The sequence below is a fragment of the Anser cygnoides genome, chromosome 3 (genome assembly GCF_040182565.1).
Source record: "Anser cygnoides isolate HZ-2024a breed goose chromosome 3, Taihu_goose_T2T_genome, whole genome shotgun sequence".
NCBI lineage: Eukaryota > Metazoa > Chordata > Aves > Anseriformes > Anatidae > Anser > Anser cygnoides.
Window position 1 is genome coordinate 101,771,831 of NC_089875.1, and position 144,179 is coordinate 101,916,009.

Genomic DNA, 144,179 nt, shown 5'->3' on the forward strand with positions numbered 1-144,179 from the left:
AATTGAACTGAACTGTTCCTTATCAAAACAAGTATCCAAAGTATTCACCCAATGCACGTGCATGTGTGTTTATACATGTAGAAAAAAAGTGAAACAGAAGAGTTAATTAGGAAAGACAGGTCTGAGCTGTTTTTGTGGAACGTTCAATAAACCGGAATGTTTGGTCTGATATGAAAACCGAGAGTGGGATTACGTATTTATATATTGCTGAAGAACTAGAGATTTCAACTACAGTGGAAATTTACACCCAGGCCTAACAAAAATATCTTCTGGTCAGAAAATGAAAGGGAAAATAGAAAGGAGGAAAATGTCAGATCAAAAGTTTGCAGTTATACTTATTGCCTGTTAGTTTTTAAAATGACAAGTTAAAATTTAATTACAAGTAAATTAACAGATTTTTGCAAATGGGTATTGTAAAGAGTAAGGTTTGAACATATTGTAATTATGTTTTTTGTCATGCACTTGAAATTATTGCAAATGAACATAAATGGACAAAATCATGTAAGCTGTTGGAGATGTGTTAGGAATAAATGAATAAGGTTTACAAAACATATTTTTAAATTGCTGAAATCAAAGACACCATTTTAAATACTCAATTAAAGGGGATGCCTTAATTAAAATAGAAATGGAAGAAAAGATCTCTTGATAACAGTAACTTGCAGTTTCTGTCTTAACAGCAGGCTGATTAAAAGCCTGCAAGAAAAAAAAAATGTATTTTTCAGTTTTCACCCTGATATTTTATCTTTGGATGGTATCAGGATGAAATGAGTACTTTGTTTTCTATGCTAATCTTAATGGCTTAAAGATAAAATTTATTTTTTTTATCCTGTCCCATTACTAAAAGACAAATACCTTTCATCTTTACATCATTTATTGACAGACAAGTTGCTTAAATACTTTGAATACCGAACACTGTGGATGCATGGAACAGTCAGATATTATTATTTCACCATTCCAAACACTGTATAAAACTTTGCAAATATATTTTTTTGTGTGTGTGTGTGTGTGGGAAGTTCAATAGATTCTCTTTGCAAAACTAAAATACTTCATAGTCAGCTAATGTAAATCTTGCTAAATACTAAAACAGGTATCAAACCTTTTGAAATTTTATTCCCTGGAAAGGATGGATTTGAAGAAACTAGCCTTTTGTATGAATTGCAACCACATAAAACAAAGGAGAAAGAAAAGGGGTCTTAATCCTAAAGCTGATGAAGAGATTGTATGTGCTACGATCTTCCTGTGAGTTGAACTCTTGCTGGATAGACGCGACATAGTCTTGTTACCATCAATATATGTTCTTCAGCATGCTTTTATTGGGGAAAAAATGAAATTTGCATTGGACTGTAAAAAGTCTCAAGAGAAAAAACTTGCATGCAGGCACTGAAAAAACTCAGAACAGTGGAGAAGCCATATCATCCTAATGTGCCTAGAGCTCTGGAAGAGCCTTCCAGTAGTGATAGAGGGAGCTTAGGAACTAATTCAAAGTTAGGTTTGAAAATATGGGTAGGGTGAAATATTGCTTAGTGGAACTATGGAAACTCTGTTAAAAGAGGAGTGACTGACTTCTCTATCTTTCTCCAGTTGTAAGCAGTAAAACCTCACAAATGGATATAGATGGTAAGGCTTTCATAGTCTCAGATTTACTTCAAAAAAGTTGTTTAGTCTTCTGAAGTATTATGAGAAATATCTTTGAGTACTCTGGAAACCAAGCAAACCCAAACTCACGCTGAGGGTGAGAAAATAACAATGAGTTTTCATTCTTTTGTCCTTCAAGCTGTGACATTTATGCAAGCGTCTCACTCTCTGAAAGGGTAAACCTTAGGTCACAGATAGCAGGAAGATGAATTCAAATGCTCCTAGCAGACAAATCATTTCATATTTTATAAAAGGCCACAGTGGGTAAAAACTTTCTTGAAAAGCTGCCAGCAATATTTGTACATGCATTAGTGAAAATACAGCAGCTAGGCATTTCAGAAGGAAGATTCTTTGTAGCACACCTGTAATACTGTCCCACCAGACTAGTAAGTAACCCAACAGCAATAATATCCAGAGAAAAACTCCTAAAGGTACTGAGACACAAGACCAAGAGTGACATGAAATCAGGCTGCCATACATAGAACACAGACCTAAAATGAACATGGAAGGTACCTGTGTTATATATAGAGAAATTACTGTTGTATGTTTAACTGCGCTTGAGCAATAAGAATCGTTGCTTTATAAGCTGAAGAGAACTGATTAAATAAGCAAGATGTTCAATTCGGCCTGCTCAACACCACAGCAGAAGTATGTTGCCTGTAATCTCTGTACCTTTTATTAAGTATCTCCTTGGGAATACCCCATGGCTCCACAACAAATTGTTCCTCTTCTAGTACAATATACTTACTGATTTGGGCCTACAGACATCTATCCTTCCAACCCCTCACAAAAGACCAGTTGCCATGCACCTCATAACTGGTCTACAAACACTTCTAATACTCTGCAGTAGAGGCACCATCTCCTCCACTATCTTTTCTTTCTTCTGGATCTGGGTCAGGCTTTCTGTAGCAAAGGAACTCATACATGAGCCTTCTTTCATGGAAAACCTTTATTACCAAATACAAGTGTCTCTGGGTCCCTCTGTATACCCCTTTTTCAAATTTAATATATATATATTTTTAGACCTCCTGAAGAAAACCTGCTATATAGCTACCTGCCCTTTACAGATCTCTTAGTTTACAAAATAGTGCACGCTGCCTTTTACCATTAAGCCCGTAACTAAAAACACTTTTGGAATTAAGTCTTAGTCCACTGATGTAGGTTGATCTGGCTTGTGTCAAAGCCTTATAGAATCAGGCAGCGTAGTTTTGTACTGTAGTTTTGTAGTGCTTCAAGAATGCTTGTTTTTGAAAATTAATGTCATTTCTTGCATTAGATTAACCCACTGATTTTTCTTTCCTGTATTATATTTAGAGGAAGAAAGAATTTTTCCAAGTATGAGATAACAATTTCCATTTAATATTTCCCTTTCACCTTGGATTTAGGATTAATCAGTACTATACTTCAGAGTCTACAGACTGTCATGAACAGTTAGATTAGACAACCCTCATTTTTCCCTAAACTAAGGCAATCCCAGAAACTGAATTTACGTTAACAATAACAAGATTTTACCGTGCAAGTCCATAAATTCTGTCAGTTTCATGGGAGCAGACACTTGAGATGAGTTAAGCAGTTTTAACAACCCTATACAATGGCAAGTATACTGGCTGAAAAAGCAGCCAGCATTCCGGAAACAACTAATGAAGTACTATAGCACAATTCTGCTAGTGGATGCTTCAGCTTGTACTGCATAACTAAAGTGCAGCAACAGGATATAATAAATGCAAGAGTGATTCTTTGTATGTGGAATATCTAGTTTCTGGGTCTATGATATTATTAATTCTATTCAATGAGTCCTGATATCGGATGACTCAGTGTTTCTTTGCTTAGTGAGCAATATATGCAGTCTATGAAAATAGACAAACACAGAATTAGTTTTTTGGTTTACCTGAGATTGATAGATGCTATGACAATCCTTCAGAAAACGTATACTAACACTTTCACTGCAGTTATGCTTATATAACACTTTTCAGCTGCTTGGAAAATACCTTCTTACAAAAATACCGTAAAGCATATGGATGTTCAGTGGTGGTGTCAGTATAAAGACAGATCACACACATTTACCTTGTCTGTCAGGCAAAGTATAGGAAAGACTTTCATTGTAATGTAGTAAACACACTTGATTTTGGTTTTGTTTTTGTCTCGTTTTTGGTTTTGTTTGTCAAAAATGTGTGACCCAGTCTGAAAGAAGTCCAGAAATTTTTGTCAATGGTTGGAACTGAATGATATTCTAATGATAAGTCTACTGCTATACTAGGCTTATCCTTGCCCTCAGGTGGGATGCCTTAAAGCTAAACAGCACCTGATAGATTGGTAGATCATAATAGCAGATCAGCTGCACTGATTTGTACTGGGGACCAGACCTAAAGTAGTTACTAAGAAAAACAGCAATGACTAAAGTGACTTTTAAAACCAAGTAAAGGAAATTTCTTCTGCCATACCTGAAAAAATAACCATGTGTTTAGTAAAGAACTCCAACTCAAATAGTTTGATGCAAATTTGACAGTATTTTTATTAAGAGACCATAAATCGTAATTTAAAAGAAGCTAGCATTTTTCAGCATGTCTAGTTTTAAATTATTTCTAAGTTTTCCCTCATTTAAAAAATAAATGTATATAGCATGACAGAATTGAAATTAGATGCAAAGTGGAGTACTTTCCATACAGCAACTTGACCCAAAAGTAAAATTTAATCATAAATTGACCATCACCTAATGTTTATTTAAGAAATAAGTTTAAGGGAAAGCTAAGGCCATTACATGCATTTGAATTTTGTGCTGAATTAGTCTTGATTAAGAATTGCCTTTTGATAAATTCTGAGAAGTTAAAATATATTTTTTAGTCTAAATATATTTAGCTTCAACATTTTCTTCTATACAAGTTTAGTCATTACTTATGGCAACATAATTGGCTGGAAAGATGCCAGTTTTTTCTCCTGCTCTTCCTTCCCACCAATCAAACTGTGAACTTGTTTTGGTTGTGACCTTGATTTTCTCTCCAGCTTTGAAAGTCAGGTCACCTGGCTGTTGTCCTTCAAATGAATAAAGTGCTGTCACTTCTACGGAATTGCTCGAAGAGCTACCTGAAGTGAAAGAAATTAAATAAAAGAGAAATTACTAAATTGCACATACAGTAAGTCCTTGAATAAAATATTCTTAAACAACAGTAGAAAACAGTAACAAAGATATCAAACTAATTTATCTGAGTGTACCAACTGCAGATGAAAAAGCCCTTGGTTTCCACTACATTCTTAGTACAGGACATTTGGAATCTAGCCTATCAACATAACCAAGTTCATAAAGTAGCACTCTGCCCAAAATAAAGATCAGCAGTTTTCTCTGTATGATTCATATTGTTCCACGAAGACAGTAGGAACAAAAGTGGTGTGCTGAAGAAAGTGCCAGTACACTGAAAGACTGCTCAACAGAACGACTTTTGGGTTTTGGTTTTGGACTGTGTTTCCTGTGAGTTTCTCAACACGTGAAACTTATAGCAGCAATTTTGCTTTATTTTTTTTTAATCAGTACTTGTGATATAAAATAGTAAAATACAAAATATTCACAGCACATCCCTTCTCTTTCCACTGGGCTTACAGTGTCTAGGATTTCAGTGTATCTTGCATGTTGTTTGATGTTGATTTAGTACACAGTTAAATCTCTTACATGAACACATCCAAAAGTGAAAAAAACACCTATGAGGTGCAATGGAAGACTAGTTAAGAGGAAATAATGAAGACCTTTATGTAGCTAATTCAGATAACTCAGGATGTATTGGTTATATGGACATGGTGGCTGCACATATGTTCAAAGATTGAAGGTTTCCAGCGTTGACTTCATCTCCAAGTCATGTTTGCTGCCAGAATTCTGTTGCAAAACCAGAAACCCAAGATCCTCTTGGTTTACACATTTCAAGTTCAGAGCAAGAAAGGATGGTGAGAGAAGCACCACTACAACTTTGTCAGTCTGTCCTCAACAAGCGATATCCACAGAATTTTTCTTTTAGTTGCTTTTATCAATTCAAACAAAAGAAGAAAAACCTTTTTGTGCCCTCCCCAGCCCAAATACAAACTTCTCTCAAAAAATAACAAACAGAGAGGACAATGACAATGACTAGCGCATGCATAAAAAGCATAGCTATTTTTTGCAATGTGTCAATATATATGTTCTTTCCATAGACTAGCTTCTTTCCTGTCACAACAACAATTTGTAACAATCATCAAAGACTAATACAATTTTTTTTTGGCCAAGGGCTAGGAGAATGTCGACTGAAACAAAGTCAAATGCCGTCTTTCTTCATCACGCCATCTCTCTCTCTCTCTGTCTATATTCATAATTTGAAGTCACACATCACTATTTCTTTTGGTGTGAAAACAAAACCAGACGAGAATGCCTGTGTTTATTACGTCTCTAACTCCACCAGTTACTTCTACCAAAAAAGACAGCTTTTTCTAAATATCCTTTTTACTTTCACAGTCGAAACTCTTACAGACAAAGTATTCAGGAATTCATAATCTTCCACCAAGGATTCAAGCATGACGGAGTCAGGATGATATGATGTGTTCACATGGAAAGTATGGTTTGAAACTAGATATTATGATGGAGGAAATCATAGGGAAAAACATAAGATGCTTTGACTTTTTACTCCTTACTTGAAGAACACTGAGAAGATACTGGGGATCAGTACTCTTTAGGTGCTAGGGCATGAGAACAATCATGACTCATTTGCATATACAAAGAAAGATGGGCTGTGGTTTATCCCTATGCCGCATTCAGGCAGCAGATATGGCTATAACTGATGAGTTACTACGAAGGCTACAAATTCTTATATTACATACTAACTATAAGCATTTCTTATTAATGTTCAAATGAACAATCACTCAAGGAGAATTAGAGTCACTATATATTTATTACTGCATAATGTAAATACACTTGGAAAAAATAAGATAACGGATAGCAGAAAAAAAAAAAAGACTGAAAGCGGTAATAAGGGAAGTTGACAGCAAGAGCCTCTTTTAATTACATTTAACAGAAGAACTGTCACCATCACTTTAATATGTTGGACTCGTAGCAATGACGGAAGTAGTAGTTACCTCCAGGACTAAACTTGAATTAAGACTATCATTCCTCTTATACAAACTATTGAGTATACTGAAATTGGCTCAGCAAAAGTATGAAGAAAAATGAAAGGAACCTAGACACATTGCACGAAAATGTGGAACAAAAGAAGCACATGTGAAATGTGCTTTGAAGTGTAGGAGAGTATTTGATGCACCACAATAATATCTCCAACTATTGCTTGTTCTATCATATGAACAGGATTGTTTTACACATTTTGCTTCCCACCTGTTGCTCCTTTGCACGTGTATCTTTCCAAACATACTGAAACCTCAAAGTGCTACAACTGATTATGAACAACAACTTCCAAATACTTGCCCCAACTGATACATGCTATCATTTAAAAGCATTTTCCAGCTGTATTACCATCAGGTGTTTTACAACATTTCCAACTTAATTTTCCATAGCAGCTATTTCCCTACTATAATTTTATTTCTCACCAAGATTCTAATCTTTGTGCATTAATTCTGTATTCTGGTGGTATAAACCACATAAAATACATATTTATTGCCTTCAGATTGCAGCATTCCATACCTCATACTTATACGGAGCATTCTAACAAAGAGGTATCTGGTGGCATCATGAAAACTGCCACATGTATTATAAGGAGGAGCTGTTTCATGTTCTTGTTTCCTCATTTCAGTTTTACATAAACTCAGGTGGATACATCTTATACTGTATTATGATAGATGTGATATTCTGCAGAATAGAAAGTGAAACTTTTTCAAATTCCACTGTAATAAATTTTTAGAATGCATTGTTAAAATTTAAATAGTTTTAAATGAAAATGTAATAGATACACATGAAGATTGCTGAATGCATATATTGGAAACACATTTGCAGCTCACACAAGATGGTGCTACAGTGCTACATACAGCATATGATACTGAAATCATTGAGATTTATGAGTAAGCATACTGGAATAAAAACAAATTACATTGTGGAAAGTCCTTAATAATGGTATCTGAATACACGGAGCACAGTTCTACAAATACAGTGGTCAAAACAGAAATATAAAAATTCTGGTTGAAGATCTACTACTGCAGGAGCCAGCATTCATATGCATTGTCCTAACATACACAAACATGGTACGTACAATATCATTTTCATTCATCTTTACATTCTATAATGATACAAACTTTTTGCTAAGGACTTCTGACCACTGCTACGGATTAAGGACTTGATGAGGTATAAACTAGAGTGAACCTACTGTCTCATGTGTGCTCTGCAATACCAGCCCCATAGCAAATGAGAGAGAAATCTACCCTAAATTACAGTACACTTACTGCAGAGTGAAAGTATTCTCACGAAAGTTGTTACAGGAAAGGTATACTTGCTACATTTATACTAGTTAGTTAAAGAAGCCCTATGACTCAGCTGTCATCTCAGACAAATCAACTGATCAAGGGTATTGATGACTGAGGTGGTGATCATATTACTGATTGTCCATCTATTATGCACTTTCCGCTAAATCTCTGCTTTGAAAAATGGGCTGTGGGCCTGGTTTCTTTTGAAGTTGAAAGGTTGTAAAATTGTTTCCATTGCCATGCAACATACCGTATGAAAATGCAATAGTCTAGGTAGATTTATTTTTCATTGAAACTGAAGAGCCTGTCTACTTTACTCAAAGTTTTTGTACAACCTTTAAAATGTATGTCTTAAGTTTCTGTCATTTACAAATCAATCTGAATGAGTAATATGTTCAATATACTAAATTCTATTTTCTCTGTATTTTGTAAAGAAATAGGGAGAAGTGACTGGAACTGCCACACAACATGGTAGAGTTAGATGAATCTCCAGCATTAGACATGACAGAAGTTGTATACTACTGACATAAAAGCTCCACCAAAAAGTATCAGCTTACAGAAAAGCTCCAACAGAATTCTCATCGGTTAAATGGACACCTAGAAAACTGAGCAACCACATGAACCCTGTTTGTGCAGCAGAAATAAGAGAAAATCAACAAACAGACAAAATGATGGAAAACTATTAAGAGATTGAGACAGATGCAAACATCTATGCTTTGAAAAACAAATATATCAAGTATCACAAAGGTTTTATTATCACTAATATATAGTGTTAACAGGGACTGAAAACCTCAGTTACTGCTCATGAGTTTAGGATGAGAGCTGTATCTAACAGTGAACAGACAGAAATTTTAGTTGTTTATCTGTCACAGGACACGGGGCTTTTGTTTGGAAAGGATTAGTATTGAGTTTAAATTTCAGGAAAAAACGTAAAATAGGCTGAAGAACTAGGTTAATTACTTGGTCCTGTAACTGGTGACAGGCACAGTGAAGAGTTTATAGGTTTTAATGGCCACCTTTAGCAAATGGTTTGGACAACACCACCAGCAAAGATACAGTTGTAAGTATGAATAGTATATGTGTGCATAGATTAAATACACTAAACTGTCTGAAGGATGTTTGCCGCAAACTACCATGTTAAAAAAGAAGACTATCATCAGTTCCCAACAGGACACATTAAAGAGGAAGACAAGCATTAGCTCAATGCAACAGTAACACATAATCCTCAAGAAGACTTTTGAAACAAAGAAGTCACTTTAGGAAGAAGTGTAAAAGCACCATGAAACTTCGCAGTGGTGGGGAGAGAGTCTGGACTGGAAACAGCAGTAGTCAAATCCCAACTTGATACCACTACAAGTCACCCTGCTGGAATCGCCTCTGCCCAGGCCAGGCCGAGCAACCTCCCCACCTGGCACTGTGACCATTCTGCACCTATCTACAGGAGTGACAACACAGGGTGTAAGTAGTGAAGACATCTCCTCATGCACATGTGGCTTTGTGGTGGGGCTTCCTTGCCAGCTTATGGATCATTGGGTTGTGAGAGCACACAGAGCTGGAGTACCCACATCTCCAACAAGAGGTGCATGCAAGTAGAACAACATGCACTGCCAGAATAGATGGTGTGTGTTTGCAGCTTATACTGCCTGCAAGGCTGGATGTGCATGAATGGAAAACTGCACATTTGATATGCATGCGTGCCTGTAAGCGCCATTACAATTATACGTAACACAAAGCGCATGCGTGCCTTCAAGTGCAATTAAAAATGCGAAGGGTTAGTTATAAAGAGCATTTAGAAAGTGAAGGTGTTTATTAACATTTTGCAGCTATCTAATATTTTGGTTTACTTGCTGTAACACTGATATTGATCACCTATTACCAGCAAATTATCTGTCACCAGTGAATTAACAAACCACTTTGATCCTGGTTTTGGTTTCAGCTATATGAACGGAGCAGTCTTTCTCTGTAACTATTCTTGCACAAGTGTCCACTCTCACGGTGAAGATTAGTGTTCAAATTGCTCACGGCCATTGCTGAGTTTTAATTAATAATTTTTATTAAAGAGCTTGATTAACTGTTGATCTGGTAAGGAGGACAAGTATGCACTGTGGTGATAATGCTAGGCTGAGAACAGGAAACCAAAATGCAATGCTAAACTCACTAGCAGTCCCCCTAGAAGCTAGGACAGTTACTCTTTCTGCAGAAGTAAATTGGTTTACCCTAGGTCTGAGAGGGAGACTGAGCTACTGCTAAGGTTAAGATTAGGATCAGAATTCAGTAAGGTAGAGAAAGATTAATTGGTGGGCAAGCAATATCAAGAACGAGATGAGGCATTATATTTCTGGATTTGATGCGCTCACAATGAATAGAGCTAGATCTGGATTGTTGCAAAACAAGTGAAGGATAGAGTAAGATCAGCAAATTAATTATGGTTAATTCTGAATTAAATATGAGTTACTGCATTACAGTCAAAGCTTTAAAGTTGGAATTTAATTTGATTACAGGACCCAATTAGCATCAGTTCCTATTTCCACATGTACCAATGAATGTGCACAGTTAACTAGATTATAGTTTATAAACCCCACCCCCCCAAAAAAAATGAACAGCTACATCTTAAAGTAAATGTAGAGTTTGGTCATATGAAATTAAAACAATACATTTTGAACTTGTCTAGTTGGAAGTGTGCTGCTGGGTTGTCCTGCAAGGAGAAACAATGTGAAGGTGGTGGTGGGGGAGTTGGGTTTGTTTGTTCTAGCTTTTGAAACTTCAGGAAGAAAAACTTGATGTAATTAAAGTAAGCACAATAAGGTACTGGAGACTCTTTAGTTCTTACTAGGTTAATATTGTTTTTGTGGAATTATCAGTACACAGTACTTTGTTCCATTCTGATAGTTGTTTATTGGTGCTCGCCAGAGCTCAAGAAGCGTTTGGACAATGCTCTCAGGCTTGGTTTTTGGGTGGTCCTGTGCGGAGCTAGGAGTTGGACTTGAAGATCCTTGTGGGTCAGTTCCAACTTGGGATATTCTGTGATTCGTTGTTAATAGGGGTTTAAATAGGTTTATTTCTTACAGTGACAACTGCTGCTGCTGCTCCTTCATATTTTGATAAGGCATACCAAGCTATATTTTGCACAGAATTTAGGTAGGAAACTGCAAGGACTGAAAAGATGTATTTTCTACTGGATCCAGCACATTACTTTAGAATGGGGAACACAGGGTGTATGCAAAGAAATACCCCGTAGTAAATTCTGAGGATGTCAGGGTCACTGCTAATGACAGGAACAGCTTTTGAATTAGGGTTAGAACTCAGGACAAAGAATCAAAGACCTAAAATTTTTACTTAAGGAATTCAGCAGCTCTGGGCTATGATTAGGTTTGAATGTAGGCAGAGAAATGGCTTAAGCTTGAAGTAGTAGGCAAACCACTAAGTTCGATCTGTAAAATTCACAAAAACGGGATGAAAGCTGGATCTGACAGGGAGATCTTTCAGTTCTGTTTGAACTACAAGACATTTAACTTAAAGAAGAACTTAAACAGGCAAAGTGGCAGGGCAATATATTAACTTTGAAGTAAGAACTGAATCTAGGTGAGAGTAAAGGAATATTGAATTTGCAAAGGTCAGAGAAAAATATTGCAACAACTGAATCATAACAGGACAAAAGCCTGGCCCAAACTGGAGATGCAAAGAAAAGACTGTGTCTTTGAAACAGTATCCAGAGAACAATCTATAGGACTCGCATTGCTTAGAAGGTAAGAAGTTCTTAAAAAAAAATAATTCAACTTGAAAATCACACATGCTCTGTAGTGATCAGCAACAGGCAGTTTCATATTCCATTTCATCATTTTTAGCTTGAATTAATAATTAGTTAATGAAGGAGTGCCAGAATAAGGCAAAAAGAGATGGATCTGGGACAAAGGTCGTTATGAGGTGTTTGCAGAAAATGTTTTTTAGCAAATGAAAAGGGACAAAGGGCAGGGAAATCCTAACAGAAAAATGGAGGAGTGCTGAAGAGGTGTTCTCAGTGACACACAAGAACTATAGATGTAAAGGCAGTTATAGACTTAGCCATGCAGTAGAATTTAGGGAGCATGAATGTTACAAGGAAAGCATATGATCACCATCTATCAGGTTAAGAGAGGACAGAATACAATGTCTAATACATGATTACAAAGAAGTCACCAGAGACTTGGAAGGAAGAGTTATATTTCACCAGTGAATGGAGCAGTACCAAGGCCAAATGTCAGAGTATGGCCCCATTTATGGTATTGCACTGTCTTGAAACCAAGGTAGCCTCATTCAGATTGCCTACTGGGGACAGCCTCTGGCACATGGTAACTTCCAAAACTAGTAAGGAATCATTTGACACACACTGCCTTTCCCAGATCAAAATCATGCCAGGGACCTGCTGAACATTCAGTAGAAAAAGTGATAGATTTTCAGTACTCAAGTAGATTTCCTTACAACATTTAATTTAAAAGCACAGCTGGAGCCTACGGTTTCAGCTGGGTGCAACAGAAACTGCTTGAAAGAGGGTCAAATGCAATACTAAGGAACTGCAAACAGAAACATAAAATAACAATATGGTTAACTATAGGCTTTATTAGATGAAAGACAACCTGTATATAGATGAGATCGGGAGCATGGAACTAGACAAAGCACATTCTCTGAGACAGGTTAGTGTGTTAGTAGACATTAAACCACCTTTCTGGCCACTCTTTTTGCCCCGATTAGCCCTTTGGAGAGGCTATTTCAGAGTCCTGCTCCCCCAGTGGCTAAGACAACTTTCTTAATGTCCAGCTTCACGTAATTCACTACTAGTTTACATCTGTGGGTTTTTTTTTTGTTTGTTTTTTGTCAACAGTAGCCTTTGGCTGAAACCTTTCCTTCTTGGCATTTACTGTCCTTATGCTTTTACAGTCAGAAACATTTTTCAAATCTTCAGGCTATTGCATTACAAATAACTTAGTTACCCCATATCAGTGACTTCTTGCTCCAGTCATTGTACTTATTCTTCTCTGCACCTGTTCAATTTTCCCTAATTCTTCTTTGAAATGTAGAAAAGAATATTACCGTTCCACATAAGGTGGATTCCAAATGTAAACATCATCACCTTACCTCCACAGAGAGATGCCCATAGGTAACTGACTGTTGTACCAGTAAGAGCAGAGCTCTTTACACAGAAGAGTGACTGAACTTAATGAACACAGAGTACATTCTGTGGAGACCATGGATTTATTTTTGAATGTGAAAGTAAAAAAATATAGTGAGATGAATCAGCACAGAAGACTGTCAGAACAGATCTTCTGATGAGGAGATTAAGTCATGAATGAAGAAATCAGAAGACAAAAGGAAAAAAATGAAGGGGATGGACAGCACTGGAGGAACTGGAAGCCACAGAAAGCTGAGATAGAAGAATGAATGAAGTATTAGTGACATAGCAGTGAACCAAGGCTGCAGAATAAGTGATAAACAACACAAAGCTAATGGATCAAGACCTCTAAGATCATCTAGTCCAACCTTTAACCCCATACTGACAAGTCCACCACTAGACTATGTTATCAAGTTCTACATCGACATGTTTCTTGAAGACCTCCTGGGATGGTGACTCAACCACTTCCCTGGGCAGCCTGTTCCAATGCCGCACAACTCTTTCAGGAAAGAAATTTCTCCTAATATCCAGCCTAATGTATACAGAAGAACGATAATGAAATTACACATCTAAAAATGAAGACTAAGAGAAATCAAAAGAAAGTGGATGTGACAGTTTGAAGAAACTTTGATGTTGAGAGCTATAGATTTTGAATGTGAATTGATGTATTCCACGCCCTAGAACCAGAGCCATATAACATAACGCAATTTTGAACACAGAAATGTTCCTCATTAGTTTGACATCATTAATCCATGAAAGCCATCAGTTCCGTAAACTGTTTTAATATTAGTAGATTTTGAAAAAAAGAGGAGTCTCTGTACACAATAATGAAATCTATTCCAAGGTTACAGAACAGACAAAAAGGAAGCCAGCAAACAGAAGATTAACTAGAGAAGGGAAAGATATATTTGCAATTAGGGCCTTCATCTCTTTCCTGACCTTAAGAAGAAATACCAGCACATGTATTAAATAGGGCAGCTATTTCAAAGAGTAAGGAAACAGGCCTAAAAGTGACCTGTTGATATTACATTAGAAAGCAGTTAAAGGCAGCGTTAACCAGGTTGAAGTCAAAGTACTAAATTGTGTGCTGGATCACCAATATGGACAGAGTAGTTGGACTGCCCGCTGTCTGATATAATGCTCTTTTTTCCAAAGAGTTATGAAGCTGAAAATGTCTGTAGTAAGGCACCTTTTTCAAGAACACGAGGAAAATCTGAGGCTTTGGTTATATATGATCAGGCATACGCAGAAATATCTACCTTTTACTAGATCTAAACTTACCCTCTCTGTTTCCGTTATATTTGAGTCCTGAACTATTATGTAAAACAGCACCTATAAAAATATTCTATGAACATAAAGTTATGCCCTGCAGAGATTTGAGTTCTTAGGTGAATTGTGTCAGAGGTAGTCCAAGAAACAGCGTAAAGGAATTGAGAGAATGCACCTGTAACAAAGAGGTAAGGCTTAGCTAGATTTTGAGGGAACCATTATTTATTCCTACATACCAGTTTCCTGCAAGCTGTTCAGTCCTCTAATTTTATGTGTCACATAACCCACCTCACTACTGAATTTTTAAAAATTCAAGATATGTGGAATAGCAGTGGTTTTCTTCATAAAAAATTTTAATTAGTCATATTCTAACATGTTAAAAGAAAGAACCAAAGATGTGCTTTGATATTCTAAAGGGCAATCTTAGACAAGTTCAATTGTCTCAAAGAACGCATGTATGCCTCTAGATACGTCTCCCTAGAAACAAAACAATGGAAACTATTTCATTTATGTTATGACAACAATAAAAAATGCATAGAATACTTCTGAAAACACATAAGATACTCCGGAATGTAAAGAAACAAAGTTACAGAAGTATGTAATTGTATGTTTATTACTAACTATGAGCACACACAAAACAAAGGAAAGTCCTTTGTTACAACTGATTTTTCTAGCCAAGAATTTAAGAAACAATCAAAATTATGAGAACTGGAACAGAAAACAGTATTATTTTATGGAAGGAGAAAATGCATGGTTTGCTTTTGATGTGACTACCATTTTGAGTATTCCCTCAAAAAAAAAATCTTGCATATACTGTATGACTCCTTTATTAAAAAAAAAAAAGCTCACTTGGTTGCTAGAATGTAAACAAAAAATATTTTAACAGTGAGGTTATAGAATATTGAAAAAGCACTCCCTCAAAAATATCTATTTATGATCACATGCAATAATAAAAACCTGACTGATAGAGCATATTACTTCACATGACTTCTGGCAAAGCGGCATCTTGGAGATTAAGACCTTCTGAGGTTTAATTGACTGTATGCATATACTTCATGTTTTATGGATATAGAAGTTTAATGCAGATAATGGCCCATCCTTTGATGTTATTTGAAGTCCAAGGCTTTGCTATTCATAACAGCTATTGTTTAGGTAATATCAACTTTGGCCCAAACCCACATAGGTGATGTTGAGTTCATGTTCACAGATAGGCTGCCCAAAAGCTAAGTCAGCTTCCTGCATTATCTAGGTTACAACATCACAATGAGAAGAAACAAAATACCTTATAACATTAAGACTCACTACTGGGTATTTATTGGGCAATGTCCATTTTCTGGCTTTACCACCATGTGTAGTGAAAGATAGGCTGAATGCAGCAGCATCCTTGGAACATGACAATTCCCCTGTTTTTGAAGACAAGACGGAAGTGAAGTGAGGAATACATGAAAAGAGGTAAAAGGAAGTGCAATACAAGTTGTTGAGCAGAGTAAAAAAAGGATCTTTAGGGCTGTAAACTGGAAGATGTCATTGCTTTCTTCTCACAAGACAAAATGAAACATCAGGTGGTGGTGGTGCAAACAGGAGTAAAGCAAAAGCATATTGTTCTATGTTACACAATAGAACTTTCTGAAGAAATTAACTTTTCAGGCCCTCTATGGCAACAAAGTATTCCAGGTGTTAATGCCTACTTACAAAAAAGTCTGTGTGAAACTCTCATTCACACAGAAAAACAGTAGCTCACCTGTATCCTAAATACTACAAGTCATGAAAGAAATTCTTTCAGTTCTTGAAGCACCAGAACACCCATCGATTCCTTTTTCAACCTACTGCAACTCTTTTTCCATGTTCTTTTACCACCTCTCTCAGCCTTTAACATGAGAAGAAAGGGTTTTAAGCTGGGCCTCCAGAGCAGAGCAGACATATAGATACTTAAAAATTTCAGATTAGTTGTTTCTGTACAAATTATGAACCAGCATTTGTTCGGGAAATGGATCTGAGCTAAATGTTCCAAGTCAGAAATCTTACAAGTGAACTCTCACATATCTTATAGATATTAAACTGCTAATTTTCTTAAAAGCATTTTTATTTATTTGTTAAATGTAGAGTCACCTCAAAAACCCTCAGCATGCACAAAACAAGAATCAGATCTCACTGAACAGATGGTTGAGAAGGTCTAAGTATGTACAGAAGTTTTGACATTTTATATCTACAGGTACTAAGCTGCTATAATCAGATATAAGCATAGGTCTTTCTGTGCAGATACTTGAAGTATGTCATATGCCACCATTGATCCAATTAATCTCTAATAATGCTCATCTGATCAAAGGTCAGGAGACATGATATTCAGCAAATCACTCTCAGAACAAATATTCCCTTGCCTTAGCTGTTGTTTTTGCTTGGAGGAGGCCATAGCTTGAGGTAACAAAAATACTTGTCTTTCTCTAACTTTTTGATAAAATATTCTTGCACCCCAGAAGACCAACTGTACCCTGGGTTGCATCAACAGGGGCATGACCAACAGGTTGAGGGAGGTGATTGTCTCCCTCTACTCTGCCCTTGTGAGGCCCTCACTTTGGGTATCCTATCCAGGTCTGGCCCCCAGCACAAGAAAGATGTGGAGCTGTTAGAGTGGGTCCAGAGGAGGGCCACAAGGAGGATCAGAGGGCTGGAGCACCTCTCCTGTGAGGGAAGGCTGAGAGAGCTGGGGATGTTCAGCCTGGAGAAGAGAAGGCTCTGGGGAGACCTCATTGTAGACTTTCAGTACCTAAAGGGGACTTATAAAAAGAGATGGAGGATGACTTTTTTTACATGGGCAGACAGTATCAGGACGAGGCAGAATGGTTTTAAACTAAAAGAGGGGAGATTTAGGGTAAACACTGGGAGGAAATTCTTCATTCAGAGGGTGGTGAGGCACTGGAACAGGTTGCCCAGAGAAGGTGGGGATTTTTTGTTTTAGAGAGCAGGTGTATATTTGAGTGTATATTTAAGGCAATTTCATAAAGTTCATTCAGGGTAGTTTGGATAATATCAAGAAAGTTCTGTATCATTCCAGGATTTGCACTCTCTGGTTAAGTCTTGGTACTAAATGTACACCCCAGTCCTGGAGAAGCAGGTAAAACAAAGTGTTAAGCCCTCTTCTGCTTTCATGGGACTTGTCTGAGCAAAGCCTATTTTCTGAATTACTTGCAGAATTAGACATTGCATAGTAGTTAAAGTAGGTACTTCATCCAGGTTTTCAGTGCTCTGTCTGGTTACAAAGCCTTCAAGCTGATTTTGGGAATAACCCATGTTCTCCATTAACAAAGAAAACAGTGACTGAAAAAATTCATCGAGGTTTAATATCAGATGTTAAAGAGAGCACAAAGCAATGCTAGGCACAAATATAGCCTGCAAGGTGTGCTATCCACAGTGGTGCTCCAGAGACTGAATAGATAGAAATTCAGCAACAGATGCAAAAAAAAAAAGATTTTTACATGTCTTTGTGTATATATACATATATAAATGTATTTATACATTTCACACAAAAAAATAGATTGATGCTCAAATATTTTTGAATTCTTCCACATATTCTGGAAGAAGACCATTTTAAAGAAGCTTTCATGCCAACAGCTTGCATCACACCTCACAGACAAAACCAATGGTTTTATTGGTAGTTGAAGCAGACCTGACTATATTTAAAGTTTAAGTTACTGTGCAAATTAAGCTCATTGAATAGGAACACATTTCACTGTTTCTGAGTTTTGAGTTCCATGAGGAACATGCTGGCTCATCATCTTCATCTGCTGACGGAACGCTTTCTATCTTTGTTGCAGCACACTCAGCTTTTGCATTAAAGAGTGCCTTTTTTGTCAAGCATCTGTGGATGTATTTGATATTTAGGATATAAAAAAACACCTCCTGCTTGTAAGAGTCAATTCCATAACAGTACTTTTGCTGATTACTTTTAAGATTTTATTTTTCTGCCTTTTCAAAAAACGTTTAAATTTTCATTCAAACTGAAATGGTCAAATAAACTATATCAATGTCAAGGGTTTTATTATGCTCAAGATAACATTAATGCAAATAATGGTTTGGATGAGATCATACTGGAAAATATGAGATGCAATGCTAAGCATAGCATTCATATTCTGAAAAATACAGTAAAGAGAACTGAACAATGTTTTATTCAGGTCAGTTTGACTGTTTAGGAATGATTTGGAAATCTTTTATTATGTTGACAAGATGTTCTGCATTTCCACTACACATGCCGAGTTAACATCTTGACCCGAACACAAAATGTCTCTTTATTTTGCTTCTTAAATCTCTACTGTCAGATTCAAAAGTTCTGCTGCTGTGTTACTGAAACATGCACTGGTTTACCTGATATCAAGTTTAGCTTTTACCTTACTCTGGAAAACAATGTACAGCCTGAAAACAAACAAAACCAACAGCAAGCCCAATTTCATTCTAGGCAATTTCTACACAGATTCTATACTAACATTTTGTGAATATTGACTGATTTATTTTTTTTTTCCAGCCTGGCATAGACAAAAATTTCTCTGGACTGTTTAGAAAAAAATTAATGAGAAAAAGAGATCTTATATGGAAACATACAGAATAATATTATTGTACAGGGCCTTGTTTGAAGTCCTGTTGACAATTCCCATCACCAATGTTCAAAACTGGATGAGGAACAGGGTGATGAGGGATAGAAAGGTTGTTTCCAAGGGAGGAAAAAAAAAAAAAAGCTTTACAGAATAAAACTCAGATGAAAGAAGTTACTATTAGCAAAGGAATAAAACAGAAAAGATATTTTAGCTAAAGAGCAGGAAAGCATGGGACGAAACAGATTTAATCGTTCCAAAAATAAATTTAGATGAAAAGCACAGGAAGATTTCAAGCCATTAGAAAAGAAAGATTCAAAAACTGCTTTCCACAGAAAAAGCCAGTGAGTATCTCCTAACTATTTTAATGTGAAGTCTACTACTTTCATAACAATGATATGCAGACATCTACAAAGTTCAGAAACCCCTCGTTCAGTTTAGTTGGGTCAACGGGTTTAGGGGCTGCTGAAATCTATGCTAGGACTTATTCTTGACCCAGTAAGTATATTCTCATTGCTATTACATTATTCTACCACCATTCAGGTAAGAAGTTTCTTTTCTCTTTTTGTAAAAGTGAGAAGTATTTTTTATACCATTCATAGAACAGTTATTTGCCATACTAAGTTAGTCTATATTGGTGTTTGATTTAATTCTGCAAGGCCTCCTGTTTCCTTTTCAGGAACTGAGTATTTTTCCCAAAGCACAAATGACCTTCTTGGTTCAATCACCAACACCTAGCTGACTGATCAACATGATGCAATACTGAAATATCACAGCAAAGGTAGATGCAAGATCCCAGGTCCCTTGCATGGTCCCTCTAGAATAGCGAACATCACTTTTTGGGGAAATACTAATTTTGCCCTTTTCATTTTGCTGCTTATAGAAAAGTACAAAGTGTTTTTTTGGTCACAGCAAATCCTAATTAATTCCCAAAGAAAGGACAGTATTTATTACCAGAGCCTTCCCTTAACACTAATGTGAAGCTGTTGTTCAGTATCCTTCCAGGAAATGGTATGCAGCATTTCCTCCTGTGTCCTACTGGCCTCCCATCAGATGGGAACTGTGTGGTAGACAGGATGTTCTCAAAAATGCAGGCTTCAGACGTAGAAAAGTTTCTAGTTCTTGCTATCAATATAGATCAAAGCTTCATCCTATCCACCCAACCACAACTATAAAACGATTTACATCTCTTAGATCAGTATCAGCCTTTATCACAAGTCAGTCAAACAGTGCAATATCCTACAGTCTGGATAGAAATCCTGTGTACCAATCGCTTCCTAGAGGTACTTAAGTCCTGCTTGAATTCCATTAGTATTAATGGAGCAGAAACTCCCATACTCCCAATGGCTTTTTTTTTTAATAGATAGGAAAGCAATTTGAATCTGTCTTTGTCCTACTATTACAGCAGAACAAAAATACTATTTAATGCTTTGAAATAAAATTTTAAGCATATATTTCATAAACACGCTAAAATATCAAGCTGTGGGCTTTAAAAGGGCCTCACACAAAGACTTTAGCTCATACTATTTAACATTTGTATGTTCACATGAACAACTTCAAATTTTAACTATTGTGAATCAGAATTATCTTTATGCTGCTTAAAAAAAAAGCATAGACTACACTATCATTTTCCTACAAATTGGCTCTAACTTCCTAATTTTTATTCCAAGCCATTAAGAAAATTCCAAGAAAAAAACCTGCACCTCATTTAGGTCATATTTAGCATTACAGTTCTCCACCAACAAATGCACACATCAGGAAGACCCCAATATCATCCTAACACGTCTGACCTCAATTTCTCATGCTTTGTTGTATTTTGAGTTAGCTGATTATACGCAGCAAGTTATTTCAGTATGACCAGAAGAATTCCTGCATGCTATGTTTTCCTCTCAGTTTGCCACAACATAAGCCATAAGCAGCTTGATTATCTGATTTATAACATTCACAAGAGTAATAGTATGATCCTAGAAAAGTGATTCAGAGATAAAAATAGTCTCAAAAACAATTTCCTGGGATTTCCTGGGTTTGGTTAGTATTAAGAAAGAGCTCATAATAGCAAGAAAGTTAATACCGTGGGGACCACCAGATGGATGTTTTATTATTCCAGTAACTAAATACAAACATGTCAGAAGCCTTGCCATAAAAAAAAAAGAAACAAAACCAAACCCACAAAAATAGACCAAGCTCGGCTAAACCTCAAAGGAAAAAAAAAGTTACTTTATGTACTTTACAGTGGGTTAAAGCATTCATGACATTGTCTATCTACTAACTTAGTAAACATGAAAAAACTTAGACTTCATATATCACACTCCATAAAATTTTCCTGAAACAAATATGTGTTAGTCTAACCTCCCTATTCATTTTAGGGTGAGCAATCTATTAGAGCTCCTCTTCATATAAAATAGAAGGAAGAGATTATACAGCCTGATGAGGGTTCTTGCTTCCAATGTGAAATAGTTCTACTTGATTCAACAGCAAATTTCTGCCTTTTTTGGAAAAGGAATAATTCATGTACTGAAAAATGAAAAGCTTTTTTCTTCCCCACTTCCAAGTGCACAGCACACATCCACAGTGCCTGAAGGAATATGGACATCATCCGATTTCATCCAAGTGTATTAGTTTATTTTACCCACTTTTCAGTTATTTTTTTAAATCATTATCTTTCATTCAAGTCTACTCCACTTCAACATGAAGACACAATGTGAAAACAACTTCATTAACCAGTTAACTTCCTTACCTAACAGGAAGCTAGAACCGTAACATCAGAGATCATGGAAAAATATGGGAAGTTTGATTGAAAGAATGACGTCCTTTATCAGCACTCCATCAGGTGGAATATATTATTCTGTTTATCTCAAAGCTCTCATAGTCCCATTATTGAATAGATTTAAAGTGTACAAGCTAATGCGTATGAAAATGACTCAGGGCCAATGTTTCTAAAATATAAGCCAGTCTCAGTGACAGAAATAAGTCATGTTCCTATGGACTATTTCATTTTCAGATCACAAAAAAAAAAAAACAAACCACAAAGGTGCCTCATCAAGAGAGGATTTAGGCCCACTTGCATTTCTTTTGTAGTGCAGTTGTCAGATGTTATTTACTTAATCAGTGGATTTCTAAATGTGGAACTGCATAACTGATATAAATAGCTATGCGCCAGATTTCCGGTTAAATTTGAGTTATTCCAAGCTAATACTAGTTTTGTTAAATCTAAGAGAAGCTGATCAGAAAAAAAACAAACAGTGAATGCTTCAATACACACTTAGCAAAGCAAGCCTATTGTGAAGTTGCAAACACATTCACAGTGACGCCCTCTTTCAGAAGCTCTAACTAAAAGCTCCATTGTTTCACTACACTATGTTTAACCAGGCTCAGCAGTACACATAATTTGAGGTACTAGTGCAGAGAAATCTAGAATGGTGTCACAGTGCCACTATATATTTCATCTTTTCCCTGAATTTGATCAGTATCATCCTACAGGGTAAAAGTACACAAAACACCAGGATCGTAAGTCAGATGGAAACTGAACTGCAGAACACACAAGCATGGTAAATGAAACAGAAGGTGGTCACAAGTAAAAATGATGATATAGTACTCAGAGAGCTGCAAAGCAGTTTAAGCTTTACATCTCTTGGACTCTTAGTTCATGTAATTTTGTTGGCTTAATTAAGTCTGTAACTGGTCACAGACAACCCTATAACATACAAACAAAACAAGGAAATATACAAACCCTAAAATTTCTTTGACAAAATATGCTTAAGGAGGCATAAAGTCTTTCTTAGAATTCTCACAGCAAACAAATTTTCATAAATTTCTTCAACCAGATGTCATTCAGAGATTATTGAAAGACACATTGAGATCATCTCTAAAATTACAGGGAATTGCATCAGACCTGATTCTTGGAGAACTGCAACCATGAAAAGCAGCAGTGATTTAGTCAACACAAACCGAGTTTGCCATAACTTCATGGCACCACCTAGTCAGAAAGGCTTGATATTGTCTCAACTGTTTTAACATGGATTAGCAATACATAAGAAGGTTTAAATAATAAATTATGAGGAGTAGAGCTTGGTCTAAATTCAACAGGATTTAGGCTTCCAAAAACCATAGTGATATCTGTGAGCTCACATCTCTGAATTTGCTATTTGTAGCACTATTTAAAATTTGAGAGGAAAAAAGAAAATTACTTAGGACAAAGAGCTCATCAGTCCGTTTAGCAATCAAAACAAAGATCAAGGAAGATCAAGAGGTGATTTGATTACAGAACAAGTGTCTCAAAGGGAACAAGAGGGAACAAAAAGTCTCTGAAAAGCTGCAGACAAATTAATATGTGAAGGTATGAATTTTTTATGATGTTAAAAAAATCACTCAAACTATCACTGAAGATTTTTTTTTAGCTTCTAAAATACTGTGATAAATTTCTTGCTGCCTGTGATAAAATTCTTTCTGCCTCTACTTCTTCATCAGAAGGCTTAATATAACACTTCTTTCAGTATACAGGAATACAAACATATGCCTGATGGTGCACTAACAATCTGGTAATATTTTCAAAATGAAGAGTTTCTGCTGAAGAAAGCTAGTTACAATTCATACTCTGATTTCCTTAAATTTTTACTGTAATCAAGTTTGTGAGTGATGATTTTATACACAATAGGCTTAAGGTGTCAGTATCTGCAGATAGATAATTCATTCAGTTCAAAAAATCCAAAGAAGAGGGCACACATTTTCCTGAAAATTAAATTTTATAATATTTGATTCAAGTACTTATGAAATCTAAGAAAGCCAATGTGTCCAAGAGAAATCTGAAAACAAGCAAAAAACTACCACCACAAAAACCGAACTTCAATCACTTAGAAAATACAAGCACAAGTTCAAGATTTTTTTTTTAAAGCAAGTCCTATGACTGCTTAAAAGCTGTAAACCACATCATTACTCTCTCCTAATTATAAAAAAATAATTATATTGTTACAAGGAGAAGCACTTGAGTTTAGGAATAGCATTTTGTCTTATAATATTCTAGCCATAGACCCACTCTCTTGTTCATAAATGCTCCTGAAAGGGAACACATTACCTATCAGGTGCAAAACTTCAAACTTCACTGAATCACAATATGAGCCATGAGGGTTTTTTTTTGTTCCAGAACTGCAAAAAGTCTTTTCAAAATATTATTCTTTAAATAAAATTGTGATATTTCTAAGTATCTGGAAAAAATTTAAAGCATTTCTGCACCTCATTTTCCAGCTAAGTGCATTAAGTTAAAGGGTTATTCGGTTACATGAAAACACTACTTGCATCTGAGTCAAGCATTGCGTTATCAGTTTAGAAAAACATGTTTTTCATGTAACATTCTTCTTGCATTTGAAATAGGTTATATTACATTACCTATCTAGATAACTCAGGTGTACATAAAATATAATTAAAAATATTTAATCTGCAAGTCTAGCTCTTCTTTCATTTAATGAGATGGATGAATGATGCTTCAACCTTTCTGCAACTTTTGTAACTGCTGGAAAACTAAAACCTCTGGCCATAATGTCAACCTTAGCCCTCCTCCACCCACACCCCAAAACTGAAAAAAACCATCTCCTTTATTATTTGCAACCCAGACAAGTTTGTTGCTCAGTATCAAAACTTATCCCTGCACTGGCCATTATACCTACCTACACCCAGGAAATGTAGTTAACAGATCACACGTTTCCAGATGATGGGCCTCACAGCTTGAGAATTACATTGCAAATACTACAAGTTGGATTCACTGTTAGAGCTGAAACTGCTTTAAGCTTAAGTGAGTCAGAATAGAATACTGAACAAGTAGTATCTTCTTGGTACAATGCAGAGATATCTCAAAAAACTCGAGTATAACCGCAATGGAAATCTATGTTTATGTCAGCATAATCAGATATGATCTGTGGAAGTAATTCTTAATTAAAACAGGAGTTAAAATGCCTTGCATAAGGGTTTGGACACAAGCTTGTTATATCTTCTTACTTCTTCACTTCAATTAGATGGCAACGTAAAACAGTTTTGCTACTTTGGGTGTATTTTTCAAGCTCACTGAATAAAGCAAAAAAACCACACTTTTGCTGCTCAGAAAAAGAAAATAAGACTCATCTTTTGTTGGAATGTAAAGCCTAGAAATAAGATGCATATTTATGAAATATTTTCAAGAAAGCATATATGACCAAATCTCATTTTAACACATGGATAATAAAGGAATGTGCAGATGTTGGAAGACGTCTTCCAAAGTACTTTTAGGATTTCTCAGATTCACATTGTATTAATAAAACATGTGTAAGTTTAGTACTTACCCGCAGAGGCATAATTAGTTGGAAGTTCAGGATAAAGCCTGTTTGAGCTCTTTTCAGCTGAAAGAAAATTAAGTAGCAAGTTATATGATGTACCAACTTATGTTATTACATTTCATATGCTGTTTTTCTAATGCGTTCAATAGTTCCAAAATGACTGCAGTTATCTAAGAAGCAGTACAGGAGAAAGAAATAAGGATCTTGCCTTCTATCCTTGTCCATAGAAATAAATCAAGCTAACAACAGAAGCTGCATACTGCCTTACGTTCCATGTGAGTATTTTGGTAGATGAATTATTATTCAAAAATTGTCTCCCCCACTCAACTGTAAGAACTCTATTCAAAGAAACGACAACCTAACAGACAAACTAAGTTTGTGGAAACCAGAAGTTTCTAGAAGTAGGACTAGTAGTTTCTAGTAGAACTATGACTTTTTACTAAGAAATGTCATTGTACTAAGGGGCTTCCATATATCTAATAAACATGTATGCTTTACTTGAATAATTACTTCTGTAACTAAACCAACACTACTTTTATAAAAAAACCTGTCAGAGAAAAGATTTGTTAATATAAAACAAACAAAAAGGCTTTATCATTTGTTGCTCATGGCACTGTCTCAACATGCTCTCGGTGTTAGCTCAAGGGAGAATATATAAAAAATGTTCTCATACAGACAGCTACTACTACAGTAATTGTATAACTTTCGTTAGCCTTAATGATCTACGTTTATAAAGAGATTAATTAATCATTATCAAAATGCTTTCTAACCTGGTGGTGTTGGCCCAACAGCAGGTTTATGCGGTTCTGGTCTTGATGTTGGTCTAGCAGGTGGGTCATTTACCTAAGACAAACATTTTTAAAATAACTTGCATCAGACCTGGAAGTAGATTTTAACTTCATACTCTAGAGGTACGTCAAGCTGCACTGAAAATGTATGAACTCAAGAAGTACACTACAGAACTAGTGACATACACATGACTATAGAGTAATTCACTATGGGTTTAACAAAGACAAAACTAAATGATTGTCCATCAGTAACATCAATCAAAAAATCATCCTCTGTAATACTGAGAATTATATTACTTTAAGTGTGATTAAATAGAAGCCAGAAAAAGTAGAAAACTTAGAAGAGTACCAAATCAAACCTGGTATGCTCATTATTTACAGATTAACTGAATTAGAAATAGGTTGAAGAAACTTTTCTAATCATCACCTCAGATTTGATCATACATTGCTCTGAAAACAACGATATATAGCTTTTCTAGATGATGCAAAGCCAAACCAGCAACATACTTCTCTAGAAGAGCCCAGCAGGGGAATACTGAAGAGTGTACTTGAATGGATGTTACACACAGAAAGCTGTCCCTGTCCATGGCAGGGGGGGCTGGAACTACATGATCTTTAAGACCCCTTCCAACCCAAACCATTCTATGATTCTATGATGATTTTATGAAGTGTCTGCTATGCATTACATTTGTAAGCATCCAATAGAGATCTTAAGAATGCCACAAGAACACCAATATTACCATTACTACTGACTATAAACAGTTCAGGAAGAGAAAAAAGCCCGTGAGAAAGACACCCAAACCCTTCCTTGTACCGTTACAGTTTTTCCTGGATTATTTTTTTGCTCTTCATTCTCATACTCTTCAGTGAAGGATGCTAGAATCTCATAAAGATCTTCTGCTTGAGCAGGAGAAGGAACATCACCCAACAGGATAGCACTAGCACGTATATCCTGCCCATAAAACCTGATGCAAAAAAAAAAACAACAGATGCCAGGTCTTTTATCAGTACTATATTTTAGTGTCTAGATAAGCCCACCTTATGCGTTTCCCCTCCCCTCCTACTCTTAGATTTCTCCTATTGATCTTCTATTTAGAAGTGACATAACTAGCTTAGCAATAAATTCTGAACGATAAATAGCTACTGCAAACTTGATTGCCTACCACCTTATTTCAAAATGTTCTTCACTGGTAATATTTCATTACTGGTCACGTAGCATGTATCAACGAGACCATTTGAAAGCCAATCATGCAGCAAACTGAAGAAATACATGACACTTCTAAAAATGTTTTAACAGATTCCTTAATGATGCAGTAAAATTGTTTAATAATGCATTAGCACTGCAATTTTATTATCTGACATGCTGTCATTAAAATTAGTAGTAGTCTTTGCTGGTATTAGCAAAACCAAAGTCCTCATAAACACGGACTTACAATACAGCAGACACCTCAGTTACTGTATTTTAGTTCTTGGAATTATTTGGTTGATATTTTACGATCTGCAGCACAGTAAAACCATTTTGAATATTTCCACCCATTTGGAGGTGCCTTAAGTAGTTCAAATGTAATAGGCTGTACAAAGGAAACCTGCAGCATTTCTCAAACTGTTTTCTCAAATTCAGTGATGGTCTAAAACAGGGTTTATTTTTTTGTTTCAAATGACTTGAAATATTTCTCAATATACAGTAAATATCTCTATAACTACCTTTTTGAACCTAAGGTCTCTTTAAACGTTCACCATCTTTTTAATACCTGTTGGGTAAACTGAAGACACCCTCACCTCTTAAGAAACCCTAAAATAAACATGGAATGGAAAAAAGAGTTTGTTGTGAGAACAAACTGAATGCGTCCCAGTTCACTGTGTCACTGTTCCTTCACTGAATCCTCTAACTTCAAAGAAAACTTACTTGCGATTGGTTTCTTTCCTTTCAATTAAACAGGTTCCTTCCAGAGATACACCTGCAAATAGTCCTCGAGATTTGCAGTATGTATAGACAGCAGCAGAGCTTCTCAGTGCAACATCCCCTTCTAAGTTTCTAGAAGGAAAAAAAAAAATTGCTTGATAGTCTTCAGTATGGCTTCACAACATGAGCAGTAATAGCCTTTTTATCTTAATCCCACCAAAAGCCTGCAAGGGTTTCACTTTTCTCTGTTCTCACATTCTCTGCTGAATATGCTCAACTGGGTCAGAGTTAAAATCCACTTTCAGTTTTCATTTCAGACAGAACCCAGCACAAAGTAATTAATTTGGGCGATAAGGTTTCCTCCAAAGCACAGAATAATGTTGCCTCATGAGAATACTCTATAGTAGACCTCCTCTTGCATTCAGAAGACTGAAAAATTACTAACCTTAACACAAGAATTTCAGAAAACTATTCAAATTTACCAAGCCAGGACAATAACATATATACAAAGTTCATACTCACTGCTTGTTTGAAATTGTCTTCCAGTAACACAGATTCCACATTTTCAATAGACAAAATTTGCTACTTCCTAATTTTTTTTTCTTGGCCTTAAAGAAGTCTTTTTTGCAGCAATAATCTCTCTGATTTTTGTCTTGTCTGTCACGCGGAGAGGGGACCGCATTGTTCCTTTCCTCTTTCTTGTGGCCATTTATACATTTAAAGATATTATCGCCCCTCAGTCTCTTCTTTAATCAGTTCTTTAGTCATTCTTCATAGATGGTGTTTAAAAAGCTGTGATTACATTTGTTGCAACATGTAACACTACTGAATATATCCCAATCTTCTTGATCTTATGGTGCCCAAACCAGCACAAAATATATCAAGTAAGGCTTTATCAGACCTCAACAGAAAGATAAGATTACAAAGTGTAATCCACAAACTCAAAAAGGCTATTTTACAGCTGTTCCTCCAGGTCACTGATGAAGATTATCAAGCAGGAGAGGTCCCAGAATAGCCTCTTGAGGACTTCCACAAGAACCTGGCCTCTGGATATCACATTAATCATTTGCCACTGCTCTTCAAGCCTGACGATCCAGTTTTTCACCTATTTGGTAATCAGTTCTGCCTGTACACCTGAAACACAATGTCCCAACATAGACACAGAGATGCTGCAGGACAGCATACTGAACGCCTCGCAACACCAATGTCATGCACTGCCTTCCCCTGATCCATGTATCTGTCTCATCAGTGGAACAGGTAGCATCTTACCCTTCTATTTTGTCAGAAAAAGATGACAAAACACCAGCAAAACCTTCACTGTAAAAACAGGCATAAAAAAATACATGCTCCAAGAGAAGAAACTGAGGCAACTGGGCTTGACTAGACTGGAGAAGTCTTAGGTGGGGGGGGAACCTATCATCAGCTTTCAGGTATCTATGAGGAGGCAATGACAAATATGATGTCAAGTTCTTCAAGTGGTGCATGGTGGAAAGACAAGACAATAGGCACATTAAAAAAAAGAAATATTTTGACGGTCTGTAAGGCAAAACTTTTCACCATGAGAACAGCTGAGCGGTGGAGTATGTTTCCCAGAGAGGCTAAGCAAAGGTTTTCAAGACCCAGTTGGAATAAAGGCATGAGCAACCTGATCTGAAGTCATAACAAACCTTGCTTTGAGCAGGAAGTTGTACTAGAGATCTCCTAAGGTCCCTTCCAAATTAAATTATTCTGTGATTATATCATCTCATCCTTCAAAGTAAGCTGGCTTAATCACTTAAGCTTTAAAAGTAATTACTTGGTGTAGTCCTATTTTTTTTTAAAACTTACTGCCAGGCAGATCTGCAGTAGCAAAGCCCATAGGTCAATGAAAATAACAGTTCACTCAGGCACTGTAGTACTTGTGCTCTTTATTGAGCCTAGAATCATAGAGAATGGTTCAGGTTGGTAGGGACCTTAAAGGTCATCTAATTCCAATCCCCCTGCCATGGGCAGGGACACCTCCCACTAGACCAGGTTGCTCAAAGCCCCATCCAGCCTGGCCTTGGAACACATCCAGGGATGGGGCATCCACAGGTGCTCTGGGCAACCTGTATCAGTGCCTCACCACCCTTTGAGTGAAGAATTTCCTCCTACCATCTAATCTAAATCTCCCCTTTTAGTTTAAAAACCTTTACTCCTTGTCCTATCACTGCACTCCCTGACAAAGAGTCCCTCCCCAGCTTTCCTGTAGGCCCCCTCTAGGTACTGGAAGGCCGCTATAAGGTTTCCCTGGAGTCTTCTCCAGGCTAAACCCCAGCTCCCTCAGCCTGTCTTCGTAGGAGAGGTGCTCCAGCTCTCTGATCCTCCTCATTGCCCTCCTCTGGACTCCTGCTAATAGGCCTATATCTTTCTGGTGCTGGGGTCCCCAGAGCTAAACACCGTACTCCAGGTGGGGTCTCACGAGAACAGAGTACAGGGGGAGAATCACCCCCCTTGATCTGCTGGCCATGCTGCTTTTGATGCAGTCTGGGTTGGCTTTCTGGGCTGCAAGCACACATTGCTGGCTCATGTCGAGCTTTTCACCAACCAACACCCCTAAGTCCTTTACCTCAGAGCTGCTCTCAAACCATCCTCTGCCCAGCCTATATTTGTGCTTGGGATTGCCTCGACACAGGTGCAGGACCTTGCACTTGGCCTTGTTGAACCTCATGAGGTAGGCACAAGCCAGCCTCTCGAGCCAGGATGGCATCCCTTCCCTCTGGCATGTCGACCGCGCCACACAGCTCAGTGTTATCAGCAAACTTGCTGAGGGTGCGCTCGATCCCACTGTCCATTTTGCTGACAAAGATGTTAAACAGGGCTGGTCCCAATACTGACTCCTGAGGAACACCACTCATTACTTATTTCCACTTGGACACTGAGCTGTTGACTGCAACTCTTGAGTGCAATCATCCGGCCAACTCCTCATTCATCAAGATGTCCATCCTTCAAATCTGTGTCTCACCAAATTAAGAGAGAAGGATATCACGTAGGAATACCAAATGCTTTGCACAAGTCCACGTAGATGATGTCAGTTGCTCCTCCTCTATCCACCAACGTTGTGATGCCATCATAGAAGGCCACCAGATTTGTCAGGCAAGATCTGCCCTTAGTGAAGCCATGTTGGCTGTCATCAATCACCTCCTCATTTTCCATGTGCCTTAGCACGGTTTCCAGGAGGATCTGCTCTGTGATCTTGCCAGGCACAGAGGTGAGACTGACTGGCCTTTAGTTTCCTGGGTCTTTCTTTTTTCCCCCCATTAAAAAATGGGGGTTATGTTTCCCCTCTTCCAGTCAGTGGGAATTTCATCATATTTGAGAAGTTGTGGCAGTTGGGTGACCAGGTCTCCTGTTTCCTTTTTGAGAGGACCCACAATTTTCCCTACTCTTCCTTTTATCTCTGATGTACCTATAGAAGCCCTTCTTGTAGCCCTTGATGTCCCTTGGCCAAATTTAATTCTAAAAGGGCGTTGTCTTTCCTAACCTGATCCTTGGCTGGTCAGATGATCTCTTAATGTTCTTCCCAGGCTATCTGTCCTTGCTTACCCCCTCTGTAGGCCTCTTTTTTTCTGGTTGAGTTTGGCCAGCATCTCCTTGTTCATCCATGCAGGCCTCCTGGTGTTTCCACCTGACTTTCTCTTTGTTGGGATGCATTTCTCCTGCACTTGGAGGAGGTGATCCTTGAACATTAACCAGGTTTCTTGTGCCCTTTTCCCTCCATGGCTTTGTCCCATGGAACTCTACCAGGCAGGTTCCTGAAGAGGCCAAAGCAAGCTTGCTGTGCTCCCTCCTTGCTGCCCTCAGGATCCTAAACTGCACCATTTCATGGTCACTGCAGAGGAAGGCTGCCCTTGAGCTTTACATTCCCCACCAGTCCCTCCTTGTTGGTGAGAATGAGGTCCACCATAACACCTCTCCTTATTGGCTCCTCTATCACTTGGAGAAGGGTGTTATCATCAATGCATTCCAGGAACCTCCTGGACTGCCTATGCCCTGCCGTGCTGTCCCTCCAACAGATATCAGAGTAGTTGAAGTATCCCATGAGGACCAGGGCTTGTGAACATGAAGATGCTTCTATCTGTCTATAGAGGGCCTCATCTTCTTGGTCTTCCTGGCCAAGTGGCTTGTAGCAGAATCCCACTATCGTGTCACCTGTCCCTGACCTCCCTGTAATCTTGACCCATATGCTCTCTATCAATTCCTCATCCACCCCCAGGCAGAGCTCCGTGCACTCAGCTGGTCATTGATATAGAGGGCAACAACCCCTCCTCATCTCCCCTGACTGTCCTTCCTAAAGAACTTGTATCCTTCTATTCCAACACCACAGTCATCGGAGCCATCCCACCACATCTCTGTAATGCCAATGAGGTCATAGCCCTGCAGGTGTGTGTACATCTCTAACTCCTCTCGTTTATGACCCATGTTACATGCATTATAATAGTGACATTTGAATTGGGACCCTGATGAAGCTGCCTTAACGGCTGGAGTTCCTTTGTGCTGATCTTCAGGCACTCTCCAGCTAACCCATGACCCTTCTCCAGGCTTTGGGCATCTATCAGTGATACTGACATCAAACTGGGAGGAGCAGGATGGATTGAGATTCCCCTTCTCCAGCAACTCTCCGGCTTGGCAAGCCTATGACCGGTAGGTGAGAGACTAATGCTCTTCTCTTTCTCTGACAGATGGACCTCATCAGCCCCCAGCAAACCAGGTTTCTCAAGCAAGTCCCATGGTCTAAGTAGCCAAACCCCCTTATGAGGCACCATTCCTGTAACCATCTGTTATTTGCCAGATTCAGTTGGCCTTTTCAATCTCTTTCACTTTGACCAGGATGACTGAGGAGCCTACCCAAGCAGTGTCTTGCAAAAATGAGAGTAAATTTCAGAACATGTTCCTTCTGTGAATAAATACCTTTATCAAGAAAGGGAAAAAAAAAAAAACACAAAAAAAACAAGCAACTAAGAAGTCATAACACTACAATTATGCTACCGAAACAATATGGCCCAGTCAACATACAGGTTGCCCAGGTTGTTTTGTAAAGATATCAGAGAAAGCCATGCAAATATTTATATAGCCTTTAAAAAAATATTTTCCATATTTAAAGCTAACCCATATTATGAAGGGATTTTACTCACCTCCCCAGAGGTCCAATTGCCACAGTAAGATTTCCTCCAAGTGTAAGGTTCCCTCCCTTGGCAAAAGCTTCTACTGCTCTCTCATGATTCAATATTATTACTAAGTCTGAAACCTGCAAAAACATCAAACAGAAGTACCATGCTTTTTAAGAAGTTTGAACTTCATGGGAGAAGAATCTTCTGTTTTGTGGGAAAGCACGTGGTAGCATTGCAGATATTTCCTTCCCCGAATTAAAAAGTAGCTCTAAATTTATCAAATTTTTAATTCAAGTTAGAATCTCCCATCCTATCAGATAATTACTTCCATTCTTGCAAATACTTCTTTTGAAACAGTTTTCATAACCAAGTTGGTCATTTTTCTGCAAAAATAGATGCTAAAATTTACATTTTAGTTTTTGGAAACTAAAAATCCTTTTTTTTTTTTTACTTAATCGTATTTTATTGACACAACATCAGGAGTTTTATAACCATAACTATATACACATATATATAAATTACTATTTTTTTTTTTTTTTTAAGTCTTGAATTTATGAGATGTAGACAGCCTCTTCAAGAACTATTGAAACATGTAACTGGAGAGATAAGGTATTTTTGAAAGATAAAGCTCAGTGAATACACTACATGCACTAAAAAAACAAGATAGATACAGGTGAATTCAACGTTAAACCCAGGACTGTAGCAGTACCAGCCTGTTTCAGAGTTCAACAAAGTAGATTACATTTTTGTAGCTTACTTTTTTCAACAGATGTCCTGTGTACCCAAGGACTACTGTGCCTGATCTTCCATCAGATGGGTGCGACTGAAAGTCACGTTCAGAACAAACTTTCAACTTACCCCAAATTCCAAACAGTGACAGCAGGGAATACAAGAGGAAATACCAGATTATTTGCAAAACAATTCTGGTCCACGAGTATTATGCAGTGTAAGAGGCCTTCGTTATTAGCCCCCTGGTAACCTCCACCCCATCCCAAACAAAAGATGTCTGACATGAGTAGTTTCTGAATCATCCAGGGATGGAGGTCCTTCAGGATGCTGCTACCTCCTCCTTTTACCCATAAAGATGATGAATCCACAGCTAAAGCTAAATGAATCTACAGTGATAAAACCTTCAAGGAAAGCATGAATTTTAAAATTGGTGTTTAATCTGAGGTACCAAATTTTTTCATTTGGAAAAACCTTATGCAAATATTATGACTTATGAAAACTGTGATTTCCTTCTTAATGTTTAAAACCATCCATAAGCACAAACGCAACTATGTTAATTATAATCTCTCCTACAGGAATAAAATTCAACCAGTTTCTACAATGTAGAAGTTCTTAAATTGCTAAAACAGTGCTGAAATTGGAGTCTGGGCTCCTAAGCCACTCAGGTATTTCTGAATAGCATCTCTTCTCTAGAAGAAGAAAATAAATTCATGTTATAACAATGCTAGTAAGGAAACTGTATTTTGTAAGCTGGGTGACTAAAATTTCAAATGAGATTGCTCAGAAAAAATGTCCTCTTGGAAATAGCTCGTGTATTTAAATTATTTTAGTAAATATCAGTAGTAAATGGTTACATTACATAAAAGACCAGATGGAGATGATTAAAGCAAAACTTTCATTGATTTATCAAAGCATCTAAAGAGTCTGTTTCATTGTCATAAAATGAGAATGTACAAAAAACCCTGGGGCTCATCAAATTCAATGTTTTGTAATGTATTCAGATCCTGCAGTCATGAAAACCAAAGAAAAACCCTTACAAAAATTAGTAATTTCGTATTCACAGTGTTCTTCAAAAAGTACAGAGTAATAATACCCGAGATCATGCAGTGAACAATGAGGATCTAACAAAATATCGAACAGTTCTTCATTATGTGAGTACCAGGTGACCGGTTGTCAGAAGAGGGGTAGCTGGGGATGCATGAGACATACTGGGGGCTCGTGTGTACCATCCCGATCAGCTTTACATGGATTCTTCTGAAGAAGAGAATGCCCATAGCAAGAGATCTTGCTGGCAGCATACTGTCATATTTGATTTCATTTGGGAATCAGTGAACAGAGGCTAAATAGAAAATAGAAGGATGGGACTGGAGGGCAGGGTGAGAAAGAGGAGGACAGATGGCAACAACATTTAAGAAGCTGTGAGGAAGAATAGGTACAAAGAAGAGGCAGAGGGCAGCCAGGGCTCAGATCAACAGGATTCCTCTGAACACACTGAAAGTCTCTCATTTAAGTGCTTCTGCTGGCTGGAAACTGACTTGTTTTCTGTAGGATTTCTTCAGAGGAGGCACCGTTAGTTTTGGTGCTCCCAAACTGAAGGGTATCACCCACGAATCACAAGCTTGAGTAGGGAACACATGAAGTACAGTGACATTAGCTAGGCTCTGTTTTACACCACCTTCAGTTCCTTTCAGCATTTATTGCTAGATGGAGTCCTTGTGCTCTTCAACAAAGCACTTGATACACTTAAATATAGTATACTTTTAATTAATTCCATTTGTCTTATAATGGAACACTGACTTGAATTTTCCCCATTAGGGAAAAATTCAGTCTTCTATAAGTGAGAAATCAAGGAAATCAGGAAATAGCTACCACCTCATTTATTTATTTTTTAAAATTTCTCCATGCAATTAGATTGATAGGATCAACCTCCCATATTTTGTTTGGCTTGTATAAATCAATCTTAAAATTGTGTCCGCCACCCTCCTTCACAGAAAACTAGATTTCACTATCTCACCAACATTTAGATCTTTACCAATGCATTTAAATGCTTGAAAAACAACAACAAAAAAAACCACACTAATAAGTGCTTCAAATGCAAAATAATACCTCAATTCCAATTTCAAATCCACCACCAAGGCCAGCAATTCCTATTGCAGAAGGAGCAGACCAGGCTGTCAAGCAAAACAAGAAAAAAGTACAGAAATTTACTACATATTAGAAGAAATACTTACATGGTTATTGCAGTTCAAAAATGCTAACAAGTTCTCCACTTGAAACTATATTCATACATACTAGAATGCAATCACACTGGTTTATTCCACTGGTAGGAATGAAAGAAATAGAAATCCTCATTTAAACAAATATCTATGTTACAAATTTATCATACAGTCGTCCATTACTGGACATAATTCATTTTTAAAATTAATTTTATACTATGCTTTTACATTTCATACTTTGATACAAAGATACTGAGAGCATTTATGTCTGGCCAAAAATAGGTACAGAATTCTGAAAACAGCTTTCCAGCCAGATGTTGTCAGCTACTAGCTTGTTTTACGTTACAGAACGAAATAATGAAGAAAAACAATATTTATATATATATATAAAAGTTAGAAAAAGTTTTTCCTTTTGTACTTCATGGGAGAATTAAAATAACAACTTACAGCCATTAGGAAGACGAGCTAATACAATTCCACTTCCACCTCGAGCAGTCACCAAAAATCCAGCTTTGATAACAGACAAAACTGCAAGGCCTTTGGCTTTAGCTATTACATGGGCTGAAAAAGGAAAATCATTTATTAAGTGAAGTTCAAAGAAAGGGAAAAAGGAAACTTTACTTTTAACAGTTGTGATCATATAACAGTCAAATAGTAAAAGCAAGAACTCAAAGAAAACTGCAAGAAAACTGAACTAACAATGATGACACCTCCTCTCCTCAGTCAACCACACAGGTAGCACTGCGTTGATCTCTGCACTGCCACAACTGCCTCAGCTATCCCGGTTAGCTCACGCAGAATTAGCTCGCTTATTGCCATGAACACTGTCTGTGAGTACCCTTGGCAAGATAACGAGGCAGTGGATAGTTGACAACTAACGTCTCTACAGATTTTTGGAGGAGTGAGGTCTGAATTTAAATCGGTGATACACAGCAGCCTAATCAGCTTATATCATTAGACAGCGTTTGTGTCAAATAAAATGTCATCATCCTGCAAGCCTTATTACGGGCCTCCTGGAACATAGTAGTTATAAATTCAAAGCCACAATTAGCAACACCTGGTGAAGGAAGACACTAGAAGAAACAGAATAACCATGGCAGAAATAAAGAGGACAGCAACAAATAAAGGTGCTTAATCTGTATCAAAGGAGAAACGTACCCTGTTCTTTCCTTCAACTTCTTTTCATCTAGGTAATTCTGATAAACACAGATATTCAAAAACTACTGCTAATGTTCAAGGTTCTCCTTACGAACAGACATTCACAGGGTGAACGCAGGACACTCCACCCCACAAAGAAGCCTTCCTCTGTGGATACCCTATGGCTATAAACATGCAAAACATTTTTCTCAATAAGCAGTATCTGTCTAGAACCCAGCAAACTGAACCCCTTTACTTCCAAAATATTTTCACAGAAGTTTTAATGGCCCAGTTCTTCATTCTTTTCCAAGTTAAGGTCACTGAAAACAGAGGGCATTGGTAAAAAGAGATTGAAATCAACACAGGTGAGAATTAGAGGTTTTAGTTGAATCAAAATGTGTTTCTTTACTCACGAGGTATGATTTTATCAGGTCCATTTCTGGAAGTTATTTCTGTAAATTCTCGCAATATTTTAGCTGCTTTTTTAGCTTCTGACTTCAAGTTGGAAGGTATAGGATTATTCACTGTAAAACATGAAAGAAGTATATCTACGATCAGTTTGGGATAACAAAAATAAATCAGTATAACTATGGGAAAAGTGACTACTGAGCAGAATAATTAATATTATGCAACATTATAAATATCATTTTATGTATGAATAGCAACATTTCACCCATAAAACTGCAAAAAAGAGGCCTTAAAGCAGATATATATATATACACACACACACATATATATACATACACACACACACACACAAAGTCAGTCCTGATTCTTACATCTACTAAAAACCCTCAAAACTTTCACTTAAAATCTTGTTTTCCTGTCTGGACATAACACCCACCAATTGCAAGTTTATCAGCAACAAATTGTCCCAATAGTACACATACACATTGTCAGACCAAAGGTCCACATGGCATCATGCTCTGTCTCTGAAAATAATTAGTCACAGTATTGCAGTAAGAGCCCCACTGTTTTTCAATTTGAAAAAGCATAGAAGAGACTGCGTGCATAGAGAAGTAACTTGCAGTCAGAAGTGGCCTAGTTTTTGTAATTAGTGTTCCCTGAACATTCATTTACCTCCTCACTCTGGGCAACCTTCCCATCCAAAGCCACGAAGGTAAAGGCTAAATATATTTTGAGAGGAAGTCAATGAAGCTCGAGGAGCAAGTCAGCTCAGACTAAGTGATGTACCTAGCGGCAAGTTAGCAGAGTTTCTCTCCTGACTCTTCTGACCAGAATTGGAGTTACACATCTACTTTTCAAAGTGAAGTATATTCCTCTAGTATGTTCTGCAGTCAAGAAAGGACACTCCCAGAGCAAGATAGATTTTGACAGCTGAGACTCCAAACTACCCCGTGAAAGATTGTAGCAATGCTTGGCTTTGGTAAAAATGCAACATTGGAGAGTTTGAAGTGACAGAAGTCATCACAAGGTAATGCAAAAATATTGATCTCTGAGAAAATAAGGAAAGATGTATGGAATGCAAGAGTACATTGGGCTGTGATAACCAATGGAAGACATGCTAACTCTGCCTCCCGATCCCTTCTGTTTGTGTTCAGAAATTCAGATGATGTCCAAGTCTCCAAGTGTGGAGATAGGAGAAGGTAAAACTCTAAGAGCTCACGACTTTCAGAAAAACTGTTGGCACAAGCAGTTTTCCCAGGCTGTTACTGCCCTAAAATTGAAAGCTGGCTTGCAGGAGTTCAGAAGGCGTCTCTTCCTTGGTTCACCTGGCTGGAAACTGGCTGCATGGACCACAGCAAGAGAGGACAGCGCAGCGCAAGAGAAACATTAAAGGCTAATTGCTTTTGGTAGATGAACAAACTAGCTAAGAGGAAACGTTTCCATTACTTCTGTTGTTCGTACTTAACATCATATTTTCAAGGTCAGAGGGAAAACGTTACCAGCATGTTGTAAGAAAGAAATAATATTTTTGATTTTGTATGTAGAAAGCATACAAAATGTCAATCACGACAAATGTATTGCAACACCAGTCTTCCCAAGAAGGCATGAATAACACTTTCAGCTTGCTATAACTTATAATTCATAAGTAACATTGCAACACAGTGCATGCCATTGCCTAATCAGGTGAATGCTTCTGTATGTAGGCTTTCACTTACTGTGTTTTGCAAGTCGAGAGGTCTTGATTTTGGGAAGGGTCACTTATGCAATCTTCCCCAGATACACACTTCATGGTATGGTTCAGTAAGATTAAAGAAAAATGAATTAAATGGAAGACATGCTTTATTTTAGCTCTGGTAAAAGGGACAGTTGTATGTCTGGCCATGCCGAACTCTTAGCAAAGTCATCAAGATTTTATGAAAATAACAGGTGTGCGCACCGATAATTGGAGGTGAAAAACATTACGGAGCAAAACCAAGCATTAGCTTCTAGATTATAGAGAAATAAAATATACCTCTGTGCTTCCTTTACTGTTCTTTATCTTTACATGCATTTCCTCCTCCCTCCACCTAGCTTCTCCTTGGCCAACCTCAGATGTTGGAGGAACATCTCCAATCTGCTTCTCCTTAGTTCCAAACAGGGAAAAAAAAGGCTGTTTCAAGCATATTAGCAGAGAAACCTCTCTTGTAAATCTCCTCCCCATGTCTGCCTACTGACCAAAAAAAAAAAAGTTTTCATATCTAAAAGTCCACAAACAAGAGACAAGTTAAAAAAAACACCACCTTTTCCACATGCATTTTCAGATTCGGAATTGCTTCAGAAAGGCCTTATGGTTACCAGAAAAAGCGTGTGCATGTTTACATGCACACAAGCGTTACAGTTTAAGCGAAGACAATTTAAAGCTGAACTTCATGAGCCAGCAAAAGTAATACTGCTACCACCTCACTGTCTCTTCAACTCCAAATAAAGAATCAGTTTCAAAATTTTATTGTGATCACATCTTTGGGTCAGGAGGGAGGACATCAAAGCAACTATTTCCAACGTTTACTTTGAATGTTTTACAAGATACCTAGGCTGACTCCATGACTCCTGGTGTTTTATCTATTTGCACTACTCCGGTGTGATTCTAAACATTTTACTTCCAGATGCAAGCTTTGGACTGAAAAATAGCATTACTTGAGCAAACCAAAAATTGTGAATTTCTACTCCTGTTTCTCTAAAGGGGTATTTTGTTGCCACATGTTGCGGGGTTCCTCTATTGCCAGGGAATAGAGGAGATGGAGAGAGATTCCTCAGCCAGCCATACACTGGCTTAATTCCCATCCTCAAAACCCACCAGAACCATCACTGTTCCTTTACTTACTTCCATAACATTATGCAGATACTAAGGAACTGGCAGGATGCCTACAGGGGGTCTCAAGGAAATGGCGAAAAAATATTTGCTTTTTAAACAACAAATCAGAACCAACCAATCCACAAACTCACACCCTATCCTTAATTATGGATAATATCATGCTTGGTGAAGCCTGGCTGGACTCCCATTTTTATAAGATTGCTTGCACCAGGCTGCAATGCCATAGTCAAAGAAATCTGATCTTTTATCGCTGAAGGAAGAGGGAGAACTGGCTCTCCCTCTCAGGCAATGCCACACTCAAGATTGTGTTGACAGAATTCAAGATTAAATAAGGAAACTCACAATAACTAACCTACAAACACAGCTTTTCTTGGCTAGGTATATAGCGTGGATGATGCTTTACTCTTACTGTCAAATTACAAATGTATCAGTTTCACGAAAATTTGTCCAAAGCCAAAGAAAATTAAGCATTTGCCATTAAAAAAAGTGGAAAAAAAGTCACAAATATGTCAAGGACAATCCAAAGCTAGTTATTTACTAGTTTAGAAAAAGTACATGGAAGTTTGCACTACAAAAGATTTGTGCTTGCCCTAAAATACAATAGAAATGATATGACTCAAGACTATATGGAAGGTTAGGAGCAAAAATCTTGATTTTTCCTTATTTTAACTGCTGTCAATATTTAATTTAATAAACAGTCAAAACCATAACGTGGATTTCTGTGACATGAAAAACAGTTTAAATTTCAGTTCACATATTAAGCTGTCCTCCTCAAGGTTACGTTATGATTTGAACAGAAAGAGTCTTTTCTTAAAACCTACATAAACATCACCGTAATTTGCTGAACTACGGAAGTTATAGAAATATCTGCTCTTTAATACAAATACTGTATGAAATATTTAGGAGCAAGCAGAAGCTCTACGTTCAGTTTATCCCTCCAGTAACGTAAGGAATAATCCTGTACCACTGTCTTCACTATTAGCTTTTAAGTATGCATATGTAATTGTCTGTTTTGTATTCAACCAGTGCTCAGGAAAGAGGTAACGAGAAGCAATGAGGCAATAATGTCTATCAGGAGGATACACTGAGTGACGGATTTGGAATGCCGTGACCAGCAAATGCTCAACTGGGAGCAAGCTTCATTTACACTGCTGCTTGTTGTTGAAGGGAGAAGATATTGAGCATATGTGAGTCAGCAACACAAAGCCCCATGGGGGAATATCACACCAAAATTGATTAACTGCTTAATTTGTAAGCTGATGAGGCAAGTGCGTCAGCCTCTAATTTACATTCTGACTAACAGTAATAATGTGTTGGCTGAACATTTGGTGAAATTATCTGAGCAAGGTGTAATAAAGAATAAATAAAGCCTTTTTACTTAAAAGCTAGAACTAATTCTGATATAATCAAAATTCTGCTGAATATGAACAGATGAAATAAAGCTCGGTGGCATTATAAGAACCCGAACATCAAGAATTAGTTTCAAAGGAGACTGACGATAAGTATAGACAAAACCTAGCATGCAGATTTCATACCCAAGTTGTCCATGTACGTATGAGCTTTGAAGTATTTTGAAAGAAGTAATTTTTTCTTTTTGGTCACAAGAACAATTAAAAGTAATGGCACAAGTCTCATGCAGTAATTTTGTCTTTACTCTCACTTCACTGAAAAGTTCAGAAACAGCACAAGAATAAATTAAAATACAGCTGATTTGCAAAATGCCCATGGTTAGAGCAGTAGCATCAGCCCCAAACAGCAAGTATGAACAAAGAATGATTAAGAGCATTCATAAACATGACAAGTCAAGAAAGGTTTAAGGCAGACATTGTAGGGGAATGAGAAACCTGAAAAGCAAGACAGAGCAGTGTTGGAGAAGAGCCTAAACAAGAGATTTCAACTCAGCATTACAATTAGGGAGATGAATGTCGTTTTGGTTTCACGAACATGTAACATTGTGGTACCGTGGTCGCCAGCTCCAGCCTTGGGATTCATCTGGTAACACAACAATGTGCAAGACATGCACTGTAAGCATTTTGTCTAACCCAAGAAAAAGTGAGGTGGATTTAGAGCAGTGGCCAAGAAGCACGTAGTATTTGGCAGACTATTAAATGGATCTCTGTCAGTCTCCCTCCACTTACTGCTTTCAGTACTGAAAGCCAATGGCACACAGCAAAGAAGCCCAGATCAAGAATCAAGAAAAGATTTGCAGAGTCCAAGGAGATGATGATAGAAGCTGAAAAACAACCTGGAGAAAAAGCATGAAATAAAATAAAGGCAACAACTACCACCTTCAGTTGGGACCCACCAGGCTCCAGCTGTCAGAGCCTGAGCTCCAGACTCCTGGTTTTGGAGCCAACAGCAAGAGGCAGAGGTTGTTTCCTTGTGAGAATCCAAGGCACATGAAAGAGGAACGCTTCAGGACTTGCATCATCCTTCCGAGAGGCACTACTGGTGCGGCAGAAGGAATCTGAGAAAGTGACCGAGGGAATGAGAAAGTAGCAGCCACTGACAGCAAGGTTCACGCTAACTGTGTATGCTGTATAATTCTGTCAGAGGCATTTGGAGAACAGTAAAGGAGACAGAAGACATCATGTAAGGTGATGGAAACAAAGCTGAAAAGTAGAAAACAGGCCCTCTGCACAGTGAGGACTCTTTACTAATCTCACGCACTTGTTCCACGCTCCTTACAACTTGGATTCCTGAAGTCTTACCCATTTTCATGCAGCTCTGTTCCTCAGGAATCTTGGTGTGAGCATTCAGTGCTGTGTCAGAGACAGTAAGAGTAGGGCAGGGTACCAGTACATCGGCAGGAACCACACGGCCTTGCAGAGCTGTGCTAAGACTGGAAGGCCAATGTGTGCCTTCGCAACCCTAGGGGGTTTTGTACTACGTGTTTAATGAAACTACTCTTTCCCCCTTGATATGAAACAAGACATTAGCCAATGACCTTTCTGAAAGCAAGGCAAGATTTATTCGAAATGCAGTAATTGTATACAAGAACACATCCAACAATAAGTTTAGCTTCTGCACAGGCGAGCTGAATAAATAAAATGGTATGAAATGTGATAAAAGTATTTATATGCTAGCTATGTTAGTATCATCATGTATAGTGCCCAAAAGAATACAAGGTTTTTTGTCAGCACCAGCAGGTATCTCTGACCATCTGCCTTTCCAGGCTTGGCTATCAGTTACATTTGCACTCCTAGAGCACAGGAACTCTTTTTCTTCCCCACCCCCCCCCATGAAATCTCCTCTTTGCTAATGTTAAAAAAGCATGCACACAGAAAAAAATCATACCCACAGTTTCACCATGTGGGTATTTTTATTTCTTTTCTTCAAGAGGAAAGGACTTCAGTAATCCAAACATGAAGTGTACCACTTAGTGGGTTATCAGTCCTCCATTCAACTTTGAACTAACTATTTCCTTGAGAAGAGTCAAGAAATGTGAAAACAAGCAAAAAAACCAAACCAAACCAAACAAAACAAAAAAAAGATCAAACCAATATACCTATAACACACAGCCACCCACATTATCAAAAACATTTGATGAGTTTGGTTACCAGCAGTTTTGGTACCAAAGTCAGTTTGGAGCATCCCTAATACCCTCTCATTTCCTAGGAGGATAAACTTTGTGATGTGAGACGGATTATATATGGTTATTATGATAGTGACATAGCTGGACAAGATGCTTTAAAGAAAAATGTGTTTACTTTGTATATGCAAGATGCTTCAATGAGGCGATGCCTCCTTGTTTCTAAGGAACTGTGATACATGAATAGTCACTAACAGCCTGAGGCACAGGTGAATCAGGTGATTTGTTCTGAAAAGCACTTAAGACATCTCTTCAACCCCATGGGAGGTAGAGCAGAAGAACGCCCGTAGCTAGAAATCTTCAGAAATCCCCATAACATTTAGCAATGGCAAGAACGCAAAAATCCTAAGTTCAGAGTTTTACAACTGAGTTGTAGGCTTGGCACTAGGAGAAAGGATATATGAAAGTGGTATGGGGAAGAAATCAAAATACCTACCGGCAAACTAAACACATTATTCTCTCGCAAGGAACACAGCTCTCGCTACATTTGAATAAGCTATTAACAGTAAATATAATCAATACAAAAGCTTTGTGAGCTGCCAGGTAGTATTCAGAGTGGTACTCAAAGTGGATAACCAGAACAAAGATGACTGGTTACATCAGACTTCAAGTTTTTACTTCTGAGATGCACAATGATCACAAAAAAAGTACCATTTTTAAAAGAAAACAAAGATTGAATTGTTTCAAATATTGGATTAAGGCAAGCAGATAAAAAAATAAGAGGGAAAACGAAGGCAAAAAAATCACAAGTCAGTATGACAAATGTGTCTTCACAACTAGGTCTATTACAACAAGGATGATCTTTCATCTCAGGAGAAGACTAAAACTACTAGAGAGTGTGTGTTTTATAACATGGTTTTAGCAGGCTAAATGCTTAGACATGAAATATGAGACAATGCCACCCAAACAGGTAAGTCACTGAAATATGAAGAAAATGCACAGCACCTACATAGTACAGTTTATGCAGACTGTCTTCTATAACTCACCCAGGTCCAAAGTAGTATATCCCGATATTATTGTTTATGATTGATGTTAGGCTAATAAATTATCTGCCAATACCTGTTCCAACTCAAGTTGGTACACAAGACACCCTTTGTAAAGTCACTGAACACATAATATTTGCTCAAATTTAGCACCAACAAACAAACATCAATTCTAGCCACTATGGCTGAAGACACTGTATGAGCATTGCAACACCAAGTCAAGCCTTTAACGGGAGAATTTCCACAAGGATCAGGTGTTGAGAAAGACCAGAAGAAGAACTGTATTCCACCTAAAGTGTTAAAATAACATGAATTTAGTTGTCAGCAATACATAAGTAAAATAATTCTGTCACCCTCAATTGAGGCTAAAGCAGACCAGGACATGATAAGCAGCAGCTTTCAGATGACAAAGAAATGATTGGCATTCTGTTTGTACAAAGACAGTCAGAAAACAGCGCTGGGATGCTCTACAACAAGCTCCAAAGACAGCTACCTTGGAGGCTATCTGAGGCTGAAAAGAGAACTCTTCCAAGAATTTGTAGTACAAGAATTGCAGGCTTATGTGCAAAACACACCACCACACCTAACCACCATGCCACCCAAGCCTTAGGAAACTGTCTAGCTGAAGCCCTGCTGGCAAGTCTTCACATACACTGATTGTAATTTGTTTGATGTGTAAACAGTCAGTACCAAAGGGGTTGTGGTGCTGCCCACCAAGCAAAATAAGTTGCATGACCAATGCTAAACCAGAGCTACGAATTCAGTTCTGCCTGTCTCTCATGTTAAATACAAGACTCAGTATGTAAATACAAGACTCGGCCATGTTAAATTTTGATTGGAATTTCCCCCTTACCCTCATACCTGAATCCCAGCTTTGGCTTGCTAACTCTATTTTAATCACTAAGAATAAGCTTCCAGGCAATCCAAGGAGATAAACAAGTATGCAACAAAGATTTAACTAAAACAAAGCTGGGCTTTTAAGAATAAAACCCTAAAACTCATCCTGTTCTTCTAACTGGGGAAAGACACACAGAGAACAAAAACGTGGCAGACTCCAACTCCCATGTGCCCAATAATCCCACATGCTACAGTAGTAACCTATGGGAAACAAATATATTTGGGCACCTTAACAAAATACAGACTCCTGCTACTTCTTGCAGAAGGTGCTTCTATCAGTAAAACTATGGGCATCATTCTGTCCCTCATTTCCTCTTTCCATACATATCCCTAGGCACTCCTATCAATAACAAGTTATTAATTCCCACAATGAATATGAATAGTTTCTACCATAATCACACAAGAAACAAGGAATAAAGAATGGCTTTAAAAAAAACTAACACAAAACAACATGACAAGTGCTTGTCATGTATTACTGAAGAATTCAAAGAGCCCTAGCTTAGCTAAGCTCCTGCATTGTCTTGCTTATAGTAGCGTTTTTATCCAGCTGAGTGACAAAGCTTACGCTTCATAGCACCCTGGCATGACAGGCTCTTTAAAAACAATGTAAAGGATGTGTTAAAAAGCTAAGTATAGAAAGCTCACGTCAGAGATAGTAACTCCTAGTGGTGAAGAACACTGATACAAGCCAAAGAACAGGGAACTTCATTCCAGTTCACTTCAAAGGTCTGAAGTTAGCATTGACTGGACCAGGTGGAGACCATGACTGTCCTGCTGCTGAGGGCTGGGAATGCAGAGCCTCACTTCAGAGCTAGGCACACCTACGTGTTACACACTCAGTGTGTATTCATACACTGGGTTTTACATGAAATCCAGAATTGTTTTTGGAATAGCTCAGTTGGAAGGGACCTACAGAGATCATCAAGTCTCAAGTGCTCGCTTCTATATACTGTCCCACATTTCCCCAACCCACGAACACACAGAAAGGTAGGAGGGAGGCATCTCTTTTCCAATTTTGACACCTCCGGACACCTCACGCAATGGAAAGCATGAATAAAGACTTCAGACAACTGAAACGGAAGAATTACATGGCTGGCTCTCCTCAACGAGGACACACCCGAGGCCATACCACAACCCCTGTGGCCCCAAGGCCCCTTACAGGAATCACAGAATCATTGAGTCTGTAAAAGACCTCCAAGACCATCTGGTCCAACCATCCCCCCTACTACCAATGTCACCCATTAAACCATGTCCCTAAGCACCAGGTCCAACATTTCCTTGAACACCCCCAGGGACGGTGACTCAACCACTTCCCTGGGCAACCCGTCCCAATGCCTGACTGCTCTTTCTGAGAAGAAATGTCTCCTCATTTCCAACCTGAACCTCCCCTGGCACAACTTGAGGCCATTCCCTCTAGTCCTATTGCTGGTCATCTATGAGAAAAGGCTGACTCCCAGCTCCCCACACCTTCCTTTCAGGTAGTTGTAGAGAGCACTAAGGTCTCCCCTGAGCTTCCTCTTCCCCAGACCAAACAACCCCAGTTCCCTCAGCTGCTCCTCATAGGACTTGAGGCGTTTCAGCCATGCTTTTGTGCTCCACCACCAGCCCAGCTGGAACAACACCACACCAGGCGCTTCCCAAACCCCTCTCCGAGGGGGCTGCAGGGAGAAGCCACCACCGCCAGGGCTGTCAGACCAACCACACTGGCAGCAGCCCCCTGACACCGGGACGCCCCGGGATACTCACTCCTGCCCGCCCGGGACACCTCAGCCTCAGCGCCGCCGCTCTCCTCAGCGCCGCTGCTAGGGCGGCCCCACGGAGCCGCTCACCTGCCCCAGGTGAGGCGGGCGGGGCCGGGGAGGCCGCCCACCGCCAGCCTGCCGCCCCCGCGCGGGCGGGCCGTGCCCTCCCCAGCGCGCCTCGCTGCGTGTTTTTTGTTTTCACAGTTTGGCATTTTTTTTTTAGGTTTTTCCCTCTGTTTTCTCTCAAATCAGGCAAAAACCGTAGCCGGCTCTTGTCGTAAAGCGAGGCGGCGCGACAGCTAGCGAGGGCCCCCCCCCCCCCGCCCGCCTCCTTCCTCCTCCCGAGCGGAGAAGATGGCGGCGGGGGAGGTGAAGTCCGTGCTGTTCGTGTGCCTGGGTGAGCGGGGCGGGCGGCTGCGGATGGGATCGGGGACCCGGGGCTGGGATCGGGGACAGGGATCGGGGACAGGGATCAGAGACAGGGGTCAGGGGCAGGGGTGACCGAAGTCGGCGGTAGGGTCGACGTGAAGCCGCGGAGACACGATGGGGCCTGAGGTAAAAGGAGCTTGGTGGGGGTGGACTTCGGTCTGTGCAGTTCTGTGCATCGTGAAAAGGAGTGAAAATAATAAAGTTTTCTTTTCTTTTTTGTTGTTCTGAAGAGCTGCCTAAATGGAGAGGCAGGCAGCAGGTTAAAAGAAAATAAAAGCGTATGGCACGTTTTTAGGGTCTGAATCGCATTTCATGAGAAGTCATGGAAAACAACCGTGAAGGGATCAGAAGGGGTTTGGACGCTTTCCTGAAGCTCAAGACAGTTGATTCCTAATGAGCATAGCAATCTTCTGCTTCTTCACAACCACAAATTGCCAACCTGTGTGGATTACACGGCCGTGCACCTTTCTGTGTACATATTTTCCCAAAACATCTGCTTCCCCTCAAAGATAACAGGCTAGATGGCTCTCAGCTCTGATCTAGCAGGGCTTTTGATATTGTCTGCCACCTAGCTTTTATAATCTTACTTATATGCTCAAACTTGATCCCTGTGAATCTTTGGCATTTTGCCAGTTTCATTACAAAGCTATTGGCTAATACTTTTTTTTATTATTATTTTTCATTTTTTACTAAGTGCTTTTCTGTTGTAATAAGAGAAATTGAGATTAGTCAAATAGCAAAACGAGTTTAGTTTAGTGAAATACGTTCCCATATTTACCTTACTGTAACAGCTAGCTGTAGTAGTAACTTCAGGAAAAACATCCTTTAGATAAGGAATTATCAGTTGGTGTATGTTTGGGAGCCAGTGGCCTACACAAATATCTCTGTATAAAAACATCTTATTAACATGCAATCTCCAAAAGTATGTTCTATAGGCAGTGGCAATCTTTATAAAACAATTCCTATGTATCTCCAGGTTTGTAAGTCCGTGATGGTGATTTGCACTGTAATAAGTTGAGACAATCCAGTTGGGACTCTGAGCAGCCATCATTAACAAAAGATAATTTAGGTGTAGAGTGATCTATGATACTGAATTTGAGGAAAGGATGAACAAATCAAAAAGGGCTGATGTTTACAAATTGAAATTTTGAAAATAAATGTTGCAAATATCTTTGAAATTTCCTCTTTTGTGCTACACGGTTATAAAAAATACAACCTAGTGCTATGTGGCATGTGACATACAAGTTAATAGACATGAAAAGCTCTTCTTTTTTGCGGTCAAATAGGTATTTCAGTTAAGATTAGAAGGCAACTTGTGACTTCTTTACTCCAAAAAGTTTGCTTAACATTTTGTAATTAGTCTTGAAAAGCAATGATTATGTCTTAATAGTTGTGTCCCCCCCCCCCCCCAACTTTTGATTAGAATAACCTATGGTTATTGCTGAAAAGTCTATTAAGTAGGTGTCTTGAACTGCCTTTACCTGTAGTATTCTTTGCTAATTAATGAAGCGTATTAATTCAGATGTTCTCCCACATTCAGCAAGAGCAAATCCCCAAAAGTACAAGCCTTCATGAAAAATTATATTTTCTTTCTACATTATTTTGAAAGAAACCTGTTATTAAAATATCCATTTACTCTATTCTTTTGTTTGTAATGAGATAAGCAGATATTACACAACAAAATATAATCTAGTTAATGTGCATAATTACATTAATGATAAGAGTTCTTCATCACTAAGAAATAGATGGAGAATCCAGCAGCATATTTAATTACAGAATATGAAAAGGTACCTGGAAATATATATATTTTTTTCATTTAAGGCAAAGAATTAAAATTGGAGGTGGACCAGAAAGCAATTTTCTCTTTTTACACTTACGTAGCTCATCTAATTAATGATTGAGCTCTAGAAATGAACTTAATATGATGCCATGTTATATAAGTTATCCTCTTTGTGACTTGTCCACTATAACATAACAAGCTGTATGGGCATCTTAGACCAGAAGCTGGTCTCCATGCATGGAGGAGTAGTTACTAGACAAATGGTTTAGCAAAGTGATTTTGGGAGTGTCCAAAGGTTGACAAAAAAAAGAAGCTGGTGTTTGTTGCATATCACTGAGTATGAATGCTGCCATCAGAAATTGCATAACATCTTTTCTGAAGTGACAATGAATTTATTGGGTATGAGGAAATGACACTTCCCACAAAAAGATTTGAGTTTCCTGATTCAGTTGTCACAACCCAATATATACTTTTAAATATAGCCAATGAGAAAGCAGTAGCTTTGGTAAGCCATCAAAGTGGTCCTAAACAGCTGCTTTCATGAGGGTTCTTGGTGAGCTGACAAAAAGAACTAATGCAAGTTTTGGATAAAGAAGAAAATGTTAGATAGAAGTAAGGACAATACCTTACTTCTGCGGTAAGATAGCTGTTTGAATACAGTGTCTTGTTTGATCTGTTTCAGAGTGTTACAGGAGAACTGGAGAGTTGAAAGCGTGGTCTTAAAGGCATCTTAGAATAGGAAAATAAGATTATGGTGTATGCTTAAAAATGTTAGGAGTCAGATTGTTGCGAGTAGGCGCTTATGTTTTGAGAACTTATTCGTTCTGGGGAGCTTTTAGCTTGTTGTGAAAAGCATAGCAACCCAGTAGTGGCTGCAGATAGGCTTGACTGCAGAGAAGATAGAGTGACACGACTGGGAACCATGATCAAGTTCAGACAGGGATTTGAGTACATAATGGCACAGAGTAGGGAAGTTTTAAACACTTGCTGCTGAGGGACGCCTGATGGTAAGTTACTGGATGATGCAAATTACATTAGGAAGTAGTATGATAGTGGCTTAGATGAACTGAGTACACATGGAGTTGAAAGTGGGTTTTTAAATGTGGGAGGATGAAAGCTAGTAAAAGTTCTTCCTTTGTTATTCCATCTGCTGTTTGTAACAGAAGAGAAGAGCATCTGTTCACATTTGGGGAAGACAAAGAATGTGAAAGAGTTAGAGAGCTGAATAAGGAACAATGAAGATACAAAACAGATTGAGAGAGTAGATTGTAAGATCGGCAGTTTGTAGAGATGAGCAATGGGCCTGAGCTTGAAATGCAGTCAAGTTGTCATTCATGATGGGAGAAGTGACACTTCTATGTCTGTGCAAGAATAGATGAAAGATTAAATCATGGACTGGAATAAGAACTCAAAATTGAACGTTGGTTTGGGTAATAGGCAGTAGAAGTCTTCTTGTCCCTGGGAAATGAGTGAGAAAGCATGAATTTGCAAAAGTAGTCGACAAATGGTTCCAGTACTGATTCTGTAAATGAAGTTTGTCTTTCACCCATGAATCATTATGTTTGATGTTTATAGGATTTATTTAAATGGTAAGGCTCTTTCTGGGTACCTTGGGTACTAACTACCTGATGAGATTGAAATTTAAAAAATGAAAGGAGAAGATAGAGATTCAGAGAACTTCAGTACCATTATCTTATACATAAAAAAGCATGATTAGATCAGTTAGAAGGAGACTGATCAGTGAAGGAAAAAGGAATACCAGAGGAGGAGGAGAATGATAAAATTGACGCTAAGGAAGCAGTAGATAACATTTAAGGAAAATATGTTTTGAATCCAAGGAGGAAGGTAATCCTCCTTTGAATCTTTGTGAATCTTTTCCCTTTGTTCCACAATTATGACAGTCAAACTATAGCTTAGGAAATATGGTGCATGTGCAAAGAACCTCAGTAAAGACTGAAGAGACAGCAGTGGGATGCAAAACTGAATATAAATGGGATAGAAATTATCCTGTGGGAAAGGGGCGATGACTGGAAAATAAGAATTGCGGTTTGCATCTGTCACAATAAGGCTTAACGTCAAAGATGGGATGAGCTATAATGTCACAAGGAGTAGCACAGATAAAAATAATTTGTTAGGATGAAAATAATATTGCAGAATATAGGGAGAAGAGAGCTGTTAAGTCAGTTTGAGATTCTGTCCATAGTCCCCATGAAGACACTTGAATGGTGACAGTGATTCTGCAGTAGTGTTAATAAATACCTCTGGTAATACCTGGAATGTGTTGTCATGAAGACATAAATTTTTAAATTACAAATTAAGTTACAAGTATTTAATAAATTATGTAACTGCAGTTCCTAGGCATTGCTAGAAGTATGGTAATTATATATTTAATCAATGTTTGTGTTGCCATTTGTGATTATATCTGATGTGGTATGATCAAAGATATTCAGACATTTATTTTAAGTAGTGAGCATATTATAGAAGAGTGAAAATGATTTGGAACAAGTCAGAAGGTGATTCAAATCAGCTAAAGGAGAAGGTTAAACATAAAAATCTGTGAAGGTTTTATTTCAAAAGTCTCATTTTGAAACTCTGGAAATTACTGAAATATTAAGCATAGTAATGAAATTTACTGATCATGCACAGTTACACGTTATAATTTGTACAAAGGAAAAATAACATACAAGAAGAACTGAATATCCTCAACAGGTGGTGTAATGGGAGCAGAATGTAATAGTTTGGAAAGAAGACTTAAAGGTAATCTGTTGGAAGCAATGGAGAAAAAGAGGGAATGGGCAAATTAGAAGTGGGGACTATGACCACAAATTTGATACTCGTGAAGGAAGCAGATGTGATCATAGAAGTTGTCTTAGGTTGTTTTCAAAAGAACTAAGTAAATATTTTGGGACTTTTTTTTTTTTTTTGTCTTTTGTAAGCCTAATCGTCTAAAAAAAAAAGAATCTTGGAATATCATTGGTTTTATTTGCCAGTATTTGGAAATTCAAAATTATTGAATTTATTTATTTAAAGTTGGCTTAATAGGAGCAATTAGATAAGGGTAAATTAATTTCAAAAGAAGGCCAGGAGCTCGGTTTGTTTAGATTAGCACAACTGTGCTTGACAAGAGCTCTGTATCTGCTGAAGGGAAGAAAGGTTTTTAAGCTACAGAGTGATGTTAACCAAGATCAAATGAGCATTGACTTCCAAGTATAAATATTAAGTGGGGATTGGAAAGGTTCTGGCTACTGCAGGAAATGAGTTTCTGGAGCAGCCTTTTAAGATAGATGATGCTTTTAAAAGAGAGACTAATGTGTTTATAAGAGATGTGGTACCGTATATGCCCGCTGTATCAGAGGATTGGACTCATTGACTACAAAGGTTCTTTTCTGTCTTAAGCTGGATGTTGCCATGTTCCATTCCTCTTAAAGTTATAGTTTAATGCTTAACTCATTCAATTAAATAAAGTGAAATTTTTTTTACTTACCACATTCTTTATCATTTTTATAATAATCTCTTTTCTCACTTTATAAATGCAAACAAATTTTAACTGTTTTATTTTTCTTTCAAGACCAGTGTAGTTTCCTTGCTTGGAATAAGCTAGTTCAAGTAAAGGAAATAGTTTGTTTTCCCCTGGAAAAAGATTTGCCATTAAAATTCATTTAATTCATTCATTCGTTTTGGTGTACTCTAAAACTTTGTAGTTTTACTTCCCACCTACTTTTTTTAATAGTTGGCATGATTGACAGCAAGTTCTTTAATGCCCAGGTCATAGCAGCTTCTTCCTCTTTAGTAGTGAAATATCCATCTTGATATTTTGTTGAGTGCTTGATCTGTAAGTCTCTTGGTGTCAGCAGTTTAGTTCTCTTTGTGGGCATTTCATTTTTTTACTCTTTGAAATTTGGAAAGAATTTAATCAGTAGCAGAACAGTGATGTTTGTGATTGATTTTTTTTTTAAGGTATAGAATTGAGTGCTACCATTTGTGATATTTCATAGTTACCTGCTCAAAAGTCAGCTATGAATGGAGTCATATGGATTATCATATTCTTTGATGGAAAGTGGAAGTTTGTATGATTTATTATGGATGTGGATAATATATCAACTCTAAATATGCATCTAGTTTCTCGTATGAAAGGATCAAAAGATAGGAAGTTCAAGTAACAGTTGAATATTTTTATATATTTATTTGTTGAGATGTTTTTCTTTCTTCGAAGAGTATTTTTGCATTCAGGCTTGAGAGGTCTACATTAAATGGTAAACCCAGTTACATACAGCTTCAGCAGTGGAGCAGAAATACTTAGGACCTATTTTTTTTTTTTTTATTGAGCGCTACTTCATTGTTGAAATAGGTTTTTTCTGAAAATAAGGTCAGATCAACTCGCTGGTGTAATTGGTGGCCATTGGAAGGCAAGACTGAGTTTGTATTTCTGTAATAAATACAGGTACCTTAACTGTTCATTGGTTGATTGACAGTACTTCAGCTTTGCCATAAGTTACCGTTCATTACTAATCCTCCATATTTTGGACAAAAATAAAAAACAAAAACAAAACAACACTGGAATATTTCTTTTCCTGAAGTGTGTTCAGAGCTTGTTTGATTGATTTGTCTTTTGGGGGTGGGGAGTGGGAGTGGAATTAGTATTTGGAAGCTGCTCTTGTTGAGGATTCACTTTGACCTGAAGTGACTTCACTTCAGTGGTCAGGAGGATTTCTGCTACACGTTCAGTTCACTAATTTGGTTCCATCCTGGTGGTGGTTGTATTTTGGAATTGTCCAAAAGGTTTCTGTTAACAGGTGGGTAGTAATGTAAATATTTGAGGCAAATATTTATAGATTCTCCAGTAATGCATTAGTTGAAATTTGCCAGTATGGAAGAGTGTGATTTGCTATCATTTAAATTTTGTAATTTTGCCTGCCTTTTGTCTTCTGTGATCACAGAACCTCTGTGAAGGGGGAGAAAAGAGAAATGTGCTTACACAATACTCGTCCTATTCATTTTAACAAGTTGTATGTTTTCATATAATAATATGTGTTTCAAGAGACTGATGGATATTATGTTTCCACTCTTGCAGAATCTGAGTTACAATAACATAAGCAATCCACATTCTACCCAAGTAAATAAAAATCTTTCATCTGATCTGTGCTGACAAATCCACACAATTATTGATTTTTCTGTTTTGTTTTTAATCATCTAAAATTCTACTTTGATCTCCTGTTTCTATAGGAAACATTTGTCGCTCTCCAATAGCTGAAGCAGTTTTTAGAAAACTTGTAACTGATGAAAAAGTTGAAAATAAGGTAAGCTGTTTATTCCTGTTCTTGCCTTTGAAATAACTGTCTTGTAGCCAGTTAGTACAAGTATAAGCAGTGTGAAAGGAAACATAAAAATGTAAATTTGTTTTTCTGTAGTGGAGGATAGACAGTGCAGCAACATCTACCTATGAAATAGGAAACCCTCCTGACTATCGAGGACAGACTTGCATGAAGAAACATGGCATTACCATGAATCATATTGCCAGGCAGGTACTGTACTTTAATTTTCTTTAAATATGTATATGTATTTGTTTTGTTCTTACAGTGGATGACAGACAGTGCTGCCGTTTCAGACTGGAACGTGGGGCGATCCCCAGATGCAAGGGCTTTAAGCTGTCTAAGAAATCATGGCATTGAGACAGCACATAAAGCACGGCAGGTAGAAGAGAGTATATTTTCTTTCTTGTTCATACCCATGCTTTCTTTAGTGCTAACCATTCCATCACAGAAGTCATTTGACCAGTGCATGGTTAAGCATCGAACAGTAAATACAATGTGCAGTTTCTTAAAGGGCTCCCAAGTGGCCTAACTCTTGCAGTTGAGGTTAGTGAATTTCTTGTTAAGTTTCATTGGAGCTATAACTATGAAACGTTGGAGCAGTTTTTCCATTAAAGAAAAATCCTACATTCAGGTGTTTAGTATGATGGGCATTTTTACGAAACGTTTTTTGAATATTATTAATAAGTGGACTGAGTCTAGTAATCTGTGATGCTTCTTTCAGCAAGGAATTGAATTTTAGCAGGTCCAAAAAGAAGCAGAATACCTGTTCACCCATCATAAAAAGATTCTGCTCTTGCGTGAATATCTTTTTACTAAGGCACTCAAACCCAGGATAAATAGTACAGTTGGTGGTGACTTTAGAGGAAAACATACTCTTGAAACGTTCTTAAGTCAAAGACAAGTTTTTTCCATAGTGAAATCCTCTGTTTTACCAAAGCTCATCTCAGTTTTCATTAACAAAAAGTTTAGTTCTGTGTGGCACTCCAGAGAGATGGAAAATAAATGTGCCTGCATCTATTTAAATCATTCAGACACTCAAATAAATGCACATAACTTACTTGAGTTAACTGTTCTCTGGATACAAGATATTCCTTTAGGGCTTCACCTTTACTTAGCTTGAGTTTGTGTGACTACTTCATCTACTGACAAAACGATCAAGTAGTCTTGTTATTGTCTTTCATTTCTGATCCCTTCTGAATTTTACCAGACCTTCCTGAGGTCATATTTACTTTCTTCACTTTCAAGGACTGCATGGTTAGTTCTTTAACTTTTTAAAATAAATTCCCTCAATTAGTCAATTGCTCTCTGCTGACCTTTGCTGATGCTAATCTTTGTTATGTAATAATGCAAACAGGACTGAGCATAATACCATTCCAGATTTTTAATGTTTTGCTATTAGAATAATTAGTAGGAAAGGCCTGATGTTGTGATCTTTTCCTGGTTCTGGATTTGTTGTTTATTAGTGCTTACAAACAGCATTGTTTATCATTATGCAAGCTAAATGGTACTCAAACTAATCACTCAGTGTTTCAGTCACAGTAGTGCAACATGTTTGTATTCTTAAAAGATGAGACTTGGAAACTTGAGAACTGTTCTTAGGTATTACTAGAGCGGTCTGTGGGCAGTTAAGGCACAGCAAAGCATCCAAAAACATCTGATCCTCTTGCCTTGAAAGAACTCGGAGGAGAGGGAATGAAAACACCTTAATGAAGATATTTGTTTATATGTCTGGCAAATGAAAAGATTTCTGAAGTAGAAGAGCCTGAAATGTTAAATATGCAAGGAAGGAAAATTAAAAAGAATGAGACAATAAATAGAAAGACTAACAGGATGAAAATTTGTGTAAAAACATCCCAGCACAACCAGCTCCTTTTATTAAAAAGTAAAAATACAAAAATTGAGTCCCTGAACTGCAAGTTAACTGTTTGTTTTGCACTGATGTTAACTATGTAACTCCAGTATTTTTTTCAAACTTCTGTCAAATAGTCTCTGCTGATACTCCAAAATGGGTAGAGCTGACATGGTTTTGTAGTACCTCCGGAAAGAGAGGGACTCAACAGCGTAAAGTATGGCTTTGCAGAATGGTCAGGTTAGTACAAGCAGAAGTGTATCTGTTTTGCTTGTAGAGACAAACTCAAGGGTAGAAATTTGTGTATGATTTTGTTGCTTCAGAACAGATTGAGAAAGATTTAACCTAGGAGCTGCAGAAATAGAAAGGAGGGATTTTTCTTCTCTCATATCCAAATACTGTCATAAGATGACTACCTCGTACAGTTATCTTCTTCATTCCTGTGGAAAACTTATCCAGTGAAAAGCACTTTCCTTCATGTAATTTTGTGCATAATTATCATAATTATGGATTGTATCTCTTCTTTTAATCCAGTAGCTACCAAAAGAGCGATTTATATAAGATAGAATGTTAAACTGGTTACATCCTACATAGGTGATGTTCATTATAGTGATTGTTCAAGCGAACTTTAAATGAAAAATGAAGTATAAATATATATATGTATATATAAAATGTTAACATTTTAGTTGATGGTACGTTGCTGTCTGTTTATGCACCCATTGAAATTCTCTAAGCTCGTAGTCTTCGTGCACAAAAGAGATATGAATTAATCAGTTTCACTTCCATTCATGCTGAGGTCAAAATTGATTTCAGTATGACTCATATCGAGCATTTGCCTTAATTGTGAAACTGAGATTAGAGGAAGGTTGTATTAAACATTGTTTCACAGTTGGATAAATTTGAAGACTACTGCATCTCTCTCTCTCTCTCTTTTTTTTTCTTTTTTTTTTCTTTTTAAGGCAGAGAAAAGGAGATTACCCTTCTGAAAATAAAGGCAAATGCTTAACAGACAAATTGGAATGATTATGTGTTTCTCTGTTGATGATCTTTAATAATGGTTACATGTATTTTTTTTGAACGTAAAATTACTTCTTCTGTGTAGTTGACTGCTTCAGCTTGCCACTACTTCTCAAAAATTCATGTTCATTTTTACTGCCTCTTTAGGTCCTTCCCCAGAAATACCAGTTTTCTGTAGTTTTGAGGAATATCTTTAGTTCATCAGTGTTTACTGAATTATGCTTTTTGTATCTGATATCTCTGGAAGAGCACAAGCTAACCAGTAGTAATCCTGTTATTAGGGCTGCATTTGGATCTGTGTTAGTGCTGATTCATAGAGTAGTAACTGTCATGTTGTCAAAGTATACAAAGATGGGGAAGTGTGGCAGGTGTGTTTTACCTTTGATCTTTTTTTTTTGTAATTTTTGCCTGTGTCTGCACTACAAATAAATCTATGCCAACTTATTTTCACAGGGGCAGTGTTTAGCTGTGTAGAGCAACCAGAAGAAGCTTGTAGAGATTCTGTTAGAGTTGCCAGGAAAACAGAGCTATTTCTACTGTGAAAATATTTTCTTAGGTCAAAGGCACAGCATGAATACAGCAAATATTTTTACTGTGGTAATAAACAAGTCTGCATTAGTTTTCACCATTAACCCTTTCTTTTCAAACGCTCCTCCCTTTTGCCCCCCTTCAGTTTTCTTGGTGTGAAATGTTTCATTTATGGCCTAGTCTAGTGATAATTTCTGCAAGTCTTTTCTTATGCCCTATTATGCAGCAGTATTTATTTGCTGTTAACACATAAGTAGGTGCTTTCTCTGCTGTTTTTTTCAAATATGTAAATATTTTTTACAAGTTAATATCGTATAGGATAATATGTCAGTTCTCTTGCTTACTCATTTCTCTAGCCCATTCTTCCCAGAGACACCTGCCAGAAAAACCTGTACTGAAGAAACCTTCAAAGTTTTTTGTTACAGTACTACACCTAGGACTATACGTGAAATGCAGTCTTTAATGTGAACTCATTATAGATTTCATTCCATTTATTCTTCCTGATTATGGAAGTATTAATAAAATAGCTACCTTACTTTCGTGTAGGAAAACTTGTAGAAATGGATAAATAATCATGGCAAAGTATATTTAAAATGTCTTAAATTTTTGTACAAGTTGATGAAGGATGTGCAGTTTTCCTCCTTATGTGTCTTTTTTAATAAATCAGAACTACAAAACTTGAAAATACTTTTTCCCTTTTCTTATAATCATAGTTTGTATGCTAAAACATATGTTTTTAATTCTAGATTACTAAAGATGATTTCCAGACCTTCGATTATATACTTTGCATGGATGAAAGCAATTTAAGGTAATGTATGAATAAATGGAACAAATTAATTTGGATTGCTTGTAGCGCTAGCTCACAAGTCACTTTGAAGACGTCATGTTTTACAAGTCTTGTTTTTGGGGGTTTGTGTGTGTGAATGATATTGTAATAGAAGGATTCTTCATTTCTTGTATGTTTAATGAGCTAAAATTGAGTGTTTAATTAGTGTGATACATGCCAGTCAAGATTAAGGAAAAGGAAGTTTAGTATGCTTTGTGTTACACAAGTGTAGCTGATGCCTGTGCAGTTAAGAACGAGGACGCACTGTCTTTTGATCCAAGTGATCTGTTTTTCTGATTACATAGGATCTAAAAGACACCGAAAACCTGCAAGGGATTAAATATGTGTTCCTCCCTTCCCCCCGCTCTTTTTATTTTAATGGAAGTAGTGAGCTCAGTAATAATTTAAGTCATTAGCTGGGGGAAATCTTGTTGTTTGCTGCTGTTTCCCATGGTTTTAATTAAGTGCATCTTTGAGATGATTTGAGCTTAAGAAAGATTAGGTGAAGTAGATGCCTAGATAATTTGGATGTCATTAGCAAAATTTCTACTTAATTACGTACGTATTTATGATTAGGATTAAGGGGGAGAGTTTTAGTAATCTACAAGTGTAAGTGTTTGTAAAGACTATAACCTGTAACCTAATAAAACAAAGAAAGAAAACCCTATTAGTAACACGTAAACACTTTAAGAACCAGAACCTCTTATCTGAAGGAAGTATTGAATTTTACAGAATGTTTTGAGTGACCTCTGTTATGCCCTTTATTCATGGATGCCGTGCACTAAAACTTGGCTTGATTGCAGTGTGTCAGGCAAAGAGGTGACTAGGCTTACTATAGTTTTATTCAAATTCTTAAATCGTTAATACCAAAGTAAGTTTTCATTTATATATGAGCTGTAAAGCAGACAAAACATAACAACTATAACAGACTTAGGGATTTTGCTACTGCCGCACTTCTAAGTTTCATCTTAAACGTGAACCCAATTCAGCCATTGTCCTGGGAATACATATTTGTAGCTGGTTCCAGGTGCTGGTGGAGTGAGCGCCTGTCATATCGGAAAAGGGAGATCCAGGACATCCCTTTTTCTGTAGTACCAGAGCCATTTGGCCCCCTCCTGTTCATTAGGTGCTATGCCAAAAGACTTGAAGAAAATTATTGTAATTGGGTATATGTATAGGATGGCAGTCTTCAGACATCCTTCTTGTCCTCTGAAAATGTTGTCAACATTCACAGGGCTGCCTTTTATTTTTTTTAAATCTGTAAATTCAAGCAATAACTTCTTTCTTGATAGAGTCCTGGCTTTTATTTATGGAAAAGCAGTATTGTAGTCTCACTGCTATTTTGTCTTTCTAAACGTTAAGAAATTAATTTTTTCATTAATTAGAATTAATACATCAGAAGTTAGTTTCTTGAAACTGATTATGCTTATGACTATGTACATTTTTTTTCCTGTGCACTATAAAAAGTACTGTCAGTTGTAGTGTACTTTGCATTCTATTAAAGGGAATGTTATACCTGATGCTTGCATCTTGTCCATAATATAAAATTTAGAAATACAGTCTGTGCTTTCAAAAGCCCTGCTCAGTACTTAACTATTTGAAAGAATATTCTGCAGAGAATTAATTCTTATGACCAATTGCAAACTACTTTAAACTTTTTCAACACTGGGTAAGTAAAATGACGATTTTGTATGCAGATATATAGATAAGTTAAAAGAACGTAATGTTTCAGCTGTTTGTCAGAATCATAGTACTTAGCATCTTTTAATCTGAAGGTGATGAGAGGTGCGTTTTAACTGCCTTTGGGATGATGGATGGCCATTTGTAAGTGTATGGGGAAAATACTGTTTCAAAAAAAATATGCTCTGTCAATGGGAGGCAATGTAAAAGATGTGATGATTGCTAAAATGTTATGTCAAAGGGAAGACATCTCATGAATTTACTGTTCTCTGCTAACTCGGTGTAGAAGGACTTCACAGGAGTTAGAGGCAGCATCAAGAGATCTTGCAACATACCAATTAAGAATATTTTTTTAATCCATGAAGGAAGCTTCCTCATAATTTTGAAAAAATATGTGGAAATATTTTGGAAAAAAATATGTGGAATATTTGTGGAAATATTTTTGAAAAAATATGTGGAAACCAGGACAATATGTAGATAATCTTCATTATTGTTACATAATGTGAGCTAAGGGTGGACATTGAAAATACTAAATGAATTATTTGAGGAAGAAGGTGATAAATATACTGCTAAAACGTTCTGTTAAGCCCTGAGTGCCTGTTTTCTTATACTCTGAATTAAATTTATATATGCCCCTGATACTCAATTTAAAAAAAAAAAAAAAAAAGGAGCAGCATAGAAAGTCTACAGAATTGACTGAGTCCAGAAAGATATTATTTTCCTGTGTTCTCTAGAAACATGAACATCTAATACTGATACCAACAAATTCTGAAGAGAAATTGATAGGATTTACTTTTTTTTTTTTTTTTTTTTCCAGAGATCTGAAAAGGAAAAGCAACCAGGTTAAAGACTGCAAGGCCAAAATTGAACTACTTGGGACATATGATCCACAGAAACAACTTATTATTGAAGATCCATACTATGTAAGAAATTCTCTGGTTAGCTTAATTAAAAACCCTGTATGTATAGTACATAACCTTGCCAGACCCCATAGTTTTCTTATAACGTTTAATCTGATAATATGCAAAGCCAGTTTTTTTTTTTTAAAGAATTAACAAACCAATATAAACTACTGGAATACAAAAGGAAACCATCTTTATTCTTATAGAAATTATTTAAGTTCATAATGCACCTGTATTTTGAATATTAAGTGAAGCCTTCCATGGTCAGTCTCCTTGCAAAGAGAATATAATTAGGAAAAACAGAGACAAAGACATGGGGGGGGTGGTCAGAGATGTTGAATAATATTAGCCAAGAGCAATTAATTAGATTAGGATCCTTCAGTTTAGGACAGAGAAGTGGAGGAAGATGTAGTGGGGTTCTGTAAGACATTGGTATCATGGAAGAAGGTACCAATAAGGAATTGCTATTCATTACACAAGAAGTAGAGAACATCAGCTGGGTTTGTAGGAGACACGTTCAGAACAAAAAGGGGTATTTGTTTCCACAAGGTGCTTTGTTTAACTGTGACACTCAACATGACAGGATACTGTGAATGTAAAGGAAAAAAAAAAAAAAGGCTTATAAGGGCTTCAAAACTGAATGGAAAAAAAAACGCATGAAGGAAAGTTGGAAAGTTCATCCAGAGCTCCTGAGTAAAAAGAGTGTTCAGCTCTGGAAATTCCTGAGACACTGGTAGTTCAAATTAGGGAGGAAACGTGCTACAACTATTACCATGTATTTGTACTGTTCTTATTGTTCCCTAATGCCAGTTATTTGTCATTACTGACAACAAAAAACCGGCTTGCAAACTTTTTTTGGTTTGAGATGGTATTAGTATACTAACATACTTTTTCCTCTGTTTTTTTTTTTTTTCTAGGGGAATGAAAAGGACTTTGAAACTGTTTACGAGCAGTGCGTTAGATGCTGTAAAGCATTTTTGGAGAAGCCTCATTAATGCTTCATCATTTTATTTCTAGAATAAAATAATTAGCTTCTCCTGAAATATGTAAGGTTTACTTGATTGATGTATTTAAATTGTAAAATTATGCCTCCTCAGTAGGTTGAAAACTTTTTCAGTTTAATTTTTTATTGTAGTTTTTCTGTCATCTAATTAGAAAAACATAGGAAGTTTTAAAGTTGGATTAGATGATCAACCATTTCCTCACACATTAATGTAATAACAAAGTACTTGTTCAGAATAAATTTATCTGTAAACCCTTCCAGTGCTTTCTCAGAAGCACTGTAAAAAATAATGTCTTGCTTCTTTCTGTGCTATACAAACTAAAATTAGGTCTTCTTATTGTGACATTAGTTAATTTAAACGAACTTACAACAGGAGACTGTGAAATGATAGTTGATGTATGTTAACTTAGGCATGTCATCCTAGTATCCCTAGACAACTTTTGGAATGAAGCTGTTTCATATGGAGCTTGGTGGTCAAAGAGAACTGCCTGCCACAAGACAGGCATGGTTTTGACTGTTTATAGACTCTTAGCATTATTTCAAAGCTCAAGCAAGTAAAATCCATTATCAGGATCCTGTAAAAATGGCTTGTTATATAGTTTTAAATGCTCAGTTATCAAAGAAGCAATCATTTTGTGCTAATAGATCTTCGTACTAATTAAGATGAAATCAGTTCAGAAATAGTCACTGATGTTAATAGGACTTCTCTGGTTCATCTTCCTATCGTCTTGGGGCCAATTCCTAGTACACTGATATAAGTACATACAACGTTAACATTTACTTTCAGGACAAAACATGTCAGCTTAAAAGCCTAAACATCAAGTGTACATTTTGTATCTCGTAGTAGTAAACTACTCAAATCCCTGCTATATTCCCAGATCCTATATGAGTGGCAGACCGTATTTTCAGATTTACCCAGGAGAATGGATGGCCTGTCAAAAGTGTTCCCAAAGAGTATAGTTCAACCTGAAGACAGACCACTTGTATGTAATATAATATGTAGTATGAAGATATATGAAAGCCAGTAAATAGAAAGTTCTGCTCTTAGACAAAAATGGAATACATTGTAAAAATCCATGCCTGTTTGAATATCACATTCAGTCTCTGCCATAGGCAGAAACATAACTGAGAAATGTACTGAGATTGGTAATGTGACTCATATGATAGTTTTCCTGTTCAGAATAATCCTAATATTGGTATGAATTAGCATTACCACATACTCTATAAAACTGTATCTGTAAAATTTACTTTGTTATTTATTTAGTTGCGTTGTGGTTATTCTCACATCTGCCTTCCAAAGTAATAGAATAGCCTCTGGACTTGTCACCTCCTTTCCTTCTGGGAGAGGGATTTGCATAGAGGACCGTGTTACTCTTGGGGAAGGAGGAATCCTGGTGTCACTGTGCACATACTGCAGCCTTCAAAATGGGAATTTTTGAATTGCATTTCCTGGGACTCTTGCTGTAAAACAGCTGGGAAGTATTTGTGTTAATGAGGTTTCTGTTTTGTGCTAAGCTTTCAGTTGGACACAAAACATAAGAACCTGCTTACAAAAAGGCAAGTGGTAGATGGAATACAGAAACCAGCATCTGGTGTATTATTGGGTTACCAATGGTTGTGATTTTTGGTGAACAATTTAGGAATTTGCAAGTTAAGAACTGTTTCACTACAGGGACAAAAAATAATATACGTAAAATGTTTTTCCATTTCTTTTATGAATGCTTTAATAAAAAAATGAGGGAAAATGATGAGCAGTTAGGGACAAACCACCTCAAATGTGGTTTTATGCACTAGCCTCAGAAGTGGAAGTATTTAGGCATAATCTAATGTTATTCTTGCCAGAAAGATCATTTAAAATATTCCAGTGAAAGTAAACTAACTCAGATGATTGAGAACATGATGGTTTGTGCTTTCCCATTCATGGCTGACTAGAAGTAGAACCTGTACGTTTCCTACATATTGAAGTTAAGATTTAACTCTGTATCTTTGGGCTGCTGGGATAACAGAAAGGAGATAAAAGGGTACAGTTGTTTACCTTTGCTAGGCTTAGGAAAATTCGTCTAAAGTGATACAAAGTCAAAACTATTTGTGTTAAATTCACTTCTGATTGTAAAGTATCAGACTTGACCCAAGTTATGTTTTCAGCAAGTAATCTATCAGCTAAATAATTCACCAGCTCCACTGGGAGGGCAAAAGCTGATTTATTTATTTATTTTATCTGTGGTGGGTTTCTTTTGGAGGAAGTGGAGGAGAGCAACATGATATTGCACAGAAATTTGTAGAATATGAGAATATAGAACAGGAATTGCCTTCAAGAAAGACAGTTGCATAGTACCATTATTTTGCTTCCAAGAGCAACAGTGAACGTGTGGTACATATTTTTGTATTAATCCTACAAATGACTAAGCCCCTGGATTGTTTCAGTTAAGGCAGTAAGCCTACACCTAGACTAAATAAGTAAAATTTGCTATACTGAAGTTTGTATCTTCTGTCAAAACCTGCCGACTTCAGCTAAATCACAAAAAAAAAAAACCCTTCCATGGAAATAACTTGTTTATATTCATTTATTAAGCCATTAAATAAATTACTGTTTTCCTTTTACAATACATTTTTTTCTAGAAAATTCCAACTGAACCAGATTTCTGGTGTCTTACTACGCACTGAAATAATCACACTTATTTAAACTCCCTTATTAAGTAGTATGATCTGATCTGATGTCAGTCAGTGGGGCTACAGGAAGGCACAGAGTTCCACTGACACGTTTACTGCAGGTGAGCTGCTAAGTGAAGCCTGTAGCAGTACGTTCTTAACTGCATGTTTTCAGTATACACGTATTCCAGTGAGAAATGAAACTTTGGCATTTAGTGATGACTGAAATCAAATTAGAACTACATACTTCTCCCTTGGTAAATACAGCTATGTTCTAGGATGGGGTCTTGTACTTCTCTGCCAATGTTTTATCTTTTTTTTGTTCTAAAGAGCTAGATGCTGAAGGCTCTTAAGTGTGAATTTCAAGAAGTCTGCTAACTTCTTGGGGAGGGAACAGGGTATTGAGTGTTGTGCTTACATTTTGAAGATTTAATTGAGGATAAAATTGAAGCTAAATGCCAGTATTAAGATAAAACTTTCTGAGGTGTGTTTACAAATTGTGCTTAATGGTTTTCTTCCTGTTTGAGCCATTTTATTATGACAACTGGACTTAATATCAGATTGAGGGAAGAAAGAGAAATGTTAACAAGTCTTCTTGAGTGAGTGTTCACTGACTCCTCAAAAGTTGATACTAAAATACTGGGCACATTTGTTATAATAATTTCTTTGCAGTATTGTGAATAGATTGCAGGTTTATTGATTTATTTATTTTGAAACAACCATTTGTCATTAAAAAAAAAAAAAAAGATTCAAATTTAGAATTCTGTCTGGAATTGGGGCAACCTTGTGGGCCGGGCATTTCATGAGACTGGAACACACAGATATGGCCGTCCTACCAAGTCCGTAGAGTATGTCCAAATTACAGGACTTCTCCAAGGTGGGTGTACCTTTCTTACGCTAGCATACTCTCATTGGAAAGTCGCTTGTGTGGATAAATGACCGTAGCTACCTGAAAATGCCATCTGTTTTTCAAATTCTGGGTTCAGTGAACAGAAAGCAAACTGAGGACATCTTAATACCAAACACTTTATTACTTATGCCTGTTATTTACAGTATTTACATATTGCACGTTAGCTGGAATGTTTTATACATTTATTATATAAAGTAAATTAATGGCAGCTTGTGTTTTGTGTACAAAATCCATGCTCCACTGTCCCAAAAAATATGTCTACTTTGAATTACATTTCTGTTTGTCATGCAATTTGTACTCCTAGGGTACAATGTGACCCCAATGCAAGTCTGTTTTAACCAAACTTTTAAAAAATTGCATAAGCATGAAGGATATCAAGTGACCACAACTACTGTGGAGCAGATCTTTAGTAGTTCTAGATATACAAACAAACATTCCTTAAAATTGTAGAATTAAGCAATAGAACATCAATTTTCTTGGTGAAATATTTGTGTTTACGTAATTTTTGGCAGCATTACACATCAGTTGTAGTGTGTTTTTTAAGTATTGAGCATTATGTACTACTGGCAGTTACGCTACTGTAAAGAGAATGTCAATCTGCCAACTGTTGACAACCTACAAAATGCATGTTAAAAGAATTATGGGAAGTAGTCTGTCAATCTGCAAAAATAAATCTCTTGTTCACAATGGAATATGTTATAAAGGTAGTAAGTTCTATTTCCCTGTTGGTTTCCAAGGCACTTCTCTTGGTTCTTGGTTTTTCTTTTCATGGTAATAATATCTGGTGGATTAAAAGAAAGAAGAAAATTGCCTTTCATCATTTTTATACTCACATACAAGTGTTTAAGAATATATTTAGCATACTGAAAATAGTAAGTAAATAAAAATGTCAAATTTAGTAATGACTTCATAAAGATCTAATAGTGCATGTAGCTATACTAAATTACTGTTTTGTTCCTCAAGGATGAAGCTTTGGAAGTCATTCTTGTTTTTGTGTTGGTTCATTTTAGGTAGACTGGAGAGATTTGGATACTACAGTTCTGCTTACTCAAAATGTGCTTGTAGGTAAGTTTAGCCTGTACCTGTGAGTATAACAGTGAGGTCAAAAAGTGAATAAACATCAAGTATAGTATTAACAGATCATAAGTTTCTGTCTTAGTGTCTTGATATCAGGAGGCTGTTGGTACAATGTCCAGTAATATAAATCAGTTAAGGTTTGAAAGACCTGTCGCTGTCTTTGGGACCTGCAAACAGTGAGGCCACACAAACTGAGTAGAAGCCGAAACGGATCAATTTGCTGCCAGTTCTAATAGCTCTTCCCTGAACAGGTTCTTGGAATTAAAGTACAGCCACTTCTGTAACACTGGTATCCAAATCACTGATACAAAATGACAGGTTTCTACACTGCTTATGTACACATATTGTCTAGTCTAGAAAGGTTCATTCACAAATCGAGCAGTGAAATTTACTGCAACACTTCTCCCCCACACTTTTAAGCCAGCTGAGAAAATGTAATACAACCATCTCTTTGTGTACATATCTAGAAATCCCCCCTCTCTCCAGTAACTTTTGAGTATGTTGACATTCTCCACAGCTGCATTTTCTAGACAGGTGACCATCAAGTGCTGCAAGTGGTGTCTACACAGCTTTGTGTGTTTCTGAGACAACCTGTTAATGCCTTTATTGAATGAAAAAATGCAGAATAAATGTTCCTCATGGTTGTCAGAATCCATGTGGAAGATGGAAAAAAGCAGCGGATTAAAGTGCTTCTTATGTCATTTTTAATAGTTAAAAACTTTCATACCATGTGTCTGAACATATGTATCTCTCTGCCATGATCCTGTGAATTCTCTGATATTTTGAGTTTCTCTACATTTTCTACTGCTTAAGTATAATTTGTAATAGAATCATTTGAATGCAAAGTCAGACTTGACATAACCCATTGGAAATCAAGCTATCGATGCATACAGAAGTACTTGTTAGTATTATTTAAACATATATTTAATTTTGCAATGTTTTAAAAACTATTAGGAAATGTAATAATGTTACAGACAAGCTTAATATAATTTACTTTTTTTCTGGCTTTGGAGATAGCACAAACACTTTTTTATGTCCTTGCCTTAGAGGGGAAACTGATACAATTTTTCTGTCTTACATTTTTATCTAGTTTACTTTCTGTATGTGTACCCATACTGTGCTTTATTGAAGCCGAAAAGTGATGTTTAAAAACAAATTAACATGCTTTTAGTCTGATTACAGTGTGGTACAACTGACAAGTTAAACAGAAAATTTAGTAAATAGTTTGTTCATTACTAATAGTAAGGGGAGTATTCAGCTTACTGAGGTTGGAAAAAATGGCAGTGGTTGAACTTGCATAGTATGCTTACTTGTTGTCTCATCTATACCTGCTGTTGTATGGCTACCTGATCAAAGGCCGTTGGTCCTAGATTCTCAGTGCTCAGGTAGTTTGCAGTTTTCTAAATCCCTGACATTTGCAGTACCCATGAAAAGACCCTAGGTTTTGAGCATGAATTGATCTATTGTTGTACTTTTTTTTTTTTTTTAATTTTGTATAGTCTGTGTTACGCATTAGTCTAGGAAAATTGACTGAAATTTAGCTGAAGGATGGTAGGTAGCATTCTTAGTGGAGATCCTGAATGCTACTTGACAGCAATATATCTATTGGGAACATAGACAGTCATACAACTCCTTTTTCTTTAATTAAATTATATCTTTTCCTTTGTTAATGCAAGGAAAAACAACACCCCCACTCCGCCCGCCCCCCTTAAAAAAAATAATAATAATAAAAAAAAAAAGAAATGAAACACCCAAGCAGTAATGTTAGCTGAAACCATCTGAATGATACAGTTGTTCCAGTTTTAAAAAGCACAAATGAAAGATACTATAAAGACATATTACAGCTTTCCAAATTTGGTTCTAGTCATTATCTGCGCATGATGATAATAAATTATAAGAAAAAGCTATCCAAGAGAGGAAGTTAGTGTTTTAAATATCAATGTAAACTTTAAAAACACTGTGCTAGTAGGATTCTGTAGCAGAATTTCCATATGCTAACATCAGAAATTCCTTTTCATTTCCCAGCAGTGAATGCCCAGGTGGACATCTGCTCCAATGTGAGCATCAGATCTCAGAGATCTATACAGCGAAGATAAAGCTGATAATGTTACATCTGGTACTAGCCACAGAAGTTCCCCTAGTAGCTAAAACTCTGAACTGCCTATTACAAAGCTGAATTACACCACACTAGTAACCACGTACACTTGCTGTTTAATTCAGAACAGTGGTTCTGATAAAGTCTTAACTGAGTTACCTTGGGAACTATTTCGTGTCACCAAGCCGACATGACTGAGTATGTCGTGGGAAGTTGTATACGATGGATCAACGTATGCTTTCTAGAAAAAAAGGGTCTGCTTTCACTTGGTAACACGCAGAACCCACATCTTAATCCCATGTTCGCTTCTTTTAAGAAATTAAAATGTCTGACATTTCTTGAGTGCACTTGGTCTTAGTCTGAATAAGAAATTAAGAGAAAGCAATTAAAGGCTTTCAATTAGAAAACATTTGAAGTAAAACTTAAGTAGGAGTCCAAACAATATATTGGTTTAAAGATTGTTTGAAATAGTTAATATAGAATGTGGATTATGGGAATGGGATGTTTTGTGTGATATTTCAGTTTTCTCCTTTTATATTTAAAATTTCCAAATTTATATTGTCCTTTCAGTTTTCTTAACGTACATTACTAGTATGGTTAACACATCTTAAAAAGTTTACACAGATTTTTCAAATGACACTTCAGTTATCAGTATGCTTTAGCTTATTAGGAATTTTATAGAGAATCTTTGACCTTCATATGTATATGTATTTATTCTTGCCCTATCATGGCCTTATTAAACAAGAAACATTGATTCTATTGTTTTATTTTAAATATTGCTAGTTACGTGTTTGTTGTTGTTGTGTTTTCCTCTGGGGAAGAAGTAACGTAGATTTTTCACGTACTTCTTGTATTAAAGCTCCCTTCCTCACCTTAGTCTGAGACTCCTACTACTTGCACTAGGCATCTATTTATTAGTTTAAAATTGTATCACTAGTTTTATCTTCATTTGAAATAACTGCAGAAACTCAAAAAAAAAAAGTATACTTACACACAAGTATTTATGTATAGTTAGATCCTTATTGTACCAGGAGGTTTTAAGAATATGTTGTGAGATCACTACTGGTCTGTAGCAAACGCCTACTGATGGAAAAGGGAGGTCCCAACAGTAGCACCTGTGGCTTTCAAACAAAAATAGTAAAATCTGACTGAAGCCAACGTGATTGTGACAAATGGTGCCAGGGAGGCTAGATTTCCAGTTGGATCACTGTTTGTAACAGCAACTATACAAGATGTTCAGTGGGAACTTTAGGGGAATACTCAGGAATCTTGTTCCTGACATTCATTAACCTTCGTTTTGGACAACACGATGGTTGTTGGGTGTACCTGCATGGGGAGGGACAAAGAAAGCAAGAAGTATAGGAGCTGTTAGGGAAGTTGGAGAAAAATGAGTCTGAAGGAGAGAACAAATAGTATGGAGGACAGACTGGGATAGTTGTGTTGAGCAGAGGAAGGAGAAGTGTTGCAGAATAAAACTAGTTAGAGGTGGCACTAGTGGCAAGCTGGAAAGATGGTCTGGATTGCCTGTTGGAAAAAGGGACTACTGAGTGCTGTGTTAATATAGACATGCTATTCTGGATTGACTGATGCAGTCTGAACGTGTAAAATTGCCCCTGCATTGCTCAGGTGTTTGGGGGAAGCAAATTTGAAATTACACCCTAAAAAGGAGACAGAAAAGGGAGCCTAGTTATATGTATGTACAATAAATGAGAGAAAGTGAATGCCTCACAAGACACATTGTAATTAACACACCTACCCCCCCCCCCCACCTGGCTTAAGTATGCACTGTGATAATAGATGCCCAATTCCTGCTTTCATATCTTATTTTCTTATTTGATCTTAGCACTGAGTTTAAAAACTGTGTTTTAAACTGTGATAGTCCAAAACTCATTGTCAGAACAAATCAAAAACGAATCTGCCCTTTTTTGGTTTTACTTCTTTTCCTCCCACATTAATCTCTAAACATAGGCAGATGTCCATGGATCTTAAAAATGTGCCCAAACTACCAATTTGCCAAAGTATCAAACAGCAATTATTCTTCTTATAACCCATCCCAATCATAAGCCTTCAACAAAGTTGAGCAAAATAGAAAGTCTAATTCTGTTGGAACAAAAAAGGTAGGCATCGACAATTAAGAATGTATTCTTCTACTAACTTACGATATCAGATCACTGATTGATCCAATAACTTATGTTATCAGATCACTGATTGATCCAATATACCTTGGTTAGCAACAACAAATGCTAAAGTATAAAAATGAGTGGGACTCCATATCTGAACGCAGGATAAAAACTACCAAGAACAATGAAATCTTCTTATCTTTTTGAAAGAAAAAGATTAACTATTTTTTGCTGAACCCTATCTGTAGATATATTTTGAAGAAAACATCGTAAATCTCTAGCCTAATTTCTACTCCTTATTCTTGGCATATAAACTTGAGTTAGTAGTGTATTTAGCTTCAGCATAAATTAACCATAGGTTCAAGAGTTTTGTTAAATAAAAGCAATACATATTCATGGTTCCATTATTTTTAAATACTTAACATACTTCATAGGCAATAACACTATTCAAATAAGTAAGAAAAAAGCACAAATGTGGTGTTTTTCTTTCCTCTATGAATAATCCCTGGGTGATATCTTACTTAAGATTTTATCTTGACAGCATTTCTATGTAAATCTCAGCAGAAGTTGGGAGGGAGTAAAACAACAACATGAAATGTGTCATAATTTTAAAAGATGTTTAAATGTGTCATTACAATTAATATAAACAGTCAAATTCTGCTTGTGAATTCAGGCTTTGGGGGAATCACAAGGAAGTATTCACTTTTGTAGTATCACAATAAAATTTTGTTCTCTACTATTCAGGAATTACTCTGAGCTTTAGAATAGATATTAACTTGTAGCTTTATAGCAGAAACCACAAATGTTTAGCTATTGCCAGGCTATTAAATAAAGCAACCTCTTCTTATACTAGAGAGCCATCTTAAGCAAGAAATGGTTTTGAAATTTAGTTTTGCCATGTGCAATTGGTACTATGCTCAAAACTTTAAAACCCCTTGAAAAGACCTTGGACAATGATAAGTATCTGCTCCGTGGAGAAAAAGTGGACTGATAAGTGAAAAATACAAAACCAAACCAAAAACCTACATTTTTCTACCACTGTCCATGAGATGAAAACAAATGAAGCCTGCGTTGTACTTCTCTGTGTGAGTGGATGTCTTACCCACACAAAATTGTGGAAATCCACTGGATCCACTGGAAAAGGTTTGGGTAGGAAAGATGCTTAATTTTATGGGGACTTCAGTGGGGGTCTCAGGGCATATGTGGTGTAGGAGGAAAGGCTATTCTTTTAGTAAACGTTGCTTAAGAGTGCTGATACTGTTAATGGTTTGGACCTTTGGCTTGTGGAGACCTTCAGACATGCCAGTTAGTTGAGTAAAGGAGTTCTTTGGCAAAATAAGATGGATTTTTTTTTTTTAATAGACTACCAGCTTGAGATGAGAACTACTTTAGTCACTGTTCCTTCATATTTACAAGTTTGTGCTTTTGTGATAAGGTGCAATGATAGATAAAATTTTCAAAGGAAAGAGAGAAAAGATCTCCCTACTCTGATGTATTAGTATTGGTAATACACTACTCACCTACCTTTCACAGGTGAATATCATTATCAAATTCATTCCTTGCTTTCTTTGAATTGAAAGGTTAAATCCTGGAATTCCTCTTAGTTAGATCAGAGGATTTACTTATTTACTAGCTTTTATTTGTCTTACTGCAGTTGTTTCCATGATTCCATCCCTGAACACAAGATGTATGAATAAAAGATTCCTCTCAATGGCTGCGTATTTAAGTTGATGACAACAAGTAATGTAACAGTCAGTGGACCTTAGAAACTTTTTGACTTGAAGCTGGGCTAGTCTAGGTCTATTTTAGGAAGTCCTGCAGAAAATACTTAAAAGTACGTTGAGGAGTTTAGCATAAAGTCAGAATGCTGAATGGTATCTAATGATTTAATATATGATCTCTGCCCTGGCCATTAGAAAAGTCTTTTCTAACGTCTGGAATCCTCGCATTGCAAATTTAAACAAATTAAATCTTATTTATCCACACTGGATAAAAAGAATGGCTTGTGGCCACCTTTTATGAAGTCAAGTAGCTCAGTTGTGTTTTCCCATACTCATCTGTCCTTTAGACTAAATAATCCTAATTCCTTTTAGTTCGTGTAAATTGTGTTTTCTTTAGTCATCCATTTTGCTCTTCTTCAGAGCAACCAAGAAACACCCATATGTCTTCAAGTGTGGGGTCCTCAATTAAATGCTGTATTCTACCAGCAACAGTGATTATTTCACGTTTTATAAACAATGTTTCTATTTATAAATTCCAGTTTGTCTTTTTTTCAAGTGTGACATAGTGGATCACAAACTAAACATGAGTCTACCATAATTCCTGCAGTTTCTACAGAACTATCTATCTAGCATTTCACAACTTGCCATATATTTCTGCATATATATTACTCCTACATGGCTTCGTAATTCTGCTTTCCCCTTATGTTTTATCCTGTTTTTAGACTATTCAGCTACATTTCCAAGATTATTTTAAATTTCAGTGATGTACTCCTTCATGGTTGCCTCTCCTACACCACTGTCATCCATAAATATACTGACTTCTACCATGCAAATTAAAGTATTGACCAATACCATACCCATAATGTAGCTGCGTGACTATGCTCAATACAACTTTTCAGTTTGACACTGAAGCACTGATAACTTCAATATTTTCCAACCATTTTTGCATGTATCTTGATTGCATCTCACTAGCTTGCTTGTGAGAATGCCATGCAAAACAGTTTCCGTGCTTTACAAACTCAACTAAGATGCTTAAGCCTTAATGCTTTTTTTTTTTTTTCTCCACAAGATGTGTATCTTGTCACAGAGTTAAAATACCTTTGATAGCACTTGTTATTGAAATGTCTGTATGGGTTATTACTTATCCCTTTGTCAGAGGTCACATTTCTGTCTCGGGTAAAGGCTGAGGACAGAATTTAAATTAGTTCTTTTGTATTCTTGTGTGTCAGTTTTCTAGAAATTCAGTTCGTTTGGAAGAACTTTTTTTTTTTGGTACATGTTGAGATTCTCAAAGTACTAAGAATTAGAGGTACATCTAAGCAAAAAGGGAGGGAATAACCCATACATAGAAGTGTACGTAGACATAGTGTACACAATGAAAATCCCTAGAAATCTGGACAGCTTAAAGTTAGTTTGTCAATGCTACTAATACATTTTAAGTACCATAAAAGCACCTGCAACCTATCTGCATGTATAAAGCTGTCATGTGTATAGCTACATGTATATTAACTTTTACTGAAATGTACACCAGAGATCTACAGCTGCACACATAAAAGGGCTGCCACTACCAATATAAACAATTGTATACTGAGTCAACTCTTGAAAAAATAAGCTACAGCTGTTGTCTTTTGTTCTATAACAACAAATTCACTAGCTGGTAACTGTATAATTCTATGAATAATTCACAGCTGATGCACATGGACTTTTATATAATGACTTCCAGTAGGGGGTAGCCTTTATTTATTGCCACTATTTGCCAGATTAAGCCAGTTACTGCAAATACTCTGAAAGAGGAATATCTTAGCCAAAAAAACTATTTTTATTATGAGTTTTCATGTATGAAACAAAATCCACAGCTTTGCTATGCAGTATAATGTCATTATTACTATCAAAAAGCTTACCTTATCCTTCCATGCACATTGGGCTTACTGCCAACCGAGTAAGAAGCCTGGCACATCTTTTGTAGTCTGTCAGGAAAAAAAAAAAAAGCATAAATATAGACATTAATAAAGTAAAAAACTTTTGCTTTTAAAAATCAAAATTGATAAAGATGTGCAAATTATTGTCATGATTAAGTTAAATGAACATCTTAGTTTGCAACAATATAGAAGTCAGTTCCTTAGACTTAGAAAAGCAGTGTGTAAAAACTCCGTAATGAGAGCTATGTCTAAAGGCACACATAATTGTATGCATGGTATTTCTGCATGCTTAATATCTATAAATAAATAGCATGAATGTGCTTGTAAGCATTCCAAGTGTATGTATGTATAAACATGTACCCATCTGTGTATGTGCTTACATGTGGGGGTCTAAATATGTGAGTGTTGTATTTCCATGCTAGAGGATGAATAAGTAGTGCTCATCCATCTTTGAAATCCAGCCATCAGTGAGCAAGTATGTCAACTTATTGGGGAGTTGCAATATTTTACATTAACTTTTCTTCCTGGAAAAATTGTAAAACTAGACAAATAAGGTCTCTGATAGAAACATGTTGTATACATTGTGTTATATCAGTGTAGAATAACATCACCTGCATTTGTTGGTGTTTTCTATATATTCATAGGAATGTTGCCCATTAGCAACCACATAATATAAATTCATTCATAACTGTATCAAGTTCCATCTTGAAACTGGTAATTTTTTTTTTCCACAGTAGGTCTATTGTCGGTAGTTCTTGTTTTAGGTACCTTATTTATTTATCTATTTATTTTGATGCATTAATAATAAGGAGCTGTGTAATGATGAACAGAACCAATGCAAATCTGCAAAATCAATCAAATTGGTTTTTTTGCCCCCCCCCCCCCCCCCAACATGGCCAATGTAAAGCAAATTATGTGAAAGTTGGTCACATACAGGCAGGAGACTAAAGTAGCTGTTAGGTGACTGTGCTACTAAGAAGATATGCCAACAAAATACTTTTGTACTTGTTCCTCCCACCTTGTGGCAGCATCACAGATGCTTTTAATTTCTTTATTGTCTTGCCTTTGAATTACAACATAGAATAAACAGTAACTTTAAACGGAAGTCAGGATATCAAAAAGTATCATCAAAAGTATTATCAAAAAGTAACATCATACTGTGCATGTAGAATTAAAGGAGGTTTTTTACTTCATGTTTGTAGAAGAAAGTTACTTTAAGATGCTAGTCAGTCCAGTCCAGTGGCTGATGTTTATTTTTTTAGGCATTATTTCCATTAATGGGTAACTACGTCTTAGGTTTCCTAGAGGTGCGATGTTAACAATTGTTAACTCACAGCATAGGTATGCTATAATTGCCATTTGTACAAATTATCCTCCATTATCCAGACATTATGCTGGTGGGTATGTCAGCTGTCAGAAGGACAAGGCTAATTCAGACTTAGAGGCCAACTTATCTTCACAGGTTGAAGTACTTGTTAGTGCTGAGTCAAATGATGTTTGTGATGTGATCCTTATGAAAAAGGTAATATGCCCATGTGCTTATTTAAAACACACTTCTTATTAACAAATCCATCACCATCCATGTAAACTGAACGTGATCTGGTTAGCCATTATCTCTAAATCTTTATCTTTCCAAGGTAGTCCTAATATGAAGAATTATGAATATGAAGAGTCTGCAGGTCTTACCAAATATGCCTTTAAAATATATTTGGCTGAAATATTTATTAATACTTGAAACTTGGAATCAGGAACTCCTGTTTCTATTCCCAGCTCTGCTACTGACCCAACTGGTTGACCTTAGAAAAGTAAAATAAAGTGTGCTTCCATTCTGAAAAGCTGCACCAAAATAGCATCTTCTTACTCAACAGGTCCACCTTGGTATGAATCTAGAATCACATCTCCTGAGTGATAAATGTCGATTTCAGATTTTAAAAAAAACAACAACAAAAAAAAAAACAATCTGTGCTGCCAGTACTGATGAGATAACGTAATATGGATTTGCAATCCAACCCAGGGTCCAACCCCTGCTCAAGCAGGGCCACCCAGAGCAGGCTGCCCAGGACCATGTCCTAGAGTCTTATGGAGATCTCCAAGGAGGGAGACTCCACAGCCACTCTGGACAACCTGTGCCAGCTATTATATGTTCTCCATACGTAATGAACAGGAAATAGCCCCTACTGAATTTCTGATCCTATTTTGAATTTACAGCACTGTAAGTTAAGTATGATAGGTTTGGGAAAGAAGTCACATGTTCCTATGAAGAACAAACACCTTTGATTTCGAACAAAAAAGGCACATGCATAAATAACTAAGTAACCAGTGTTTACAGTCATTCTATGCAGTCTGTTTGCAGTGAAAATGTTGTGTTGCCATTTCCCTCACTGTTATGCTAATGCAGTTTCAGCAAACATGCTGCAGAGCACTACAGACTCTGCACTGCAAGAAATATACTCTAACATTGTATCACAACTGGTATCCCACAGAGCTACTCTACTTCAGAGTTTTCTGTTGTTTTATGAAAGTTAGCCTTTGGTTTTGGCACTTACATGCTGGGATGGTGCAGTCCCTTGTATTGTGATAAAGCCGATGAAAGTGTTTACTACATTTTGGGCTAAAGTAGAGTGGACCTGAAATAGAAGGAAAAAATAACTTAGAATCAGGGCAGCTTACAGGAAAAAGTACAGCTTATGGTATGTACGCGACATAATGGATACCAACACAAAGTTAAGACATACCTGTTAAGTGCTTTAAAAACTTGTCTTTCATCCTCAGATCTCTGGGAACTATTTCTGTTGGACAGAAAAAAGCATAGTCACTCTGCTGTAGGAACTGTGCTTGCCAGGCACAGCATGAGAAAAAGGAATAAATTCTGACCAGCAGACATCACTGCTACCTCCTGACAGTTGCACAGTGGTCAGAACTCATTTGCATACAATAGGCCAAATTGCAAGCTCTTGTTTTACATATGAAGCCACTGTAAAATGCACCATGAAACACAGTGTGCGGATGAAACAAGAAGTGTCTCTTAGGTGTGCAGTTATTAATGACGTAGTCTGATAACTAAGAATCAGATTTTAGCTCTCTATAAATTACATTGTCACGTTTACCTAGGTTTAATTTCTTTACAACGTTTTAGTTTACAGTTGCTTGGAAATGACTCCTCCCACTACTGGTAAAGATCCAAAGATACATTCAAGTTTGGTTTTGTGCCTTGTCTTCTAATTCTCTTACGCAACCATATCCATTCTTTTGTCAGAGGTATGTTTGTACAAGCACTGTCCTGCTGTAATCGTGAAACTGGATTGATCTACTTACAGGAATCTTTTTTTTTCTTCTCCCTCTGGCAGTAAATAAAATTCACAGGAAATGATCCCAAGCAAATTGCTCTCTTCTGGCTCCCTATATTTGTGGTTTACCACCTCGCGTTTTGTGTTCAGCAGATGGCAAAATGAAACTGGTTTACTGAAATCCATTTTAGCCCTAACCCTTCCCTGTGTCTTCCTGATTTACAGCTATCTTTGATTGCTTTCTGTTACGAACTCTATGCTGATAGCCTAGCGCTGATTGTGTATGATACACTACATGGTGCTTTATTTATTTGACCATAAATGCCTGAGCAGCCTTTTTCATTCCCCTGGCACCTCTTATCAGATATAAAGCAGAGAACATTTCCATCCAGATCTGATTCACTTGTGAGGTTAGACACTTCTCGAAAGTCATTCTTCATTTACTTCTAACTTTAGTCAGTTTAAGTAAAATTGACCTTATGGTATTTGACCTAATTATGTCACGAAGAGCATTAAAAACACACATGCTTCACTCAGAAATTTCCCAGGGGACAGGCTCACTGGGAAAGTGATGCCAAAACTGAGACAAAGAACTTTAAGCAATAGTTCCTTTTCAGAGTTGCTGGGAATAACTCCATTATAAGAATAAAATGTAAAATTCTGCTTAGGAGTCAATGACACCAGTACCAACTATTCTGCTCTGAAGTGGTTTTATATTTACATAGATAACTGATGAATACAAGCCAGATGTTTTGCACCAATGTGCTGATGTCGGATGGCCAAGAACCATGCCAATGTTTCTAGCTGAAATTTAGAGTTGTGCGGATTAGAGTTCACTGCTTCATCTGGCCTCTTTAACTTTTCAACATTTACAAAACAAAATGTTCTCACTGTGCTGAGCTTAAATGGAACAAAATTGTCTTCCTCTGTATATTCGTTAATCATCTGGATGGGGAAGTAACATTTTCATGACAATCAACAACAAATGCAAATCATGAGGATATTTGAACATGAATAACTGAAGTAAAGGTACAAAGGAGCTTTATGAGATCAATAAAGGCAAAACAAATAGCACGCTAGTAGAATGAAAGCCAGATTGGAAGAAGGTGAGTATGCATCTGCTGGAAAGTATTCAGAAAGTCCCCTTCAGTGGGAGGGGTAAGAGGAGTGGCAGCAGTGCTGCAGGGGTTTGGGAGTGACAGGAATCACTAAATGAGACATGGCAGCAGGAGAAGGCAAGTCAACTTCGAGCAGGATGCACAGAGGCACATCGTGAAAGTGAGCTGTAGCTATCCATCACTGCGTGGCTTGGTATGACTGCTCTGAACATCCAGCCCCGAGCATCTTACAAACACATGGGGGCTTTCACTGGAGGTTACAGATGAGTAGAATGATGACTGAAGGAGTGACTCGGAGCATGCATAGCTCGTGTGGTGACAGAGGAGTGCTCTATTTCAGTTCCCTAGTATTTTTCAACGGTGCTACCCTCCAGAATAATTATTAGCAGCACTAATAAGCAGGGTGAAAAGTTTAATGAAGCTGAGCTCTAGGACAGACTTCTCGGTATCTCTAAGAGCACGGGCATAGTAGAGTCCTGCAGGGGAATTACCGCTAGGGTCATTTCCAAGAAACACTTAAACTAGGCACATTTTAAAAAATGGTAAACTTCCAGGAGAAGGAGCATTTTCATCCCTTATTTCTTTGATCTCAGCCCATTTCACTCCTTTCCCTTGTTAATAGATTTTGTTCAAAGCCAACACACAGGAAGTCAGACTTTCAGCTGAGTACATTATCCAGACAGTAAAAGGCTCTGAGATGCGAATGGAGTTTTTCTATTCCAAAATTTGCCGCCTGCGTCAGTTTCTGATACCAGAGAGTGTCTGCAGGTATTTTGGGCGGTGGATCCTCGATACAAAATTAGTAACCTGATGTGATGTCTGATTCCCCAAGGCACCCTACAGAAGGAGAAAGCTGTCCCAAGTCAGGGGCTGTGACTTACCAACTCTTTGCTCATCCTGGTACCCTCCGTAGTCTGCCACTTCCCTTCGGTCTAAGTTATAGTTGTGTTTGGAGAAGTACTGCACTCCACTGTCCTTCTCCAGGTGGTACCTTTTCAGTTCCTGAATGATCTCCATGATAAGATTTAGGAGGCTTTGCCTGTCCTTCAGATCTGCGGAGTCGCTCTTCTCTTTGCAATATCCCGCCGAGAGCATTAAGAGCACCAGCCCCAGCAGCCCAGGAGACCTCAGTCCGCTCATCGCAGCCTGACCCAAAGGGTGAGCGAGCAGATGAAAAGGAACGATCCGCTGCCGGCGGGGGAGGCTTCCTATTCCGCTGCAAGAGAAAAACGGGGGTGGGTTGCAGGTGGGGAGGCACACAGGGGGTGAAATGGGAAACACGGGGGGGCCGGGACATCGAGCCAGCTCTGCTCGGTGTCTGCTGGGGCAGAGCAGCCCCGCCGAGCCGGGACAAACCGAGCGGTGTCCAACTTTCCCCGAAGTTTTCCCCTTGCTCCCACCCTGGCCGGGCGCACCCCGCGGGGCTCCGCCGCACAAGGGCTGCCCCACGCGTGGCGCCCCTCTCTGTCCCGTGCCAACTTTGCCTGCGGGGCCAGCGCTCCGGGACGGGGGGAAGGAGCAGGAGGAGGAGGAGGAGGAGGGAGGCGGCCGGCCCCTTGCTGGCCGGGTTACCTGGCTCTCCGTGCCGCAAGGCGAGCTGTCTTCCCCGCGGGGGCCACTCTCCCCGGGCAGCAGCAGCAGGAGTAGCAGCAGCTGGAGCAGGAGCAGCAGGAGCAGTAGGAGCAGTGGGAGCAGGAGCAGGAGCAGGAGCAGTAGGAGCAGGAGGGAGCAGCAGCAGCAGCAGCAGCAGCAGCACAGTCCGAGTTGTCGGCGGCCGGCCCGCCCGCCCCCCTCCCGTCCCTCCGCCACCTACTCCATCGCCGGCGCAGCCGCTTATATAGGCTATAGGATGGACATGAGACGGCAGATAGTATCGACTTGGAAGTGGGTGGAAAACAATAAAAGTCCACTTGGCAACCTCGGGAGCGTCGCTGCTGCACAGCCCCCCCCCCCCCCCCCCCTCCTCTCCCCTCCCTCCCCGGTCCCCCCCGTCCCTCCCTCGGGCCGGGCTCGGTCGCTCCTCTCCTCGCTCCGACGTAAGGAGCCGGTCCCAAGTGTGTGTGTGTGAGCGGGAGGAGGGCAGACGGGGAAAGGGGAGCGGGGGGGGAGCGCCGGGCCCCAGCCTTTAATTAGAAACGCGCTGAGGAGGCGCTGAAATATTCATGGCCCTGGCGCGGCTCCCTCCGGGCGGGTCCCCGGCCCCGGTTTACCGGGAACCTGAGGCCCCGGCGGCGGCGGGGAAGGGGCGGTGTTGGGGCGGAGAAGGGAACGGGGGACGGCTGCTTTCGGCCGCCGCCGAGCGGGAAGGCGGCGGAGAGGTGGCCGCGGGAGGGTCCGGGCGGTGCGCGTCGCCTCTTCTTGGCAGGGGCAGCCCCCGGCGGCTTCCCGGGGCTACCGGCGCTGCCTGGAAGCGCTCCCCGGAGAGCCGGGTGGGCTGAGGAGGTGGAGGAGGAGGAGAAGGAGGGAGGAAGGCAGCTCCCGGTAGGAGCCGGAGCCGTCCCGCCGTGGCACCGCCGCTCCCTGCTCGCTCCTTCTCCTCCCCCCCCCCCCCCCGTTAAGCCCCTCGGAAGGGGGCTGCCGGTGAAACGCGATCCGGCTGAACTCCTTCTATTTGCTCTGATTGTGTGTATAAACCTCTCCCTTGGCAGCCGGGGGAGGAAAATAAAGGCAAATATAAAGTTGGACGGCGCGGAGGGAGCGCTTTCCAAGACGGGGTCGGGGCGGGAGCGGGGCCGCCCTGAGGGACCGGGCGCTGAGGGGCTCGTAACGGCCGTAACGGCGGGGCGGGAGCCCGCCGCCGTGAGGGGGGAGCCCCCCGGCCGCCCCCGGCTCCCCCCAGCGCCGTGTCCCGGCCGTGGCCGCCGTCCGCGGCGTGCTTAAGACACCCAGAGGCAAGACCGAGCAAGAGCGGCTTGGAAAGGAGTGCAGGAGCCTGCCTTCGGCTGGGCGCTGTGCTGCCTTGGCGCTCGGGAGAGCGGTTCGGCGCTTGGCATTGGCACGGCGTGGCGTGGTTATGTTTGCACGCCGAGTCATGCCAAATATTGACTCTGGTTGTGTGCTGGGGTCACCTAATGGAGGCAGGCGAGGTGGAAAGCTGGGCAGGTAGTGCGCAGGCTGGTGTTCTGCTGTTATGCTTCAAGGAGACCTTCGTCTCCTTCGTCGGGAAAAGGCAGGTACAGGGCTGAAAGGAAGGTTTGGAGAGCCAGCTCAACGCCTTCAGCACGAGAAGGATGTGGGGCTGTTAGAGCGGGTCCAGAGGAGGGCCACGAAGGTGACCAAGGGTCTGGAGCACCTCTCCTGTGAAGAAAGGCTGAGAGAGCTGGGGATGTTCAGCCTGGAGAAGGCTCCGCGGAGACCTCATTGTGGCTTTTCAGTACTTAGAGGGGGCTTGTAAAAAAGATAGAGAGTGACTCTTTGCTCAAGCGGATATTGACAGGACAAGGGGGAATGGCTTTAAACTAAAAGAGGGGAAATTTAGATTAGAGGTTAGGAGGAAATCCTTCACTCAGAGGGTGGTGAGGCACTGGCACAGGTTGCCCAGGGAAGTTGTGGATGCTCCATACCTGGATGTGTTCAAAGCCAGGTTGGACAAGTCCCTGGGCAACCTGAACTAGTGGGTGGCATCCCTACCTATGGCGGGGGGGGTGGGGTCGTGGTGGTGGTGGTGTTGAAACTAGATGATCTTTGAGGTCCCTTCCAACCCAAGCCATTCTGTGATTCTATGAAAGATTCTCCCTGGCCTAAAATTACACTTTCTGTGTGATTTTTGGTCACCATATCGTAAGTAAGAAGTATCTTGCATTTCAAGTATGCACCAAGCAGCTATGCACCATTCAGCTCACAACTCTTAGATCACATTGTTCCTCGTAATTTAGATGTACCAAGGCATGTCTGCCATGTCTGGCACGGAGACCAGCTGCCATGGAAAAACTTGTGAGTTGCTGAATAAGGTGTACATAGCTTTCTTCCTCCTGAAAAGTCTGGACGTATCAAAAACTATGCATCAATCCATTTTATGAGGTAACTTCAGCATGAGTCTCAGAAAGGGATGTCTGGCATGGGCCAAAAACATGCTGAGAACAAATTATCATAGACAACCTCATTCCAGTTCTCAGGAATATTCCTTTTTTTAATTAATTTATACAGACTCAAAGCACGATGGAAATATTAACTGAGATAGGAAGTAGATAACTAAACAGTCTGCTGTCTTTTTATGCATACAGAAACTGAGGCAAGGGTCTGTTTTAATCTGCTTGCACTGAATAATACAAATACGTGTAATAGTTCCCATGATTTCAGTGCAGTAAAGCGAAATTTACACTGATCGATTTGCAATGATAATTGAATGTTCCACCAGGTTTCATTTTGTTAAGTACATTTCTCAATCTAAGCTGACTACCTAAACGCTAAGCAATTAAATGCTGCCAAGCTCCTGTTCTGCATATATATTGCCAAAACTGATCCTCATGTCTTCCACCCACCTTCAGTCTGACTCCTGAGGCTTCTGGAGTGAGTAGGTGCACTGTTTGCCATTAAAGATCTTGGATTTCCTCCCTGGATACCCAGAAGCATGACTCTTGTCAACACTAAGCAGCCATTCTGCTGCAGAAAGTGTTCTTCCAGGATTTACAAGATATAAGCTCTAATCCCTTCAGGTAGAGATGAAAGATGAACACACCTTCCCAGCCAGGACAAAAACTGGCTTGCTTTCCATGAAAGAAGGTTGAGACGGAGATATGAAACCCAAGTCTCAAAAAGCAACCTGAACCAGAGAGAGCAGATCATAGACATAATGTTATTCAGCCAGTATTTTGGCTTGTCCTGGGGGGGATAGATTTCATTTAAAAACACCTGATGTGATTTTTTTTTTGGCTTATTTTTACAGAATGTAAATTTAGTTGTCTACTCTGCAATCAAAATCTATAAATGTATACATCTACAATATTATTTAATACTCTATCTTTAAAATACACATTGTGATCCTCAGAATAAGGACCCTGTGAAGTAAGCATACACAAATTAAAAGATCACATGCTGTACTTGGTGGATAGATCTAACCAGTATAATGTTCCCACATTCCCTTGGTTGGTTACGAAACAGAGGCACTACATTTGGAATTTGGAGCAAAAGCCAAGCAGAATTTTAGCTTTGTTAAATAACACACATTAGTCACTGTTTCTACCATGTCTACTCTATTGTGGCATGCTGAGAGAGTACAGAAAAGATATCTTGACTTTTTTTACTTACACAGTGTACGTGAAAACAAGAAAATGTGTACCCTTCGGTTCTGTCATCTAAGACTGGTGAAATTTTCATGCTAAGAGCTTTACGGTTTCAAGCATGCTCTTGTTTTGGCTGATTATAACAGACATAAAGGTTCCTATTTATATTTAATAAAAGCAAGTGCAACATTTTCTGAAGTGATTGCAGAGCAAAGCTGATTGTCTACATCAGGCTCATAACCAATACAGCATATGCTTAGAAGAAAATTCCGATGGACATTCAGATGACTAGATTATGAAAAAGTTCCTTTTGCTACTTTTTATTGATCTCAGAACCTCAAAAAAAGATTTTGAAATACATTTTTTTTCCATAAACATCAAAACTACTTACAATAATCTTAAAATTTGAAGTTACACTGTTGGGTTAAAGCAGACTTCTCACTCCTCATGAAATAAAAGCAACATTTAATCATTTAATCTTCAGATTATATGTCTATCCTCCAGATATATCCAGAGATAAATATAATGGAATGAGATGGCTGGCAATTTTTGTTGAGTTAATTGAGTAGATATCTGCTGGTTGAAATGGCAACTGGACTTCCAAAATATTTGCCAGATCCTTTATAAAAATGAGAATTTGATAGTCACAGATACTGCTTATAATTTAAGCTGCTTATCCCATATAAAAGTTAATAATTCCTTGTTGAGGAAACTTTATCCTATCTGGTGATTAAAGAATAATTACACAGGCAGGTGGCAAGCTGATTTTCTTTCTGGCCAGTGTCACTGTGGTATTTTTCTGTCAGTATAGTATGCAAGTAAGCATTACTTTGGAATCTACATGTATGATAGCTAGTTTTAAAATCTGTACAGAAAAGTATATACATTGCATTCAACAGATGATACTTTCTAAAATCTCTTCTCCAAGCTGTGAAAATGCATAATGTGTTTTCAGTATAACGTATTGTACATCTGATAAAATAATATTTATCCTCCTGGCTCAGTCATCACTGTGAGCCTCCAACTCTCAGAAGCAATGCCCAATGACGACTGCTGGGGAGAGTAAAGACAAGGCATTAAGAATTCCTATAGCACTAAAATCAGCCAGAGAACATATATAACTTGAACAAAAACTTCAACAGATGTTAAGGACATTAAAGCCAATTGAGTAATTAAGGGCTTTCCCCAACTTCCTACCTGATGCAAGTGCCAACCGGATTAAAATCCCATCAATCATCACTGCAACAAAAACTGAAGAACTTTGACATAGTTCCTAAATATTTTAGTGATATTACAAACAGGGTCAGCCTGATATTTGGTAGAAAGTTTAAAAAATACCACAAACAGATTTCTGGCTATATCTTTTCTCTATGTGTAAATTCAAGGCTAAAGATCTCTCTGTGTTGGCCAACAGTCATTAAAACAGTTGCAAAATTATCTTAATCAGTTTTACAATCTGCATCAGTGCAAATCCTACTGAACCATCAGGAGGAATTCAAGCCTTATGAGAATAGTCTCACCTTATGAGAATAGTCTCACCTTTTTAAGCCACCTTTCTTTGTGTGCAAAGTATCCCATGAAATCTCAAGGTCCAGAGACCACCACTCTGAATTATGTATGTAGTTTTTCAGAGGTACTTTAGTTTGCAGAGTGCCCTAGAGAAGAATGTCAAACCTCTCTTGACTATTGACTATTGACTATTGGGGGACGGGACACTAACATACACCAGATACCTAACTTTTAAACAGTTGAGAGAGAGCAGGAGGTTAATTGCATTAAAAACAAACAAACAAACAAAACCATATATTTTAGGCCATGGGCAATTCTCTAGCTACTGTGCAGCAGTAAGCCTACTTTATGTGTGTTCACTGTTGACTTCTATCTGTTCACTTAGAGTTATATAGCTGCAGCTGCAAGAAACTGCCTTTCCATATCAAATTAAGAGTATGAGTAAAAGCCCTAGTTGATGTCTCATTAGTGATAGAACGCATTACTTTTGCTGGCCTGCTCTGATCTCTGTACAAAAGGAAAGAGGACGGCTTCAGTGTACGTAAGAAAGTAGTTTTAGAGGCAGAGTAGCTGCTGACTTCATTCCCAACAGTAGATCTTAACTTGAACAGACAAATGAATCACGTGTGTTTTGTAGAGCCGTTGGTGATAAATGATAACATATTTTGATAGTACAGCCGAAATTTGAGAATGTTATCTCAATGTGTGTTTGCACCATTTCTGAAAAGATTTACACTGAAAAACAAAACCATCTTAGGCAATGCTAGGGTATTTCACATACAACTCATTATCAGCATCTGAATGCCAAGCACAAACAACTAGAACTTTTAAAAGCCATGGTACTTTTTTCCTCCTTTTTTCCTTTTTTGGATCATGAGTAGGCAAATGTGCTACTCAATTTCTGAGCTGCCTCTGTGACTGGTGGTTCAGATGTAGAGCACGCCTGTCAACAAGATCATGGTCTAGAGGCTGCTTGTAGGCAAGCATACTCTTTAAGACCACAGTCCTACAAAATAATCAGTGGTTCTGTCCTTCCAGAAACCATCATTGCATTCCCCGTAGGAATGCACACTGGTTGCATAGGAAGTGTACATAGGAATGTACACTGTAGCCTCTTCGTGACCAGCTTCATAATGAAGAAAGCTGCCTTCCAGGTAAAGTCATAAAGTTTATTCAGCAGCAGCACAGGAGCATAAAGAATGATCTAAAGATTTAAGATTTTGACTCCTAGCCTTTCTGCACACTTTAGGTGCCGAATCACTTCAAGTCCACTTGAAATTTTCTACTAGCCCATGAGTTAATATTGTCTCTTCTTGTGTGGAAAACTGCTGTCCTCTGAAGGAAAGAAAACATCGTGAGTCAGCCAAACTGCAGGAAGTCCAGGACCTAGCATATACAGGCTACATTTGTAGGAGTAAATATAATGTGCTCAAGACCATTGCTAAAGACAGTGCCAGCTGGCACAGGATAGGCCACAACCCATCTTTATTCCCTGTGAGAGGACAGCCTTATGCAAACTACTTATTACTTCCTGGACTGCCTAACTTCCCAACATTACCACAGAATCAATAGGGAGAGTTGTCACAACCACATGTCAGGGACCGCTACAGCAATCCAGCAGTGTACACAGCTGGACTGCAGTGCCAGGAGCCCTCCCTGGTAGTGTTTGGCTTTGTCTTCTAGTGTAGGCACAGTCCGTGAGTTCTGCCCGTATTGCAAGGATGGATGCAGGCAGCTTCAAACCAGTCATCCCTTTCAGGTCTCCTACCAGTTGGAAGAACTTACAGGAGCTTTTTTACATCATGGCTTAAACTGGAGTAAAGCAAGCATCAGAATCTGGGAGCTCATAAGCTGCTTCAGAAATAGTTCCATATAGTCAGGCAGCTGTACACAGCCTCCACTGGAGGCAGTAAAGAATCAATGTAAATAAGGATGAAGCACAGTGACATCAGCTTAGTTGCAAAACAGGATTAAAAAGGATCTAAAAATATCTTTATTTTTCCTGATTTTTTTCCCCTCCATCTTCTGTACATTGTCTGTTTGAGCATGACATCTTTTAGATCATGTACGGCAATGGACCAAAATAGCCAGTATCTTTAGTTGTGGCCTGGGGGAAAACAAAAATTAAAAATATAATATTGTATGACCTTGAAAAGATGGTCTTTTTCCTAAGGCAGAAAATGAGCTTGCCTCACATTACATTATTTTCAACAAGCTGTACTGTATTTACTCAACATTTTACTACTGCAATTGCTCTCTTCAGCCTCTTTCCTCATCTGATTTCCCTCCAAAATTTTCACGTCTATTTTTTAATGGAGAAATTTTCACACGTGACAGAATAGTACTGTTTTGGGACCATTTGAAATGTTCTATAGGTTTGAATTTGTATTATTGTTATTATAATAATTTTCTACATTTTAATCTAATTCTAAGCTAAAAGACCAGGTTTGTAAAAATTGTTCTCACAGAACAATTTGGCAGTAATGCGAAATGGTTCAGAAGCTTAAAATTTACTTGGATTTGACATTCATTACAAAGTGCAACCAATCTTCAATTTGCATGTGTTGTTTTAATTGTTGGTGTTAAAGTTTCATATTCCAAAAATCACATTATACAGGTCTTTTCTACCATCTTCTCTCTTAATTTGTTTTTATTTTTGCATTGCAGCTAGGTGAAAAAAAAAATATATATATAAACTACACACATAAAGGCGTTATGTTGCTGAATTTTTACCTATTCACTATCATCAAAAATCTAACTGATGATTCACTATTTATGTTATTCATTTAGGTTTTACATGGAGTTCAGCCTGGATAATGAAAGCATTCATTTTCACCTTTTCCAGTTCGCAGTGTCATCTGGGGAAGTCTTTATGCATTTTTGTAATGATTTAGAGGAAAAAAAATACCACAAGGAAAAATCTTTTGTCTTAAAAAGTTAATTTCCAATTAAAATATTCAACTGAGAGATTATTTCTCTTGTATGCAAATTCTATATATTTTTTTCTGGTATGCCAAAGAATTTGCCTCTGTTGTGAAAGGAATGCAAGTGGACTTTTATTGCTGTCGTCAGGTACTGAACATAGATACGTTTACACCCATCTTCTTATACTTGTTCTGCAGTGCAGATTTGGTGGAAATACCACTTTGATAGTTTCTGTTCTGTCAGCAGATGCAGTCAGATGTTTCCAATAGGGGCTGTCATAGAATGAGAATGTTCTGTGGTTAGTTTTGACCAATGCAGATGTGACCTTTGCAATTATTCCTTGTGAAGAAGAAAAAAAAAAAAAAAAACAGGGAAAATTTTAGAGAAAAAAAAATAGTATTGTCATTTCAGATGGAGATATTTGTTTCCTTTTCTTTGTTGGTTTCTAGTTGTTAGAGGAGCAAGAAGACAGTACTCAAAGGAAAAGGCTTTTGACAGTAAGCAATTGTGATTAGGCATTAGATGGAACTTTCATTGCCTGGAAAAGTTTTCCAAAAAAAAAAGTTTTCTGGAAAACATTTCAAAACATCTTTCCTTTGGTTTGAAGACAGCCTCATAAAAAAAAAAATATATTGATGGTGGAAAGTAAATAATAAAGATAATAAGGAAATCACGGCATATCCTATGATTTTTTCCATAATTAAATGAGGCACCCATCTAATTCATAAATGGGAACACTCTTGGGAGTTCCCCAGAACAATGACTAGCACAAGGAACATCTGGAACAGAATGTCTTATGAACCAAGACTTGAAAGGCTTTCCAACATCTTTAAAGCTTGGATCTAACTAAATTTCTTAAGGTTTTTGTGTTCTTGGCTCCATGATGTCCTGCAACTCTTGACTGTGCCAAGAAACTTAATTTTGACATTGACTGTTATGTCTCTGAAATCCTCAGTTGACTGACTGAAGCAATCTGTTTTGTGGGACCTACTATGAAAATGTGTTTGCAATTTGTCAGAGGTTGATAAAAAGTAAAACATTTCTGCAGAAGCTTGCTTTTAGGTGAGCAGTTGACTACCAAACACTGGGACACAAACAAACATCAGAAAGAGTTCTGGTTTGTATGTTCATGGCAAAAATAAGCATTTTCATTTCATTCTTCTTAGTCTGTATTTGAGGTGAGATGGCAACAGCAGAATAGTTATCTGCCAGCAGTGTATCCCACGAGACTGTCAAGTGGATCTGGTAGTTTTCTACAGGATACTTGAAAAAGAAACAATATTCCAGTATTGATCATATGTGTGCCCAGTGCAAATAGATACTCTGATTAGTTGGTCTAGGTAATGTGGAAAACAGGTTCATTTTTCTTGATATGAAAGGGAAACTGCATGATTCTTTCTTATCTTACCCAAAAGGAATACATACAGAAGATCAAACTCAAGTGATTTTTAACTCAGTGGAACCACGTAAACCTTGAAGATCCTACTTCTCTCAGTTGATGAAGTATCCATGTACTTAATAAAAGAGTCTTATTGAAGCCAGCCCCAATGAGCTATTCAGACATCAGTGGATTATTCACAGCTTAATGGAAGACAACAGAGATAAATTATTGTGCTTACCTGCCCATTTTAATAGATTTTCATGTTTTTCAAGGCAAGAACCCCTGATTACCTGTCTTGTTCCAATTTAGATTAAAATGTTTCCTTTGACACTCTCTACAGCCCTTAAAATATTTTTGTTCTTTTCTGCGGTTCTTCCATTTTTTTTCCAATGTCCTTTTGCGATAGGAAAAATCAAAAGAGTTCATAGCATGCCAGTAACAGTATCACCAGTGCCGTCTTTGGATTTACAGTTTGATATATCTCATTTGTAAACTCCAGTGCCAATTCATTCTATCATTTTGCTACAGGTTACCATTGAGTTCTTATACTAGTAACACATATTTAACTCCTTAACAATATGATATCTGTGTGGTTACTTTTGTCAAGAAAATCTATTGTTTAAAAGTCCATCTCATCTTGTTCAACAAAGCCTATTTTTTATAAAATCTTTTTTGAATTACATTAAGTAGAATCCCATCTTTTAACTGTTTATTTTAATTCTATTAATTTACTAGAATTAGGCTAATCAATCCATATCACTCCATTTCCTCATCATGAATGGTGACAAAAAAAAAGGTGTTTTCAGTCTCCTATGGTTTCATTGTCACTGTAATAAAAAAAAAATAATTAAAATTAGGAGGCCAGATATTTCCTCAGCAAACAATTAAGTGTTACTGGAAACATCTTATGAGCCTGTAAGATATTTATCTGTTTTTGATGTTGTCTAATATCTTTCTCAGTTACTACTGAAGTAAGATCTTTCCTTTATTCCTATGTGATCCATGTATCTTATCCGGCTTCCTTCTAAAGACAGAGCAAAAGTATTAATTGAATAAATGTTCCTTTTCTACACTATTAATAATTTAACAATTCATATCTAGTTAAAAGGCCCGTTTCATTGCTATGATTCATTTCTTTTGCAGTGCATTAGAATTCCTCACTCTTATCTGTGCCACAAATGGATTTTTTTCCCCATTGTTATCAGTTTTCCTATATTTCAGGTGATTTTAGCTGCCTATCATTTTGTTTCAATATTATTAACACAGGTTTTGTAAAGAAAAGTCATGCCTTACAAATTTGTTGTGTTTTTTTTGGGAAGATTCAACATGTGCTAGGGAAATCTAGCTGATTTTGTCAACAAATTTTCTCAAAATGCTCCTACATAAAATAATAATAATAATTATAATAATAAATAATTTCAATAAGAACCAAAGTCTTTGCATAGGTAAATAATGGCCTAGAATGCAGAAAACAAGAGATTCAACTAAGGAGTCAATTTTCACAGTGCAAGAAGGCTATAAGTAGAGCTCTTCAGGGATTGGAGCTATGATTGGTAATTTCCAGATGAGATTTTGGTAATTTTCAGATTTCACAGATGAGACATTCCTTGGAAACTGTGACGGCATTTACTGATACCAAGCTAATCAGGAAAGCCTTACTATGAAAAATTAAAAAAGAGCACTATGAGACTAAATGAGTGGTGACTATAATGGAAGATGAAACTTAGTATTGATACATCCAATATTAACTAAATTGTAAATTTAAGTAATTGTAAATTAAGTAAATCTAAATTTTACACAGAGAGTAGATTGAACTCTGAGCTGATTACTACTCTTATGGCTCTTATGGAATGACATCCTGGAATTACATAGTTCTGGTAAAAATGTCATCTTAGTACTATCTGATTTTGAGTGCTAAGAACTATTAAAAAACAAGCAAACAAACAAACAAACACAACAGAGAACAAAATGGAAACTGCTTCTTTCTTTTCCATGGAGGGTGCTGATCTGCAGCTGTGTTGCATCCTCCTTCCTCATTGCAGAAAGATATACTAGAACTGAAGAAGGTTCAGAAAAAGTTTAACAGAGGTGACCAGATACTTGAAATAGCTTCTGTACAGGAAACAGCTAAATAGATTAAGACTATTCAACAAGGAAATTATGTGCTAAAGGGGTACATGATAGAGGTCTATGAAATCATGAGAGCCATTGGTAGGGTAGTAAGTATGGTGTGATTTTGTCTTGCAAAACAAGGTTTGGGGACCTTAGATTTCAGACAGTTGATAGGAAGTGGTTCTTAACACAAGTAGATTATCTACAGCACCCCATGATGTGAGATCCTCTAAACGGTGACAGTTTAAATGTATTCAGGAGTGACAAGGAAAAAAAAAAAAGGGAAGAAAAAAAAAGGTTATTAAAAAAAAAACAGCAAAACAAGGCAAAAAAAAAAAGGCAAACAAAATTGTTTCTTGTGTCTGAAGTTTGTGAATGAATGCTTGGAGAATCTGAGAGTACTCTTTTCTGATAAATGTATCATTAAATACACACACCTCTTTGCTGTTTCCCTATGAGTCTTCTTGTCATAGTCTTCATACTGGTCTACATGGAATGTTGATTTTAATAGGCAGGACCCATCTTAAGGAATATTAATTTAAAATAAAACAAACAAACAAAAAAAGAAAACACATTGCAGTCCAGCTCTGCAATCTGAATCAAGTTTTGTGACAGTAATTGGTGCTACATTTTAAGTCTATCTAGAGCCTTCTTGCCTTCAGTTACCTTTAAATCAACTACAAACTGCTTCATTGGCTCTATTTTTTCTCCTAGCTCTGAGAATACCATAAAGTATAGGAATTAATTAACATCTTCGGTCCCTATTTTTCATAACTGTTGTCTTATCTAAAACCTATCCATAGTTTAAGCAGTTTGATACCAACTGCAGCATTATTCAATTCATCATTTATAAGATGACATTAATCATAATATCACACCCAGTGTTAGATTTTATCAAAGTCAGTGAAACAGCTTTTCCCTAGTTTTCCATAAATCGGTTGCCCAGTCCTCATTTTAACCCTGCATGTCTTGGGGGGCTCTGATATAACCTGGAATCCATGTGCAAGGAAACCACAGCACAACCCTCATTTTAGAGACAGCATGGGAACCTACAGACATAAACATTTCACTCCTACCAGCACCAGCCCACTTCCTGGATCTTGGGTTTTAGCTTCTCACTAGCGCTGCCCTAAACTGTAATGCCAACCCCATCTCTCACCTAAATTTTGCTTACAAGCCTACAAAGCAATAGATCTGCCAAAGTGATTGACCTGAATAGAGGGCAGCTGATGGCCATCAAAGGAAGTTACATAATTTGTCCTCCAGCTGGCATTTGCTGACAATGTATAGGCCCCAGTGGGTAGCCTCCATTAACAAGATGTGTTCGTGATCTATGGGTCAGTTGTCTTGGGAGACCCCCTGGGAACTGAAAAAGAGATGCTTAGGAGGTCCATGCAGATTCAGGCCCTTTAAGTTCAAAGTGTTCACCACTTAAAAACATTCAAGGATTTTTTTTTTTCACATTTTTTATTTTTTCTATTTCCTTGTCTGAGGCTGATAATGCCTCTACTGCTCTTTCTGTACTAATATTCTATTTTTTTTTTCTTTCCAAGGACTCTTCCTTGAATTATACACCTTTTCCAGTTCTTTGTATGTCTTGAACCCTAGCCCATCTCTAGGCCCAGCTGTTTACTTAACAGTTCCTATCACATACACTATAACCCACTTTGAGTCACTGAAACCCAACTGTATTTCTTGTATGATGTGGTGATCATATCTGTTTCAGAAATCAACATTGGCTTGATGTCTCCAGGACTCCAGATATTCCTGAAGATTTTACCAAATCTAAATAAAAAATAAATTAATAATAATCATCATCATCAGACAAAAAAAAAAAAAAAAAAAAAACTTTTCATCAGTTTCTGTAAAGAAAACTTAATTGAAAGTAGAATTATCTCTATTGTAGGCCAAAGACCCACGACCATTAAGATCTCTGACCTTCATTATAATCCTGTGGATGAGTAGGCTATGCTCTTCAGCTCTGTTACCCTTATAAACCACCTATTAATACTTGCTAGAAAATAAAATAAAAAGTCATTATATGCCTGCTGGTTCCTGGTTTTAACCTAGTCATGTGAGCTTTGCAGGGTTCAAGTTTAAAACTAATACATCTATTCTTCCTGTTCTGAATACTTTCACTTTACCAGCAATGCAGTGATGACTCACAAGAACTAATTTTGTTAACTCCTTCAAATAGAGTTCATGTGCCTTTTTTGAATCTAACAAACTCTTTTGTTTTGTTTTGTTTTGTTTTGTTTTTTCTTCTTTCTCTAATAAAATGATACATGCTTGCAATAAACCCAGGAGGTTAATTCCTACCTCAGTGAATTAAGGTCCAGAAAGAAGGAGCATGAGAGCTTGTATACCAGTTTTTCAAGTATTTGTGGATTTTGAAACTGGTGGGCTGCCATTGTGTGTGTCATGATTCTTCTATAATAACTGAAAAAGCTTCTTGTTTACCTGAAGAACAAGGGCTTTGCAGTTGTTGTTCCCTGGGTAGAATTGCTACATTAGCTTTCTTTTGAAATTGCAATCAAGAGTAGCTTAAAGGAGTGATACCAACAGTCCTGCAAAGGCTGTAGGCGAAGCCAGTTCACCTGTGATGGAGAATGTGTGCAGCAAGGATGAGGCCAGTAGAAAATACAGATTCAGAGAAAGAAATCATGGCATGCTCTACAGTGCAGTAGAAAACACAGATTCAGAGAAAGAAACATGGGGTTAGCAGCACACCACCAGCAACAGTGGGAGCATCTCCCAAGAATCCCAAGCATCCCTGAACCAATACCATATTTTACTTCTTTAACAGAAAGCAAGTTATTAGTGAAGTTGTTGATCTTTGTAGGACTCTGTGGCATGTTGCGAAGGATGGCTATAATATACATGGTCTGGATCTATTATATTTAGCAAGTCCTTGATGATTTTTAGTCTCCCGATTTTCAGGACTCAGACACACTAACAGATATAAAGATAGTGTTTTCAGGATATTAGGGCAAGATATGCAGCTGCTTGGAAAGCTTTCAGACATGTTTTTGTGCTAAGGACATACATTTATTTGAGCACTTCTATACATGTGATTGCACAGCTTCTGAACAGAGAAAGCCTGCAGCACACAGTAAAAGAATAGCAGAAGATGGGTGCTAACAACATTAACGAGTTACATAGTCCATAGAATAGCTCAAAGACATTAGTTATAAAGTGTGACAGAGATGAGACTCTGTATTGTCTGTGGTATATCTGATGCCATGATTGTCTTTTGTGGGTGTTGAACCATTTTAATGTCCTTACTGAAGTATCAGAAGGCTGACCTGGGGCTTGTCTCTTGCATGGTCTACAACAACTTTAACAGGGAATAATATTGTAAGGGTAACTAACTCCCATAGGAAATGAACTGAGAGGCTAATCTGCTTTCTAAGGTGCCTCTTTCCTTTTACTGTACGTTAAATCAGCTCTTAATCGTAGGAGTTTATTGTGAAAACATTTGATATGTGTTTCCCAGCCTTGTTGTCAGGATCCTGAGAGCACCAATGCCTGTGCAGTCTTTCTTTCTCTGAGGTGTTTGACCAGCTGTGGTGAAGGCCAGTTCTGATACAGTGCAGCCACGTAATCTGGGTTCATTGCTGTGAAGAGAGTTGTGTGAGATCACTGTGAGAAGCTATGACGGAGACCTCAGCTGGCTCAGGAGCTGTATTTCAGTTCAGGCCCTTGCCCCTGGTCCTTTTCTGAGCATAGGTTTGCCTGTGTCTGGCTGTGTGCTTGGCTGTGTATCATGCTGACTTGACTTTCTTGCTTGACCTCAGAACTACCTTATCGCATTGAACTTGTTCAGTGATCACTGGACTATTGGTTGATTCTAGTTACTGCCAGAAGACTTTTTCTGCTCTTGGGTACTGTGGGACTGTCTGTCCTTTCAGTCAAGCTACTACTCCATCTGCTTTCCTCCCAGCTTGCCTTCTTCTGCAGAGCAGCCCACTTTTTCTGCTCCTCGATAATATCTTGCAAGAACACTCTACCAAGTCCCAGAAGCAGCCATCTGTCAAAAGAAAAGTCTTTAGTGACATGATAAATGACAGTATAATATATATAATAATATAATATATATATATATGAACTAATAAAAAATAAAAAGAAAATGCAAAGGACTTTGTTGTTGTTGTTGTATGTTAATCCTATACCATCAATCATATTGAATAAACAATTCATGGAAGGCAGTTGTGAAGGCCCTGAGGAATTGCTATGCTCAAGAAACATACTTATTATTCAACTCTTCACTCTTCTTTTACAATCTGAGCCTGAATCCAGCTCTAGTTCTTCTTCATTCAAAACACAATAGCCTACTTCTGGTTAACTTCTGTAAAGATATTTGTCTAGATCTTTGTTCTTTCTAGCATCCAGCAGAAGATTTAGGTTTTGGAAATTGTACTGCGTAGAAATCAAATGTTAAACTTCTTAACAGGGACCTGTAGCAGAAACATAGTTCACTCTGTTGAAATGTTATAAGAATGTAACAGTTAACTGTTCTTGAGTCCTTGCTGTTATCCTCTATTATTTTAACCATAATGATAAGCATAAGCAGGCAACCAGTATTTAGCACAAAACTTTGTCTCACTACATCTTCCTAATACTTTTCCTATTCAGTGGACCTTGTAAGATCTACAAATAAAGCTAGCTTTTCAAACTGCCTGTGTTGAACACTCACATTCAGCCCAAAACCATCTTTACTATACTGAATGGTACCTGCAGTGGCTAGAGAAACAGCTGTAAAACATTTACCTGTATCAAATACAACACCCATCTCATCCTGAATTTATGTCTGTTATGCTGGTTGGCGAAACCTTTACTAAAACTGCAAGCTTATCATTTTAAATAAGTCAGTGATCCTGAGAATTCAATAGATGTGAATTACAAACTGGGAATAAGTTCATTGAACATATCCACCTCTGTTGGTTCAAGCTTTGCTTTTACTGGTCTTGTAGAACTCAGTAGAAGTTAAGTTTCTACCTTATCTTACACTGTCACCTCACACCTTTTTCAAAATCCTAGGCACTTAGCTATGGCCAGGATATTTCATTCCTCCCTAAATCCTTAGGTTGGATATTAGTGCCCACCAGTTTTATAGCATTATAAAGTGAGACTGGGTAGCTAATAACACAGTACTGGAATAAAGGCGCATGTTATTGGAATAAAAGCTGGTGCAAACAGGAGTGGGGGAGTCATGGTTTCTTCTGTGGCAGTTATGACTAATAGATGCAAATTGAGAGCAAAGATTAGGAACAGTGATGCAGTTAATGCTGGCAGAATAGGTACTGAAGAATTTGATTTTGCAGGCATCCTGCAAGTCATGCAGAGCTAAGATGGGGGTTGAAACCACCAGGACAAACACTTTGTACTTGTTTCTGGTTAAAAGTAGATATATACTTTGATTTCAGGTTCAGGAGAAAGAGGATACAGGTATTCCAGACCCAACTTTCATCCAATTTCTACATGTCCAGCAATAACCTTAAGAAATAAATCACTTCTATTCTTAAACTTAATCACAAAATTGGGGGGAGGGGGATGGAACAGAAGTAAGAATAATACAAAATACAGCTATTGCACCAATTTTTCCTCATCTCATCTCCCCAACAGTATTACCAATACAGATTTTGCCTTCAGACTTATTAACAGCATACGATAACCCAGGACTCAACTGTAAGGTACTAGTCCTTGCCAGGTCCAGCTCAAATCCCAGTTTGCCAGTTAGCATACCTTGACAATATAATGCAGTAAATTCTCATTTTGGCTTAATCCCAACCTTTTCCCTTATCTTAACTGCATACTAGCATGCTGAAATAGCCACAGAACTATCTCCAAATGATGTTCATTAGAGACTTCTTCCTATGGATGAGACTACTGTTACCAGAACAAAAAAAAAATAAAAATAAATCAGGATTATGATAACAGATTATGATAACAGAGACTATAGAGTGGGATAATGGCTTTATCTTTCCTGCCAGGTCTGTAGAACTAGAATTGTAGCTGTTTTTCATCTGAATGAGAAGTTAAGGTTAGTCCTGCAAGGAAAGGGACCATAGCTCTATTGAAAAGGTAAAGTCTGAGCTAATTTTATCTTATATATACCAATATTAAGAACAGCAGGGACTGAAGTCTTTTAACATGTATTTTGCAGAGGCAGAATGAGATTGAATGTTGTTAGGAAAAAAAATACTTCTTTTGAGTCTTTAGCTATGGTGGTTGCATTGAGGATTTACTGTTCTAATGAGGGTTAGGAATAGAAATAAGTTAAAGGTAAGAGAAACAGATGAAGAAATTGAGTTTGTTGCTAGACCAAGAAGGGTATACAGGGCCAAGTGGCTCTGCTGAGGAGTTTATGGACCCGTAAAGCAAAGCTGAGAGAAATATTTGAAATTTGAAAAACCCTAATTCCCACACCATTTGCCTGGGTAAATGGTTTTATATTTTATTTGAAAATGCTTCTCATAAATCTAGGATGGACACCGTAATGATTGTAAGGCAGCATAACAGTTAATAAGTGACTGACAAAAGCTAATTGCTGCATCCTGTATGGACTAAAACAAATCCTGTCATTTAGAGGAAAATTGTTTTTAATGCTGTCCTGGTTCCAGTTAGGACAGAGTTAATGTTCCCTCATAGTAGCTGGTAGGGTGCTATGTTTTGGATTAGGATGAGAAGAGCGCTGATAACATGCTGATGTTTTAATTGTTGCAGAGCAGTGTTTACACCAGGCCAAGGACTTTTCGGCTTCTCGCTCTGTCCTGCCAGCGAGCAGGCTTGCAGCAGGAGCTGGGAGGGGACAGACCCAGGACAGCTGACCCAAACTGGCCAAAGGGGTATTCCATACCATCTGACGTCATGCTAAACAATATATAGGGGTGGCTGGCCGGGGTGGGGGGGCCGGCTGCTCGGGAATAGGCTGGGCATCGGTCAGCGGGTGGTGAGCAATTGCATTGTGCATCACTTGTTTTCTTACACATTATTATTGTTAATACTATTACCATTATCACTATTATTATTATTATTGTTATTATTATTTTCCTGTCTTAATAAACTGTCTTTATCTCAACTCACAGGCTTCACTTTCCCGTTTCTCTCCCCCATCCCAGAGAGGGAGGGGGGAGGATGAGCGAACGGCTGTGTGGTGTTTAGCTGCCAGCCAGGTTAACCCACAACAAATGCTAGAGGAAGGACTGGTGTCTTGGTTAGAGAATGGTACAGAAGATGCCAAAAATCTGTTTATAGTGGATCTGAAAATACAAATATCACAGGGTTAGGGTAGGATTTTATCAATAAAGGTGAGTGGGTTTTCAGTAAATCTGAGGCAGGCTTAAGTTATAGATCCTTACTTATAGCAACACATATGCTTGTATTATAGATCAGGAACTGTAACTCAGGACCTCTAGAACTAAGCTGATCACAATATAGTTCAGGATGAAGAATATATCAGAATATATCAGTATGAAGATGAAGGATAGTTTTGGAAAGTCTAATATCTGATATTAATGTGGACATTGGTTGCTGGTAAAAGTAGGTTATATATTCTTTTTTTTCTTTTTTTCTTCTTCCATTTTTTTTTTTTTTTTTTTTTTACAAACAGCCCACATCTCTAGTAGTTCCTGATCACAGATCACAGAATCATCTAGGTTGGAAGAGACCTCCAAGATCACCGAGTCCAACCTCTGACCTAACACTAACAAGTCCTCCACTAAACCATATCACTAAGCTCTACATCTAAACGTCTTTTAAAGACATTCAGGGATGGTGACTCAACCACTTCCCTGGGCAGCCTATTCCAATGCCTAACAACCCTTTCAGTAAAGAAGTTCTTTCTAATATCCAACCTAAACCTCTCCTGGCGTAACTTTAGCCCATTCCCCCTCGTCCTGTCACCAGGCATGTGGGAGAATAGACCAACCCCCACCTCGCTACAGCCTCCTTTAATGTACCTGTGGAGTGCGATAAGGTCGCCCCTGAGCCTCCTCTTATCCAGGCTGAACAATCCCAGCTCCCTCAAACTGAAATAACATATTAACCAAACTTTAATAAGAGACTTGTTGGTTAGGTGCTTCTCTTTATTCATTCTAACCTGTTTGACTGTGCTAATCATACCCTCTCAGGCCTTCAAATCATGCATGATGAAGTGAAAAATTCAGTTCCTGCTTTCCAAAAATAAACTGCCTCCCAAATCTTTTTTGTCTTCTACAGCTACGGACCATGCCATGCATGAAGCAGGGGATATTTTTTATGTACATCCTTATATTATATACATATCTTTATTACTAAATACATGAATCTGTTTTTCATAACAATATGAGGATTGTCATAAAATATTTCATGGTCCAAAATAAATTTTGCCAAAACTTCTCACGTACATTAAACAATAGACTTTGCATGACCAATTCACCATATCAGCAGGGCTGCTCTCCACCTTCAGAATAAAAAATCAATACTCCAATCTTAATTCAAACCATATTATGTTTTCCATATCAGAGTTTTGTTTCTGGCTTTTCACAGATGCTTCATTGTGTTTTCTATTCATGAGTGAGTTCTTAAATGACATAACATATCCAGGAGATTTTCTAACCCAGAACGTATGCTTACTAAAAAATGCTCAATGTTCTTTTCCTTTATCATAATAAAATATTACACCGATCTTGGGATTCGTGGTCAAAATCAAGTTCTTTTTTTTTTTTTTTCTGTTTCCTTTTTTTTCTTTTTTTTTTTTCTATAGAAACTCAGTCTAAATTTTTACTTGAAAAAATGTCAATATAAAACATTATCTTTCACCTTATATGGTAAAGTATATATACATATGTATATTTTGTTCTATGCAAAAATATCAAGTTTTAAAATACTTCCTTCATTTCCCTATACTGTGTAATTAAAAACTGTTTTGGATTTATTATCTGTCTGTTTGGAAAAAGAAAAATCACGACATTGACGTTTGCATAATTGAGAGCTAGAGCTTTAGATTCTGAGATCTTAATTTGTGTTATCAATGTATCTTATGCTTAAAATGTTGACTTGCTTGCTTGCTTTAGCCCTCCTAAGACACAAAGGGTGCTTCTTTATTTCTTTTTGCCTCTGAGTGTGATAAGGTTCAGTTATAGTTGGGGTCTTTTCGGCTGTTACTGATGTACAGTCTCTTTTTTTGAGATCACTTAGTAAAACATACAGCCCTGTTAAACTTAATAAATAAACCTTTTCCTATCAAAGCCTTAGCCTTAAAAGTTCTTTAGAAACAAAAGCATAGAAATACATCTTATGAATATTTATCCTGCATTTATTTCAACAAATACTTTTTTCAATTGTATTCAAATGAGATGAAGTTATTAACACTACTGCAGTCTAAATGTAAAAAGCTCTCTATTAAGAACAACAACAACTATTGTCATAGTCTTCCCTTGTAAACTGTATTATCTCCACCAACTGCCCTATCTCTATATAGTCAATGTCTCTCCCGATTTTTATTTTAATCATTTTTGCAGTCAGTAACATGACAACAAACCTTTTTTTTTTTTTTTTTTTTGTGTATACAACTTTTTTCACATCATTGTATGTTTTCATTTAGGAAAGGCAGAATTTAACTCCCTAAATGCTAAACTAACAAGCAGCCTTCCTTTTCCTTAAACTTTGCCCATTTGGCACATGCTTAATCCATATAGATGAAGCATAAAGAACTCTGATCACAAATCTGTTCCACCACGTGGCTGGGATTGGTGCTGAGCCCTTACAAAGTCCCCTGTCTAAACAAAGCCTGTGCAAGTGCGTACAATTTTGTGCCAAGCTCAGCCAAGCCTAATCCAATCCTTCTTCCCCTCTACATAGCAGCACATAGCTACAGCATCCTTCCCAATATCAGAGGACCTGAATACCATATACAGCCCAGGGAGTGATCATGAACTCCATGGAATAAATAAATAAATAAATAAATATATGTGAAAATATTATTTTACAGGATGATTTGGCTGGTGTTGACCAAGCGTTTTGCATCTCTTCAGAAATTGTGCCGAGAAAGAACTCTTAGTGAACTACTTGAGTCAGTCTAAGGTGTGTGTTTGCGTGTCTGTGTGGGTCCCCTTCAGACTAAAGAACAAGGTGAGGTCTACCCGTGCTTCACAGAGGGTGTTTCAACGTGTATGCACGTTTGTGCACTAATTAAGAAAAGATGGAATGATTGCATTCTTAGTATTTCTCTGAAACAAAACCATTTTACGATTCTATGATTCTATGAAAGACATGAAATCCCTCTTAGCTCTTTGACAGCATGGAAATAATCATGTTAGGGACAATTTAGGCAATGGTGATGTTCAAAGACATGCTTTTCTCCTAATAATTTTTCTAACAGCTGCTTTGAGCTGGTCTCTTCCGTGTTATTTATTTTGGGTCCTCTTCTGAGGTGTTCAGCATCGCAACTACTGTTGAGAGACCAGATCTGAGTTTAAGTTTCAGGGGCCTAGAAGTTAGTTGCAACATGTAACTTTAACAGGATCTAACCTAACTATGACAATAAAAATAAATAAATAAATAAATAATAATTTAAAATAAAGTGCGCAAAGGAACAACAGAAACTTGTACTTTCAGACTTTACTAAATTACTGTATTTAATTGAGTTACCTCCTGTCACAAAGGGAAGCTTACTTACTGATGTATTTACTTCCTTTAATGTCTACTGTCTTCTGAAAGATTTTTTTTTTCAGGTTTGTTTCCCTTATTCATGTGTAAATTCTCACTGAAGTTCCATCATAAAAAGGAGAGATCAATGTGACATATATCTGCATCCCTTATATGTTCATTTTTAAAGTCTGACTAGGCAGTACTTACACCCTACAGGAATTTTCTTCCTAATAGAAGACATCTGTTGAATGTGTTACAGGGATCAGGACTCCATAAGGCTAACAGGAGTTTTTCTTTATTTAGTATGAAAAAAAGCATGGCAGAAGCCCCTTGGCAATTCAAAATGCAAGAATATATCTGGACTGCTTCTCCAAATCCCTCACAGTATGTGAACTAATTTTGCAATTAGTAATGGTTTTTAGCTGCAGTTTATTTAAATAAACTCTTTTATTTGTCTCTAGACTTTTTAACAGGAGCAAAAAGACAAAATAGAGATGTGTGAACCATAAATTATTTAACACCTCAGGATTTTTTTGTTTGCAATTTGGTTATCTATGCTTCCAAAATATTCCAGAAAAATTACCTCTGCTATTTCAGGTTACAGGTAGAAATAGTAGGGTAACCTTATATTGCCAGATGACTCCTCTCTTGACAAAACTCTTTTCCCCATCTCAAATCTTTTGCTTAATTTTGGGTCATAACGTGGAAAATCATCTCTGAATTGTTATTTAAATGAAACAGCAATTAATTAAGCTAGAGCCATCAAAGAAGGTAACAGGGAAGATCCTGCCCTTTAACTTGTATTTATTTCAAGGACCAAAGGGAAGTGATGAGAACTGTCTAATGCTGCCTTTCCTTCTCCATCTGGTGTGCTCTAGCGGCACACCACAGGGGACTGGTGTCTACTGTATTCTTTGTGAGCTGTTGAAGCTAAAATGTTCTGGAAAATAATGTTTGAAAGCAAATTTCATCATAAAAAGGTCATAAGTCTGTTATATTAAAGGCTCAGAGATATAGCTAAACTACAGTGACTTTGTAAATAATCTATTCTTTTATACCTAAGGGGAATTCATTTGACCAAGCTTAGCTCTCATGCAAGAAGTTTGTCAAATTACCTTACTAAGACTGTGTCCAGTTCTGAGCTCTCCAGTACAAGAGACATAAGAGAGAGAGTCCAGCAAAGGGTCACAAGGATCGTTAGGGTACTGGAGCATTTTTCTTATGAGTAAAGGCAGAGAGAGCTGGGAGTCTGCAGCTTGGAGAAGAGAAGGCTCAGGGGAATCTTCATCAGTGTATATAAATACCTGAAGGGAAGGTGCAGAGAAGATGGAGCTAGGCTCTTTTCAGTGGTGCCCAGTGACAGGACAAGAGGCAATGGGCACAAACTGGAGCACAGGAATTTCCTTCTGAACATCAGGCAGCACTTCTGTGCTGTGTGGGTGACAGAGCACTGGCACAGGTTACCCAGAGAAGTTGTGGAGTCTCTTCCTTGAGAAATTCAAAAGCCACCTGGACATGGTCCTGGAGAACCTGCTCTGGGTGGCTTTATTTGAGCAGAGGCATTGGACCAGATGGTCTCCAAAGGTTTCTTCCAACCTCAGCCATTCTGCGATTCTGTGGTTTTGTGATTCTGAATCAATTTCTGATAAGAAAGGATTTTGTTACTGGTTTTAGAGACACGACTGCTTGCAGAAAACTCAGCATGTTTGGAGAAGGGATAGGGCTGCATTACAGCCGTTTACAGGGCTACATTATCATGATGTAGCTTCATTAGAACTATTACAATTAAAGTCACTATGTTCTAGTTAAAGTATAAACTGTTGTGACTGGGTAGACCTACTCAGCTTTGGAATATGTCAGACTGCAAATATGGATGACAAGAAATTTTGACCTCTTATCTTGTTGGAATGGGTTTCTCCATACTGGTTTGTAAGTGCCTGCTTATGAAAGTATTTTAATTTATTTTCACAATTACAGATCCTTATATAATTCTCTGAGCCTCTATTGAATATTCATTGAATTTGGCTTATTTTGGCTTATTATATATTGCCCATGAAGATAAACAACTATTACTGCCATATTTCCAACTAGAATATAATAGTATTTGAACAATTTATTTTCATTTTTTTATTATTATTATTAAATGAGATAGAGTAATCAGTGGAAAAGTTTACTTGTCAAAGGCTAAAATAACTTCAGTTATGAAATAAAAGTATTTATAGAGAAATTGAAATGTAACATAAAAGGCAAAGCACAACTGTAAAAGCTTCTGCCATGTTTGAACTTTCCAGAGTTTTTCTTCGGGCTATGTTTTGGAAATTGAAGGCAGGATGGAAGTACTAGCAATCATATCTATGTGTACAATATTGCATTAAAGTATGGAATCCAAGACTGGATTATAAATAAATAAATAAAGTAGAATGGAAGTCCAGGAGCTATATAAAACATGAACTTCATTAAAGAAGAGCTGCCTCAAAATACAGACCTAATCTGGGAAAAACCTATTTTTTTACAGATGTGAGCTCTATCTTAAAGAATGAACTTTGTCAGAGGTGTACACTTCTAGACATATTTGACTGTGTAAATGGGATAGGGTTGTTTCATTTAAGGGCCTAGAGGGGAAGACATATGAGGAGCGGCTGAGGTCACTGGGCCTGTTCAGCCTGGAGAAGAGGAGGCTGAGGGGGGACCTCATCGCAATCTACAACTTCCTCGCGAGGGGGAGTGGAGAGGCAGGTGACCTATTCTCCGTTATCACCATTGACAGGACCCACGGGAATGGTGTTAAGCTGAGGCAGGGGAAATTTAGGCTGGACATCAGGAAGAGGTTCTCCACCGAGAGGGTGGTTGCAGACTGGAACAGGCTCCCCAGTGAAGCAGTCACTGCACGAAGCCTGTCTGAATTTAAGAAGCGATTGGACTGTGCACTTAGTCACACGGTCTAAACTTTTGGGCAGACCTGTGCGGTGCCAGGAGTTGGACTTGATGATCCTTATGGGTCCCTTCCAAGTCGGGATATTCTGTGATTCTATGATTCTAGGATTCCGGTTTAAATCTGAATAAAGACTCTTGTGATTTAAACCGTCTTTCATTTATATCAGATATAGTCCTTTTAAGTTGGAAAGGATGATCTCTCTAAGGACATCTGTTCTTTTCTATTCTCTGTCTGTTTTCTGCCCTACTTAACAGCACTCATACAGCTCATCCTTTGCAATAGCCACAGAGAAGTAATTCAGAAAAACAGAGAACAAAAGAATCTAGATCAGACTGTAAGAGTTTGCAACTGTTCAGTTTAGCACCACTTCATCATTTAGGTCTCTTTAAAGCAACAGCATCATAGATTAGACAATGTTATAAAGTATATCTGAATCATCAGATTGAGTGTTTTCTTTTAATGGGTGGTTTAGAGGCCAAGTTATAATGGATTTGAAAAGAAGACATGCTGAACTTCACAGAGTCACAGAATGGTTTGGGTTGGAAAGGACCTTAAATATCATCTAGTTCTAACTGCTTTTACTAGACCAGGTTGCTTAAAGTCCCATCTAACCTGGACTTGAACACTTCTACCAGGAAAAAGAAATTAAGAACCCCAGGTTTAAGTCATATCCTTAATGTAATGCATGCTAAAGCTTAACTCTAGGAGGACCTTTTGTTCTTCCTACCCAGTCCATTTCCACTACAAGAATATTCTGAGCTCACTGCTGAAGCTTCCTATACAGTTTTGTTATTATACCTCCAAAATACAAAATAAAAGAAAGAGTATAGAATCTCATGTAGTGCTCAAATGTCTCCTCCACCTTATGTAAGTAGAAGCAAATAATGGGACTGAATCAGAATTAAGATTCATTAATTTGTCTTTCTCAAGACTGCTGCCTGAATGATGGTTTCTGAGTTAAAGATTTAATCACTTTCTCTGGCTTAACACTTTGTTGAGAGCACACATTTGTCATTTACAGGGTTGTTATTGTCTCCATGATACCCTAGACAAAATTAATCAAATATTAGATGACATGATTTGCCCATACCAAATTGCAATCATAACATTCTTTATTTTTCAGTGTGATATAAAAAAAACTTATGTCAAATGGAGGTAAAAGCGTAAGCCTCTGCATCAGATCAGAGGAAATTACCTTGTTCTGCATCCATGTCCTTTACTAATAATAATCTCTGTTGCCAATACCAGCTGTGCAAACAGTTGTTTACCCATGGGATCCATCTACTCTTCCTTGTGCTCTTCTCCACATCAGCAGGGTTAAAGAGAAAAAACCCTGGGCCCCCATGTTCTTGATCATTGCCCCAAGAGCCATGTAGTCAAGCTTGAAACACTCCAGGCCTTCCTAGTCCAAATTCATTATGACCATGATGGCCACAACATTGGAGGAACTGGAGGTAATAGTCTGATGGCTGGACAAGCCTTGACAGTTTTTTGAGAATATCCTGGATCTGAGAGCCCATCAAACAGCAAGTAGTGTGGTTAAAAAATCATGGTAGTATTTATTTATTTATTTTAAGAGCCCCATTTTTCTGGGCACCAGTGAGTTGTAGGTACATTATATCCATAGTGACAGAAAACCATTAGGATGTTTAAAAGAAACACAACCCTTGAATGCATATTTACAGCTGATCCTAGCAGTAAAGCAGGTGGTACCTACGAAAATATATTTAAGAGAAGGCAAAACACTGCACAGGCAGAGGAGACGGGAAAAACAAGAGAATGAGAAACATCCCTGGTAACACCAAAGTCATAGAAGAAGGAATGGGAGGAAGTGCTCCAGGTGCCATAGGAGAGATTCCTGTGGAGGAGACCACAATGAAGCAAGTACTTCCCTGCAGGCCATGGAGAGGACTATGCTGGAGCAGCTATCCACACTGCAGCCTGTGGAGGACCCCACACCAAAGCAGTAGGAAATCCCTGAAGGAAACTGTAGCCTGTGAAGAGACCGTGCTGGACCATGCTTATCCTGAAGGACTGTGTCCTGTGGGAGTGACCTCATGCTGGAGTAAGTAAAGCTGAAGGAGCTGTTAGGAACTGATGGTAATCCCCATCCCCCTGCACCACTTGAGGCTGGGGGTAGGAGGTAGAGACGTTCTGAACTGAGTAGTGAAATTGAACCTGTGAAAAGGGGGGAAAGGGAGGAAGGTATTTTAGTTTTTGTCTTTGTTTCTCATCATCCTACTCTATTTTAAATTGTCAGTAAATAAAGCTTTTCCCCAGATCAAGTCTGTGTTGCCTATAATGGTAATTGGTAAGTAACTCCCTGTTCTTATCTTGACCCATGAACTTTTCCATCCTATTTTCTCATGCCATTCTGTTGAGGAGAGGAGTGAGAGAGCAGCTGGGTGGGCATCTAGCAGCCAGCGAAGGTCAATCCAACTTCTTGTCTTGAAGATGAATTCAACTCTAGTTTTTTTTGCAAGATGCAGATCGAAATAAAATTTCCCACATAGCAGACACAGCAGGGGAACACAAGAGAAGTAGGACCATTTTGCAAACAAGGAAATACATGGACAATTGCACAACTAAATGCAACAGATACAGTGGGATTCTGGCTGCACTGAAGTGAGAGTTTTCCCTTTAGTAGGAATTTCATTGCTGATAAGTTGTCAAGGAATCAAGGGACTACTTGGAACTAAAATAGTGCTCTTAAATTCCTCATGCAGCTTTACTGATTTTCAGTAGGTTACGCCAGACTCCACATGTTTAAATTTCCAATTCATTTTCATCTGTGAAATCTATCGTATTCCATCCAAAGCTAAAATGTGAAATTTAATCAATCAATAGATGTTAGAGCAAAAAAAGGATGCTAGAATCAATCCGTTCTGATATTAAATGTAATAAAGGCAGGACGTAAATTTCACCCAGTCATTCTTGTGTTAAATTAAGATTTCTTGATCATATCATGTTCAGAAATGCAATGTATGATTTCACCTACTCAAAAATTTAAAAGAGATTTTTCCAATTGCTTACTGTTTGTATAGTATACTGTAAAATATACAATTTATTGGAAAAAATATTTTAGAGTGTCCAGACAAACAAACATGAAGTATTTTTGTATCAACAGTACTTTATGTTATAATAATATTCTGAAAGTTTTTGTATTTTCTCAAGTGTTCTTTCTTTTTGTACTAGGAAATGATTTGAGGGTTCACAAAGTTAATAACTGCCATGACATTTTTATATTTTTTTTGACAGAAAATATTATCTTGTGTTCCAGGCTTTTCTCATGGGAGGAGGGACATGGCAATTTGTAATTCCTCCAAGATACATACAATCTATATTATCCAAAACATATATCTTGGAAAATGACAACATGATGGATAAAACCTTACCAAATATAGACATGTGAGACTATTTACCTTAAACCTAATGTAGATTCTGGTTAAGTTTTATTATTTTAGTTATTTTTTTCCTGTATTTTTTTTCTTTTGCACATGAGTAATATGTACTGTGTATGTCCATATAAAACACCTTAATCCAATACACAACTGATTTGTTCATGTTTTTATATGTCTCAGTTCTACTTTCCTTATTTTGTCTCTCCCTACCTGACAATCACAATCCAAATGAGCTATCTGGCCTAGTACCTAGACTAGCAGACAGTTCTGAGGTCACACTGAAAACCCAACAACTAGCTTACCTAATACACTATCTATGCTAGTAGTTAATAGTGGGCGCTTAGGAAATAGTATTAAAAGTGAAAAGGTACAGACCGATGCTTCATAAGTATTTCATCTCAGGACTGTGTGTGACAGAAACTTCATTATTTATCCACACCATTATTTATAATACTGCTAGGCAGACCTTTCTTCCCCCCCCCCAAAAAAAAAAAGATGTCCAACTACTTTTTGAACCCATTTTCTTCTTTGCTATCCATAATTTGCTGTGGAAATGTGTTAGCATTGCAAGAAAATAATTTTATTTTAGACTTTAAAGTGATCATCTGTGATTGATATTCAAGCTACTTTTAAGTATTCATTGGTGGTTTTCCACTTAAGGAGTGGCAATGAAATGCTTAAAAGCCTATAGGCATGGTTCTGACAGACAGGAAAGAAGTTTCAGCAAATATATATCAACCTCAGCCATTATCTCCTCTCTAATTCCTCTTATGGATTTATCCTTGAGAGGAATTATTAGGGAGCCAATAGAAACTCACCCATCTAAATCCCTCTGGATTTTTAAAGAGTTTAATGAGCATTTTCATTTCCCATCCTGAGACACTGTGTGGTATCTCTTTACATTCCTCCATCATGGCCCTTCACCCTTATCATAAATGAACGGATGAAAAAATATCTTCTGTCTTTTTAGCTTCTAAGGGCATTGTTCAACTCATCTTATTAATATTTGTACAGTGGCTGATCAGGGCTACTACAGAAACTTGAAGTACTAATCCAAAGCTCACTGAAGTTAATGAAAAGCTTTCCATTGACTCCACTGGGCGCCACATGGTTTTCAGACTCCAGAAGGGCAAGGACCTGACAGCCTTCCTAAGAACAGCTTCTTTTATATGTGTATCATAGACTAGTGGCTTTTGTAACGAGGCTAGATTTATCCTGCCTGACATCTGCTCTCAGGTGCTGCCACTGAAGATATTGCACGAGCGTAAATAATGACACTGTAAAGGCTGCTTAGCTGACAATGATACAGAAAATATAAAACCGTGCAGAAACAGTGCAAAAAAACAGTATGTAGCTTGGTTAATGTATCATTTTATTGTAGAAATCAGACAGTGAAGGGCACAATATATTTTCAATCTGTTCAATTGTATTAACTTTCAGATAAAATGTTATAAACACAGAATCTGTGATCACCGTTACAACATATATTGTAGTATATACATTTAAATGTTATAGCTGATGCCAGAACTGTAAATTTACCTTGATGTTTATCTGGAAGGAAAGAAAAAAAAAAAAAAAAAGAGCTCATCATGAAATTCATAATCCTATAATGCCACTAAATGAGAAAGTGGCAGGGAGGTAAAAGGTATAAGGAACAACAGTTTCCCAGTAATTTTCTTACTTGTCCTATCTTGACTACCTGATCCATCTGCTGGAGATGGCTGTCTTGTGCTCCACAATAGGAAAATTCCACACTTAACATGTAACCCTAGCTCAGAGTCCAACACAGAACACATGATGCTGGTGTTTGTCCTTCAAGAAGACTGAAAGTAAGGAAGGGAAAAGAGTCATCGATGTGTTACATAGGAGCCTGACATAAGAGTGCCCAAGCTAAAGGTTTGTTGTGGGTTAGCCCCAGAATGCAGCTAAGCACAACATGTCTATTCACTCCCTCCCTCTCAACAGGGTGGGGAAGAGAATTGGAAGGGTAAAAGTGAGAAAACTTGTGGGCTGGGATCACAGAATCACAGAACTGCAGAATAGTTGAGATTGGAAGGGACCTTTGAAGGCATTTGGTCCAACCCCTGCTCAAGCAGGGACACCTGGAGCCACTTGCCAAGGACCATGTCCAGGTGGCTTTTGAATAACTCCAGAGAGGGAAACCCCTCAGCCTCTCTGGGCAACCTGTACCAGTGCTCCATCACCCACACAGATAAAGGCAGTATAGAGGTAAAGGCAGCTTAATAGGTAAAGCAAAAGATAGATGTGAAATCAAAGCAAAGTAATGAATTCATTCACTACTTCCCTTCAGCAGGCAAATTAGCCATTTCCAGGAAAGCAAAGCTCCATCATGTCTAATGGTTACTTGGCAAATGCCCTACCTCCAAATATCCCCCCCTTCCTTCTTTTTTTCCCCCATAGCTTGTACTGCTGAGCATGCTGACCTCATATGGTATAGAATATCTTTTTGGCCAGTTTGTGTCATTGGTCCTGGTTGTGTCCCCTTCCAGCTTGTTGTTTTAACCTCCAAATTACTTAGAGGAAGAGAAAGCCTTGACACCCTGCGAGCAATGTTTCATCCATAAATGTAAAGTACAGCACCAGATGTGCTGCTGTGAAGAAAGTTAACCTCATCTTAGCCTGACCCAGTACAGATTTGTTCATTAAAGGTCACTCACTGGACAATAATAAAGAACCTACAGTATGAGAGACAGTAAGGATATGTGCGCACATTTCTATTGCCCAATGATTTTGTCCTGCTTGGAGGAGGGAGTCTTAATAACTTCCTCTTTTGCCTACAATGATACAAGCTTGAAACCTTGAACAATTTTTTTTAATTTTAATTTTGATCTTTGTTGACAAACAAATCAAAAAAAGGAGCCCAAAGCTATTTAGAACTGCAGATGGAGAGAAACCTCCCCAGGGAAAAAGTGTTCTGCCAGCATCTGCTAGCAAGTGAAGGTAGCTGGCTGGGTAAGCTAATTCTCATTGGTAATAAGTTATGTAAGAATTTGAGGCACTGTAAGCATTCCAATACATTTGGTGTTTGAGTTTTAATTAAGAACTGAAAATGTATGGTGAGAGACATCTGTTCAATGTACCTGGGTGAACAATCACATAACCATGCTGCAACCTGTGGCATGATCAAATTTAAAAAGAGTGAAATTGAGAAAATGGGAAGGAAACACCAGTTTCCTTTCCCTGTCATGCTAAGAACTTTGTCTAGACCCCCAGGTTCTTCAAGACATGAAAACAGATGAGTTTGCTGCAAAAGGTGGACAGAGAAGGGTGGTAAGTGTAGCAGTGGAGAGGTAGTGATGATGGTAGCATAGTAACTGAACTAAGAGATCAGCCTTTCCAGGCTCTGTCATGGACTACAAAACAGATCTGAGGAATATTGTAACAGAGGTGTATAGTGACTAGTTATTCTGCCTATTCAAACACATCAGAGCTTTATTATTATTATTATTACTATTAATAATAATTTTGAAATAAATCTCTAGGAATTATAACCTCAAATAGTCAAAGGACATCATACATAATTACAATAATGCAAAAGGCAGATGTCTGGGGTTTCAATGGCAGGTGGCATCTAGTGTCTGGATACTGAGATCTCTTTCTGATGGCAGTGTGCTATATGATACATAAAGGGCAGGGAATGAGATTGGAAAAAGTTATTTAAACTGTACTAGAAGAGAGATCAGCTTGGTTTGAGAACAGGAGAAGTAAAGCTAATTTCAGGAGGTAGAAAAGACATTACTGATTTCAGGAAGAGTGTGATTTGTGCTTGATCCAGAGTGATTTTTATCTACTTAGCAGGTAGTACTAGGGAAAAAAATGACAAATGAACACCAGGCGATTTGAATTTTGTTTATACAGTGAGTTTTCCTCCACGTGTGCCTTTCAGTTTTAAAATCATGTTGCTCTTAAATCATAAATGACTAATTCATGAATGAACAAACTCATGGACTTACAATGGTGAAATTATATGTATATATATAAAAATATATATATTTGTTTATTTTATATGTTATTCATCATTTAAAAATCTTTAGTATGAAACTTCAGGGTCAAGCAATGATAGACAAATTTTATTTCTATAACCCAGGATAATGAACAACAACAAAAAATAATCTGAAAGGTATGAACAAATATTTGAGAATTGGAAAACTACAAGAATTCGTTTCACTGGAGGCTTGTGTGAAAAACTAGCCCTTTCATAAGCTTTTCTGGTCTCATAACAGTACAACAACTGGTATTTATTGTAATTGCAGAGGTATCTGGAATTTTCCATGGCAGTTTCTGATTAATTATGACGTTCAGAAATATATTTCATTTTATCAGTGCTTCCCTGTATAAAAACGTGAGTAGCAGAAGCCTTGTGTGGCCAAACAATGATAGCCTAGAGATCAAAATGGCAGAGTAAAAGAATACCCACTAGGAACAAAAGCCAGTGTATCTTAATTTGTAATGTGGAAATACTGAACAAGGCTATTTTAACTAATAATGATTCAAAACAATTTCATTAATGACATTCTGTGAACTAAAATGTTTTTCCTGAACTCTTTTTTTTAATAAATAATTTTCTGAATTAATTAAATATCTTGTTTTTGCCAATGTTGAGATTCAAACTTTTATTTATTTATTTATTTATTTAACTACAAAGGATTTTTCATTTGATCTCTGCATTCTTTTATGATCTGCAAAATTAGGCAATTAAAAATGGTGTCACGAAGACCACATGATCAAAGCTATTCAGCTAACAGACTATTTCATGAAAATAAGCACCTAAAATTCATTCAAAGAACTCAACCATAGTTACTTATCAAAACTCTTTGCATAAGTTAGATATTAATTTGTTTTTCCATGTGATGAAATTAAAAGGCCCATTATTTGCCCAAGCTAAAATTTCCTGTCACAACAAAAATATATTATAATTACATTAAACTGTTTTGTATGTTGTTGAAAATGACAGCATCTGAACCAACCATTGAAAAGTTTCTTCCTAGAAAAGGGGATGCTAAAGAAAAAATGTTCTGGCATTATGTTAGCATTCTGTAATTTTCTGGGACCTATTAATACATACAAAAATATCCCATTTATTTCTAGAGTTCACAGGAGTTCTAAAGTCTTGAAACCTGGCTATAGTAGCTCTTCCAATATGATAGCTGCTAAAGCAATCATATGAATACCATTGAGGAGATATTTCACAGAATGACTGAACAAACAGAGTGGCTGAGGTTGGCAGGACCTCTGGAGGCATCCAGTCCAACCCCTGCTCAAGCAGGACCACCCAGAGCAGGTTGTCCAGGACCATGTCCAGGTGGCTTTTGAAGATCTCCAAGGAGGAGACTCCACAGAAACTCTGGACATCCTGTGCCAGCTTTCTGTCACCTGCACAGCACAGAAGTGCTGCCTGCTGTTCAGATGGAACTTCTTGTGTTCCAGTTCATGCCCATTGCCTCTTGTCCTGTCACTGGGCACCACTGAAAATATTAGCAATTTTTTTTTTTCCAAATTTGTCCCCAGCACTAAATTAAAGCTTCCATAAAAATGTCAGGGTAGAAATTCTACATTGTCAAAATTGCAGTTTTGCACAGGTGATTATGATTCAAACTCAAACTTCAAGAATTTTCTCAGTATTAACCTTTAAAAGAACAGCACAGTTGTATTAAAATCTTCAAACCACCTCTGTACCTGTGATTAGGTGTTAAAAGTGAATTGTAGTTCCAGTGGATATTTAGAACTTAACTTCTTCATGGTTACTTGATGCAGAATGCTATCTCAGAAAAAAAAAATCAATTAATGTAATATAGCCTTTATGTTACATACTTGAAACACAACAAGAACTAAGCTGCTACAGATCACTTTATCTGGGAGAAAAAGTGTATGAGGTCTTCTTCATACAACTGAAGGAAGCTTCACATTCACAGGCACTGTACCTCATGAGGGACTTTAATCACCCCAGTATCTGTTGCGAGAGCGACACAGCTGAGCAGAAGCAACACAGAAGATATCTGGAATGCACTGATGACAACATTCTTCCAGAAGAGACTAAAGAGTCCAAAAGGAGAAGTCCAATCTACTGGACCTGATTCTTACAAACTAAGAAGAATTGGTGGGGAATGTGAAGCTCAGTGACAATGACCATGAGATGGTGAAGATTAGGTTCCTGAAAGGAGGGAGAAAGGAAAAAAGCAGGACTCACAGTCCAGGACTCCAGGACAGCAGCCTTTGGCCTGCTCAGGCTTCTCCCTGGAAGAATACCATAGAACATGGTCTTGGAGATCCGGTTGACTTTTAAAGGTCTTCTCTTCCAAGCTCAAGAATGGTCAGTAATGGCAAATGGGAAGAGAAGCAAAGGTGGCCAGAGGCCTGCATGGATGCACAAGGAACTCCCCAGTAAACTCAAACATAAAAGAGAGGCATGAAGGAAGTGGGAGAAGGGACAGATCACCCAGACAGAATACAGTAACATCACTGAAGCATGCAAGAATGGGGTTAGAAAAACTAATCTGGAGTTGAATTTGGTAGGGGACCTGAAGGGCAACAAGAAGGGCTTCTAAGGGTATATCGGAAGCAAAACAAAGGCTAGGGAAGGTATGGGCCACTGATGAATAGGGCAGGGCTCTCATGGCAAAGGACATGGTTGATGAGCCAAGGTACACAATTATTTTTTCTGATTGGTCTTCAATGATATGACTGCTCTTCAGCATTTTCAGGCCCTCAGGACAAGAAGACCCACCTGTGAAGGATCAGGTTAATGAACATCTGAAAAATTGGACAAGTACAATTTCACAGGACCTGACAGAATGTGGCATGCATGCTGAGGGAGCTAGCTGGTGTCCTTGTGAAGCCATCTTCAACTATCTTTAAAAGGATGTGGTGACTGGGACTGGAGAAAAGCAAATGTCATCCCCATCTTCAAGAAGGGCAAGAGGGAGGATCTGCAGAATTACAGGACAGTCAGCCTCACTTCAGTACCTCAGAAGGGGATGCAGAAAACCTTCCTGGAAACATTTCCAAACATATGATGGTCAGAAAGGTGATTGGGATATTCGTCATGGATTTGCAAAGGAGAAATAATATCCTTCCAACTTCATAGCCTTCCACATTGATATCTACTGGCTCACTAGATAAGGGCAGGACAATGACTCTTGTTTATCTTTAGGTATTAAATGTAAATGGTGTGTCCTGCTGACAGAACATCACCATTCTTGAGACAATGATTCTGTGGAGACAATGATTCTCTAGCCAAATCTCAATCTATCAAACTGATGATATACATAAAGATTTCACAGGTTTATGAGGTTCATAGAAAAGGAAATGCACAATGTTATTGTTCATTACTGCACAAGATGGTCAGCTACTGTTCATAAATATAGATTACTACTGAAATCTGAGCAGTAACTACAGAATTAATTATGTAATGCTGCCCACATATTTCTATTTTCACGTGAAGGAGCTGGTGCAGATGTGTTGTAGGTGTATACAGTCATTTTTGCCAGTATGCCTGGTTTTACTGGTGATGTTTAATTTGATTAAATAACAGATATTGTATTAATTTATCTTAGATGAATTGTGGACAAAACTTTGAACATACCTCTTTCCAGTAGAACTTCTACAATAAAAACATGTATTACAATTTCTTAGTTCTGTTCATAAGTAAGCAGTCCCTAATTCAATATAATTAATGTTTACTTCATGATCTTTTGAAATCCTTTTCATCAAAACCAAATGAACATCTCCCTAGGTAGGCAGTCACACATGCCAGCTATGTTGTATGTGTTTCTGCACAGTCCAGACAAGTGTAGTGTTTTAATTTAGGACAGATCTTTTCCTGCCTTTCTAATTTGGCACCTGATTCCAGAGAATGTTTCTGATGCCTGGTACTGATATTCAGACAGCAAGATGTATCAACAGCAAGAGCCATGTATATCCATGTAAAGGGAAAGACATACACATGGGGATAACACTCTGGGGGACAGAGTGTTAGGTGTTCCTCCTGATAAGGTAGCTTGACATCAAAATGGTTGGACTAAGGTTGGAATGAAACTAGATACTGTCAGGTTGTCTGGACCCAGAGACACTGGCCTGTATATAGTGGTGGCCTTTGAAGCTGTTATGCCAGTAAGCAGTCTGGGGATGCCCTAATAGGAATGATTTTTGATATTCACAGTGTTGTTCAGATACAGTTTGAAAGATGATGGGACAAGCTGGGAATACGAGACTCTTTGGTGAGTCATATCTTAGAATCATAAACCGCAGAATCACAGAATGGCTTGGGTTGGCAGGGACCTTAAATATCACTTAGTTCCAACCCCCTCCTGCCACAGGCGGGGATGCCATCCACTATATCCAGCGTCTGATCATCTTTTTGGTCCTCCTCTGGACACACTCTAACACATCTTTCTTGTGCTGGAGGCCCTAGACCTGAATGCAGCACTCCAAGTGGAGCCTAACAAGGGCAAACATCACCTCCCTCGACCTGCTGGCCATGCCTCTATTGATGTAGCCCAGGATACAGTTGGCCTTCTGGGCTGCAGGCACACACTGCTGGCTTGTGTCAAGCTTTTCATCCACCAAAACATCTGGAAAAGTTCTGGCATGTGGTGTTTGCTTGGTCACCCTCCATCCTTTGACTACCCCTACTGTTACTGTTGTGTGTTCTTGCCTCTATCTCACATTTTATCTGCTACTGCCATATCTCAGGAGTCCCTTTAACTTCTACATATTCAACAGCATGATGACTGAATCTGTAGTTCCAAAACAGTCTGGTCATATGCTTGTTCTTTCCCCTTTCTCTCCTACAGGCTTAGCTCATTCTCTCACAAGTCCTATGGCCAGGACAATCTGGCACTGGAAGTTGAAATATTTCATTTCTATGAAGGTTAATATTGTGGGTTAGCTGAAATAACTGGCAGAAAGAACTACAACACAGTCCATGTGGAAGTTATTTTCTTGAGAAATTTAAAACATTTGTCTCTTGTTTTCTTAGTTGGGGGGTTTCTGAAGTGCAAGACCTGAATAGTAAACAGAAGTTTAGAAGAATTATTAAAACTGTTGCCTACTTCTTAGATCAAGGACTGAAAATAGAGCTTTCAGGAATTTGAGGGTGAAAGATAATTGTAGCTAAAACACTGAAAAACCTATATGAGTGAATAGGCAAGGCCAATATACTGCAGTAGCATGATCATTTGTAGCAGGGTAGAGATACTTAGCTGAGTCTGTTCTCCCAGGGTGCCCTTATTCAGATTCAGAAGAGAAAGTTCCTAACTAGCAGCATGTGATTGCTATGACATTCAAGTGAAGGTGAAATTAATCTAAACTCATCCCTGTAAAATCCCTTTCTTTACTGTATCTGTCTTTAAGAAAGTTTATAGAAGGGGCAGCTTCCTTGCAATGTGGGGAGAAAGTTGCAAGCTGCTGCAAGTATGTGTTGTCTACAGTGCTAGATTTCAAGGTGGATTGTGTTAGAAGATTTTTAAACACTTGTTGGACAAGAGTGTTGCTTTCTATCTGTCCTGTATGATATATATGCATATTGGCAGTACAGGCACTATTTAAAAGTTTAAATGATACCTCTTGGATGTTTTCCAGTGCATGATTTTAATATATTTTCTTATTTGTACACTTTTAATATGATAGATTTTTTAATGTGAATGTAAATTCCGTGCCCACGCAAAACATGGTTTAGCCTGGTCTCATGACAGTGCCATACATACAGAAAATCATACATATGTAATTTCTAATTTCTGAATTAATTTTATCTATTGTTTGAAGTCACCCTACATGATCTTTTATATGCATAATACATGAAGAAAGAAAAGCCTGTCAGTCATGAAGTAGCTCATGCATGACCAGAAGTCCATGTGGGATTGCATAGTGTGGTCTTGATCTGTTCTCCAAAGACCACTCATTTTAGTTTGTGAGTCTCCTTAAACAGGAAGATACCCATGAAGATAAAACTTCTGTCTTAAAGGAATGCTTTCATAAGATAAATATGTAATTCCATACACAATTCTGTAACTTTATCATGATCCCTGTGGGGTCATAGAAACATCAGTCTCTCATTGCTTGTTGAATGAATTTGAACTGTATCTACTGTAATACCAAAAGAGAAATCTCACATGCTATTCATGAAAGATTCAGGGTAATGTAGCTTTGTTGGTATCTTATTTTAACACTATCTGTATCTATCAAAATGCCAACTACTCTGCATATCTAATGTACCGTGTGTAAGGCTCCTCTATCAGTCTCTCTAACCAGACACATACCAAAAACGTTAAACAAAGAGCAAAAACTTCTTGTTTCTGTCTAAAGAAACATGATCAAATTTCTGAATAACACAATGAATTGAACTGAAATAAATGTTTAATTTTGGTAGTTCTCTCCTTTTGCATACAGATGTAACTTTGTTTTGGTTTTGTTTCCATTGATCTTTATGTATGCAAGCATAAAAATATCTTTCATTGACAATATTAAGTATGAATCTAAAATTTAACAGCCTACTTTTGAATGGATAAATCAGATTTTAGTAGTGCTTAGCCAACAAAACAAAGAAAAAGGAAAAAAAAAAGGTACTGCTTGAAGCATTTTGCTAGGAGAATCAGTGATCTCTACAGATCATACTAAATCAAATCCCCCTGAATTATATAAAAATTAAGAAGATAGAGGAAGACAGGAGATGGAGATTGTGAACGTGAGCATGAAGTTGCTATACATGGTATACATATATTTGAACACTATCTTTGTTGAGGATGTTGAGGACACTCATAATTTCTCAGTGGAAATGATTTATGCTTGCTAATATTTGGCTAGACCTAAAGCTGTACCGTATTTAATTTAATCATTCACTTTTCAACAGTAAAAACACAATGTTATATCCCTTGAAAACAAAATCTATTGACTTCAGGTCTCTATGTCAGAATTTAAGAAAAGGAGCAAGAGTTCATATTTTTCCCAAATCTCATGGTACATTTTTCAACAGAGCACTTTGGGGGGACTTGAGTTTGTATAATTTGCTATTTTAATTTAGAAAACAATACAAAATAAAATAAGAGTTAATCTGGGGGTTGCATGAGATAACGGCAACTGTCAAAAAATCAGGACCAATTTGCTGCAATTTGGAGAAGAAAGTGGTGGGAGTTATTATGTAATAAATCCCACAGAGTGAGAGAACAAAACTTATTTTTAGCCTTTGTTTCAGAGTTCTGAAAATTAATCCTCATCCTCATTTAGAAGACATTCATATAATAACATAAAGCCCCTTAGTCCTTGGGGAAGTGCCATGGACAGTACTTCCCATTACATCAGAGATTGAGCTGTCTGTACACTGTAATCAATACAGCCAAGAGGATGATTTGGTGCATTCCCCTTCTCAGCTGTGATTCATTATTACCAGTCATTTTGCTTTTTTTTTTTTTTTTTCCCCTCCTTGTCTTACTGTCATGAGTAACCAAAAATACAGTCTTTAGGATAACAGCGCTTATTCTGACTATTTCTCCAATGAGAAACCAAGACCTATTTATCTTTATCTTCCTGTAAAATGTCTACAGAAACTTCAGAAAAACTTAATCAGGGTAAGTCCCCATGTGTTCTTTTTTCAATCATTGTTAATGATTGAAATGTTAGCAGAGAATTCACAATATATTAGAGAAATTTGCAAAATAGTGGCCACAGAATGAATATGAGAGGGAGACAAAGATAAAAGCTTGCAATAAAATCATTTAGATTGATCTCACCTACTTCCAGGCGTACAAGAATTACACTTCTGGGCTGATCTGTTAGTCTATACTCTTCCTGTAGTCAGACAGTACAAATAATTACCTCGTGTGGGTGGTTCACCTCTTGTTAATTAGTAATGGTATTCAACAACTCAGTTCCAGATTACATGACCAGTTATTTATTTTATGGTGAGCTGAATCACTCTTTTAGTTCTATTGACTATGTTGAACGACAGCCCATTGACAATAATGAAAGTTTAAGAAACAGCACACCTACAGTCATCCATCTGTAGAGACTTGCATTTGAAGTGTCTTAATTCTGAACTGAATTCCATCAAGATGAGGTATGAGGTGAAGAGAATCAACAACGAAGACCTGCTTTGTCAACTGATCTGCTGTGCCCTGCCATGTACATATTCTTAATCCATCATTATTGCATGACAATTGTATTATCTTAAGTTTCAATGAAGGAGGTTAAATCTAATACACTTTAATCACATTTGAGACAGGCTAGTTATGCACACACGATTGGGTACTTCTGGATGTAAAGCGCAATAGATTTACTCTGACCCATCAAGTTATATTAACTCAATCTGACTTTGAGCAATAATACTGAGTTAGTGTTGTTTTTCATCCCCCTCCTGGATTCAAGTGCCTAAACCAGAGCAGGTCTTCCCTGTGTGGGAAGAGACAGAAACATGGCCAGTTAAGTTCCTTCTTGTTGCCAGGAGTGTTAGAGGAGGAAATGCCAAGCTTTTCTACTTGGTATTATATAATTACTATTTATTGACCAGAAAAGGAGGAAAAGGAAAAATTGATCCATTATCCCAGTGATTAGACAATTTAACTGAACCATAATATGATTTATTTCAGTTCTTGCTTCACTGCTCCAGACATGTAATCCAAGAGGAGTTGATTAAAAAAATGTACATGCCTCAAGAGATTAGCTATCGGCTAGATAAAGCAGAGCTTTGAGATTCTAATGTTTGAATATACATGTCTTAAATTGAACTAGCATGTGTTGCAGAGACTCAGAGACTGGCAAATCTGCAGAGCACAACACAGCAGATAAAGGACAACTACATTTGTGTAGCACTAAGCTTGAGGAAATATGCCCTCACTCTCATCCACGTAATAAAGCTACTCTAATTTGCATTCCTTTGCACTTCCAGACTCGATGGTTGGTTTGGCACACCAACCTGCATCTAAATACACCTTCTATGCTCATGGTCTTCATGCATCTTGTCAATTTACTCTCCCAGAAAGTCAGGAGTCATGTTTCTTTGAGCACCTTTGAGATTTCCCATTTTTTTGACTTCAGGTCAAACTGTACAAAGGAAAGTAATTCTTGGGTGCTAACAGTATGTTGACATGGAAGATTAAAACCTCATACAAATGTTTGATTTAGGAAGTATATGAATGCCACTGTGATTGAATATTTTATTAGATGATTTGTGATATATATATTAAATTTGTTTACTTATGTACTTACATTTTTTTTTCTATGTTATTACCATCTCAGTAGTGATGGAAAGAATCATGCTGAGAGTGAATTCCATTGAAAACTTCAACAGTTCTAAGCTGTTGTTTTGACGTACTAGAAATGTGACAACCTCTGTGGATTTATATATTTCAGGACTTGGAAAAGAATTTGACAGAAAACCAAGCTGAAAGATAAGTATTTTATGAGCTCTATCTTTCACTAGGAGCAAAGAAGAACCACACTAGAAAAAGAAAATTCACAAGGTAAAAAATGGTAGCATAAACAATGAATGATAATGTAGGTCTAGAACTAGGTATTCACAAGAGCTAACTTGAAAGATAGTTTCCCTTAACATGACTACTATAATGTACATTATGAAGAAAGAAAGAGACAGAAGAGAAACTTCATTTAGTTTATCTAGAGGGTGATTTGAAGAAACCATCTATAGGCAACGTCCATCCCATCACTTACCTTGGCCTTTTGAATACATCAGTAAGACAAAACCTAATGAATGTTTTTTTTGTTTGTTTGTTTGTTTTTAATTGGCTTTGAAACTTGAAGCAGAGGAAGACAGCATATCAAGCTCACTGGAAAATATGTTTTAAGAAAAGACTGAAATTTCAAAATATAACATGGAGGAAACTACCTTAATACTTTGGTCCAGAAGCATCAGAATGGTCATCTTGAAATATATCCTACACAAATCACAACTGTGATTATTAAATATATGTTTAAATATATATTTGCATATAAATTACATTTGCAATTATATAAATATATAATATTAAATGCACAAAAAAAGAAAATGAAGTGCAATTCCAAATATTACAGATAAGTGTCACATTTAATATTATCACGATATGATATTAATAACAAAGTATATGGATATATTTCATATACTTAATGTTGCATATTAATATATTGTCAATTAATATATTGTCATATTATTATATTGTGTGATATTAATATTACATATATACATTAACTATTTTTACCAATGGACAATTTTCAAAATTCAGTCCATTTGTGCAGAAAACTTCACTGACCCTCTAACAGTTAAGTAAATGTTTTACTTGAACTTTGAAACTCTTTAATGTTATTATTATATACCTTATTTTTTTAAGAAGAATACCATCATTATGAGTATGGTATGAGTAAGCCATTTATTGAACCATATGTTCATTTCTGTAGTCTACGTTTGCTGGTAGAAGATAAATATTTGAAATGTTGCAATGTTTCAATGCACACTAGAAAATATGTTGATGTATCATTCAGAATTCTGATATGAGAAAATTTTAAAATAGCTAGATAAAACCTATAAAAATAACACTACCTAATCATATGTAACATATCATGTAATAATGTTAACTTCACCTCACCTCAATGAAGGGCTAAAATTCAGTTGCCTAAACATCTGGTGCTATGTTAATAGGAGTATACTCTGGTTTCCATATGCTGCTGGAAAAGAATGTGGGTGTCTTAACTTCTGTGTCACCTCTGTTGGCTCCATGAGGATACCTCAGATAATAATTTCAATCTCTGTATAGACACTTGAATCACTCCTGAAATATCTAAGATCTATCCTTCTAAATCTAGGGTAATTATTATCGTCAGTGGAGAGGACATACTTACATAGGGTGACTCAGGTAACTAACTCATCTTGGACACCTATTTTATGATGCTATGAATCATTTTGTGAAGACGCCTCTTATACTCCATTACTTATAAAAAAATGACTGTTAGACATCTAACTTTTTAGACATGGGTTGTTAGGTTAAATGAATTGCTTCTGTACTCATAATCAAAACTGTAACTTAGTATCATACTGTAAATATATGTTCGCTTTTATTTTTGGCCTAAAAATCTTTAAAGATGAGCTTAATTTTTCAACTGATTTTGGTTAACTGTTGGATCAAACTTAGACCCAAAACTGTGTGTATGTGTGTGTTTGGGGGAGGGGGGGTGAGGGGGGAGGAGTTCTGAGCATGAAAAATGATTTTTTAAATGGAACAATGAAAAAGGAAACTCTGAAAGTAAAATGTGTATTTACAGAAATTGGTTTTGTGGCCCTAAATTTCATAATTTTAGGATAGAAAGTAAAATGCTCATTTCCTCTAAAATCTTACAGTGACTCTCATATTGTGTTGTCAACAAGAGATTTGGAAAAAGTCATGGACAATGTAAGTCTACAAAACAGATGTCTGTACAGCAAAATCAGCTGACACGGCGGAAGAATAATCTCATGTTAACTAATGTAAACCTTGTTCAATTGTTTCTGACCTATGCTGCAATGGGACAGCAAAACACTCGCACAAAGAAAAGGTGAAAGAGTGACTTGATTTTCATCTCTAAATATCTACATAAGGAACAGAAATCTCTTAATAGAAAGTTCTCCAAATTTAGCAGACAACAATATTAACACCTGAGGTAAATCAAATCTGGACTACAATTTGAGTGAATTACCTGCTTAAAAATCTTTAGGTAAAGCAAACATGCAAATCCAGGAAAATCTGCTAGCTACAGATACGCAAGAAAATGTAGCAGGGAATCATAGCTGCTTTTGATTCTTGGACTCTGAAAGCAAGCAGTTTAAAGGAAACTAACTCGTTAATGCTTTGTTAACAAGTTAACAAAGAATACATCTAGAAAAGGTCCTTTTTTGAATTGTTTGCCTCAGTAATTTTAAAAGAGTAGATATAAAATGAAGGAAAGCAAATAATCTTTCCCATTGCTTTCAGAAAAAAAAAAAAAAAGTTTACAAGTTATGTGGTTATGTGGTTGGGGTAGTTCCCAGCTACAGTTAGGAACCCTAGCAAGTTAGAATTGTAGAAAAAGTTGGAGAGTCAAGATTTCAAGCATTGCTGACTGATTTTAAAGGATCACCACACTCAACAATTATCCATCCTGATAATGAAGAAGTTAAGCAAAGATTATTTTTTTTCAGTCCAGCTGCAAAATTGTTAAAATGCTTAAACAAATTTGAGTCATCTGCACAGTTTGTTCAGAACTGCAAATATTGTTATTGATTATTATTTGTAGTAGGCTGCAGAAGATATTAGTGAAAAACTTTCTTGTTTCAACTTCGAATTATTTGACACAGTCTGATTAAACTACTGACAAAATGTCACTTGCCCACATTTAGAGGTTTATTTTTGATGAGGTTCTTTATCAGAAATGATACTGTAAATTAAATGTGTTCTCACCACTTGCCCAATTATCATAATCTATAAGCTGCTATGACTAGATAAAAATAGATATAAATCAGAACAGACCAGAGAATCATGAAAAATCTTATGGAGTCAGTAGGTTCATTAGACTTGCTCAAAGTCAGTGATTTTTTTCCCTTTTAAATATTTAGAAGACCCTTTGGATCAAGTTTATAGGTTGTAAGGAGAAACCTTGAAAACTGATTTTGAGTTACTTTTTTTTCCAACCATGTACCTAATTTCACTAACATTAAACTTATAAAAAGCAATCCAACACAATTTGGTATGAACATGTTAGACATAGCTGTCAACTAATTATCTTTGATTCCTATCTAAAGAAGCTGTTATGATTACTTACTGGTTATCTCAGCCAGTAAAGTAGCATGCTTTTATTCAGTATTTTGTCCTATCCTGTTACTGTTACTTATTGACAGCATTGGATTTCAGAGTAGCACATGTTGGTAATGCTCAGTATAAAGCATAAACTTACCAAATTTGAAGACTCAAGACAATTTTAAGCTATGATTTTATTGACCACAAGGAAAAGCAATATAAATGTGTGCAAACGGAACAGCAAAACTGGTACTTGTTCAGTAGGGTAGCATATATCTTTCTAGCAGCAGGACTTTAAAGCATATCCCTAGCACTATTTAAGGTGTAGAGTGGCCAAGATCTACATCTCCTAATTTTAGCTGCTTAAATGAGGAGCTCCACTCAATGAAGAGCAGAAATGATAGGTATTTCCAGAAAGTAATTCACCTGTATCTTAGATCCATGTTCTAAAATGGATTGAATTACTGAAGGCACCTGTTCCTTATCATCACTGAGAAAGAAGGTGCTGGATGATTAGATAACCTAGCCGTCTTAGTTGATTATCTAAATATAAGAAGTCTAATGTTAAGTGCAGACCTGGAACTAACATTGTTCCTCAAATTGTATCTCTGAAGGGTTGGAAACAAATGCAATCTACGTGGATTTTTATTTGCATATTTCTTTGGGATGCAAATCTCAATGGGTCTAGAAATGGGGAGGAGTCACAGCCCTCAACCATTCCTCCTGCAAAACCAATTTAAGAGAATAGCAGGGAAAAACTTCCAAGGTTAGATGAATTTACATTCCATCTAGTGTTCAGAAGTACAGCACTTTCTGTGTGGCCCCAAAGGACTGATATAGCTCTGCTGTCCATGTTTTCTGTGATGATATGGTACCACAATTTTTTCTGCCCCTGGTGATAGGCAGGAAATATTTTTTTTCATGCTGGGAAAATAAAAAATATTGCCTTTGCAAATTACAACCAACTCCTCAAATTTCCATTTAATATTTATCCAAGAAAAATCAGTATCCTGTCAGTTGAAATGTCTTGTTTCTCTAATCTTCATATGTCATTTTTTTTTGTGCTTTAAAAAAAAAAAAAATTAGTCTAATTTGCTTACATTTAAAATCTGGAAGGGATATCAAATAGAGAAGATTCTTCTTTATGCAAAGCAATTTCAAAACTATACAGAAAAAAAAATCCAAAGAATAAAATAGAGTTGCTTTTTGTAAACATTTTTTGTTTTGACCATATACTACAATGAAAAAAAAAATATGCTTTCTTCAACAATTCTTTGCCTGCTCTACCTGGTCCTTGCTCCATTTTTGTTTCTTGCCCTTACAAAAATTCCATCCTTAAGGTCAGTTTGGAGATTGGATTGGACCTGTACTGATCTCTAATTTTTACTATTGGTTTCTTCAACACAAAGATGAACCCTACTGCTGTTCTACCTGTATCCTGATGTTGTCAGCACTATCAGTAAGGTAAATTTTAACTGCACAGCAATTTAGAATAAGAATAAAGAACAGAAAAGGTTAGTTCAGTTGCATTTCAGAACTCACTAGTGCATCATTTGAATGATGCATCATTTGAATGACTCAGTTCTTGTATCGATTTTTTAGGTTATTTTCCAGAAAGCATTCACCAATTCACCAGGTGAAAGCTAGCTCTTGCTTCCATAAAATGTCATTTGCTTGATCCCCATCTGGTTCAAAGATCCTAAATCACTAGCTGATCTTGAAAATTTAGACCAGGCTTCCACATTTTTTATTCTGTAACAACGTTATTTGTAAAAATAGGTAAGAACTGTGCAATCAACCAAATAACAAAAATTTTAACATGCAAGATCTGCATATCTGTTTAGATAAGATAGAAAATAGAGATAAAGGTACATAGCGAGGTACAAGTCAATATAAACTACAGCTTTAACTCATGTAGTAAATCAAAATAATCTTCAAAGTCAGGATTACAAATTGAAATGCTTGTACTTGTCTTTCAATAATTTTAGCAGCACAGTTAGGTATTTGAGAGCTTCCTTAAAGTCCTGGTCTGTTAAAATACTTACACTTTTTTTTTTTTTTTAATTTAGCCTTCTATCATTTAAGAAGACAATGCTAAGACAGCTAAAAGATATGACAGCCCAATTAGATTTAACAGTCCTCTCCCATACGAATTGATTTTAAATACTATGGTGTGTTCTTCAACAGAATAGTTTTATTCAAGGTGGGGTTTGGTGGAGTGGGTGTGGGTTACTGACATTTATTTTGTCTAGAGGCTTGTTTAATTTTGATATAGTGATGACAAATACTTAATGACGATAATTCTCCATTTGTGATTTAGGTTAAGCTGCATTTGCATGGGAACTGGAATAAAAAAAAAAATGTATACAAAGACAGTGTGTTAATACTTTTAGAAGAATTGATCTTATATGTCCTGCTTACCACAGTACTTACTGTTTATTTTACAAATTTAATGCTCTTAAATGCAATCAATTTGTTAAAATAAAGTGAAAAATTAGCTATCAGAGCTCAAGAAGTTAGAGGTCCTTTCAGGTTTCCACAGCTGAGGATTTTCAAAGGTATTTAGGCACTTAAAGGCACAGGTGAGCTTGGGGAAATGTCCAAGCAGGTATGTTAGGCTTGTCTCACCTCCCCTTAGTCAGGCAATAAAATTAAACCGGTCATCTATGCTCTCAGTGTAATCAATGTAGAGAAAACAGTGCCTCCAAGGACCACTGCAACCGATGCCTAACATGGGTTGGATTGATCACCTGCTCTAGATGCCTGTCTCTCTTCACAAAGTATGTGTATTAACTTGAGGACTTCACAGAATCACAGAATGGCTGAGGTTGGAAGGGACTTCTGGATGCCATCTGGTCCAACCCCCCTGCTGAAGCAGGAACACCTACAGCCAGGTTGCCCAGGACCATGTTCAGTTAGCTTCTGAAGATATCCAAGGTGGGGACCTCCCAAAAACTCGCTGGGCAACCTGTTTCAGTGCTGTCACCTACACAGTAAAAAAGTGTTTCCTGATATTCAGGATGAATTTCCAGTGGTCATGTTCCTGAACGCCCTTGAGATCAACTTGTCTTGGTCTTCTTTGTGTCCTTGCTTCAGTTACTTGCATACACTAAAAATATGCCCCCTGAGCCATCTCATCTCTAGGCTGAAAAGTCGTAGCTGTTTCTGCCTTTCCTCATGTGGGAGATGTCCTAGTCCCTCCTGACTTGATTAGAAAAGGCACCTAACTTTCTGACAGCTAAAGTTGTAGGACACAAAATCCATTCTTACAATCCTATTAAATTAGCTAACTGCAGAAAATCTTATTAGCCATAAATATTAAATTTAATTTAAATGTTTAAATGTGGATTAAAGTTAAAAAAAAAAAAAATCACTTTACACAGTTAAAAACATGTGGTTTTGTCTACCTGGTAGAAATTGTGCTTCAGAATCTGTTGGTAAACCATCATCCACCAGGAGCTGAAGAGATGGCATGCCCCAGCCTAAGAAGACTTTCACAGACTTACATGTAAAGAGGATATTTACAGGCTTATATGCAAAGTGGTTCGTGTGACAAGAACAAATGTTTCTGTCAATTATTTCAGTTGATGTTTTGTACAGATGATTCCTTGTTAGATAGGTGTCATAAATTTCCAGTCTCATCCACATTCTGAGTCACTTAATCAGGAGTCCTGGATCAATCTGATAGAAGAGATATAACTCCAAATATGCTAGATATGCTTTGTAGCCATTGTCTCCCCATTAATATTCCCACCAGTTCTCTATTCTTATTTAATAGGGAGGAAAATAAATTAAAATCCTTGGAAATGTGGCACGTCAGTACCCTGCAGAAAAAGAGCAAGAGCATAGTAGCCAGGTTCATAGGGATTATCAGCAGTCTGGGAATAGATACTGTTTGCTGTCCAGTAGGAACGACCCTTTTATTAACTCAAAAAAGATTCAGCTTTGTATGATCATATGGATGAGAAGCTCTCATCTTGGATGGCATTCATATGCTCCTCTCTTGATGGACCTTGTCCTTCTTCATTGTCAGTTTTCAGCTGGAATGGACGCAAAACTATGTTTCTAATAAACCAAAGTCATACATAACTGATGAAGACGTGATTTGTCTGTTATGCCCTGTGCTGAATACTGACAGATCCAGGTGTGCAGGACTGAAACCTGAGTTACTCTGGTGTTGTACAGCTTTCATGCAAAATATCTTTTCCTTAGCAAGCAGATCCTTTGACTTTCTAAAACTTAATTAAACTTTATGAACCCTGTTAGCATTTCCTGAATTTTCTAATTTTAAATATTTTAAATAAAATGTTTTTTAACATATTTTTGGGCAAAAATCAAGCATAATATTTCATTTATGTTAGTCTTGTTTTTCTTTCTACAACTTCCATGAACAGCTCCATTATTTTTCAAGAGTGGAATCTTTCTGAAGATTTGAAAATAATTTCTTAATGCATTTCTATATAAAAGTTTATGATGTATCTTTGGAAAAATATGCATTGAATTTGAGCATTACAAAATGGCAAAATGTATAAATTCTGAACTTTTAAAGAAATAATTTCTTTAAACTTTTCTTGATTGCTCTTGCCTCACCCTATTTAATTTTATTCACAAACTGAAAACTGCTGTAATCATAAATTGCCAGGCAACCCTGAACTTGTGCGGGATTTAATGCTCCAGCTGAATGCATATATGTCTATGGGGCCTGACAGGACTCATCCCAGGGTACTCAGAGAGCTGGCTGATGTTGTGAGACCTCTCTTGATTATTTTTCAAGGGTCTTGGGAATCTGGAGAGGTATCAGTCAACTGGAAGCTGGCAAATGTTTTTCCAATTTTCAAGACGGACAAGGAAGAAGACCCTGGTAATTACAGACGGGTCAGCCTCACTTCAGTGTCTAGTAAAATTATGGAGAAAATTATACTATGAGTTATTGAAAAACACCTGAAGGACAACGTGGTCATAGGTCACAGCCAACACAGGTTCACAAGGGGAAGGTCCTGCTTAACAAACTTAATTTCCTTGTATGACAAGGTCACCCATTTAGTTGACCAAGGGAAGCCAGTTGATATAGTCTTTTTGGATTTCAGTAAAGCTTTTGATACAGTTAATGTCCAAAGAAGGGCTACAAAGATGGTGAATGGTCTAGAGGAGAAGACATATGAGGTGCAGCTGAGGTCAGTTGGATTGTTCAACCCAGGGCAGAGCAGACTGAAGGGAGGCCTCATGGTGGCTTGCAGCTTCCTCATGAGGGGAGCGGAGGGGCAGGCGCTGAGCTCTGCTCTCTGGCGACAGCAACAGGACCCGAAGGAACAACATGGAGCTGGGACAGGGGAGGGTCAGGCTGGATGTGAGGAAAAGGTTCTTCACCAAGAGGGTGGTCAGGCACTGGAACAGGGCAGTGGTCACAGCACCGAGCATGATGGAGTTCAAGAAGATTTTGGAAAATGCTCTCAGACAGATGGTCTGATTTTTGGGTGGTCCTGTGTGGAGGAAGGAGTTGGACTTGATGAATATTGTGGGTCTCTTCCAACTCTATATTCTATGATTCTATGAAAAATAATCCTCAAACTAGAAGTAATGCTACCAAATGAAGATAAGTAATGGTAGAAATTTAAGCTATACACCAATTAGAACAAATTTGCTAATTGGTCAGTCCAATAATCTTGCCTTACCTCCTGAAGAACATATGGACAAAAATCTCATGTCCTTCCCAAACTTTAACTGTTGGTGGTATAGTTGTTTTTCTTTTTGCTTCATCTGTTTCAAATCATCTGTAAAGTAAGGTCTCCTAGGAAGTCAAACAGAAACAGAAGAACATTCATTATGCCTTAGATTTATACAACTATGATATGGTCTTCTACCACTGAAACCAACCAGAGTTATGTTTTTGACCTGGACAAACAATCTTCTTTGATGGAAAGCTGTCATGTACATTTCTATTATCACACATCGTGTGAACTATGGCTCAGTGTAAGCTTGGGCAGATGATCTTTCAATTTCTTACTCTTTTGCTGTGACTATCAGATGATAATAGCACATTTATTTAAATTAGAGATTATGGTTCAGATCCTCAACAGGGATATGAACCAACAAATAACCCAAAACTTCAGAACGGATTCTTCATTTCCAATTTAAAATGGCTGAAGGTCTGGTCCTGTTCCAGCTTTCATTAGACATTCTCTGACATTAAACAATGAAACTAAGTTGATTTTCCTCTAGCTTTTAGACACATCTGAAAGAAATGAGAAAGAACAAATGTGTTGTGTTTAAGGATTATTGCTCCATTCATATTCATGGGTCAAAAATGAATGAGTACTCTGCAATTTACAGATGAACCAGGAAGAGAAATCACATGGAAGACATAATTTGCAATGAACAACCTCTTCTTTGTCAGTCCAAATATTTTGTTAACACAGAGGTTAAAATCAAAGTAATTTTCAGATATAGGAATAGTTTTAGTATCTTTATTACATGACTGAGGCAGAACAGAACTCTGTAGCATGCAAAAAATGCCAAAGGCAGAAAATGTGCCCCTACATAGTAACATTCAGACACTTGAAAGATTTGTAAGTATGTATTGAGGTATGTTTGGCTCCACCTGCCCCAGTCTTTGTCATCACATTTTCATCTGACCTGTCTTGGTAGAAGCATATGCATTAAGGCACAGGATCAGTTCAATCAGTTCAGAGAACCTGTGTTCCATTTAACCTTATCTATAAGGCAGTCAAGATGTCAAATGAATAGCCCAAGATCTTTCTGAAAGGTGATGGGAACTTTCTGATGAAGTTGTAGGGTACATCAGAAGCTGAGTTAGATCCTGATAGCCTTCTTCCCCCAAACAGCCACAGAGCTGAAATCAGACTAGCTTTAGAGAATTCAACAGCCAAATCTGGCATTAAAAAGACTGTAGCACTTTTTTGTTCCAGATTGTTAAAAGGTTGTTGTCTACAGCAGCTGACCTGTGAAAAAATACGAAGGCTTTTCTGCACAGCATCTGCAAAGCCAAAGGCTTTGTAAGCTCATGACTTATCTGGCTATTGACTCATCAGATTCTTGAAGATGCATTCAAGAGATCATTTAATGGGTATACTCCACTTTTGGGTGGTTGCTGAAGACTTATATTCCTTCGTCTATTGACTAATCATGCCATGTACAAGATAGCTCTAATAATAAATTAGGTACTTCAGTACCAAACCACTGCTAATGAGAGCAGAAAAGCCCTAATCTGTGTGTGCATGTCCAAGGAAACCATTGAATATTCCTACTGAGGGGCTAGAAATGGAGCCATCCAAGTTGACACCTGAGTCTGAACCTTCACTAACTAATAGAAAATAAATGCAATTCACTGAAGTTTAAAGACATATATATTTTTTAATGTGTGTCAAATAGATATTTATCCAATTAGTACTTACAACAGCACATAAGAAAGCAAAGGAAAAAGATAATTGCCAGAATTAATTTTGGTTATATGTTATTTACATTTTGCTACTTTCTTGATGCTTGTGCTCTTTAACCTTATTTTAAGGGGTGGGTTTTTTTTGTTTGTTTTTGTTTTATTATATGCATAGAATTATGCACTCTGAGAAGAGGAAAACATTCACTACCTTTGGCCTTTGGAGGAAGGGTTTCATTTTCCCAGTGCCTGAATGAATACTCATATGGTTTTATTTTGTAATTTTACAAAGAACTCATAGATTTTGAACCTGACCCTTGTTGCTGCTGACAAAACTTGGCAGAAGTGTTCCAGTGATACAATACAGAAATGCTACACTGAGTTGTGCCTCTCCCTGTGATGTAATGCACCTACAGTGACCTTACAGAGAATGACTCATAATATAGATTTGTTATGGACATAAGGATAAACAGCACCGTTTTTATCAGAAGGAAAAATAGAAGCAAGTAATTTTACTGGGAGTGTAGCCACCTTCCTGCAACCAATAAAAATTATGCTTCTAGCTTTGCTGTATCAAGAGAGGAAGCTCCAGTCATTTTATTTCATTTTTTGCAAAGTATGTGTTTTGGGCAGATTATGTGAGTTTTCAACAGATGCTCTGCTGTATATACAATGGAGCATGGGCTTAGTATTGGAGGCAGAGAAAAAAAATGCAGTGTTGGGAGGAAAGGAGTATAAGTATCTCTTATTCAGGGGAACAATAGGTAATAAACCTCTGCCTAAAAACATCCATGGAAATTAGTCAATATAAAAACAAAGAAAACATATTAATAATTGTATTATTACAATTTTGAGTGCCTACTATTATTGATTACTCTGAAGATTGAAAAAAAAGTAAAAGTTATTAAACTGAATTTACAACTCAGACCCAGAATTTCTGAGGGAAAGCTGTGAGTACAATTTCCTTTAGACTAATTCCTGTTCATATTCTTGTTGTGGTGTTATAAATTATTCATGTATGGAGGTGAATGTCACCTGCAGGCACAGCCCTACTGCTGAAGCAGTACTGTATTTGTATTGTATACCTTGGAACTTCTTAGAATGGACAGCTTTCCTAGCAATTGACATGCAGATTTACTCATTGCTGGGTTTATTCTGTCCCCACCTTTTCCCAATCAATAGTAGTTTTAAGATTTATCTCATGAATGAGGAAGCACTGCTTGAAAAAATAGACACAAAAGGCAAATTATTGCCCAAATTTCTGGCCACGGAATCCAATACTTTTTACTTTTTCTGAAGAAACATGATTTATAATAAAGTAATTTTAAAAATATATATTTTTTATGATTAAGTTTACTAAAGGATTTTGCAGCCTTGAAGCACTATGAAGAACCAGAGGATGAAATACACAAGATCACTAACCTGGTATGGTATAATTCTTTCATTCAAAGTGACTTTTAAAGTAGGAAAATAGGACATACCTCACCACTTTTCCATTTATGCTTATAGCGCTAACAAATTTTATTAAAACTGTGTGCAATTTTTCACTCTAAGTAAATATAAAAGTGTGTTTGGTTTACTGGAAACAGAAGCCTCTTCCTTACATTATGATAGAGAAATTACCAGCTTTAAACTTTGAGTTTGTATTTTACCTAGAATCATAGAATCATAGGATATCCTGAGTTGGAAAGGTTCAAGGATCATTGAGTCCAACTCTTTCCTCCACACAGGACCACCCAAAAATCAGACCATCTGCCTGAGAGTGCTGTCCAAACGCTTCTTGAACTCTGGCAGGCTAAGTGCCATGACCACTTCCCTGGGGAGCCTGTTCCAGTGCCCGACCACCCTCTCACAGAAGAACCTTTTCCTAATATCCAACCTAAACCTTACTCTTTTACACAGAAGTCTGTTTAGTGACTTACAGATGAAAGTACGTGATAAAATTTGCAGACAAGACCAACCTTGGGAGACTGCAAGCACCTTGGAGGCTAGTATTAATTCATAATGGTTTTGATAAACTGGGGAAATGTTCTGTATCAGTAAGAGGAAAACCAGTACAAATAAGACACTGAGAATAAAAAAGTCCCTTACAAAATACAGATTCATAAATACAAAATATAGTGGAATAGCTCTGGCTTATTTGTGAACCTGGCTATTATAAATGAAAGGGAAGGAAAGAATGCAGGCTTTATAATTGAGTTTATAAATTAAGAACAAGTCAAGGATAAGTTTTACTAATAAGAAAATCCTTATGCTAAAAATGATTTTTAAGGACCAGAACCTCAACCCTGTTATTTATTAAATCAAAATCTTTCAGAAGTTCTAATGAAATCTAAAACGATTTGGATTGCCAAAAAGCGTCTGAATAAAAGAGTTACTTGTGTTCTTATGAGTATTTCTTAGAGAAATTTTTAAGGGAATATTTTTATTAGATGATTGCTGATCTGTCAGCTAAATCTCAAGACGCGTAAGACTCACGTACTATTTTGGTTAGCCTTGGCTAGCAGCCAAAATTCTACCCAGCTCCTCACTCGCATCCAGTCCTCAGTGGGACAGAGAGTAAGTAGGATGAGAGAGTTTTGGTTGAGATAAATTCTAAGAGAGAACTTACCAGTGGTCAACATGGGCAAAACAGACATGTCTTGGGGAAAATTAATTTAATTTATTGCCAGTTAAATTTGATCCAGGTAGTGAGAAACAAATACTAGGCAAACACCTTTCCTCTCCCCTCTCCCATTGCCTCTACCACTCTGCTGGGAGGTGCAGGGGAGGTGGGGAACGGGAGGCTATGGTCAGTACATACTGGGACCTCTCTGCCACTCCTTCCTCCTCGCACTTTTACCATTCACCAACACAGGTCCTTTGCACACGCTACAGTCCTTCAGGATAAGCCTCCTCCAGCACGGGCTCCCCACTTCCCACAGCTCCTTCAGGCAATATCCCACTGCTCTGGCATGGGGACTTCTCTGTGACTGTAGGGAAATATTTACTCCACCATGGTCTCTCCCATGGCCTGCTCTAGCACCTGGAGAACCTCCTCCCCCACCTTCTCCTCTCACCATGGGGTTCACAGGATTGTTTATCACTCTCTATCATTTCCTTCCTTCTTTACCTCTATGGTGTTTTGTCCTTTCTCTAATATGTTTCCCAGAGGAACAACCATATTGGCTGTGGGGCCCAGACATGCCCTGTGGTGGGGCAGTTGGAGCCCCCTGGAACCTGCTGTGTTTCATTTCTGTCTCCTCACAGAGGAGACCTGCAGCCCCTGTTGGCAACACCTGGGCACCTGCATGAAATACTTGTACACTCACAACAAGCTAACTGCAACTTTTTTTTTTTCCCCATAAAAACAGACAAACAAACAAAAAAACCTATAAATAATTCTTGAGAAAATAAGTTAATCTTTAGGCCCATTGCTGTGTCTTCTCAGGAGTTCTACACAGAACAGGAGACTGGAAGCAAGAAAATAGTTGAATGATTTGAGCATATAAACAATTTCTCTCCAAAGAATCACTTTTTTGAATAAGCAATAGAAAGCCTCAATGCGGTGGCTGAAAACTTAAGCAGAACACGTCCTTTATAATTTCTGCGAATAAGTACACAATCCTTTTAAACACTTAAACCTGCAATATCATAGATATATGGCCACCCTCTATAGGAAGGCATCCTTTTTAAATCTCTATATTTACAGTCTCCATTGTATATCTTCTCTAATAGTAGTAGTAAAATAGAATTTGAATAAATTAGGTTATTTTTCCCGACTCAAGTTCCTTCCGTCTGTTTCTTTAAATAAAACGCGGGGGACTGAAATGTCTGATTTGATCTGAACCTTAGTCACCAGCATTTATATTTGTTTCTAGAAGTTACTGATTTAATTTTCACTTATTCCAACTTCTTTCATTCTTAAAGAAATCTGACTGTGCTTTTCTAGAGAATGTACCCAATCAAGGCAAAGACACACATCCTGAGTATTTCTGCACAATTCATGGTACCAAGTTTGCTGTACAATAACCAGAAGTGAGGCAAGGATACAAGGCCGTGACCCTTCAAAGTGCTTCATGCTATATTAGCAGGGACTAGCCATTAAACAGGACATTACAAAGATTGCTCTATTTCCCATTAATTTCATAAGCCTCACACTGAGTTATCTGTGAATGCATGTGTATCACTTACAGTCACTTTTCTTAATAAATGATTCATATTTAATGGGAATAATAAGTGTTGCTGCAAGTTTGTAATACGATTTTTTTTTCACTGCAATTTCCTTCTCACTGTTCTTTCAGAACACTTAATCTTCCATGCTAATAATTAGCAAATTCTTGTTGGCTGAAGGAGAAATCATATCTTACGGTATTTGCACCAGATAAACCAGATCCATTATAACCCATCTCAGTACTATATTTTGCAGGACATGGGAAATGAATTCCCAAAGCGTAAAACTGCGCATTATTATTATTATTTTTTTTTTATGAGCCTAAAAAAATTGCCTCTCCTGATCTTGTACTGTAAATATTTCAATTTGTCTGTAGTAGCAGCACTCTGGCTTAAATGGTGAAGGAGAAATGAAATACAAAAAGATATAGAACTCAATCATAAATAATGTAGAGTACCCGGGGCAGCTTATGTTCTCAGCTATGCCTGTGTCACTTTCCAACATATGTATTTTTCGTACAAATTGTAGAACTGGATTTAGTCAGTAATCACAGAATCACAGAATGGTTTAGGTTGGAAGGGACCTCTGGAGGTCATCTTGTCCAATCCCTATGCCCAAGTGGAGCCACCTACATCAGGTTACCCAGGACCATGTCCAGGCTTTAACATCCTTCTGTTTCTCTGTTTTGTGACTGAACTAACACAGAAGGATGGAATCATAGATTTGGAAAACTGGTTACATGGGAAGGAGTCTCTTGAAACCATCAAGTCCAGCCCCACCTGCTGAAGCAGGGTCAGCTAGAGCAGGATGCCCAAGACAATGACCAGTTGAGTTTTGAACATTTCCAAGGATTGAGACCTCACAACTTCTTTGGGCAAACTGTTCCAGAGTTTGATGACCCTCACTGTAAAAAGGTTTTATCTTATTTTTAAACATTTTTTCCATATTTCAGTTTGTACCCTTTGTCTCTTGACCTGTCAGTGGGCATTATGGAAATGAGCCTTGATCTTTCTTCTTCATTCCCTCCACCCTAAGTCTCCTCTTCTCCAGGCTGAACAGTTACAGCTCTCCCAGTCTCTTGTATGTCAGATGCTCCAGTTGCTTTATCTTCTTCATGACCCTTCACTGGACTTGCTCCAGTATACCCATGTCTTTCTTTTACCACATAGCCCAGAACTGGACACAGCACTACAAATGTGCCCAGAGGTATTGTGAGGTCTCAATCCCTGGAAATGTTCAAAACTCAAATGGACGCAATCTTGGTCATCTTGCTCTAGCTGACCCTGCTTCAGTAGGTAGGGTTGGACTTGATGGTTTCAAGAGACCCCTTCCCATTTAAATGATTCTGATATTCAGTGATTCTGTACCAACCACTCCACCAAATTTTGTATTGCCAGCAAACTTGCAGAGGTTGCATTCTGTCTGTCCCACCATTCATATCATTAATGAATATGCTAAACTGTATTGGTTTCATTATCAACACCTGGGGTGCACTACTAGCGAATGGCCTCTAGTTGGACTTCATGATCATGATTAGAAAACCGTAAGCCAACAGTGCAGAGAGTTGTCAGTCTAACTCACTCATCTAGTTTGTACTTCACCAATTTTTCTATGAAGATGTTATTGGAATGTGAAAAACTTTGCTGAAGTTAAGACGAACAGCATTCACTGCTATGCCCTTGTCCACCAAATCAGTCATGTCATTGTAGAAGCCCATCAGATAGCCTGAAATAGAACTGAACACACAAGATATATGTTAAATAGCTTCATTATAAGAGTATTCCAGATCTGGATATCAGCCTGAATAATATAAAATATTTGAAATGCTTGAAAATGCTTCTGATGTTTAAGAAGGAGGGATTCAAAACCTTAGATCCAAATACAAGTAGGCTACACTTTATTAGAAATACATATTCACATCTAGACTTGGCAATCCAGCCAATGACACAAATCCAGTATCCGAATCAGTGAAAAAGTAATCCAGAAGGTCATGTGGTACTGTCTCCAGAAAGTACATTACTGGATATATAAAGCAAATATGTTTCATTGCATTACAGATCCACAAACCAAGTCCTCCAAGGCAATGCATATGTTGTTTACTATACTGCTTCCTGCTTGGTGCTGGGATAACTAGGCAGTGGGAGGTTGAACCTGTCTCCTGCTACCTGATCCACAACTTCTTCCACTATAGATGCTGAGAAATGAACCTTGCTGTGTTGCAAGTTGACAGCTAGACAGAATGGAAGAGAGGTATGTATGAATGAACACTAGGAAACAGCAGTGGAATTTGTTCAAGGAAGAAAGGAACAGGACCACTGAAAACAGCTCACAACAAACGATATTCTGGAGTGATAAACTGCTGGACTGTTATTAAGATGTAGACTGATCTGGAGGTAGGTGATGGTGAGAGAGCTATGTGGATATAGCACTCACACAGATGGACATCATGTCCTTTGGAAGGCAGAATTAGTACAAATGATCATTTGATACAGTGCTACAGGAAGATCCTATTGCAAGTCATTCCAAAATATTTTGATACAGTGATGATATACAGAGTAATCATTCACATTTATGTGAGTATTAATTGCTAGTTCTTATACATTTTAAAGAAAAAATCTTCCTATTTATTATTATTATCATAGAATATAAGAAAGTGAAATTCTGTATTCATGTATGTTTCTCTGATGAGATACCCTTTTTTACTCTGAAAAGTACTATTTACTCTCTGTTACCGTTAAGTGGCCATTACACCATTTTGCATTCCAAAATGAGTTAGAATTCAAGTGAGAACTGGCAATGTTCTTTGGACTCTATGCTTAAAAATTCTGCATGAAAATACCTTACATGTGAATCTAATGGAAAAATTTTTATAAATTTATCTATCAAATGCAGTGATTCTTCTGCAAAAAGTAAAACCAATCCCCTGAAAGTTATGAAAATAGTTATAAATCATTTATATATCAATATTTATTACAAATATATTATAAACCTATAACAAATGTATGACATTGACCAAAAAACAAATAATCACTTTCTGTGTGCTTCATACAAAACTATAATTCTTCAACCATTAGTTAAAATGCTGTTAACTACTTGTTAGTCCATTGTAGTCTATTAATGCATATAAATAAAGTACAAATCATGATCAAGAACTTTTTTTCAGTTCCATTAGGTAGCAGATCTATTGAATTTAAATGGGATCCCTTATAAGGCTCCAGTTGCTTCACTGTAGTGTCCAAAGTGACACCTCCCTTGCAAGCACTTATGCATATGCCTAATTTTGCATAAGTGGGTGATGATGTTGTTATTGGTAAATTTATGAATAAATATGAAAGCAGTTCTGGACACATTTGTAGAAAGCCAAGTGACTTTTTAAACTATTTATAAAAATATAACTTTTATACTTTTTAAAAATATCTTAATATTTTTCAGGGAAAAGAAGTGTATGGTATTTTCACACCATCATGTGGAATTTCTCTGCATGTTAGGCATCATGCACTCTAAAATTGTGCTCCAGTAATTTAGCATTCTACACAGATCCATCAAAGCATTATGTCACTTCTGGGAAAAGACTTTATTTAATTTGACTTTGATCCAAGATATTATACAGATTTAATTGTTTCAGCATTTTAGCTTGCACTATATGCCACAGCAACACTTTATTTTAGAAGGCATAGAGAACAATCTAATTAGCATTATAAATACAAAATAAATGGCAGTGAAAGAGGAAGTGGCTGGCTAGATCTATCTATTACATGAGTAGACATAATAAGATAATGCATACTATTAAAAAAAATAACAACAACAATACAGAGCAGTGTAAAAATGCAGGAATATCTTATTCAACACTACTCATTATTTAATTTTAAGTCTTAAATTCCTGGGGAGTAAAATTGAAAAGGTCAAAGAAGACATTTACTGGTTCATAATTTAAGTACCTGCAGTACTTCAACATAATAGTACTTTTTCATGATTTTTTTTTTCCAGCAATGTAACGTACCATTCATACCTATGATGATTTTGCAAATGTGTAACTGAAGTCATATAACCATCATGGACAAATACATATTTTAGATTAAATTTCTCCTGCAAATATGGTGATGTGTACCATAGTTTGTTTTGTTTTGTTTTTGTTTTTGTTTTTGTTTGTTTGTTTGTTTTTTGAGTACTGACAAACTTAGAAAAGGAAGTTTTAGAATATGTTTCATATAAAGAAAACTCAGATAGTCTTGGTGGAATATAAAATAAGCATGTGTTGCAAAAGCCAAGCAGAAATATCAGTACGTTTTGCCACAGAAGAACATGTTTCTATTTTGTCATAATTCGGGATTATGTAAAAGACATACAGACTTTCTGACTTTATTTAAGGATAACATTAAAATATGGCCAGGTCCCACCCCCTGCCTCTTAGTGATATAACGTTCACAGCCCTGCAGTTTCTCATAACCTGCTTTACACATTTTGAAATATAGGTTTTGTTTACTACATTCTCCCTTTTCTGACATAAAAATGCTTCCTTCCCTCTCAAACTTCATTCTATCCTTTTGGAATTGATTAAAAATTTGTTCCCACATCAGCTGAATACAGGAGCAAAGTATTCAGTTCATTTTCTGATTCTGCCTGTCTTATTAGGTTCATTTCTTTCCTTCTTTCTTTCTCTCTGTGTTTTGTGTGGATGCAGAAACTACTGCTGGTTTGAAAAAAATAAAACAACAACAGAAAAAGCACTACAAAAACTTGCTCAGCATGCTTGGTCAGCATGAATGTTAGCACCTCTCAGTCTAACTGTGTTATGCCTGTTAAAATATTTCATTTACTTTCTCAGTTTGGCTATCTATTTGTGCTATTTGGCATCTGTTTGTGCTGTTGGTTTATTCCTAATATATATTTTGGTGTGTTACGTCAGTTTTCATCATGCTCAAGAAAGCTGCTAGTGCTGTGTTTACATTAAATCTCCTGACTTTTTTAATCTGACAATCTTTCAATAATGAAACTGAAAATGGGAAAATTACCATATACAACAAAAATGAGCTAAAAATTGTTTCCATTTAAACCACATATTTTATTTTTTAATTTCAACCTTAAGTTTTCTTGTAGAGTATACAGAGTAAATCTAATATCATAGAATAAAAGTTTCTTCACCAGATTCTGTATCTACTAAAAAGTATCTCAGTACTTTCACTTTTTGTTTTCTGCTAGCACTGACTGTAAAACATCTCTATTGTTTAGATTTACTGTAAGCTTTCAGACAATATTAGTGCCTGAAATCTTTGCTCTGGTAAACAAAACCATAGAGAAAGGGACATGTTGGGAAGTGGCATAGTAAATTAAGTGATAGCTAACGGTCTAATCATAATTATATGAAGAAATTATCATAAGAAGTTGAAATGATTCTCCTAATACCTTGGTGCTCAGGAATTCAAACCTATAAATTGGCTGCTACTTAAGATTATAGGCTTGTTTTGCACACAAGTAAGTAATTAACTTTACCTTTCTTATGACTCTAAGGCTCTCGTCCTTTTAATTATAAGATCCAGAGGGTAGCTTTTATGTTACAATTATCTCTATTAAACTTTGAATAAAAGCTGCATTGAAATTTGATATATTAGTCATATGTAATAGCCTGCTAGCTAGCTTCTTAAAAGATGTAAAGTGCTCTTCTGATAAAGTAGCCAGACATTAGGAAGAGGATACTTTAGTTTCCATTTTTACACATACAAACATTCATTTTTAAAATGCCAAATTGGACATTTTAACTTAAAATATTATTATTTTGATTATCCATATTGGCATATTATAGAAGGGCAACGTAAACT

General features: G+C 37.5%; 3 protein-coding genes and 1 long non-coding RNA gene across 10 annotated transcripts; 2 read left to right on the forward strand and 2 right to left on the reverse strand.

Moving 5' to 3' along the window:
• Positions 1-4,125: 4,125 nt before the first annotated feature.
• On the reverse strand, positions 4,126-47,879 carry SH3YL1 (SH3 and SYLF domain containing 1). Of its 2 annotated transcripts, none has more exons than XM_066994846.1 (10): positions 47,735-47,879; positions 37,671-37,781; positions 36,568-36,681; positions 36,011-36,075; positions 33,200-33,312; positions 28,050-28,178; positions 26,958-27,108; positions 26,126-26,198; positions 25,362-25,418; positions 4,126-4,716 (listed from the first exon to the last, which is right to left on the reverse strand). In XM_066994846.1, coding segments are annotated over exons 1-10 (1,014 nt in total). In that variant the 5' UTR covers positions 47,736-47,879; the 3' UTR covers positions 4,126-4,516. The 2 variants fall into 2 exon arrangements, with proteins under 2 accessions (XP_066850947.1, XP_066850946.1); XM_066994845.1 differs by having other exon boundaries at positions 26,946-27,108.
• Positions 37,671-81,924, reverse strand: ALKAL2 (ALK and LTK ligand 2). Of its 3 annotated transcripts, none has more exons than XM_066994849.1 (6): positions 81,766-81,924; positions 80,834-81,168; positions 78,283-78,336; positions 78,094-78,174; positions 75,530-75,595; positions 37,671-37,781 (listed from the first exon to the last, which is right to left on the reverse strand). In XM_066994849.1, exons 1-5 carry the CDS (start codon positions 81,768-81,770, stop codon positions 75,531-75,533), a joined length of 540 nt encoding a protein of 179 aa, XP_066850950.1. In that variant the 5' UTR covers positions 81,771-81,924; the 3' UTR covers positions 37,671-37,781; position 75,530. The 3 variants fall into 3 exon arrangements, with proteins under 3 accessions (XP_066850950.1, XP_047908469.2, XP_047908470.1); XM_048052512.2 differs by lacking the exon at positions 37,671-37,781 and adding an exon at positions 66,708-67,396 and having other exon boundaries at positions 81,766-81,920; XM_048052513.2 differs by lacking the exons at positions 37,671-37,781; positions 81,766-81,924 and adding exons at positions 66,708-67,396; positions 81,525-81,653.
• ACP1 (acid phosphatase 1) lies at positions 47,556-64,303 on the forward strand. 4 transcript variants are annotated; one of them, XM_066994847.1, is made up of 6 exons: positions 47,556-47,826; positions 55,163-55,236; positions 55,348-55,461; positions 59,392-59,453; positions 61,969-62,074; positions 62,971-64,303. In XM_066994847.1, the coding sequence occupies exons 1-6, from the start codon at positions 47,571-47,573 to the stop codon at positions 63,046-63,048; spliced, it is 690 nt and encodes a 229-aa protein (XP_066850948.1). In that variant the 5' UTR covers positions 47,556-47,570; the 3' UTR covers positions 63,049-64,303. The 4 variants fall into 4 exon arrangements, with proteins under 4 accessions (XP_066850948.1, XP_066850949.1, XP_013027779.1 ...); XM_066994848.1 differs by lacking the exon at positions 55,348-55,461 and adding an exon at positions 55,517-55,630; XM_013172325.3 differs by lacking the exons at positions 47,556-47,826; positions 55,348-55,461 and adding exons at positions 47,969-48,127; positions 55,517-55,630 and having other exon boundaries at positions 62,971-63,346.
• A 21,072-nt stretch (positions 81,925-102,996) lies between the features above and the next one.
• LOC125180734 (uncharacterized) lies at positions 102,997-108,808 on the forward strand. Its single transcript, XR_007159598.2, has 3 exons — positions 102,997-103,166; positions 104,037-104,117; positions 108,354-108,808. It is a non-coding gene; the product is annotated as an uncharacterized lncRNA (long non-coding RNA).
• Positions 108,809-144,179: the final 35,371 nt, after the last annotated feature.

What these genes read in the sequence shown, in the direction of transcription:
- ACP1 (XM_066994847.1), top strand. Translation starts at nt 47,571, where the DNA reads ATGCTTTTGTGCTCCACCACCAGCCCAGCTGGAACAACACCACACCAG. An exon ending in GAGCCGCTCACCTGCCCCAG is followed by an intron (nt 47,827 to 55,162) that starts GTGAGGCGGGCG and finishes CTGTTTCTATAG; the next exon opens with GAAACATTTGTCGCTCTCCA. An exon ending in ATGGATGAAAGCAATTTAAG is followed by an intron (nt 59,454 to 61,968) that starts GTAATGTATGAA and finishes TTTTTTTTCCAG; the next exon opens with AGATCTGAAAAGGAAAAGCA.
- SH3YL1 (XM_066994845.1), bottom strand. An exon ending in AGCTCGTCTTCCTAATGGCT is followed by an intron (nt 36,076 to 36,567) that starts GTAAGTTGTTAT and finishes TTTGCTTGACAG; the next exon opens with CCTGGTCTGCTCCTTCTGCA. An exon ending in GCAATTGGACCTCTGGGGAG is followed by an intron (nt 28,179 to 33,199) that starts GTGAGTAAAATC and finishes TTTTCCTTCTAG; the next exon opens with AAACTTAGAAGGGGATGTTG.
- ALKAL2 (XM_066994849.1), bottom strand. An exon ending in CCAGGATGAGCAAAGAGTTG is followed by an intron (nt 78,337 to 80,833) that starts GTAAGTCACAGC and finishes TCTGTCCAACAG; the next exon opens with AAATAGTTCCCAGAGATCTG. An exon ending in GGACTGCACCATCCCAGCAT is followed by an intron (nt 75,596 to 78,093) that starts GTAAGTGCCAAA and finishes TTTTCCTGACAG; the next exon opens with ACTACAAAAGATGTGCCAGG.